This window comes from Rhipicephalus sanguineus, chromosome 6 (genome assembly GCF_013339695.2).
Source record: "Rhipicephalus sanguineus isolate Rsan-2018 chromosome 6, BIME_Rsan_1.4, whole genome shotgun sequence".
Lineage (NCBI taxonomy): Eukaryota > Metazoa > Arthropoda > Arachnida > Ixodida > Ixodidae > Rhipicephalus > Rhipicephalus sanguineus.
Window position 1 is genome coordinate 174,996,198 of NC_051181.1, and position 114,999 is coordinate 175,111,196.

Here is a 114,999-nt window from a genome sequence, read left to right on the forward strand (position 1 = left end):
ACCCAAAGAGCGTTTGGGTTTTGCGTTGGGGACGCTATTTCTCGAATTTAGCGGGAGCCCCAAAGCCTGCCCCAAAAGCTTTGCGTCAAACAAACATGACGGCGCCCACCGAAGTGACGGCTCTTGGCCAAGACATATATGGGGGAGTGCCCAAAGCACCGCAGACCCTATTCGAAAACTCAGCTCCTGCCTGACCCAAAGCGAGCACACGCTAAGGGCTTTGGGGACCCACACTTTTGGGGCCCCTATTCGAAATCTCCCTACTGTTGTCTACAAGCATGGGTATATATTTTAAGACACGCTTTCGGAGCGTGAGGGCCCAGGTTCAATTTAACCTCTGATTTAACCGATCAGCGGCAATAATTTACTTTTATTTACTTATTTCCGGGCCGGTCACACGATTCCTTCGAGGAGTACTCGATCGTCCATGAGACTGTTTGGCGTAGCGCACACCCACAAGGACAAAAGAAGGACACACACACACACAGCGCTAACTTTCAACTAATGGTTTTATTTCTGATCACACGTGTCCTTTTTATACAGCAACAGGCGATCGATAAAACCAAGAAAAAACATGTAATAGTACAGCATTGACCGCGTGCACGTCATCACTGATCACATCTGCACCCACCTTCTTCAAAGTGACAATTCAAGATACCTCTTTTCTTTATCGGACAAACCTAAAGAAGGCGCACTCACGCATTTTTCTTTCACTTTTTCAATTTCAAATGCCTCGATTATTTCCCGGGTTGTTTTGTCTCGAGCCCTATAGAATACGAGTGCTCTCAAACTCTGGAACGCAACCACACCTTTGGCAGTGAATGCCCAAGTGGCCAGACACAGCTTTGTTGACATTATACGAGTGTTCTCTGAGTCTCTGGTTTACACACCTTCCGGTTTGGCCAATATAGACGCGTTCACACGTGAGAGGAATAGAATACATTACTCTTTCACTGCAATTTACAAACTTTTCGCGGTGCTTGATTGTGCATTCGCGCTTCTCTTTGCTGTCCGCATTAACCTTTTTGCATATCCTTTGCAGACGTTCGGGAGCGGAAAAAACTACGTCCGCACCGGACTTTCTCGCTATCCTGCGCAAGTTATGCGATATGGCGTGCATGTAGGGCACCACCGCAACCTTGGTTGCTTTAGTGGCGGCGGTCTGATTACTGGTGTTCGCTCTTCCTTTTTTTCTGATATTCTCGGCGACGGCGGTCAACAGGCGCAGGGGATAGCCAGAATCAATTAAACGTTTAGTCTGGGCCCACAAGCTCGCTTCAAGCTTGTGCCGGCACGATTTCATCAGTGAACTCTGAAAACATGAATTTATAACAGCACGCTTTACCAACTTTGAGTGCGCAGATGTAAACGAAAGTACAGGCTTATTTCCTCGCGGTTCATAACCCCAACACACACCTGTTGACGAAAAATACAACCCGTGGTCTAAAAATCTTATGAAGTTGTCTTTTGGTACTTCATGCGTCAAGGCCAGAGGAGATAACTCAGTCGTGAACATGTTTAGCGTTCCTGAAACGACCGCGTCAAAACTGTTAGGTTCATTATTACAAACGATTAGGTAGTCATCTACATATCTAAAAACAGCAACAACATCCGTGTGCTTTACACGTGCGTCGAGAACTTGGTTACGCTTTGCTAAAAACAGATCACTCAAGTATGGAGCGATGCAGGAACCTATACAAATGCCATTTCTTTGTTTCACAATGTTTCCATTCCACGTCGCATATGTCGAGTTTAGATAAAAGGAAAAGTCCTAAAAACTGTTCACACGACACCCCGGCAGCATTTTGGAATTGAATAGCTCCTAGTCTGTCCATACCCTCCGACACACACGCCACCAAATCGGTCTGCGGAAGGCTGTAATAAAGATCCTTAACGTCGATGGAAAATGCCAAAAGGTTTGCGCTTTGCTTGTCTTTGAAAAAAATCTGACACTTGCTCCGATTTGTTTACCAAAAATGGGTCGTTAAGGGGTATCAACTTCAAGTACTTTTGTAAAAACACAGCTAAGCACAATTCTGCCAGGATTCATTCTCGGAGATGATCACTCGGAATGGGGCAAGCAAGTTCATGCGTTTTGGCACTGAAGAAGATTTCTAGTTCCGTTTTTTTCTTCTTCTCCATCAACTTGGCAATGCCATCAAGACTAAAACTCTTGCATAGCTTTTTAGCGGCCGACCGCACTTTTTCCAAAGAAACATCACTGTGAATATCAAAAACAGAACCAATGGCATCCGACGCTTTCTCCTGATACATAGATTTAGGCATCACCGCGAAACCGCCGTCTTTATCGGCCGGTAACAATGCAAGCGAGTTGTCCCCGATACAAAAAACTTCCCGCGCGGAGGGCAGCCCCGCATCAGTACGTCGACACCTTCGGATACACACCTGTCAACGTCGTCTTCAGGGACCTGTTTCGACACCTGCCGAACCATCCCCAAAAGTTCCGGGCCGGACTTGCGTGGCTCGACGGCGAACTTCGGTCCACACTTCAGCACCTGCTGCACCTTCTCTGGTAAGGTCACGTCACCCACAAGGTGAAGAGGGTTCGATGGAACGGCTGACTTCTTCTGTACTTGCAGCCTTAGCCCCGGTAGGACTTGCTGCCAAAGGAATTCTGTCGTTCGGTCAGCCAGTCTTGAATATTCTCGCCCGTCCTTGCAAGTTGCTCGTGGTCCCAGCAGTAGTCTCAGCTGATCTCTGTACAAGCGAGTTTGCCTTTGCCACTCGGATCGCATAACTTTGCAGATCCGAACTCCGTGGTTGAGAGAGGGTAATCAGTAGCCGAATAGTGCCATCACTTCAGGGGGTAACACTTTGCGCCGTATGCAGAAACCAAGCGTCCGGGCTCTGCAGGCCGCTATCGCGATCAGCGGGACGATGCGGCTGGGTCGGTGCTGTACCACAACGGAATGCCCGATGTACAAGAAATGAATTTGCTCAAGGCGCTTTGTTGGGCTAGTTGGTTATGATCCATGAGACTGTTTGGCGTAGCGCACACCCACAAGGACAAAAGAAAAACACACACACAGCCAGGGGCGTAGCCAAGGGGGGGGGGGGGGTTGGGGGGTTCAAACCCCCCCCCCCCCCGAAATTTTTCAGTTTTGCTTGCGTATATATACACGCACACATACAAACGCAGGCACGAACATACATAAAGTATGGTTGAACCCCCCCCCCCCCGAAAAAAATTTCTGGCTACGCCCCTGCACACAGCGCTAACTTTCAACTAATGGTTTTATTTCTGATCACACGTGTCCTTTTTATACAGCAACAGGCGATCGATAAAACCAAGAAAAAACATGTAATAGTACAGCATTGACCGCGTGCACGTCATCACTGATCACATCTGCACTTCAAAGTGACAATTCAAGATACCTCTTTTCTTTATCGGACAAACCTAAAGAAGGCGCACTCACGCATTTTTCTTTCACTTTTTCAATTTCAGATGCCTCGCTTATTTCCCGGGTTGTGTGCTCTCAAACTCTGGAACGCAACCACACCTTTGGCAGTGAATGCCCAAGTGGCCAGACACAGCTGTGTTGACATTATACGAGTGTTCTCTGAGTCTCTGGTTTACACACCTTCCGGTTTCATGGATCATGGATCATAACCAACTAGCCCAACAAAGCGCCTTGAGCATACTCGATCGTCTTCGTCATGGCAGTAGCGCACGTTTGGTGGTTATGAGGTTAGAGAAGAAGCTCGTTTCTGCGACCCATCGTTGGAAGGAGGGGATCGCGAAGGAAGAGCGCGGAAAGGAGAGGCCCCATTCACATACCTTCTCACATCACCGAGCGCCAACTGCGAGTCGTGTTATTGGTGTTATCATATATGGAGCTCGCTGCGCGTCTATGCAGGACTGCGCTGTTTATCGTTTAGTTCGCCAATAGCAGCCATATGCACTCCGCCTGCCGAAGTTCAAGCTCTGTGCGCCGCTGCCGGCTTCCCTAGTAGCACTAGCTCCAAATGCATTGACACAACGTTGGGGCAACATTGCGTGCTACTAGGGTTCTGAGCTAGAGGGGTTCAACCCCCACCCCCCACCCCACCTCGAATTTTTTCACTTTTGCTTGTGTATATATACACGCACACATACAAACGCACGCACGAAGTTACATACAGTATGGCTGAACCGCCCCCGAAAAAAATTTCTGGCCGCGTCACTGCCACGAAGGTTCTACCGGTTCCCCCGGGGGGTTCCCCCCTCCGCTCCTGTCGGACGCCTTGTCGTGAAGGCAGCTAACGCCGTTCGCGCCGTTGGCAGCTCTCCCGGCCTCTTATTTCTGGACCGGTTCCCACGCGCCTAACGTCGTTATCGTGGAAAGAGAGCATTGGCGCTGGCTGACGAAAAAAAAAAAAAAGTAACCGACCTAAAAAAAAAGCTACCCCTGGCGGGACTCGAACCCGCAATCCCCGGTTTAGGAGACCGATGCCTTATCCATTAGGCCACAGGGGCGCAACGAAAACGGGTTGCGAATAACACTACTTATTCCTTACACGGGACGTACTCTGCTGCAGAATTTGTCGCGTGGTGTGAGATGCTGCGTGCGTGCTAAAGGCGATCGCCCTTCACGCTTCGGAAGCATCAGGCAAGGCGACGTGAAGCGAGTAGTTTGACCCGTTTGTGTTCGGTACTCCCGCAATCCAGGGTAGGGGGATCATATAAGATGAATTTCGACTTCACTGCCGTGCTACGTGGGCTCGGTGGATCGATGTCCCATATCCCTGCCCGCATTTGCCACTGCATTCTGTCGTAGATTAATACTAGTGCAGAAAGTGTGTTAAACCGTTCTACACAGTGCAGCTGTGCCACATTACAACGCCTGTGCGCGCTTATGGCTCTACAACATATGATAACGTTCGTGCGTATCTGCTGGACAAACGTATGTTCGAAGGTGAACGCAAACGTATTATCTGCACCGAACGTGTGAAGAGCTGGTTTCAGTCACAAAGGTTTCGTTCATTGCTAAGATCCACCTCTCGAATGCAGTATCGAAGTTTAATTTTCTACAGTGCGCACGAAAATACTCACTGCATGAAGCCACACGTGCATGCACCCATCGCGTCACTGTACCAGCTGTGTTGATCATAATCTTTGTCATGGGCAATATACATAAATCTGATATATTTTGGTAAGCACTCTCAAGGTAATAAAAAACTTGTCATTGCGCATGTAGATTGCCGGGGCCGGATTTTATGATTCCCCCAACCCACCCCGCCCCACCGGCTACGCGGATAATTCTTACATAAAATATTACAGCATTACAGCATCACTACCTGCCATGGGAACCATTAATTGTGTTTTTATAAATAAAGGTTTTATCTTTAATTACATAAAAAATAAAATCGTGCCTCGAAATAAAATATAAAAAGCGAGCGTGGGCCTCGAACAGCACTGAGCACTGAGCATTGAGTAGTCAGTTTATAAGTGTTACTCATTGGTGGGTTCTAGCATATTTCTCGTAAATGTGTCATTAGGGTTGAACCATCAAATGAAAATGCTATCACTTTTTCTTGTTATAATGCACATAGCTTTGCTTTAAGTTCAGCTTCATTCCTTTACCCCTGCAATCTTCCTTGTAAAGCATGTTTATATTCACCAATATGGTCTTTTTAAATAACATAATTATAGTCCAGCAATCGGATTCATGCTTCATATCATCAACATAAATAACACTTAATGATTGGAGGTTCTTTAATTGCTTTATACCTTAAGACCAAGCATCATAATTAGCATTTGTAGCATGTTTCAAAAAGCTTGTACTCCCTTTTGAAATGGAAAGTAGCTTTCACTGCTCTGCTTTTTTTCTGGAAGGGCTTCAGGAGTTGGTTTTAAGGAGAGTGCACCATACAGTAATCCAATTGAATTGAAAAACATTTATAAAAAGAAAGGGCTTTGAGAAGCAGGTGAGTCCAGGGCTCCACTGGCCTTTGCAGGCGTGCCTGGTCGAGGAGAGTGACTTGGGCCTCCTTTTCCTTGCTGGCGAGCAGGGCCTCCCACTGCTCCGTTCTGAATTTTTGCAACGGAATCTGAGGCATGTCAATTTTGGGTGGCCTTAGTTCACATTCCCACGTAATGTGGGCGAGAGCTGGCAGTCCTCCACACCATGGGCAAGTACCAGCGTATGCAGTTGGGTGGATGGCATGTTTTAAACACAGGTGCGGATATGTCTTTGTGTGTAGGCGGCACCACTCATACGCTTAACACCTAGCCGAAGGTGTGGTGGGGAGTATGACGGTCGTTGGCAACACTGCAAGGTGTCCTAAGATATCCCGAGGAGTGTGGGGGGCATGGGGTAGCAGGTGGGTATCTGGACGAGGGACAGTCGCTTGGTGAGTAATAGCTCGAGCTGCACTGTCCGCTCTATCGTTACCCATTTCTGCTATATGTCCCGGGAACCGTGTGATGTGGTGCTCCTGGTTTAGTGTTACACCTAAGAGGCGGGCAACGCATGCAGGTACACAACCGCTAGAGAAATAACAACACGCTGTATGAAGTTTTAAGGCTAAATGTCAGTGGGAGAGACACTTGCAAGGGTTGTCCCCTCAGACTGAACACAAGAGGGGTCGGAGCCCTCCCCCCCCCCCCATGATTTAAGCAACTGCTCACTGTGTTGTCATTGCAATATGGTACAAAAAGGTTGGTGTATGTATTTATCTGGAGAATAATACACCAGAAATTACCTATAGCTAACTGCTCATATAAAAACAGAGTCGTTCCCTAAAATTGTTACATACAGAAATACACTACCTTAAACTTCATTTCGGGGAAAGGGGTGTCTTAACCTCCATCTATGTACGTGTGCACCTATGTATATTGCCATTCAGAAACTAAATGTTTTGGAGGGTGAGGGGTTGCTATGTCTATGTTAATACACCCGCTGCATATGTTCAAATTTATCAGAAGCAATGCTTTTGCAAAAAATTAAGGTTAGGTAGATGTTGTGAAACTAAAATTGACGTGTAAAATTGTTTTTACTGTCATTCTAGGCAAAACATAATTTAATGCATTGTTTAGGTTTACGCACTGTACAAGTCCAAACGTCAGTGTCGGGCAATATTTTGTTTATGACCACTCACACGCCCAGCATGCAATAAGCACAATGCAAACAACAGTTAATGCAAACGCATACTGTGAGACGTCAACACAGTGCTGTTACGACGATTTGTTGAGCACAGGATGGGGAAAATGTGGGCAGGCAAGAAGTGATACAAAAGACATAAGGTCAGGTGTTATTTGCCTCTTTCATTTCTGCATCTTTTATCAGATATAGATAAATGTAATTTTGCAAGCAGATGTCACTGTCCACATTTGGCAAGACAGCAGGCATATTCGACAGAGTCTAGAGGGGTTCGCAAACAAAAACATTGTTTCCAAGAAGGGAATGTTCCAAGCCTAGATGTATCTGAGCTGAAAACGGGAGATACATTCAAGCAATCAACAGCAGCGAACAGTTGACATCAGGCCAATGTATCAGCAAGAAGACTGGGTGAAGAGGTATCCCCTTGCTGATGCATTAGCTCCAATTTACAAGTATGGATGGCCAATGAGCACCGGTGCCAAGTTCATCGAGTCTGAATATTAGCAGCCACTTCCACAGTCAATTTCTAGTTCACACTTCAAGATGCGACATAACTGCCACTGAGGTAACGCCAATGAAAGTTCTTACTGTTGGCAACAGCTGATGGTTTACAATCACCACTCAGTTGCTGTGCAACACCATTATGACAAATTGCATTCACTAGCAGAAACGAAAAGCGCATAATCGTATATTTTGCAACCCGACTGAATACTAGGAGCAACAACCCAATAAATTGCTGCAACTCTTCATGCACATGCTAGTGTGTGTTTCTCACTTGCATAGTACTATTCCCGATTGCATATTCATCATATTAAGACTCGGTCAAATTATTGCCCATTGCAAGCCACACAGAGGCAAAGGTGCGCCTCAGAGGATGTCAGGTTACTTTCTAGGAGCTGCCAGTCTTGCTACAACAGAAATCGCACTGGGCCAGAAGTAGCCACTGTATTGCAGTGAACATTCGACAGCAGCCGAATATCCTGAACAGGTATCTATTGTGCTCTTACCAAAATTGTAGTGAAGTCACAAGAATATAAATTACTTGTGTTACTCTGGGTTTCACTTGAACTGGTGATGGTCGTCATTGGTAATGGCAGTTCAAAAACCCCCGAATGCAAACGTATAAGGAAGTTAAACTGCGAGAATTCGTTCAGAAACCGTTTGCTAGCTAAACATTGAACAGATGGCCACTTCCGAGTGCATGGGAACCAGGGCTGGGCAAAGGTACTTTAAAATCGTATCACGATATGATACAGGATGCTCGGGCAAGAAGTATTTGAGATACAGATACAAGATACTTCCAGAATTATTGTATCCAATACGATACTTCCCTATTGTATCTTAAGATACTTTAATACATTTGCAAATTTGCTATTATAGATCTATATGATGAAGCAGCAAAGGCCTATCTACAAAACTATTTACTTGACAATTTCTTAACTGCGACTAACTTTGTTTAATTTTAATGGATTATCTGTTTCTATCCCGAAAGTTTCATTCCGAAATAACTTATTGGGATTTTTTTCGCTGCTTAACATGACTGCTATTTATACGCTGAACTGTCAGCGGTTTTTGCTTGAGACTTTTGTAATTAATTGGTGTTGCTGCTCTACTTGGCGACCAGCTAGCAAGTTGCCATCTACTTGCAAGAATATCATTAAGAAGCCTCCACACGATGGCACAAATACCACTGTGCAGTCTACCTTGTCCGTAGGCGTATTACCATTTTCCTAATACTGCATCACCCAACGCGTTTAGGGCAGCAACAATGCTTGTGGCGACATTTTTCTGTGACGCATCGTGTGAAGACAATAACTAAAGAGTCAGCACTCACAATTCATTAAGGATATAAAACTGCAGCGATTTTTTGTCCTATTTATATGCTGGCGCAAAGCGTTCATTAGTAACACATTGACTAACGTGCAATCTTTTACCATTTCCTCTCCAAAAGAATTTGTGCCGCCCAGAAACATCTCAGACATACTGTAGTGGCACAAAGCATCACAAAATGTCAATGCTGTTCATACTATTGCCACTTTTACCTCTGCTTACCTGCTAATTTCTAACACTAAAAAAACTTTAAAGCACCCTAAAAATGGAAAACAAATATATCTAGTTCAAATAGCAAGACGGGTCCGTATTGAACAGTCGCAGTGAATAAGTATACAGGGTGTTTCACTAAGTACAACCAAATACTTAAAAAAACAAGTGGTTAACCACAACTGAATGAAACCAATGGCATATTGTTTACCGTTATGTGGCGCTCGTTATGGCATTTCTTATGTTGTGCTTAATTGGTTAATTAAATAAAGTCAATTATGCAACATTTTTAATATTCACTTCAGGGCCAAGTGCGCTGCGTCACGTTGTACAGCTTATTTAAAAACAACCGATTCAATTTTTTTTTGCCAACCTACATGCTGCGTGGTGAATATTTTCTGGCTTTCAAAGAAAGCCCGCGAAATATGAAATAAAACCACGTGACTGTGCTCATGTGCTACCGTACTGCACCGCACTCAAACACGGTTCGAAAGAAACAACTGGCGCTTCCCAGGGACGATGGCGCTTGCTGGCTGTGTCCGGCCGTCAGAAATGTTGACGCACTGTGGAAGCCGATGCCTAGAGCAGCGGCCGCTCATTTCGCCACGTTCCACACATCTGTTTTGCTTGAAGCACGTTTGAGAGCACTGCAGTACAGTTAGCACACGAAGGCAGTCACGTGGTCATGTTTCGCTGGGCTTTCTTTAAACGCCGAAAAAAAAAATCGCTACGCAGCATGTACGTTTCCACAAAAAATTGGATCGGTAATTTTGGAATGACCTCTACAATGTAACGACACACACTTGGCCCTAAAGTGAACATCAGAAATGTTGCATAATTAATCTTAGTTAACTAACAAATTAGGTGCAATATAGAATACCCTAACGGGAGCCACCTGACTGTAAACCATGTCGTTGGTTTTATTCAACTGAGGTTAATCACTTGTGTGTAAATACTGGTTCCAGTTACGTGAAACACCCTGTATAAAAATGATACAGGTGGCACCCCTAAAAATAGAGCATGATGTATTACCAAATTAGATGTTAAGGTCAGACAACAGAAAACTCACTGCCTATGGAATAAATAAAAGAGCTCCTGGGGACGCTCATGAGAAAAACGGAGTACTTGGTATTATGCTTCTGAAATCCCCTTCCTAACATCTTTTCAAATTATCATTAAAATAAAAATAACTTCTTGAATAATTTAGCAGGAAGAACAAATATACAGTACGCCAAAATATTTTCTGTTACGTAAATGCTTTTTCTATTGCATCTAGCATCGGCACTGGTAGTGCGATTGTCTTTAGAATCTAATCTGCATATAAGTCAATCTCATCGGGTGTAAGTCAAGCTTACGTCCACGAAATCTTTCAAGTCGCTGATGTGTGAACGCCGTGAGACACAAAGCAACCCCATTCTTGCATTCTTGAGACTTTGCAGCGAAGCACCACGCAAAACAAACTTCGGTAACGACTGTACTGTGCCGCATGCATTGGAGTATGCAGCACAGTACAGTGGCCACGAACAAGTGTCATGGCACCGACACAGCTAAAGGCGAATTCTGAGCGCAGCTGTTTAGGTGTTTTGATTTTGCGATAAGTCGAGGCGCGACAAGAACGCGGAAGGCAGCGCGTTGGCACGTTCCACAACAGCCGCCGCATACGGGCCTCCGTTCGTGCAGTGCTTTATCTTCATATATGGTATTGGTGGGCGCCCTCGCCACATACCTTAGTGATGACGTCATCGGCGACCGCACGACGGTGTGCACTACGGTGGTGCCACGGAACCTGTCGTCTCGCCACTGTCGTTCCCTCCTCCTTGCTATCGACGTCTTCCATCCTCTGCTGCGCTCCGTGTGCGCTCTCTTTTGTCCTTGTTCGCTCTGCCTGTTACGACGACGCTGACGCCGCTCAACGCAGAAACGGGCGCCTAAGAGCTGCGCTCTAAAACTTGTTTATTATGGGCGAACTTGTGGCCGGAAAACTAGATGCAAGATCCAGGAGTCCGCTAGAGCGTTCTACACACAAAGTGTCCCTTCGACCAATGCATGTCTTCTTCTCCCAAGCCTTGCAGGTCAACCAACTTTCATGTGTGCGTGTGTGAGAGGCATGCGTTGCGCCGTCACGAGAAGCGTGAGCAGGCACAAGGCATTGCAGACGATAACACAGCCTCTCGCCACGCTCCGCATTCGCTCTCTTTCGTTGTCGTTCACTCTATCAGTTACGCCAACAACAGTGACGCCACTCAACGCAGGTACAAGCACCTAAGAGCTGCGTTCTGAAAAAGTCGGCTGCACGTAGACATTCGCGCACTTATTTTTGAGGCTCGAGTGCCATCACGTAACTCTGCTTCACCAATACGAACGTGTAGACCTAATCGTCTGTGCTCACTGGAGCACTCTGGCACAAAGACAAAAGAATGTCGCTGCGGTTAGTTTTATTCAGGTGGCTTAGTGGCAGCAGTATCAGCTCAAGAAGCGAGTTCAGCTGACTTTTATTGTTTCGCACGGTGGTGTCTCTGTAGCGGTATCTTGTATCTTAAGATACACAGTACATTATTTAATGTATCGGAAATACAGATATAGATACTCGTTTTGCGAGACTATCACAATACACATATAAGATACCCGTAGAGTATCTAAGATAGTATCTAAGATACACGTATCTTCGATACTGCCCAGCACTGGTCTGAACAATAGTACTTTTTTTTCCACATAACAGTAGAGTGAAAGGGACGGAGAAGTAAATATTAATATATAGTGTTTCAACTGCTCATGTCAGAAATCCCAAGCACACGGTGCAATGATTTATGCTGTTCTTATGAAAGATGAAATGCTTTGATTGATTATGTGGGCCAACAACAGACAACCGTGTTTTATGGCATTTGATTTTCACATCCTATGATGTAGCTGCCTGAAACAACTATAAGACGGCAATACGCTTGTCACAGCAGCATTATTAGAGGTAATGTTAGCATTACACTAATTAGACTTATTATGTCTACATGCACTCTACTCCACTTGAACTATGAACTACGCAGAAGATTATGAAAATGAGAGATTCTTTCTTGCTAACTGTACCAGTCACAACTCGCCGTTTCACAAAATTGCACAAACATATAAAAGATTGGAAAAGATGGCTGTGGTTCCACTGCACAGCCAGCTTGCTGCCATTGGCAACACAAAACAAGCTTTGTAAGGGCACCACCTTAATAAAGCACTTCCTCCTAATGACTTGTTCAAGCATCAACTTGAAAGAACACTTCCACAACTGCAAACGCGAGATTGCATCCAGACTGGTTTAACCTAACATGTTTATTCTGAACACTCAGTCACTGTTCAATCCTAGTGTTCCACTCCATACATCACTCTAACAATGCACAATCATTCAAAACATCATGCTTCAAAAAGAGAAAACGTTTCCATTACACTTTCACCTCTGTACACAAGTAACTCTGTCAAGCACTGCTGCAGCTGAAGCAATGCATCTCACTTTCGTTTCTGCAAGTGTGGCGCTGAGAGTTTGACTTTGCCAGGTATGTTTCGAGAGATGTCTTGGTCCTTGGTCACACGCAGAAGGTCCCGTTCCCGTGGACTGGTGTTCTTGTCCAGCAGGAAGACCGACAGTGCCGTCTTGGCCGCCTTTCCCCTCCGCCCAGTGCCGGGCGTTACTTTCACCTTGTGCTTGTAGTTCTGGATGGCCGCATAGGGGGCACACACAGGCACAGCGAACAAGAGACCATCTTCAGCCACTGGGCAACCTGTGAGTGAAGCCAGAAGCCTCTGCTGCTCATCGCCAACACTGCCTTCATCTTCGTCCTCTTCTGGATCAGCCTGCAGGTCGTCGTCTTCTACTGGCACTGCAGCCTTGTTGCTGCCCTCTTTCTGGCTTGCTTTCTCTTTTACATCTTCCTGCTTTGATCCTTGTTCAACTGCATTTTCTGCTGCTGGCTTGTCAGCATCATTCGTATCTACCGTACCAGCTGGTTGCTCTGGCTTTGCCAATGGCTTATGTTGTGCTTTTGGCTGTAGCTGCTTTCCTTTGCTAGTGACTACCTGCCCAGCATCCTTCTTGCCTTTTTTCTGCTTGCGACTCTTCGTCTCTTTAGGCACACCAGCTGATGCAAGAATCTCCATGCGTAGACGACGCTCGTCTTCGTCTTGGTCCTTGTACTTTTCCTTGATCTTCTTCAACTTACCGTGTGTCCCTCTCTTAGGCTTATTTGCCTTTTCAGCGTTCGCACCAGCCGGCACTTCTTGCGGAGGTGGCTGAGGCTTTGGCTTGGCTGGTGGTGGCTTGCGGCTGACCTGCGGCCCTCTTGTCGGCTGCGAATAAACAATCTCTTCCGCTGCGTCATGATCGTCATGCTCCGTCATTGCTGTCTCTAGCTCGTGAGGAAGCTTCACAACCGTGTCGGGGAACAGCTCGGCATCAGCTTTCGTACTGTCCGCATCACCGTCGCCCTTGGCGCTACCCTTCTCGGAGTCGGACTCGTCAGACATTTCTAACTCTGGTCCTTCTTCCGGCGGCTCCGTGCTGGCCTCCGTTTCATCCTCGGCCACACGCACTTTGCGCTCTCCCCGGTGCCTCTCAATGCTCTCGTCATCCAGCTTGTACAGAAAGCCAAAGCCCATAATGAGATAGGAAGGGGGCAGGTAGTTTTTCTTGCCACGAATCATGAAGGCCCCCGGAGTGAGGTACTGTCCTGTCGGTGCTGTCTTAGAAACCTGGTGGTGATGCACCCACCAGGCACTGGTCACAACTTTGGCGTCCCAGGCCGCACTGTAGCAGATGGCCATGGTTCCAGCCTCGTTCAAGGTCTTAGGTGGTACGGGTGCTCCCGATGGGTTTTTGATGACGATGCTGCTAGCACCGTGGAGGTCCGCGTGCACGTAAACGTCGCCAGGCCGCAAGTACTTCTTCACGATAGCCTCATTCTGCTGCGCATCACGACCTCCCACGACCAAGTAGTCCTCCGAGCTGATGAACCAGAAGAACTTTTCAAACCAGAATGCCTTTCGCGCTTTAGCAATGTTGGTGGTCAGCGCTACTTGCTTGAGTGCCTCACGCGTCTTCTTTTCCGCCGACTTGTACGCCTTTGCAGACGACTCTATTGTCTTCTGTTGCTTGCCCGCTGCATGCTTTTTCTGGTCATAGTACTTGCGCGCGTTAGCATATGCAGAGAGGTCTATGTCAATGTCGACAAGGGCTTCCTCTCCTTCGTCATATGGGTCTTTCAGGAGCATCTCAAAATGATTTGTCTCGAGCTTGAGCTTGCGGATGGAACGAGCCATGGGGTCACCTTGCTCTTGGGCTTCTTTGAGCAGCTCTGTAATCTCAGCCCAGCCAATCTGGTTGGCAAGAGCGCTGCGGACAACACACAGGGCACGTTCCACTAAATCAAGATTCATTTCAATCAGCTCGGCTTTCCGAACGTCTGCTTGTTGCACCTCTTGAAGAGCCTGAATTCTTTTCTCGTGGTCTGTGCGGATGTTCTCCAATTTCTTGAGTGCCTCTTTCTCACGTTGGTGGGCACGTAGGGTGATCTTCTGCATTTCAACACTCGAGAAGAACTGATCGACCGCGGCACTGAATGATGGAAGCTCAATCGTAGAAATGGCACCCGTTCCAGAGCTGTGCTGGTGCCAGAGGAACGGGTGGAACTCCTGGTAAGTTGCGATTTCGGTGCTTCCATCTTCGGCTGGCTGAATGCGTTTCTCGATCCGCTGGACGATGTAACCTTGACACGACTCAGTCTTGGCACGAGCCATGATGGTGTCTGCATCGTGCAAGCATTCCAAGACTTTTTCGGTAAGTCCTTCAGCTGGAAGTGTGCTGATCTTGGCTCCGGCTGAGAGACCATGGCCCAATAACACATGCTCAAGAAGGGCTGGACCATACAGAGTCCTGGGGCAAAAAGATAAAAATGATGTGTAATGAGTCGACAATAAAACTTCTAAGCAATGGTACATCATGAAGAATATGCAGAAAGAACCATGTAATCAAGTTTTTAGAACACTAGAGAAGCTCACAGGAATGTTTCAGTGGCCAGAGTCAGGGAGGTATTGCAACCATAATGCAACTTAACCATACTCTACTCAATGCACCTGCCAAAAAGGCATTACTAAGTGCTTCACTGCAATGTAAAAACACCCTTTTGTTATGATTCTATTTGCATTAAGTCAATGAAAAGCGCTTCTGCTCATAGTTACAAGTTAACTAAACTTTTTCAGCAAGCCCTTGATATGCCTGGCCTTTCATCCAATTCCACTGCATAAGTGCAATAATCGAAGTTGATTTTTCAATTAGAGCCCTATTTTTCTTAGTGCAACACTTCATATTCAAGAGACATTTTCATGGAAGGTAATTCTTACATCACCACAAGATGGCTCCTGCATGACACAAGTGACTTATTTCTTTCACTTGAGTTACACTAAATCTTTAATGAACCAACACCTGAATGCGTGTTTTTATACCTTTTGGAAGTGCTTATAGAGTACCATGGGTGGCTACTTCACTTGGCTGCTTGATTTATAGGCCTTGACATCTGAAGGAAACACTGATGATGCACCCCAAAAACAGCTGTATCCTCCCAGATATGTTCTCGTCACACAACAGTTTTCAAAGTCTATCCTGCAAGTCATTCTGAGCTTTAGTTCTGCACGTCCAGTACATCCAGGCTTCAAATAATCTGCATGGTATCAGCACAACATAGCATATTTGACAGAAAATGAGCAAGCGCACAGTTTTTGAAAAAGAAAACTCAAGCAAGGCAGATGACAACTATTGTTGCATGATACAAAGACACCCCAAAGGGTGTGTATGAAAGGTACATGCTGCTTTGGCAACAGCCTGACCCTATGAAAGGGGCCCTGCGCTTCAAACTACGTACACTGTATTTATGGTATGTTTGTTTAATTAATATGGAAACTTGATGGCGACTAGCACCAGTAAAAGCACAGCAAAATCACGGCATTTCATATCCTAATTTACTCCTGAAACCTGTTCCCACACTGTACACAGCATAGTAAATAAACAATTTCTGGCACCTCAAGCTGTGGGGTATTGATTGGTTCAGAATAACGAAGAGATTGTGCATGCTTACAATGTACACGCATTGAGGAATATAAAAATGGAAACACGTTTTATGCTTGTTGGAGTTATGAAGAAGACACAAATTTGTGCATTCTACCAATTTCATTTTGTGTGCAACTGACACAAGGATCGCTGCCTAACGGCCTACACAAAATGCAGTCTTCATCAATATACTGCACTTTGCATTGCTGCATCACAGCAAAACCGTTTATTTATCAAGAGCAAAACTCCCTATTTCACTGTACTTTCTGTTGTCTCATTCTGTTGTCTGCTCAAGTTGCTGTAGTTTTCAGCTTTCAGCATAACAGCCCACATGTTTACTGTAACCCTTAGTGTTGACTAAGTCAAGAGGTGTGGCAGTGGCTTGCCATGCGAAAACCACAATGTACAGAAAGGTACAGCAAGATGTAAGCCGCCTTTCAATTGGTTGCAGCGAACCACCTTGCTGGATGAGTGAAACGTAAAGGGGTGTGCCAACTTCCATCATCTGCTCTTATTTTGAATCAGTAAATTGAATAACATTTGTTGTTTGCCCATTTTAATTTTCAAATTTATGTTCATGATACAAGAGCATGTCATGCAAAACTTAGTGCACAGGGTTCCTATTGGCCACGAGATCGAGCGGAGTAGCCGCCTAGCGGCTTCTGGCTGAACCGCGCCTAGTGTGGATTGCTCCATGCGTCATCTGCCAGCCCCGTTGTGTCTGCATGTGCACGTACGTCATGCAGATCCTCAAAAGGCGGTTTGTTCCGTTGCGTTAGTGCAACTTTAACCGCTCGTACGTATGCCTAACACGATGTAAAGAAGAATGTGGCTTTGATCGGCTGTATATATACTGTAACAAGATCAGAGAGTGCACTTGTCGAGAGTGCTGTGTGTGGTCGTCGTACCCTCCATTCACGAGAGTCATATCAGTGTAGGTGCCGCTCTGTGGTTCAAGCGCATTGCAAAGTGCACTTGGCGTTGCCCTAAAGAGGAGAAGTATTAAATCTCATGTGAATATAGCCTTTTAGCAGCGCGGTGGTAAAAAAAAGGCTCGCATGTACTTGAGCGTTGTGGTTAGGTGTTGTTTATACGTTATGCGACGAGCTTTAGTTGTGTACGGTCCTGGTTTCACTAGAGAGAAATATTTCTGTTAAGTCACATCTGACACTTCGGTACTTAAATTGTCCCCTAAAAAGAACAGAAAATGAAATGACACCGAAATCGCAAAACTGAGTTGCCTTGCGCAATTTTAACTTGTGGCGAAATTTATACAAAAACACCCGTGTACTTAGATTAAAGGAGCACTGACATCAAATTTCAAGATCGAGATGTGCCCATCATTCGATCGCTTGGTATGCATAGGTCTTCTTGGCCAAATTTGAACGGCATCCATCGCGTGGAAGTTATTTTAATTCGATGTCAAACAGCGTAGGAGAAAAAAAAAAAAATCGGCTGCCCTGCAACATCGACACTAGTGCTACGTGTTCGGTGTGATACATTGCACAAAAATCACCCTGAGTGACGATACGCTAGTAACAATGACGTCGACGATCTCTGAGTGTGTTTGGAGCCGACTGCCAGCCATGCTTTCACTCTCTCGACGACTGGCACCCGGCGAGGCCTATTGTTCCGCACCCCTCTCGCTTTGTTGTCGGGCTGCTCTCGAGGTAGTTTTCATGAGGGGTCACGCGCTTAACAGGTTTAACCCATACCGAGGCACCCACATACTTTCAATCTCTACCGCGCGCGGGGCCCCGATTTGAAAACCGCGCTTTCTACGTCACCACAGCTTGAGTGCACGTGGTCTTTGACGCTCCCCGCATGGGTCGCTAGTTTCTTGTGGTTTTTAGGCGGGCGTTTTGAAGTGACGCTAAAATGGTCACAATTAACTACGCTACAATTAGTTATACGATACGCTGGAGCATTTACGATTTAACTTAGGGATTACCAGACCCAAAGCTACAAATTACAGTAAAAAAGTCACCAACAAAAATTTTGCTGTCAGGGGTCCTTTAAGGTGCACGTTAAAGAGCGCTGATGGTCAAAATTAATTCAAGCGGTGTAGTTTACATTTATGTCGTAGTAATTTCACGCGAAGCCACATCTTGTTTTCTTTACGTTATCTTGAGCGTTTGTGTTGCGTTGTTTAGATTGACGGAAGGCAGCGAACATTATTCGTATGAAAAAACGTACTTTGGTCCTGTAAAATAACCGGACCTTTGTTCCATTACTGTCGGGCAAGTAATCAATCGAAGAAATTTCTGTGCTATACAGTTACCTTTGTGTACTGTTAGTGGAATAAAAACAAGCGTGTGCATGTTAAATGTCTCCGTAGCGCTAAAGCACTGTCAGCCACATGGCTTTCCTCAGTAAACCTATCAACTGTCCTACATTTCATGGAGAACTGAATAAGAAATGCAAATGAATATTTGAGCGCACAGTGCACAAAGTGCTATTTCAACTCAACGTGCAGGAATACGGGCTTTCTTTTTGTTGAGGGGCATCCAAATGAACAAGAAGTAAATAGTTAATTCAGTCGCACTATACAGCACTGCGTAGTAGGTGGAACACAAGCTAAACATGTACAAATAAAACAACAGGAAAACGTCACCCATTGCGAAAACGCCGACTGTCGCCGAAGGCGAGCAACCCGTTCGTCAGCAGAATGCGCTTCTCTCACAAGTACTTGTAACGTTTGGCGTGCTTCGTGCATGAAATATGTGAAGAGCGCACATATTACCTCAAAGCTGCAGTCAACGCATTTTGTTTGCCGGAAATCGGGTCACATCGGTCACAACGAAGCGCTGCTGTGCACATTTGTATACGCGCCGACAACCGCCTATCCACACTAGTGCGGCGATGGTGCTGCCACCTGTAGCCCGATCTCGCGGCGAATACGGCGGACTGAATGTAATACCACTGTCACATGAGCACGCAAGAACTCTTTTACGTAAGCGGTCTTTTACAAAGTTGAAAGACTTTTTAATGAAGAGGCGTTACTTCACAGGCACACGGAACCATTGATCTCTTTTTAGTGCTTTCTTCCAGACATGCTACTGAAAGCGTGGCACTAGCTTTCAAACTGGAGCCAGTCAAAATAAAATTATGTATCTTGATATATAAATTCTAAGTGTCCCCTTCTGACCACTGTAGTTTGCAGTACGAGTGGAGTTACAAAGATTTGTCGCACTCTGTAATTGTTTTCTCTCTTCTCTCAGCCAGACGAAAGCGCTGGAAGCTAAGCAGGGGGCGATGGCACGGGGGAAGAAGGTACATCACGCGCGCCTCATGACCTTGAACACTTTTTCTTTTTTTCTTTCTTTGAACGCGCGGCATACTTTCAGTGCGATTGCGCGCGCGCCTTGGCAAGCGACAGCTTCCTGCAGCGGCTGCAGTAACTAGGGCGCGCCATGTTCAAATCAGCCAATGGCGTGGAGCTTGTGTCAGTGACGTAGTAATTTTGAGTCAATAGTTTCATTTGTCGAGAGAAGAGGAAGCGACTTTTAGCTGACTGAGAATTTATTGTAAATCCCAGGCCGCGTGCTGCGCTATAATGTTTGGCTCGCGTGTTCTCAGGAGCGACTACCGATAAGCAGCGTTTTCTGACCATACCGAAAAAGTGTTGCAGGGCCCTCTAAAAGACATTCAAGTGCCCGTGTGACAGGCGTCTAAAACATATTCAACTCAATGCAGCTGACAGTCAGAATTACTAATCTTATTTGTTCCCGCTAAATCTTGACAAATTTCTTCCTATTGTATCTTTAGGTAGGTTTCTATTTGCTGCTGACTGAGTAATATCTCTGCATAGCCATGATAAGCTTGGCACTCTTCAGTCTGATGTTAAATAGCCATATTTAAAAGTCCTGAACACCACAGGCATGCACAGGGTTCTCCATCAGGGGGAGCCAAGTTTTACCGCAGCGCCTTGCTCCCCACCTATTGACCGAGTCCGAAAGGAAAAAAAAAAACAAGTTTCACAATGGATGCAAAATTGAAAATGAAGTGATGACGTGCTGCTCACAATGGCCTGCCTTTTGGCTTTCAGGGGTAGTCTGGAACTGAACAGTGCTTACTGCAAATCGGTTCTGTGGAATTCCGCAAAGTGGCGGAAGGGTCAAGAAAGGAAAACTGACTGCTTCCTGGTTAGCTCAATTGGTAGAGCAACCACTCCGGAAAGGCGTTGGCCCGGGTTCGGTCTCCAGACAAGGACAAATTTTTCAGCAACTAAAAAGCTTTCTTTCTGAGAAATCCATGTGGATTTCCTTGTGGTTTCGCGCTACAAACGGGGGGTTTGTCAATTTCTCTTTCTTAAACAGTTCTTAGAATGCCACATCAGGGGCCCTCGGACACCATGAACGTCAAAAAACCTGCATGGCCATAACCCTGCACGTTAAACAATGACAGGACAAGACCGAATGAGTAAAGGTACGGAGCAGACTCCGTGACCCGAGCCGATTAGGGATGGCGGCAGCCCCTAATCACACCTATGCTAAGCACGTTTAATGGAGCCAAGTACCAGTAATTGCCAAGCGCTTGTGTGTGTTTGCTGAAATACTCGCATTTAGCCTTTTCACCACCTGAAAGCATCTACATGGATCTTATCACTTTCTATATAATAATAATATATATAATTTTTATGATTTAACGTTCCAAAGACACCGTACGATTATGAGAGGCACCGTAGTGGAGGGCTCCGGCAATTTCGACCACCTGGGGTTCTTTAGCGTGCACCTAAATCTAAGTACACAAGTCTCGGGCATTTTCGCCTCCATCGAAAATGCGGCCGCCACGGCCGGGATTTGATCCCCTGACCTGCAGGTCGGCGGTCGGCCATCGGCAGTCGACCGGCAGTTGGCCACCACTAGACCACCACGGCGGCTACTTATAACTTTTCGTGATTTCAGATAGTGAATGCATCGCTAACAGTGGCAACAACCTGTGCCATACTACTTAACTACATGCCATGCTATTTAAGCCACGAATGTTCTGCAATGCCCATCCCACTAGAGCCTTAAAGGACCCCTGACAGCGAAATTTTTGTTGGTGACTTTTTTGCTGTCATTTGTAGCTTTGTGTCTGCTAATCTCTAAATTAAATCGTAAATGCTCTAGCGTATCGTACAACTAATTCTAGCGTAGTTAATTGTGACCATTTTAGCATCACTTCAAAATGACCGCCTAAAAACCACAAGAAACTGGCGCCTCACGCGGGGGAGCGTCAAAGACCACGTGCACTCAAGCTGTGGTGACGTTGACAGCGCGGTTTTCAAATCAGGGCCCTGCGCGCGGTAGAGATTGAAAGTATGTGGGTGCCTCAGTATGGGTTAAACCTGTTAAGCGCATGTCCCCTCACGAAAACTACCTCCAGAGCAGCCCGACAACAGAGCCAGAGGGGTGCGGAACAATAGGCCTCGCCAGGTGCCAGTCGTCGTATTGTGCACGTGCGCCCCGCAAACCTTCTGTGACGTCCACAATACTTGCTTTACTCGTGGAACGTCACACGGGGCCTCTATCTACGTCATACCAGGATGTTGCAAGGTGCAGCCAACTCAAGTGAGCACTCACGCTTACTTTAAAACCAAATTAAGATATCTTAAAGGCAACGTTCATCACTAATAATCGGTCAGATGTGCCCCTGTATACAGGAAAGTCAAACAACACAAAGATCTCGAGGTTTCAATTTTGGTGTCAGGGGTCCTTTAACCAAGGAATATGGTGGATAAAAATTACTGCTACCCTGGAACTTGCGCAGAACGAGCACGTTAATTTTATCACGATCATAATCATACGGTATGCTCAGTGTTACCGCAAGCAAACGTTCTAGTCCTGCATATAGCAAACTGTAAGAAGTGAATAGATGTTTGAACCACTCTGTGTCATAGAAAGGAAAGTCCAGAGACCTTCCCACTTGACAGTGCACGGCACAATAAAAGTTGCAAATACGTCGAACATCAAATGTGTGGTTAACATGAAGAGTGGCTCACTCAGTGCTGCACGGCACCATTTGCAACATGCTGCACAGTTGCGAATACACACACGATAGAGACCTTCACCGCCTTAAAGGGGCCCTGCAACACTTTTCCAAGTAATCATCGAATGGCTTCAACAAAAGAGCCCATTGCCTCACGAATCGACTGCCACAAAAACATTTAGAATCCGTCAAGCACGAGCGGAGCTACAGGGATTTGTGGCATGCTTCCAGCGCTTTCTCTCTCCTTTTGTGCCAGCAAGCCTGCCAAAAGCTAGGCAGGGAGGGGGATGACAAGGGGGCAAGAGGATGCTTCCCTTCGTCAGCATGCGTCATGGCCTTGACCATTTTCTTTTCATTTTTTCTTCGAACTTGCGAATTACCTTCGGTGTGATCGCGAGCGCGCGCTCGGGCACCTGGTGGCACCCCGCGGCAGCCACGGCAACTATGCAGCTCACGATGTTCAAATCAGCCAATGGCTGTGGTCCTTGGGTTCATGGCATCGTTTGTCCAGAAAAGAGGGAACGATTTCTGGTCGACTTTGAGAAACAATTGTAAATTCCAGGTCATGTGCCGCGCTATAACGTTTCGCTAGCGTGTTCTCGGGAGCCTCGACTACCGATCGGCAGTGTTTTCTTACAACGCTGAAAAAGTGTTTCAGGCCCCCTTTAAGTAGCCCCACTCGAGAAAGCCTACTAAGAGCTGCCAACCAACAACAAACAATGGCATCTGCTGGCGAGTGAACAAATGTGGCTAAGCCAGTACTGCAGCAGTTCAGGGGAAGATGGAGGCGTGAAGCGATGAGAAAAACGGGCAATATCACTCGAGCCAACGTTTCGACCAGGGGACTAATCTTCACGAGAGCAGTTGGTACGCCAACTGGCAGATGTGTCAATCGGCACCCGCACGAGCACCAAAACGCGGTGCAGGGGCGTCTTGGCATTCAGCGCCACGAATGCGGCGGCAACCCGCCTCTCGGCCATTGTGCTGCATTGCCAAGGCATAGGTCCTAGTTAATGCGAATTTACAGGAGCAAAAGAAATTTGCAAGCTCAAGGATAGCTGCACGAACTTCCTGCCACTGCCCTTTCGTGGCTCGAGTATGATTACCTGGCCGGGTTATAAGGCATATCTTGGGCACATGCTCTATTTGACCCATCACTGTTTCACTGGCTCAGTTATCATATTCTAATAAGTGCTGCAGCTATCAACTATGTGCCAAAACCATGGTATGATTTGAGGCACGCCACAGTGGGAGACTCGGCATTAATTTCGACCACCTGGGGTTCTTTGCATTTCACCCTGATCGAAATGCAACCACTGCAGCTGCATTTGAACCCATGCCTTAGTTATTTTCTGCACATGTTACGCCCTTCTGCTGAATAAAAAAGGCTGAAAGTCAGCACTCTCTCTCGTCTTCTGCCCCCTTCCTTTTCCAATATACCACCATTCTTGCTGTCATGAACTGCTAGCAACTTGCCCAAGTGTCTACCCTTGTAGCATGTTTCCTTGCATAATCATCTAGCAACACTTCATTTTATCCTCCCTTCACCTGTAAGTAATCCTGTAAACAATACTCGCTGTATTACACACCCAGAACTGCACTTGACAATTTCCAATGCACAACAAAAGCTTCCAATGTAGTCCTGCAAAGGGCCCCTTGAATAAGGCATTGTACACTGTTGTCCTTTATGAAACGGAACACAAGAGCACGTGGCTCGCGCTCTGTGCTGCCTGCCTGCAGCGCCATCAACCGACAGATAAAGAGGGCATGCCCGATTTGGTGTCATCTATCGACAAACAAAATAATAAGCCACGACGGGTGGACAATTCCTGCTAGATTACGATCCCTCTCCGCTCGCGCAACCGGTGATGCCTGCAGCGCATCGTCTGCATGCCAACAAATCGAGTGTGATACGCGAGCACGGTTTGAAATGTGTTCTGTCTCTGTCTCTTGGCTTACGTGAGTAGCGCTTCATCTAAAGTAGAGCCACATAGGCGAGAGCAATGCATTCAGGTGAAGGTTTGATCGTGGTTTGCTTTTTCCAAAGTGTATCCCTGAACTCTGTGGAAATTTTGCTTTGATGCCGAATCCCACTCACCCGGATAGTACTGGCCAGTTGGCAGACAAAGTAGTCTGTTGTTTAGTATATGCGCACTCAATGCTATAACACCAAGCACAATCAAAGTACCCTGGCCAACATGACAGCGAAGGAGAGTTTGCTTTGTAAGGCACATGAAGCAAAAAAATGTTTCTAATGTTTGTAAAAAAAATTAATTAATGTTGTCTGTGATGTAAAATGCGCGAGCACAAGGAGCATAATCTTTTTGCGAGTGGAAAGGGAGCGTAATCTAGCAGCGCTTGTCCACCGGCCAGACACCAGAAGCGGACGTGTTTTCTTTAGCCGTCGGTTGATGGAGCTGTAGGCAGCCGCCACAGAGCACAGTCCACGTGTTCCCTTTCGTAAAGACGACAGTGTACTGCACGTGCTACATTTGACTCTTGACATGTACTTTCCACAGCATGCAGTTTGGAATGCCTTCAGTGTTCCCTAGAAACAACATGACAACCAACAGACAATTAAGCCAAGGAAAAGTATAGAGGATGTTATATGTAGTAATTATGATATGAATGTGAAGAAATTAAAGTGGAGCAAAAAGACAACTAGTGTTCAAAATCGTCAGTTGTTGGGCTAGTTGGTTCGACATCTTGCATATATAGATCTTATATACAGAAGAAAGGAATTTGTATTGGCTCGTGTGTGTCTTGCCAATTTTGACCGAATGCTTCAGCAAGGATTGAACCATTCACGTGTTTTAAAAGTATGCAGATATGTCAACGATTTTATTGTTTTCATCTCGGTCCCCATCAATGCTAGCTATGCAGAAGCCGCTGACAGTGTCTTGAACTGTTTCAAACAGTGTTCGCCCTCATTATCTTTCACGACGAAACTTTCTGACAATGACACACTCCAGTTCTTAGGTTTAGCCCTGTTTTTCAATTGTGATGACCACATTTGCTGGGAGTATAAACCGCGGTCGAAGAAAACCATTTTACCCTTTGATTCATCTCATACTAAACTGGTGAAAAGGGCGATTGCTTCCTCATGTCTCAACTCGGCTCTGACTCTGACCAAGTCATGCACTTATAAGGTCAGCCATAGCTTCGACAACCAGATTTCACGCCTTTTAGCCTCGGGTTCCCCTTCCATCTGGCTTGTTGCTGTGGCATCTTCCCTGCTTAAGGTATTTCACCCCACTTGAAAACGCATTGTTTTCCAAAAAAAAAATTTTTTAATTTTTAGATTCCAAGAATCCCCGAACATTCAAAAATATTTTGCCGAAAGAATTATGTTTGTATCTCATTTAGTTCCGAAGTTATAGCCAATTTTCCAACATGCGATGAACGGTTGCGAAACCGAAACTACTGTTGTGTGGCCACAGAAACTAATAAGTTAGTGAGCACCAGCGGCTAATGTAATTCTTCTGTTATGTTTTGGTTTGATAAGTACAAACTTATTTAAAGATAACTTTGTAAGTCTTTGTTTTTTCAAACGTTGCTTTAAATATCCACAAGGGGGACGCGTGAAGCTAGGAGCGTCTCTGTTTATTTTGCGCGTGCTTCATGCTACTGCTGTTATTGCTACACAGTTTGTCATTTTTATGAGGATAATAGAAGTGTAGCAGCTATTTTGAGAGAAGCAGGCATCGAGCCTGGGCACCACACTATCGTAGCATGCTACACTAGGGACCAATACTGTGTAAGGAAAGCCCAGCGTCAGTCGACTGGCGAAGCACAACAATACTGGATGAAAATATGGGCAGCAACAAAAGCCAAAAAAGAGCTCATGCGATCTAAGGAGGGCCTTAGCTATGAGCCTGGTGGATCTGAACTGTTTAGGGCATCATTATCCTGTTTGTACAAGCAGTGGAAAACTTTAAACTCGTTTTTCTCAAAACTTGATTTTTTGCACTTTTTTGTTGCGCAAACAGTTGTAACTTTATAAGGAAATCTTTTCCGATGAAGCTTTGTATGCTCGTTCTTTTACTACTGACGTGTGCAATGAACTAGGATCAATAAAAATGATTGGTAAGTTTTTATGTAAAAATGCTTTATTTCAAGCACTGCAGAAAAAGATCCCCAATTTTTCTGTTTTCACTGGTATTTTTACTGTAACTTGATTCCCAATCATCAAATGACAAGCATCCTAGTTCATTGCACAGTGTGTTAAGTTGGCTACCTTTGTGCCAAAAAGATTGATATTCCGGTGCTCCATTCTCAAGTTATGACTGTTCGCGTAAAGGCCGAGTTTGAGCAATGTTTTGTCAATAACAAATCCCATTCTGATTTTTTTCACTCTTTTCTGCACATGAACATCATTTAAAATGATCCTTTATGAGCCCCTTTTAAAATAAAATTGTAAAGGTCAAGATTTAAAAAAGTTTACAAAAAGGTGGTGACATACCTTAATTAAGCAGCTTGGTGCTTTACCCTGTGATTCACGACAGAGGCCTAACAAGTATGTTATCACGTTCTACATTCACACCATTTCATACAACCACAAGAGGATAGGATCAAAGCATGGCGTAAACCTCGTCTTCACGGCTCCCTTTAAGCTTTCCCATTTGTGTGCTCTTGCTGGTGAACAAACCGAGAAATCAGTGTGCGAAAAGAAGCATAAGAAGCCTTTTGTTTTCTGTGCTACGGAAGTAATCTAGAAGGTTATTATGGAAGTAATCTACAAGATCCCACTAAGTTGTGGCAAAGCTTACATTCGCCAAACGGGTCGATGTCCTAATGTAGACTAAGAGAGCACTCGGCTATGCTGAAGGTTCCAAATGACAGGGCACACCTTCCTGCACACTGCAGGAAGTGCGGTTGCACCGCGCTTTTCGAGAAGGCAGACGTCGGGCAAAGGGCAGGTGTGATTCTAGAGGTGGACCAGATTAAGATGGCGGCAGACGCGTGCATCAGTGTGCCTTCGCTGCATCTGACGATGAAGGAAACAAGCTTCCTTCACAGCAGTTAAATGTTTAAACTGATTATATGTCCTCCCTTTCAAGCTATCTTATACTGCTACCGGATGTCCCAGCAGTTTGGCAATTTTTTTTTTACAGTGTCCGTTGTGAACGAGCTTGCGCATAAGCTTTCTTGGTGTGAAGTTTTTTCCAATAAACTCAGTCGCAAGTGAGTGTCTTTTTTGTCGAGTGTTTTTTCTTCCTGACCAAATCCGCTCTCCCCTATGCAAAACAACTAGTGTTAGAACAAAGAAAGTAACAGCGCGAATGAAACAAGAACGACAAAAGGAACGAAGACCACGGGACAAGCGCTGACTGCCAACTGAATGTTTATTTCAAGAAAAACTAGCCTTTTTTTTTCAGTGCGCCTTGCAAGCTGTCCTCGATATGTGCACGCATGAAACCAAGAAACAAGCCTCCCGCATGCTCCACTAAACACAAAACCCACTTCAGTGAACGCACGAGTGATGTGGTTTATCTGATTCCCATGAGTTGTGGGAAAGTTTATATACGTCAGACTGGACAATGTTTCAACGATCGCGCGTGTCAGCACTGCAATAATGTAAAAAATGGATACGGCAGTCATTTAGTTGACCACTGTAAGAAGTGTGCATGTGTTCCCATGTTTGATAAAACGAAATTTATAGGAAATGGAAAATGTAAGAAGGAAAGGGAAATTTTAGAGGCCTCTTGGATCCATAACGAAGGTGATAAGTGTATCAGTTCGCCCTCTCTTCTACTCTCGGAGAGAGAAATAAACTTCTTAAAAGAAAGTATGAGAGTGTGATTAGCAAGTGTTTGTTGTGCGCATGTTCATTCTGAGAATGTATAAAAGGCTGGTTTTTCTTGAAAAAAACATTCAGTTGGCAGTCAGCGCTTGTCCCGTGGTCTTCGTTCCTGTTGTCGTCCTTGTTTCATTCGCGCTGTTACTTTCTTTGTTCTAATTATGAACCAACTAGCCCACATCAAGTTGTAACTAGTGTTTCCCACAGTACGAAAAATAAACTTGCTATTGGCTTTCCAATGTCGCTTGCATATAAGTGTCTATGATTGTAACGTGAATATTCTGTTATCACACGCACTGCAGCTCTAAGTGACTACAAGTTCCCTTTACTGCCATGTGGTGCCACCAATGTGACTACGAAGCACATTCACACTTTGTGGCAATTGAGTTTCACTGTACACATATGGCAAACACATGTTATGTGGGTTGGTATTGCACATACGCCGTGCGTATTGAAATGACTGCCGTTTCGACTGCTCACGATGTAGCTGGTACAACGCTGGTGCCTACGTTCTGAAGAGTGCCCCTTATGTAGCGCTCCATGATCTGCGTCTCTCGTGCTCGCTCAGGTTTCGCCTGACTTCTACGTCGCAACGAATCCTGCCACCAGCCGAATCTTTTGGGCTATGCAGGCTGCTAGGGCGTGGCCGAGTGCTAAGCAGAGTACACCTGCCGCCCTATCCCGCATACCTTGGCGTGAGGAGTTTGCGGAGCGTGTCGCCCTGTGCCGCCTGCGCCAGCACCTCGGACAGCTGCTGGGCGTCGAGCGACGGCGGCTCGGCGAGCGCACTCTGCACGGGGTACTTCTCGCGAACCACGAGCTTCACATCTTCGTCCTTGCCCATCGCTCGGGGCCTCAGGATGTTGAGGATGAGGTAGTCGCCGTCGGTGAGCACCACGTTGCCCCGGTCGTACAGCTCGAGGATGACGTGGTAGGCCGCTTCGCCCGTGCCGAACTGCAGGTCGACGACGCGGTCGGCGCCCAGCTGCGCCAGCCGCTCGATGCGCTTGTTCTTCAGGTGCTTCCTCAGCTTCATGGCGAAGCCCGACGGGCTCTGGTTCTTGGGCCACGCGAACTCGGTGGTGTGCAGCCGCACGCCGGACTCGATGAGCAGGACGGCCTTCTCCTCCTGCCGGCTCAGCTTGAACAAGTACGTTTTGGTGTCCACGTCGTACACCTGCACGACGCGCATGCCGACGACGCTCTTCTGCAGCTCGGCGACCATCGCGAGGATGTCGACGGTGCTGAAGCGGCTCTTCATGATTGATGCTTTCGGCTCTCACGACGGGCTCAGACGCGTGGCCACTTCTGTGCGCCCGTCTACAGCTAGTAAATGCTGCGATCGAAGAGCGCTGTGGCTCGGGGCGTCGAAATGTCCGTCATGTTTCGGTCCAGCACCGAGCCGCACGTTCTTAGCTTTGCAATACGCAAGCTGTCAACTCCTGTCTGCGGGTTTTCATCCGAGATACGAACGACGCCAATGCTCGAGCATGCACACGAAACGCACACGATCATCCATGCACACGATGAACTACGGAACGGATTAAACGGGTGTCGTACTCGTCTTGGATTTCTTTGAACCGCAATGCGACAGCAAAGAGATTTCTTTTGATTTCTTTCTCTATGAGCAAAGCTCAGAGAAGTACGGTAAGTTGATAAGTAATATCTCATGCCATAGTTCGGTTCTTTAAATGTACAAAATTATACAAAACTTTACTTTTCGATCAAAATAATCACTAATAGTTTGACGACTGTCAAACTGTTGGGAAGCAATCCGATCCAGTTTCGAAATCGTCGGCGGCCAGATTGCACGAGCTGCTGCACGAGCACGTTTGGTAGAACGTGCAGAGCGTGCAGAGCGAGCAGAGCGAGATCTTGGCTTTGACATTTTATTGGTGACATAATGTAATATATCAGACTGACAGGTGACCTTCGGTAAAGACGCGCTGGAATCTCATCGATAGCTGCAGTGACCATCCTCAGTGCCGGCTTGACAGCATTCGTCGGCTGATAAAAAGTGAATTTAGCACAGGTGATAGCGTCATGGTGCAACTCCTGGTGCTCCCGCCAGCGCCTGCCGGCCAGTCTGGTGCTGTCGCCTTCGGCAAGCTCACCGGTGAGAATCTGATCCGCAGAAACTTCACGCAACGTGTGGGGAACTAGCACTCGTCAAGTACCTTTATCGCCATCGGCGACAGTACCAAAATAAGCGGCGTTGTTTTGATGTCTTCAGGAGCTTACTAGGACACGGGTGAAGCAGTTGGCCTCAGGGTCGTTTCAGCTACTGTGCGCCAGGGCTGCGCAAAGATACTTTGCGATTGTATCGCGATACGATACAAGATACTCGGGCAAGAAGTATTTGAGATACAGATACAAAATACTCCCGAAATTATTGTATCCGATACCATACTTACCAATGGTATCTTAAGATACGGTACATTTGCAGATGTGATATTATGGACCTATTGGATGAAGCAGCAAAACACGTATCTGCAAAAAATACTGCTTGAAAATTTCTTAACTGTGACCAGCATTGATTAATTTTAATGAAGTATCCGTTTGTATCCCAAAAGTCCTGCTTTCTTGCTCAAAGTATATATGTTTCATTCTTAAACAACTTATTCGGGTTGTTTGTCTGCTTTCGTCAGTGGTTTTTGCTTGACACTTTCATAATTCATGGATGCCACTGCTCTACTTGCCAGCCAGTTAATGGGTTGTCATCTACTTACAAGAATGCCAATAGGAAGCCTCCGAACGATGGCGCATGTACAGTCTTGCATTGCCCATAAGCATATTACCTCTTTCGCAATTACGGATCGCCCGACAGTTGTAGAGCTGCCACGACGCATAGCGATATTTTTTGGGACGCACATCTGTATGCATTGAGGACATAAAACTGCAATGATTTTTTATATTCTGCTTATGTGCCGGCTCAGAGCATTTGTTGGCAACATATTCACTAGCGTGAAATCTTTCACATTTCTTCTCCAAGAAGTTGCACTGCCCAGAAACGTCCCAGATGTATTGCAGGGACACAAAATGACGCTGGATACCACTGCTATTCACTCTCTTGGCAACAATAGTTTGGACTACCTGGTGATTTGTTACAGTAATAGAAAAAATTCGGCAGATCCCACGTGTTGTGGGAATCTGTTTCATGCAAAGCTGTCACCAAGTACTTCTGTGCTGTATTTTATGGCTTTGAGCCAAGTGTTACAAGGTGGATCGACGTGTTTTTGTAAGTGTAGTAGCTGTGTGCACATTGTGGGCTTACCGGGCGCGTCGACAACACTGGTGTTTAAGGGGTAACATCAGCATTCACGTTAGAGCACATACATCAGTATTATCGAAACTAAGTGCACTTTACGGTGCGATGATGTGAATATCATACGTAACTTTTATTAATGCATTCCTCCTGGTTCGAGCTATGCTTCAATATAGCTTGCTGAATCATAGGAATACAAATGTAATGTTTATGAGTGCTATAAAAGCGGAACCAACACTGGAACTAGAGACGTTAATCTGATATGACGCCTGTATCGTAGGAGCACATATGTAGTGTTTATTGTTTTCTTGTAAAATTAGATAGCCAGCGCCACAACAACAATTGACGTTGCATCGACATTACGCCTGCAGAGGCTGTTTTTCCAAACCAATTTATAGATCTGGTGTCGCTCTGTGGTACAATACCTGATTGCCACGCAGAATGCTTGGGTTCGATTCCTGCTGGGATCCTAATTTTCATTCTTTCCATTCTTCGGGTCAACGCTGCCTATGTCGGTTCTTCTTAACGCTCTGGCATTTAAATTGCCAATTGCAAGTTATCTTTTCGTCCACTTTACTTTCTTCACGTCCTAATTACTACAAATAACATCCCCTGTACTTTCCTTGGCATTATTGTCTGTTCTTATTAATATTGTGTCTAACAAAGAAAAACGAGCCCTTAAAACTACAAGGGAACAAATTCGGCCTTGTTGGTAAGACATTAGGAAAAATTCAGCGCAAAATGACACATGGAGGAGAAGGGGACGTTCAACAAAATGGTTTATTTCAACCGAAGCACGAAGATATACAGTGGTGATGCTCAAACGCTACAGCCAGATGTCATGTGTAGAGAAGTACTTTTTTGTCATTCTGACATTAACAGGAGACACGCAGCGAAGTGATATTTTCTTATCGTAATCTTTTATACAAGATATGCGCACCAATCACAGAACTAATGCATGTTCAAAAAATACAATTCTTTTTCTGACAGGGACGGTGTGCTTACACAATCGCTACCCAACTTTGCGATTTTGGCGGCTTCTACTATTAGTCTCTTAGTTCATCACGGTTAGTCAATAACACTGTGGTGTTCTCAAAAACCGGGGCTCACCCACAAGCTCTGCAATGCATCGCGAGCCAGCCATCGTTACCCTTCTTTACAAGCGCACGTAGCGCACGTGTTGTGTCCTCCCTTCTCGTCCTTGTGTCATTTTGCGCTGAATTTTCCTAATGCCTTAAAAGTAATCATCTTTCCTTCGTTCATGGCGAGAGTCTCGTTCTGGCAGACTTTATGCCTTCAGGTAGTATGCGAGGGATTATTGGTCAGCTGCCAATCCGTCAAAAGATCACGTGCTACGTGACGCCGACAGGCAGAAAAAGAGTGTTCCACACTCGCCACCATGGCTGCAATCGGCGCTGACTAACACTCTTAGGTTGAAGTGCACATATATACCCCATAAAGTGGACGGGAGGATGACCACCGCCGTAGCTCAGTGGTAAAGCATCGGACGCGTTATTCGAAGGTCGCAGGTTCATGTCCCTGCCGGCGGCAAGTTATCTTTTCGTGCACGTTACTTTCTTCACATCCTAATTACTACAAATAACATCCCCTATACTTTCCTTGGCATTATTGTCTGTTAGTTCTCATTAATATTGTGTGTAACAAAGCAAACCAAGCCCTTAAAAGTAAATGTCTGTTCTCGCCATTCCTGGGTAGATACAAACTGTCAATCACCTGTGGGGCATACGCGTACACCGCAGACTGTGCTAAGCGGGTATATGCCACATGTGTCTGGAGGAAAGGGTTTGACGACGTACGTGACAGGATTTTCACGTTATTCATGTAATGACCCGACAGTCACATTCGTCAAATCCTCTTACCCTCCCACGTCAATTGTTGTCTACACCAAGTATATTAAGGAGGTGATCGTGTGAGTACCCAGACATAGGCGGCTAGATAGATAGAAAGATAGAAACATTCAAAATGCCAAAGGTTCACTAAGAAATGCTTACAATTTAAAACTTTACGGTGACCTAAAGAAAATTGCAAAAACTTAGCACTAAGTTGCGCAAAGCTTGGCATAGCGAAGCGCGGAGCAATCGCTGCTCGTACTCACCGTTGACCGACACGTCTAGCTTCGAGATGTACGGCTTCCTCCTCGGGAGTACGCAGCCAGGCCATGCACTATAGAGCGGAGGTTGCGTGCGATGTCTCCGTCGATGGGCGTGGCTTAGCTACTGCGCATGCGCGGCTTGGCCAGGTGGTGCGGTATCTGGTAGTGAGACGACGCGATGCTTGCTTCCTCTTTCTTCTCCCTCTACTTTCTCTCTCTTTCGTTGATGTTCTCCCTGTCTCTCTCTCATTTCCGTTTGGCGTTTCTTTCACTCTCCCTCTCTCATCGTTCCTGTGCTACGCTTTACTCTCTCTCCTCCTCCTTTCCCTTGTCCTCAGCATCAGATCTCTCCTTGCGAAGGCTATGCTATGCTCTGCTAGCGTGGATGGTTAGCCGAGCGGTTAGGATGCTCGCCTTAGGATCGAGGGTGCGCGGGTTCAAATCCCGCCTCGTGAAGATTTTTTTTTCGGCAGGAATTCTTCTCTTTCTGTTTCTTTACAACTTTCTTCTCATCTCTGGTTTTGTTTCTCTCTCTCCTTCTTTCTCTCTGTACTTGTTCTCAGGTGGCCACACAGTGGCACATAACCATTAAGATGATGATAGTTTTGTGCGATCGATTCACAAGGAATGATTAGCTAAACAACTTTGCTGTTAAAAGGAAAACGAATATATCTAAGTCAAATAGAAAACGGTTCCGAATAAGCGATCAATGAATTACAGGTTGTTTCATGTAGCTATAGAACCAACTATATAAAAAAATGTTAACCGCAGCTGAATGAAACTGACTACATATGATTTACGATCACGTGGAACTCATTATGGTATTTTTTATATTGTGCTCAATTCGGTCAATTAACTAAGGTCAATTATGCAACATTTTTAATATTCACTTTAAGGCCAATTGCATTTCGTCACGTTGTATAGGAAATTCCAAAATGACCTATCCAATTTTTTGTGGCAATGTATATCCTGCGTGTGATTTTTCCCCTCTTTTAAAGAAAGCCCGCTAAATATGAAATAAAAGCACAAAACTGCACTGATGCTCTAATGTACTGCAGTGCTCTCAACCGTGCTTCGAGTGAAACGTACAACCAGTGCGTGGACCTTCGGCCAACGGTTCTCGTTGACAATGGCATTTGCTTGGCGTGTGCGGCCATCAAAAATGTTCGCCCGCTATGAAGCCAATGCCTACAGCTGTGGCCGCTCATTTCGCCATGGTCCACGGGCTAGTTGTTTCGTTCAAAGCACGTTTGAGAGTGCTGCAGCATGGTAGTGCACGAGGGCAGTCACATGGTCATATATCACGGGCTCCCTTTAAACACCACGAAAAATCACTGTGCATCATGTGCGTTGCCAACAAAAAATGCAATTGGTCATTTTCAAATGCACTCTACAATCTTGTGAAACGCCCTTGGCTCTAAAGTGATTGTTAAAAATGTTGCCAAAAGTCAATATTAAAAGTGTTGCATAATTGATCTCAGTTACCTAACGAGCACCAGATGACTGCAAACCGTGTTGCAGGTTTCATTCAGTCGAGGTTAACCACATATTTGTAAGCATTTCGTTCTAGTTACGTGAAGCACCCTGTATAAACACAATAAAGGCAGCACACCTAAGCGCAATGACAATTACACATGATGTATCGTCAACTTAGATGTTAAGATCAGACAATGAATAACTCAGTGCCTATGAAGAATTGCACAAAACGGCTCTTTGGACACTCGTGAGAAAAACGGAGTACTTGGCATTATGTTTCTCAAATTCCCTTCCTAACACCCTTAAGGCGTTTCTTTAAAATTTTCTGTTATTACAATGACAACTCAGTGTCGCTATTTTACTAAGTCGTACGCAGAATTTTTGTAACTGTATATCCCAGGCCTGCCCAGATTATTTGACCTTTCTCATAAACATTGCCTTGGCATAATTGTAAACTCAAGTGGAATGTAGATATGTAAATAGCAGGAATGACATAGGCAGGTAAAAATTAAGAATAAAGCAGAGAAAGGTTTTTTGGCAGCCGGTCACAGCAGACATATTGCAGTATGCAAACAGCCAGAAACTATACAGAGGCTTGTTAATGTATGGAATGCAAACTGATAATAATAATTTAGAAATATGACGTCACAAAACCACGAGATGATTATGAAGGACGACGTAGCGGAGCGCTCCGCAAATCAACACCATCTGGGGTTCTTTAAGGTGCATTGTAAAGTACATGGTCCTCAAGCATTTCGCTTTCATCAAAATATGTCCACCGCGGCCAGGATCCGATCCCGCCACCTTCGGGTCGGCAGTTGAGCACAATAACCACTAGACCACCGTGGCAGGTAGGATACAAGAGTAGGACAGCAAAGAGAGCACCTGTGCTAACAATCAAATTATGATTAAAAGGACTCCCTAAATAATTTAGCAGGACTAACAAAGATGCAGCTAGTACAACAAAAAGTCTTCTGTTACATAAATGCTTGTTGGATTGCATCTAGCATCAGCAGGGGAGGTGCAACGGTCTCTCATTTGCATACAAGTCAATCTCATCACATGTAAGTCAAACTTACATACACAAGGTCTTTCGAATTGCCGATGTTTGAAAGCCGCGATACGCAAAGCAACCCCATTCTTGAATTCTTCAGACTTCTTAAAGGGACACTAAAGGCAAATAACAATTTATGTCAGAGTGAAAGCTCAATGTATGACAACTTCTAAAACGGCAATATTATCAACAGCAGCGCCCTACTTACCGAGAAATTAAGCTAAATGTATCACACGATGAGCGCCACGAGCGGCACATTTTGGAAATGATCCCGATGACGTGAGAGAGTTCGACTACAATTAATCGCTCGTAATCAAACTAGCTGCAATAAAAAAAAGAACCTTCCGTGCATCAAAACACGTAATAAAATGCTGCTTGTTCGTTTCTGTTTGATTCATGGAAAAAAGAACCTCTTTGGTGTTGCCATGGGGAACGGCGCGCGTGGTTCGAAGGTTCTGTTTTCGCCGAACTGCGCTTCGCCTGCACCCTGCTTCGCTCACGCGGTCGTGTCTCGGTGGTAGTTTCAGTATCGTGTACTGCCGCGTGTGTTTTGCGCGCTCATGAAAGTCGCTCTGACAGAAAGTTCGACAAAATGCCGCATGCATGTAATGTTGCCAGATGCCTGAATGGTGCACGCCGCCAGTGCACGCCACCGCGCAGTAAAGGCGGGCAACGTTGGGCACGGCAGTGGGGACTTGAGAAAGACCGCTTTCGGGCGGGTGATTTGAAGTGCGTTAACGCGATGCGTACCACTAAAACATGATTTTATTTCAAAATAGCACTTCCTTGGCACAAAAGAAGGACTACGAGGTTTCTGGACCTTTATTTCAACAATCAACATCGACTTAATATTTGCCTTTAGTGTCCCTTTAAAGAGGCGCTGCAACATTTTTCCAAGTAATCATCAAATTGCTTCATTAAAGGAGTTTTTTGCCTCATGAATTGACCGCTGCAAAATTTTTGGAATCTGTCAAGTACAAGCAGAGTTACAGACATTTGTCGCATTCTGTAATTGCTTTGTCTCTTGTCTCGCCCTGACGAACACGCTGGAGGCTAAGCAGGGAAGGCTGGCACGGGGAAAAGAAGTTACGTCACTTGCGCATCATGACCTGGAGCACCTTTTTTTTCCCCTTCTAATGCGCGGCTTCCTTTCAGTGTGATAGCACGCGCGCACGAGGTGGCCTCGGTAACTTTGCAGCTCACGGTGCTCAAATCAGCCGATGGCTGGGAATTTAGGTATATGGCCCGGTCCTTTGGGTGTATGGCATCATTTGTAGAATGAAGACGAAACGATTTCTAGCTGTCTTTGAGAGTTAATTGTAAATTCCAGGCTGCGGGCTGCGCTATCATGTTTGGCTCACGTATTCTCGGGGGCCTTGACTACCGATCGGCAGTGTTTTCTGACCATGTTGAAAAAGTGCTGCAGGGCCCTTTTGATGAAGCACCACGCAATGAAAGTTCGAGAACGACATATAGCGGCATAAGAATTTGTGCGAATGATGCCACACGAATTGAAGTAAGCGGCACAGAATAGTGGCTACGAGCAAGTGTCATGGCACCGACACAACTAAAAAGAAAGAAAATATCGAGAAAGCAAAAGGCCGGCTGTGCAAAGACGTTTGCACCACCACGAGCTTTCGCCGTGACTGCTGCGTGTTCCGCGCAGACCTGGCGATCTTCTATAGCAGTATCTTGTATCTTAAGATACACGATACATTATTGAATGTATCAGAAGTGCAGATACTCGTCTTGCGAGACGTATCGCGATACAAATACAAGATACTTAAAGAGTATCTGAGATAGTATCAAAGATACATGTATCTTCGATACTGCCCAGCACTGCTGTACGCTGCTAGAAAAAAAGAAGAGGAAGTACTCGGGAGCATGTTGGGTGACAATGGGTACAGAGAGAAGTCTAGGCAGACACGGCATGCAGCGTCCGAATAGCTCGTGCACTGTATTCACACTCTTGCCGAGAGAGTAAAATTACTTACATAAACGTTTTCTGATAACGATTGTACGTCGAGATATGCAAGAACTGGAACCAATCTCCCCACAAAGAGAGTGCGCACATCGCACATGGCCTGTTCTGAAGCTACACCTGACTGTGTTGTCGTCAGATAGCTGAAACACGCGCTCCCCGTAACTAAGGTACTGCTGAAGTAAGACTGAAAGACGAGCTAGTTGGTACATCTTGAGAAGCTTCGAGCGCGAACTAAGACAGGGACAAGAGGGAGGGAACGACACTCTTGTCCCTAGCTTAAGGCGTAAGGTATTGCAGTTCTTAACTTGATGTCCAGGGTTTTCTCTGCGCTGCAGCAGTTACATGGTGATGCGTGCAAAATGCAGGGATGCTTTTGCACACTGGACACCCCTTCCTCACCAGGCTGCATTCGAAATTTTTATGACGTTTGGAAGTGGTTGGGCACTGTCCAGTAAGGGTTTCACCAAAACAGTGGTATGAATCACTTTAGTACTGCACCAGTTAACAGAAGTCACTCTCCTGTCACCCCAGGAAGTCAGCTTTTCTTCCTTCGCCTCATCTAATGGCGCAGCTTCCTTGAGCCCACTATGATACCATGCTTAATCAGGATTACATGATTTGAAGTTTGTAATGCTATAATTTATTAATTTAGAGAGGACTGGCTGAAGCAATGCTCAACAAAGTGCCTGTAGTAAACTGAAGGTTAAAAAAGAAAGCCACTGCTGCGCTGTGCAAACGGTCATTCGATCATCAAAGGAGCTATAATTTTGTTTTATATTTGCAGTATACTTCTTTACAAGTGTGTCAAGCGTGCTGCTGGTGGCTTTTGTTTGCAGGTTAGCAGCTGTCAATGTTTGTTATAACTGGAACTGCAAGCAGCAGACTGGTTAGGTGATCACATCTGAAATCTGAAGGTTTTGTCTTGGCAAATAGTCATTCGAGAATATTTCCTATGTGCACCAATTTTCGCGTGCTGTAAAAAACATTGCGACTCATTCTGATGTGTGGCCACCGAGTTTTTGTTGCTGATGAAGCAGTCTAGGGATTTATTCAATGGCTTAGCAAGTAGCTTGTGGCGTGGCAGACAAGAGCCAGTGTCGCATGTACGACGAGTATTGCTTCGTCAGTTGTAGGAATTGAGCGCAACTTTAATGGGACATGTATGAGGCAGAGCAATTAGGGTACTGGAAAACACTTGGCCCTATCTTCTCCGACTTGGCAAATAAGTGCAAATTGTGTGATTGTAATCTCAATTTCCATGGCACTACAGTGTCATCTCTACATAATTTGCAGACATAAGTGTTATTGATAGGACACGTTCGTGAGCAGTGCCATTGTTTCAGCTGTTCGACAAGAAAGGGAGGTTCTCTTGTAGTGCATCGTGCACACGCTTGAAGGGACTGTGGATGTTGCATGCCCTAAAAAGCGGGTGTATGACATTTGTTTTGCCGACTAGGTAGTGCAGAGAGCTTTGCACAGCGGGCAACTCTTATAAATGCGGGAAAAGTTAGGAGCCCATTGGGAAAGTGGCTGCAAGCGAAGCCTACCACTTGCTGGCTTTCTATCACATTGCGCAATTCTCCCTCCTAACAGTTTCCTTCCTCCATGACAGGCAGCGGACCGTCACTCACGTGCACAACACTTCAGCTGCTACAGGCAACCACGACGGTCATGCGTTCAGTTCAGGCTGCAATAAAATGTGGCAGCATGGAATGAAAAGCGACCTCGATAAAAGATCAGTGTGCCATATCAGAAATGGCTGATTGCAGACACGCCCACGGTCGAGAGAGCATCAATTATTATTTGAAAGCGGTGCATGCACACATGTATGTGACGGGTATATCTTTGATTGCCGCATTTCTGTACACTCGCCGGCGCCAGGTTTCTTGCATACGATTCCGTCGCCACCGTTGCCACTGAAATCTGCAACTCGTAACAACCTTCGCTTGAAAAGGTCATTGGTAGCACCCTGGACAGTTTTCCAGGGAAAGGTGTTTGCGTGCCCAACAGAGTGCTATGGGCCTGTTCTGCTTCTGTGATTGTTCTAGCACAAAATATTTTTTTGGAAGTAAGAAACCCACAAGAAAATGAAATCCATTCGTAATACAAAAATTTTAGCTAACAAACGTCGACATCAATTGCAAGTGACATTTTGTACGGCCGTGTAGACTAGAAATGCAAGAGCGCAGTGACTGCAATGAGGTCATTGTATGTGCCCTGTGACAAGGGTTTTACACCACTCACTCATTATGCAATTCACATGGTGTGCTATTCTGTGCTTCTGCCACCCAGTATTATGTCTGTTAATGTGATCCCTCACCCAACATTATCCCTGTACAGAGTCTTTTTCCCAAAGTGGTTTCGAGCACTGGTATGGCTCTGTGATATAACACATGCCTCTGTTTCAAGAGTCCCGCTTGAACCCTGATTTTTTAAGGTCACGCTGGAGAGGTCACACGAGTTTCTGTGCTGCATGTTGTGTTTTTCAAGGCCAGCCACTGTTGAGGCATTTCACACTTTCACCTTAATAAATCTCACAGTTCTTGGAAATTCAAAAGAAGTCACTCACAGTGCATTTGAATCCAGTGGGCCATTTTGACTGTCAACGCAAATAAAACAATTGCCAAATGACAGTATTAGATTAAAGCATCGCTGACTGCAGCATTGAGATAGGCCACCATCCTAGCAAGCCCACCATTGAGCTGAGGCTTCCAGTTTTCATTATTGGAGATTTCGATTGCATTTTTGTTTTTGACTGCTCCATAACAAACAGTGTTCTGAGGGCACTAATCGGGCATGTCTCATCTGTTGCGACTGTTTCCAGAGCCGAGTCAGGTGGAGGTGGAACCTGTGGGCCGATGGTTTGAGGCCGTGTACCAGAATGCTCGCACCCGGCACGTCTCGTCAGCAGCATCAATCGGTTCGGAATCGTCGGACGAGGGCGAAGGGGGGAGTGCGGCCGAAGACCCTGCCGAGACCCAGTACCTGCTCAGCCTCGATCCCAAGGAGTGGAAGGTATTTCCTGGCTTCCTGCCTCCACATGTCCGTATCTCGAGCAGATAACGCTCATAGCCTGAAGAGAACAAAATTAGTGTTACAATGTGCACTTGTTGGTATGGCATGTTGGAAAAAGATGAATACATACAGAAAATGTTTTATTGCCGAGTATCAAGTCTCATGTTCAAGTCGGGTACCATACCCTGCCCTCCACTACAGCAAGTACAGTGGCGGTCAAAATTTTACAGACCATGGGAGCGCGTGACAGACAGCACCGAGGTGCCTTCTCACGGCTGCTTGCGAAGCTCTAGAGCGCACACTGCGCACGCGCATCCTTGTTTACCTGCCGGCCTGCTCGTTCGCTCGCTTCAAGTGGGTGCACACCAGAACGCCAGAGAAAGCACAAGGTGCCGCTTCTGCAGTCGCCGTGGAAGCCCCGAGCGATTTACCTAGAAGAAAACTTTTCTACTTGGCGAAAACTTCGTCCTGGTCTGGACAAATTTTTTGTCAGCGTTCAAGATTTTTCTTCTTCATTTTTTAACCCATGCGGGTTTTTCTTGTATGTTTGGGCTACAAACCGGTCGATGCCAAGTTTCTTCTTTCATAGCGCATATGAATGAGCGCAGGATATTTGCACCGAGCAAAGCGTATTTTCCATGCTGCAGAGCATCTGGGAACAGAGTGCTGAGTGCGGCGCACTGAGCACTGCCAGTAGAATTTAAGTATTCATCACGATATCATCACTCGGTGCTTCCGCGGCGACTGCAGAAATGGCACCTTGCGATTTCTCTGGCTTTCTGGCGCGTGCGCAGTGTGCGCTCTAGAGCTTCGCAAGCAGCCGTGAAAAGGTGCCTCGGTGCTGTCTGCCACGTACTCCCATGGTCTGTAATATTTTGACCGCCACTGTATGTGCATTAGCATTATAACTTGTGAAGTACCGTCAGATCACTGGTGACACTTTGAATACGTGAACAGTATTGAGAGCTCTCTAATAACAGTTCCTTCACCCTTTGGCCTCCAGAATGCCGTCTTGTGCATGGGCATCCTTGTGTTCTCTTCAGAAGGATGAACAGCTGGGCAGGTTGGTGCACTTGCATTATGAAAAGAAACAGCGCAAAACAACATGGACAAAGTGGAAGGAGCCTTGAACACTGGACGAGCAATGGCTCACAACTGAACTTAATGACAGAAAAGAGATTACATATAAACACCTGGAACAAGCAAAAAAGTGAAAAACAAAAAAACATAGCGAATACGTGTTATGAAGCAAGTGTTAGTGAAATATACTCTCAAGATATGCCATTTCCTGTGATGATAGCAAAATTGAAGGCTGGCTTATGCATCCGTCGCCCTTCCTCTCAACCACGAACCTCGTGTCTTTGTGCCTATACAAAATCTTAGTTTTATCTTAACATGGGCAAGCATTTGCACCGGCCACAATGGGTTGCGCGTACTTATTATTCTGCAAAGACAATTGATGCTCCCTAAGCCTCACATTAGCACAGTAGCCTATTTGCCCTGTATAAACTTGGCCACTGGAAAGCGGGGAAGGGTGTACAACATACTGGTCAACATAATTCACATCACACGCTACTTTGGTTGTCCTTTCCACTTAGCCGCCTTTCAACAGCCAGGCAAATGTAGAACCTAATTTGCCCGGAGCAAAAAAAAAGGCCTATGTTGTGGAAAGAAACCTGCTCCTTTATTTAAAGTGTTTTACACTTCCACTTTGTCTTTGTTATTTTGCGCTATTTCTTTTCATAATGCAATCGTGTCCTCTTGCCTTTGACTAGCATTAGTCCTCAGTCCGATGAGCTGGTAGCTTGCATGACATGACCAAAATAATAAACTTTTAGTTTTGTTGTAATCATCTATTTATCAGTAAACTTTTAGCTGATATCGAAGTGATTATTAACACAAAAGCCTTAAGTGGCGATGTTGTGGCTCTCCTTCGTGAGACTTTTGTGAGCCTCACTTAAAAGCTCATGTTCTCCAAGCAAGCAATGATGTCACTACATGAAGTTACGTGATGACGTCGTCAATTGACATTGTCAATCGGCAGCTTGCACGGTAGACAAACGTCTGTGGGGTGCCAGTTTTACCTTTTAAAGGACTATTATGCAGTGTCCTGTGTAGTTCTGGGTGGGCATGACATTATTGGTGCCTTCAGCTACAGGGGCTTGTCTTAATGGTCTAGTCCTGGATAGTACCACTTGAGTGAAATAGGACTCCTGACGCTTCTATTTTATTTGATTTTGCAATTAAAAGGGGAACTGTAGGCACCAGTGCTTAAGATTGAGTGTAATGGCAGGGCAAAGGGGAATTCAGTGTGCAGTGTTAAGTACCACGTAAAACTAGTCAACTCATACGAGTGGCACCACTCATAAATGTATCAGAAAAAAAAAGGACACTCATTCTCAGTAAAATAATGCAGATAACTCTAAGTACATGGTTATTAACATTATTAACATTCAAACACAAGCTATGACGCAAAGTGCAATGCAAATTCAGTATTTTATGAAAGTACATTCCTGCAAGCGATGAGCAAGGTGCTGTGCAAGATAAATTATATTTGTCAGATGGGAAGCTCCAGGGGTTCAGTACTCTAAGCTAGTGTAGGTTAAACAATAAGCGTGCAAGTTGTTTCAGTGTAGAGCACACACAGAGGGAATGAGACAAAGATGCATGACTTATGAAAACTGCAGGTTATGGGCAGTTATCAGTTGGGTAGCCAAGGAGGGGGGGGTTCAAACCCCCTCCGAAATTTTTCAATTTTCCTGGCATATATATACATGCACACATGCAAACACACGCACGAACATACATAATGTATGGTTGCCCCCCCCCCCCCCCGAAAAAAATTTCTGGCTACGCCCCTGTTTGGGATAGAACGTGACACTAACAGTTCCTGCTCTACATTGTATGCAAGCGCTTCATGTTGACAGTGCTGACATAAAGGCTGTTGTGTTAAGTGCCTCAACTTGTGGTACTTTTTTTTCTTCCCTTGCCTGGATGCATTCTTCCTGTGACCAGGAAGTTAAACACGGGACGGAAAAAAAAACTGTATCACTTGGTTGGCGATTTCTCTGCTGCACTTTGCACAGCCAACCGCACTCAGCTCGTTTATGGACAGGCAGGAAACGGACTCCTTGAGGCTGTCGGCCTTCAACCTATTGAAGCTGAAACAGTGCGTGAAGGCATCTTTTGTTGCGGCAAACAAGTCGCTTATTGCCTGAGATTGGTAGTAGGGCACCTCTATCCATCAACTGTTCCAGAAGCAAACACGAGTGTATCGACTGGAGCAACACCCAAGAACACTTTTTGGATTCTTGCTCTCATCTGCATTTTCGCCGCCACATGCCTGCTGACCTAGCACATCATGCGAGAGTCTCTGGCAAGCACAAACAAAAGCTGGGCTGGCAAAGCTCTGCACTGACAGTGGTAGAGAATGGCCGCATCGACACGTGCTCAAAGCTAAAGTCACAGAGAATGCTCGTCACTTGAGTGTCAAGGCATCTCAGAGTTGACGAGCACGTCGACTGTCACCATGAAAAAGCGCTGTGCCCTCGTACATGATGCAGCCTAGCCGATTCTGACACCTTCCCCTTTAGCCACCAAACCATTCCCATGGAATTATGATGTGACACTGCGCTTAAAAACGTTCCTTTTTTTAATTCTTGATTAATTTTCTGAGTTAATCCATATATGCGTGCTGATTTCAAATAGTATGCAATTATTTTTCTATTACAACATGTTTTTAAAATATGAAACATCCCATGTTGCCATTTTGCAAGCAAGCGCTTGCATAAACTGAAAGAGTTGCACAGTAAATCAGCATATCACAATAACCTGAAGAGAGAACTGTATGCAATATAACAAGAATGGATCTCCTCACCCATTTGAAGAAAAGTTACGGTATGCTGAACATTTGTGACTGAAATCCCTGCTTGACATCAACTCGCTCTTAAATGTTCAACATACCATAACTTTTGTTTGTGTTCTCGTTGTGTTGCGTACAGTTCTTTCTCCAGGTTATTGTGATACTATATGATGAACTTCGCAGCCCTTTCAGTTTAGGCAAGCCTTGCTCCCAATATGACAACATAGAATGTTTGATATTTTAAAAACTACATGTTGTACTAGAAAAATAATTGCACATTTGGAATCAGCACACAAACATACATAAACTGAGCAAGTTTCACCAAAATTGATCGAGAATATAAAAAAAAATTTTTTGAACACCCTTGTGTCCCTGATGTTGCTTAAGAAATGACCCTTCATTTCAATGACTGAGTGAATGCCAAATGTTTGAGATAAATAAAGCTCAGTATTATCCCATGTAAATAATGAGTGTGGCCGATCAGTGAAGGGTCATCATTTCTTGACAGAAGTGGTAGCTGCTCTTCAGTAACCCACTTTTATGATGTATGCATTGCTTGATTGACATCCCTTAATGTTGGTGATGAATGCAGCTAACAAAGCTAAGCTCAGTGATGATAGTCAGCAAGCACAGGACTGATCTCGTGGGTGCTGACCTCAGTTGACGTTTATTTTTTTCAGTTACTTGCCGGAGATGACTGAACTGTCATCTCATTCAGTGAACCACTGGTCCAGTGTAGAGTTAACAGCAGGGTGTGCCCAAATTAACATTAGTGTTGTGCGTTAAAAGTGGCACATGACCTTTGAGGAAGGTGTTAGACTGGGCTGGTTGGTCATGCATTGTGAACAAACATTCCTGATCCGTCTTTGATAGGAGTTGTTCATAACACGAAAGTGACATTTGCCTCCATAGAAGTAATTACAGCTGTGTTGGATGTTAAAAAAAAAAAAGTCACAGTTTCGCCTCAAGGGCGAAGCAATGAATGCACTAGCGAGAAATTGGAATGTCACAGGAAAAACAGCAAGCAGCTAGAAATTCGCTGCGCGCTGCTCAAGCACAAAAGACGCAGGAAAATAAAACATACAAGGCGAGTGTGAACTAACAACTATCACAGCTCGACACTTGCAACACGCTGCTCAAACATAAAGAAGGATGCACAAAAAGAACGCACAGGTTTACACAGGACGACCGCGAACTGTCACAGTTGTTTCTTCAACTTGCCCCTACTTTAGCTTTTCTAGCTAGCAGCTCACTCCTTTTACAAACGCGGCGACTGCAGCGAGCGAAGTGACCTTCGTGCGGTCTATAGCTGCGGTGAAAGCACAAGACGTACAAAACTCCCCCTCAAGAGATAAGTGTGTGAGCACGATCGACCACGCCCTGTATGTCAAAGTACAAGTCTGAGGCGCGCATCCCAACATCGGCGAAACACTAGAGAGATTTAGAATTGGGGACCCAAGAAACTTGCGAGTCTCTAGGGCGCATGTGCAGAATGCAAGCCACTCTCAGACTCTTGCGCTTGCGTTGTCCCAAGACCCCGTAGTGCCCTCCTTTGGGCAGCGGACAAAACCGGAGCGCACGTGACCTCAAGAGCAGAAAATAAAGACGGTGCTTGGCAGTGGCCCGCGAAGCCGCGGCTTGCGTTCCCTGCTGGCGTCGATTCTGGTCACTAAAATAAAACTTCATTTGGCTCTACTAGTTGGTACATATTCCTAAGGCTGAAATTACAGCGCAAGCGCACTTCTTTGTTTTTCTTACTTCTTCTTTACTTCTTTTTCTCTGCACCCATGTGAATATGATTTCATGTCTTCGCGTATCCAATACACTATGTCACACACTTTGCTTTGGAGCTATTGTTGTGTGCACATGTGCAGTAAGGTTGCCTTGGGCATTGGCGTATGAAAGAATAAAGCAGTTGTTAGTCAGCGCTTTTGTCGTATGTTTCTTTTTTTCGTGGGCGTCTTCTGAATTTGCGCTGCAATTTTAGCCTCAGGATTCTGGTCACGGTGTAAGATATATACCGTGATCCTGGTTCAGCTGTCTCGTTTCTTCCCTCCTGTGGCACAAGCCTACCAAAGTGAAAGCATTCCCACTAGCTCGTGCCACCACGAGCCACGAGATGCGTTGTGCAGTGTTACAACCCCAAAATGGAAAACTAGCGTGGGTCGCCAGTGATGCGACGCAAACACAGCGCGGGCAACGATTCAGCATGGCCCGCGTCTCGCATAATTTTAATTTCGCTACGTGTTTCACCCAAAGCCACGTGCGTTTGTATTCTGCTGTTAGTGTCCTGGAGAACGAATGACACATGGTATGATTGTCTAAGGCAGCACGCTGCGGTGCAAGGGGTTGCGGGTTTGAATCCTCGTTCACGCGCTTCGGAATTTTTTTCTTCTGAATTATTTTTATTTGTGGCCTTTATGTATATATACATACATGTACATATCCGGGACATGACGGCGACGGCAAAAATCCGCCGAGAGTGTCCATATATAATTGTTATCGCAATAAAATACAGTTCACACAGTTTGTATTGCTACTGGACTGGTGCGGGAGCCTTCGGCATGGATGCACTCATGTTGACACTCATTGTCACATCTCTTCTGTGCATTTTGGTGCACCTCTGTGATGTCTTTGCCAATCCAGTGCGTTGTGCCGCTTTGAGATGGTGGTGCCATTCCTGCCAAGATGGGAAGCGCATACAACGCATTCGTGATAAGTGTGCTTGCATTTGTGGTGTAGCGATCAGCCTGTCAGGCTTGTGCGCTCGAAAGTTGGGTAGTTGGAGGTTCAGTTCCCCCGGTTGGGTAACTGTACCCTTTTTTTTTCTGGGTTTCTTTCTGAGCTGCCCATGTGCCAATCTTATTGATGTCAGTTCCATCATAGAAGTGACATACACGAATTCTTGGTGGACTTTGGCGCTTTCGTGTCAAAAGTGGGCGATGTACTACCTTGGAGCCCAAGTTGGGTTTCTCAAGATACTGAAGCATATTTTGGCATGCATGACTTGGGAGGCGGGTCAATGAGTGCAGATGTGTGGAGGGGGTTTTGTGGTGTGCGAGTGCACAAAACCTTTTCAGCACAGTTCCCTTGCGAGCAGCCATGAGCTGCACTATGCTCTTGTGGCAACACGCTGCGCATATGCCCGCACAGCCTCTGCCTCGCTATCATTCAGCCCGGCGTAACGCAGCGCTGCGCTGCATTCCGATAAACACAGCGTCATTACAGTGTCACCCGCGGTATACGTCACCAGCGGTGGCCACAAAAATAGGCTGCTCCGCTTGGAAGATAATTATTGCTCCACTACCCAAATGAGTGTAGGGTGTCAGTATGCTCACCCGCTGCTGCTGCTGCTAGTTGAATAAACAATTGTTGCGTTTATATGTTGGGATTCGTTCTTCGGTAGACTCACCAGTCCCACACTCTCATGGGAAAAAATTGCGGCCCCTGTGTTTATCGCTATGCAATTCAAACAGTTAATTAGTCTTTCTGAATTATTGGTTGCATGTTTGTTAGCTGCCTGTTGCTCGGAAGTACAAAGGACACGTGGCCTACCCATTTCACCGTCTGAGAGAAACTGCTGCAAACGCCAGCAGCTCCGAAGAGAGTGAGCACAGGCCTCTTTGGGCGCCTGATAAACTTCGTGCTCCAGTTCATAATTCTCCTTGCACGGACGACTGCAAGATTTGGCTGAGATGTTCGTAGCAGTGTCTGCTTCCCGCTGGATTTGTTTTTTTCCACCGAGGGGTGGTTCGTGACCCATTTAATTAAGGCAAGCCAAGCTGGTGTCACACTGTTTATAAGTGAATGAGTATATGGGGTACCCTCATAAATTAATACAAAAGGCCAAGCTCGTGTGATAAATGCATTGTTTATAAGTGAATTAGTACATGGGGTACCCTTATAAATTAATGCAAAAGGAAAGTCAGTGCAAAGAAAACAATATGGCAGCAAGTAGCCTGCCAGTCATCATCATGTCACCTAATGCTTGTTTTTATTTACCTTGCACTTATTAATTACCTTGCTTGCTTTCAGTGGACTGCTCTGCTTTCGTATTGTGTGCTTATGCAGCCGTGCCTGCACTTATAGTACAAAGTGCACAAGTGTCACCTGTTTTGGTTTGGCATTGTCTCAACCTATTTTGCTTTCCTATCTCTTACCAGACCTCTCTAATTGTCTGCTATTTGTGTTAACCTTTGCGTAACTGCTGAAAAAAATGCCGCTCTGCCTGTGCAGTCCCAAGACCACTACCGGGTGCTCGGTCTGCAGTCAAAACGGCATGCTGCCACCGAACATGACATCAAGAAAGCCTGTAAGAATCACTTTTCAACTGTTTTACTGCTCTTGCGTGCTAGGGAGTGGAAAGAAAAATTATTCAGATTGTGTGTCTTTTTTAGCATGTTTGTGTTGATGCTTGCTTTTGAAGAGCCAAGGTGCATGTTACTTGGAAAGTTTACATCGATTTCTTTTTCAGAATGTTGTAAACTACAAAGACACATTCTTCATTGTTTTTTTTTAGCTTATTGTGTATCTGTTGTCAGAGCATTGTAAGTGCTGTGATTATTTAAGAAATATGGCTGCATGTGACTTTGTGGCAACTGTACAACTGTAAATGAAAGCCTGTTGATTATTGAATAATATTGCTTTTCAGAGAGTAGTAACTGTGTTAGTTGAAGTGCATTTCACTGAAAGGCAAATTGCAGGACAAAGAGCACAAAAGTTTCTGAATTTAATGCCAGCCATCTGCAGTGTGGCACAGTCATAATAAGGTTTATGCTTGAATTAGTATTTGAAAAGTGCCAGCTGTGATCGGTTCTTCTTTTAAATTGGATGGGCTGAATACTATTTCCTTATTCTTACTAGCACTGTGCTTACTTGTTCAAGTGAAACGGCTTTCATTTGTTTAAGTGTAGCTTAAAGGGTGCGGTAATGAAATTCACAGTGTCCCGAGGCACTGTAGCACGGGAAAAGCAGCAGACGAAAGAAGTGCCACTGTCCTCTTTTGAGCACTCCTGGTTCTATGCTAGAAATGCAATGCTCACTTCATGTGCTATTTCCCTATTTGGTGACTGTAGACCGGCGCAAGGTGCTGCTTCACCACCCGGACAAGAGGCGTACGGCGGGTGAGCAGGTGAGGGACCTGGAGCGTGACTACTTCTCCTGCATCACCAGGGGTGAGTGGGTTTTATTTGTTTACGCATTGCTGCACGCGCTTTCATGTAACCAACCAACCCGTTGCACGTCTTGCGTGTGCCACGCCAAAATGTTGAACATTCCCGATTGTTGTGGCTTGTTCTGATAATCTTGAGCATGCTACATGAACAGTAGAGATAATTCTGGAACTAATACGGTCACCAACGATAAGCCTGGAATCTTTTATGCCACTTGTATAAATATCGACGTGCCTTACTGCTGTGCCGATCAGATTACTCGACGGCCAAGGACTGTTCTCACTGCTAAGAGTGTACAGCGTAAATCGCTTGTACGTTGACTTTTCATTTGCCGGGCACAAGTTCGCCGAAATAAAGGGCTCTGTATTTTCCAGTCTTGCTGCAGCCTTCTTCACTGTCACAACCACGTGACAACATTTAGTTGTCACGGGCCCTTAGTAACCCTAAGAGCCCTCGTGCGAGGGTCTTACATAGGAGGGGATACACATACACCTAAATAACACCTGCATGTTACACAAAAACTTAATATATCTATAGACATGAAATTAATACATCTTTACAGCAGAAACATGAAATACTATAACTCAAATATAAAAGTCTACACATAAAATGTGGTTCACTTGAATAAAGACGCACATGAAAAACATATAATAAATAATATATGAATAGTGAGCAGATGCAGTGATAGTTTATGATCAACACACTTATACAAATTGTGTAAACATATAGATATCACAACTGGTAGTAATGTCAATTTGCTAGGTCATACCATTTTCTTGCAATTGTCTATAATGTAAATAGCCTCTGTCACGCTACATTGACCTCAATAAACCGAGAGTACAAACTGTCATGTTGGCCTTATGCGCTGTCTAATTAACCTCGCCACACCAGCCAGTGCAGTGATGGGTTTTTGTTTGTTTCATCCCGATGCTAGTGCATTGATATTTATTCTGCCTTGATGTCTTTCTTGAATGCGGACATAGCACTATGCTATCCTCCCTTGCCGCTAGAGAAGCGTTGCCCCGTGTTTTCCTTCCTCTTAACCTCATTCTAAGATGGCTTCTTCACTTTGCCGATCTTTTGCATCTCCCAATAGATTGTCGGCTTTCCTTTTTTTTCCTTCTTTACAGCGTATGAAATACTGGGCAACCCTGTTCGGCGACGCTCCTACGACAGCGTGGACCCCGAATTTGATGATGACATCCCAACCAACTGTGCAGAGTCACGGAACAATTTCTTTGCCATATTTGGGCCAGTGTTTGAGGCAAATGCAAGGTGAGACTTGTCAACTGTCAAGGATGCATGGGTCTTCTCGGGGGTGGCTTAGTGACTCTGCATCGTGTTGCTGAGCGTGAGGTTGTCACTCACTTCCTGATGTGGAAGGTTGTTGACGGGCACTGAAGCGGGCTTACAAGTCGGCATCCAGGGCCACGGCAGATGCTCAACATAAAAATTTTTTCTCGCTTAGAACAAAAATTGCTCCAATTAAACTTCGAGAAATTAATCTCCTTTGTTGACCCTTTTAAATCAGTGCAAGCATGCATTCTTACTTAGATCACCAATCTGCATGTGCCTGAACATGGGTCATTTCACACATTTTTCTATGTTTTCAACCTTTCCTCTTCGAAGCTACTTGGTCATTGACCTCCATACTTTTTTTACATGCTTTCTGGCAACTATCCAGCCATGTGATGTTGTCGTACGGTGTTGATAGACTTCGTAGAATTTTTTAAAAATTGTTTTTTAATTGTCAAAATGGGCAGAGAATCGTCGTTTTGCTTCACCACAAAGCATGTCATGAGACAGAATAGCAGATGCCAATGAAGGGGAATAAGAAAGCACACATTTCTTTTCTGGTAACCAGCAGAGATTTATAGTGCTCCATGTAGTAATGTGTTTTTGAGGGATTTTTTTCATCAACTTAGGTTTTACCCACTACAGAAACATTAAAATCCCTCCTAAGAACAGAAAAAAAAAATTTTTTTGCAGAGATACTGTAGGAGGTCAAATAGTGCACTAAGATGATGGCGCACAATTTTTTGGAACAGAATCTGAGAGGGTCGAGTGCAATGTCTGGGACATTTGGCATGGAAGGACCCTACCCAGGGTCTCTACCAATGTGGAAAGCCTGGAAAAGTCAGGGAATAGTCATGGAATTTCCGAAGAACCTGGCCAGGTCATGGACACTGATGGCAGTCTGTGCGACCATCACGAAAATAATCATTACCATTGGTCAAAGCTTCAAAGGTCGCTCCTTCGGCTGCAACAGTGAACAGCTAAGCAGAAGCATAAAAAAAAAGTTTAGCAGCGTCCCAGCTTTCAACTGTTGCTTCTGCAGATTGCACAGCACATCTCACTTTCCAAGCACAACATTACTCACGCTGGTAAATTTGTGCATGTTTGTCTTGGCCACGATCTCGGCTTGGCTTGAAGGCCTTCTGGTTAGGCTAGAAGTGCCATTAGCAGAGGCTCGCCGGGCCATGTCAAGCTCATTCATTGGCGACGCAACGGCAAATGTCCTTAGCTACGCACCTACTGCTAGTAGCAACTACGGCAAAAAGTCTCATTTCAGTTTCTTGAGATCGTGTTATTAAATCTGTGATTATTCTTTAGCATCGCGTCCATAGAAGAGCACATAAACGAAGGGAACATGCCGGCATCCGTGATTCATCTGTGGAATTGAGGTACAGCCATGGCGCTGCCCCGTCAACTGTTGCGGCCTGCAGATTCCTCCCTGCTGCCACAAATATGTCGGCGCTTTGAACGCAACCCCCAGCTTTCATTACATGCATCGGAGGACTTGCTCCAAGCATCACAGCCCAGAGAAATAAAATGCAAACATGCGTGTGCCCATCGTGTGAAAAAAAAAAAAGGAAATCTCGCAGTACGACTCCATTTTTGTGACGCTGTCGCTGGTTGTTGTCTAGGCAAGGCCCACAGAATTCGCAGGTAGTAGTTATTCTTTTTCACTCAAAAATATATTTTAGGGGTGCGTAAATTAGGCGGGCACACAAATCAATAGTAAAGTAGATAATCTAAGTCGGATCAGATCCAATCCACATGCTAAGCTGCTTGTAGAGTGTACTAGAATGGGAGAGTGGGTCCACACGGGGCTCCGAGCTGAGGCGTTTTTTTCCTGAAAATCCAGATGGCATCACCGTCGCCTTCACCTGAAGGTTACCATGGTTACCACTCTTGTTGCCATGGTAATGGCCGCGTGTGGCGGCAGCCTGACGGTCACGTCTCAAGCGTAGCCTGCAGCATTGCTGCAGCGTTTGTGCAAAGCCTTGGACGGCGTTGCACCGTGTCTCGGAAATAATTCAACTAAAGGAGGGTAATACGTTTATTTCGTTGGATACCCTGCTCGTAGCTAATAACAACAGTGTTACCTTCATTTTGTTTGATTGTTTTTTCGCACCAACGAGGTTAAAAGAAAGAAGCTAGCGGACAAATGGTCAAAACAACGTGCGAGCGGTGGTGCGTCGAAAAGACGATGCCGTGTCGAGCAGACGCCAGCTTGGCGCTCTCGCCCGAGCTCCACCACAGCCGCTGCTCCAACCGCCGGAGCAGGTGAAGGCGACTGCAGCGCCACCGCAAATTTTCAGCGATTTTTGCTTCACCCTTCCTGCTTGCTGCCCACTCCAGTGGACCCACTCCCCCATTCTAGTACACTCTAGCTGCCTGGGCTGCAGCTATATTGCCATTCTTGTTGCGATGCAGTGAGTCGCCACGTGTCCCACGAGGAATTGTTCATTTAACTCTTAATGAACGCTGAAATATCCGAGCACTCATCATAGATTTTAGCAGTGCCGAAAGACACAAGTAAGGCTCAGTGTGCAGCTTGCCAGAAGACTTTCTCGCTGAGTAATATGGGCATCGCTGCTGTCTCCAGTCACACTGTGAGCAAGAAATGCCTAGCCACTGGGAGCTTGTCACAAAGTGCTTCCCAGGCAATCATCCGTGCATTTTTTAGTGCTGGACCCAACTTACCTTGTTCTGTGACTGTAACGAGTGAATGTGTACCGGCTGTGCCAAGCACGGGTGCTGAAAGTGTGCCTGCTAAGCCAGGGGCCATCGCGCCTGACAGGAAGGCATCTTTAAATGGTTTTCTAGTCAAGAAATGTGTCACAAAAGCAGAAATTGTGTCTGAACACTATAGTGACCCATGGATCTTTTTTTACCACTCGAGGGTTTGTTTCCAGTGCGCAGAGTTTTTCAAGCAGACGTACCGGTCATAGAATTTGCTTTAAATCGTCATGGATAACCTGGAAAAGTCGGGGAATTTGGAAAAATTAAATTGGTAGACACCCTGCTACTGTGTATGTGCTGAGGTGCCACATGGCATTAAATGGTTGTGAGGAAGATGGATTTCACAAATTTTCTCAAAATGAAAATATGTCTACTGAGTGGATCACTGCTGTTTAAAGAAAAAATAAAAACTTCGAGCCTACGGAAGCAAGTATGTAGCGCTTGAGGCACTGCCTAGACAACATCTCTGTGTGATGCTCGTTCCTAATTCATTCGCTAGACTCGTCGATGAAGGCTGCATATCCGAACGTCGCACAGTATCCGACACAGTACTGTGTACTGGATACAACACAGTATACTATATGTCAGTTCGCATAAGAGTGTCTTGTCGCAATGGCGACAGTGCAACAGACGTCTGATGTTACCTACTAGAGAGGCAGTGCCTCTGATGGGATTGTTCTCGCCGCTTAATCACCTCAGTCCATGCATTTGCTGGTAACGCCACTCACGGCAGTATTGAAAAATGGCTACAGTTTGTTTCTTATAGAATCACAATTGCTTCTAATTAAATAAAAGGGATTCCTGAGGTGCACCAGTTCAGCAAAGCAGATTCACATACCAGAGAACTCGCGAGATCGAGAGCTGCGATGCGTGGGCAGAAAAAACTCGCCGAAGCACTTTGCTTCGCTTCTCTACATTTGTTCACAACATTGAGGACGTTGAGAACTAATTGCATGTAATAACACTATACATAAGAGCACAAATGTAATCCTGTTAGGAAATGTACGCGTTCTACTATGAGCTAGTGTGTGAACAATGGGCAGCTTTACAATAGGGTACCCAAAGCTTCGCACTTGTGTTTGTTGCCACTGCACGTGTGTCATCTGCCACCTTCTTGGGCTCTTTAGTATGTGTGTAATATTTAGAAAACAGTGCGCATACCCAAGCAACGCAAACACTGCATGCCTAATTCTAAAACCATCGTAACGCTTGCTGCGGTATTCGTCTACGTAGGCCTACTGTCCTTATCCGCGGCTTGCAGCGGACCCATCATTACTGTATGCTGCTCTCACGTATTTATCATTCGTGATAGGGTGCGTCTATTCACGGTTTTGTACAAAATGAAGCAGCATTGTACAAGGATGTTTGTTTTGTACTTGATGAAAATACAAAGTCTTGTGAGGGTCACTAGACCAGGGACTGCTAACTCATTCGTTTGCTTCGTTGCATGTGTCTTGAATTGCTGCCTGCCACTTGCTGGAGCATATGGTACTTAAGGATCGGTGTGGATTTTAAGATGTTGCAATCCATGCATAGCAATCCTGCTGCTCGATCGTGATCATAGGCTGTCCTCTGCACTGTCCTGATTGAAATCGGTTGACTCGTACACAAGTGACTGAGACTGAAACATGCACAGCTGTTGCAGTTGCCACAGTTAACTGTAAAGATAGGGATACAATTATGTTCAGTAAAAATAAACACTGACATGTGCAATACAGTTGAACCTCTTTATAAGAGACACTGATATAAGAGACACGTGGGGTATAAGAGACACCAGTGTGCTACATGAAAGTAAGGGTTGATAGGAAAATGCATCACTTAGTACCAGAGACACCTCATATAACAGGCAAGAATTTCTCCCTCGTGCGTGCCTCTTATAAAGGGGTTCAACTGTAGCAGTGTCGCCCGTTTTAAAGTGCAGTCAGTAGCTTTGATGTCCCTCAAGGTAACATCACAAAGCTCCCACCAGTCGTAGGTGAGGACGAGGTTTGCAGTATTTCCTAAGGCAGCTGTTGTGCGTTTTTGCCAAAATGGAGTCATTTGCTCAATTTCCTACCAATTTTGAACCTGTTTTCAAGCTCACCACACACAAAGTTATAAAATGGCATCATTACTTCGATAATTTTAAAAATTGCTTCAGTAGGGCTTTAAGGGCTCGCTAAATTTAGTGACCTTCCTGCTAAGTTGCTTATATTAGACACAACGTAGTGGCAAATACATATCTCACAAAGCAATGTTCGAGACTAGCCTTGCTTGCCGTGGGAATACAAGATGTTGGCACGTGCAGGTGGTCGACCAAGCGAAACATGCCTCCACTGGGTGACGACAATTCTAGCCGGGATGAAGTGGATCGCTTTTACCACTTCTGGTGAGTCTGGCCTGCGTTCTTGTCGCAGAGTTTCCCGGGGTTGCATCTGTTGTCGGTCTAGACTGCAGTGCGAGTTTCATGCGGCCGTGCTCAACCAGATGTCCATAGTGGAGCCTCATCTTTGGAATAAAGAGGCAGCTGCAACACGGAATTGTTGGATTGAAAGCACCACACGTTGTGTGGGGCAGTCGTCATCCAGGTGTGAATGGAAGGATTTTCTCAGTGGTGGACGCATTCAAAGGGACTCTAACTAATGATCTTAGTGTTGTGCTTGTAGGAGCCAATCGCATTGTTTTTGTACCTAAGTTCATTCGCTGAATGCTCCAGCTCCTGAACATTGTTCGTTCACTAGACCTCTTAATGCCCTCACACACAATGTAGCATCTGCTGGAAGGCAAACAATTGTCAGCTGGTGCCAACAAGATGCAGCAGGCTATGCAGTGCCACACGTGGTATTGTCAAGGGTGTTTGTGAACTGCTGTCTGTACAACGAGCTTGGCAGCATGCGCACCAACGCTCATTTTACAGACAAGGACAAAGGGAAACATCAGCAGTGACAAGCCCTGCCAGCTTCTGCCTTTAACGGCCTCTTTCTATTTGCATCACACGATGCTGTAATTGTAATATTTTTTTTCTTTTATGAGTGACCTAAACATATTCATGGTCTCTTTATTTCCAAGCATATACAGTAACAACTGTGGTAGCTTTAATTAAGCAGATACGAAATATTCAAAATTGGTTTCTTAGCATGTACAAATAAGCCAACAAATAAGCGGCAATTTGTCATCCTGTACCTTCTGGCGAGATGTCTCAAAAGCAAATTAAGTTTAAGAGCACTAAAAATTGTGGCTTTGTTCATTGGTTTGTAAAGAGTTATCTCATTTGGAGAAAAATGTAGGCACGTAAATTTGCATGTCAATAGTGTCCTGCTTTCTTTTCTTTCTTTTTTTTAATCTTCGCATGTGATTCTCTGTGGCCTGTTGCATGTATTGTTCCCTGTGGTGCAAACCCTGCCCACCTTTATTACTATTTTTTGGCTTGCAGGTACAGCTTTGATTCGTGGCGTGAATACTCGTATCTGGATGAAGAAGAGAAAGAAAAAGGCGAAAAGTAAGCAGACTCACTTCATTGCTCAGTCTTGTGCTCACTTGTTCCACATTAATAGGCTCTTGATAAAGGCAAAAAAAAAATAGCATTAGCACGTGCAAGCACAACCGTTGCACATCTTGTGGTACTAGCAAGCAAGAGTGACCATGCCTGCATTTTTATGTCCTGTTCATTCAGTTTGCACCGTTTAGAAGCTCGACATTTGAGCATTTTTTCTCGGGCGATAAGCAAAGGCACAGATTGAGGGGTTTGTCAAACTCTCTGGCTTTGGTGAAACACACCAGCCTACCCATGGTGGCTCTTCGTCATTCCAATGAAGCGCATCAGCAACATGTTAAGGGGGGACACTGCTCTTAAAATGTTTTTCTCATTTCTTGATCGATTTTGATGATACTTGGTGAGTTTATGTATATTTGTGTGCTGATTTCAAATATGCAATTATTTTTCTAGTATAACCGGTAGTTTTTGAAATACAATATTTTTCATGTGCCTTTTAGGGAGGAAGATTTTCTTTCTACAAAGAGAGTTACAAAGTAAATCAGCATATCGCAATAACCTGTAATCAGAACTGAGTGCAATGAAACAAAAACTGATGTTCTAAGCCATTAGAACAAAAGTTATGGTATGTGGAACATTCGCGAAGGAAATACACCTTGAAATTGACGCACTTGTGAATCTTCAACATATCATAACTTTTGTTCTAATGGGCTTAGAACATCAGTTTTTGTTTCGTTGCACTCAGTTCTGATTACAGGTTATTGTGATATGCTGATTTACTTTGTAACTCTCTTTGTAGAAAGAAAATCTTCCTCCCTAAAAGGCACATGAAAAATATTGTATTTCAAAGACTACCGGTTATACTAGAAAAATAATTGCATATTTGAATATACAATATAACTAATATACATAAACTCACCAAGTATCAACAAAATCGATCAAGAAAATGAGAAAAAAAGTTTTAAGAGCAGTGTCCCCCCTTAACTCAGTGTAATGCAAAGAGGCGAGAACAAAAAAACCTATGCGAATTACAGTGTCACGTGAAGCGGCTAATCAGTGCGGCCCACTCAGCATTTCAGTCGGGTTGCCTGTTGTGCCTCTGCATTGTATCCCAGCGTTTTTAGAACCAATACAGTTTCGCACCTCCGCTCGCGTGCCGGCACAGGCGGCCGACGCGTGAACTTACGGCGCTGCTGCTCTATTTTGCTTCACTTGCCGTGGCCCCCGGGATCGGATACGGCAACGCACCGTTGCTCTCAATGGCACGTTGGCGAAGCTAATCGCGGAGGCGACGCAGCTGCCGGAGCGATCTCAGACGCACGAGGAGTAGCCGCTTGCGACGCGTTGCGCGTTTCTCTGTGCTCGCTTTCTCCGTACTCCGTGCGTGATTGTTTGAGAATGGTGATCACTTGGGAAGCAGTTCTTTAGATTTAGCATGTGTGAAAGGGACAAAGGTTCGTGTTGCACGAGCGGCATGGAAACGAACGTCGGTCATCACTTCGAATCAGGGCAGGGACTTGCAAGAAGTACCTTCTGAGCGCATATCCCACCAGAATCGTGAAGACTATAGCTTCGCTATAGTCTTCGTGGGGCTCTTTCGGCAAGCATTATCATATCATGAATGGTAATCTACCACTATCCCTCAAGAGGAAGGTATATAACAGCTGCATCTTACCGGTACTTACCTACAGAGCAGAAACCTGGAGACTTACAAAGAGGGTTCAACTTAAATTGAGGACGACGCAGCGAGCGATGGAAAGGAAAATGATAGGTGTAACCTTAAGAGACAGGAAGAGAGCAGAGTGGGTCAGGGAACAAACGGGGGTTAAGGACATCATAGTTGAAATCAAGAAGATATGGATATGTGCCGGGCACGTAGCACGTCGGCAGGATAACCGGTGGTCATTAAGCGTAACTGACTAGATTCCAAGAGATGGCAAACGTGTGAGGGGGAGACAGAAAATTAGGTGGGTAGATGAGATTAAGAAGTTTGCAGGTATTACTATTACGTGGCAGCAGAAAGCACAGGACCGGGTTGATTGGCGGAACATGGGAGAGGCCTTTGCCCTGCAGTGGGCGTAGACAGGCTGATGATGATGATGATAGCTTCGCTACAAGTCGCCTGACCGGATTCAGGGAATACAAATAAGGTACCTTGCTGAGCCATAGTTCGGGTTGTACGCCTTTCTGAAGAAATCGGAAATAATTTGCCCGAAAATTAAGAACGGTCCTCTGTTTTACGACTTGATTAGTATGACAAATCTAAGTACGTGAGCCAATGTCATTTTCGCCTCCATAGAAAAAATGCGACCCGCCGTAGTTGTGATCGATTCCGCAGCCTTCGGGTCAGCAGCCGAGCACCGTAAGAAGTGTTCCACCGTGGCGGCTAAACACAGGTTGACAGCAATGGAATATTTGTGCGAGAGGACAGCTAGACGTGTGAGATTGTACCATTATTATAGGTCACGTATGATTACATTTTGATGTTCCTGGAGCCTAGCTTGTGAAATAATCGTTTTTTAAGACAGTCGAGGTTATTGAAAAAGTTTAAATCTTGGAATCTCGGCTGTCACGGCTGCCGAAAGCTGCAGCTGGCTGCAGTGACGGTAGGTCACATGGGTGTTGTAGCAGACGACGCGTGAGGCATGATGCAAGATGAAACTGCAGCTCCGCTAGTTCTTGCATCGGCCGTCACGTCCACTTCGGAGAGCAAGCGTCTATGAGGAGCTGCGAAACTGACCTGGTTCTAGAAACGTTGTTGTATCCCACTTGCGGTTGGAAAGCAACTGAAGTCCATCACCGAATTGCTGGCTATCAGCTCGTGCCACGAACATTATCAAATAAAGTATGACATTGCCAGAAATTCGGGTTGGATAAACACAGTACTAGTCGTGTGGTTCATCCAATTATGGTTACAGCAGCGCGAACAAGACATACGAAGAAGGAGACGCAACGGGCGCCGTCTCCTTCTTCGTACGTGTCGTTCGTGCTGCTGTAACCATAATGGTTACAGCCCACTTGTTGACTGCTGCAGTTCATCCAATAACTCGAGTAGCATAGCACACTTGTCACTTGAGCATGTGGCTTTGGGCACCTACAGTTCAGTGTGTTCTGTATTTTTAATATTGAGCATCACTGCTCTTAACTGAAGAGCTGGCAGTAATAAAGGGGCAAGTTGGCTTTCCGTGCGTGTTTCTTTTTGTCACACCATGCATTGACACTGGCCAGCTTCTGTTCTAGCCATAGTAAGCTGCACCCTGACGCAAATGAGGTGTTTGATTAATTACAGTTTGTTTCTTTATTTATTTTGCTCATAAATACGAGTGATTTTGTGCTGTGGATTTGTCACTGACATACCAATCACAACGCTAAGCCTAAAAGACCAAATCCTACAGTAGTGCTAAAAGACCTACAGTAGTGCCTCTCATGTGCATCCAAGTGCTTTACTACTTCTTGCACAAGAATTTTTTTAGACAAAGGACGAGGAAGACACCGACAGGCGCAACCGCGATCTCGATTTCTGCCAAGTATTCCTCTCGGACACGATTACTCGAAAAGGCATCTCTTCTTTACGAGTCTTAGCACTAAAGAACATGTGAATGCTGGCTGCAGAGCAGTCCGAATCACATCACATGTCACGTGACTGCTTTGTCCGCGATCACGTCCCTCGTGCGAATCGGCTTAACCGAGGAGGCGGTCAAAAAAAAAAAAAAAAAAACTTGCGAAACGGAAATAGCGAGGCCGTATGTCGGCAAAGGGAAAGACTTGGTGAGGTTGATTTGGCTTTTCATGATAGTGCGATATTGATAAGAAAAGTGAATTAACATAGCGGTGCAGTTTTGTTCAGTATAATCAATTATTGGCTACAACAAGCCAGTGAGACTTAAGGACACGGGTAAATTCCATAGTGTAATCATGCTTACAAACAGTGCTTGCAGGCAGCGATGAAGAATACTCATCTTGGACTCCTTGTACATAAATATCGCGCAGTGATGAATCTTGCAACCTGCTGCTTGGTGTGTGTTTGACAGGCTACCACATGTGGAGTGTGGTGGCATTGCTACATCCAAAATGCAATGTGGAAGTTCTACTTTCGTTAAATGAATTATTGAAATTAGTACTGCAGGAAAACTTCGTTTTTTCCCCGTTTTATGGTTCTTCTCGTAGAACCCTGGAATGCCATACGTGAAACTCGGTTTGAGAATCCCTAGCCTGGCCATTCATCCGTTGCAGAAGGGTTTGCTGTGGGGCCGGTTCATACATGTTATTTCGAAGAAAAGTAGCATGAAGGAAGAGAATTGCTCTACACTTGTGTAGTGTTATTCTCTTCTCTTCTGTTTTTTTTTAATCAGTTGTTCAGTGCTGAGTGGAACTTGCCGAACGGTAATCTACAGTTAACCCTGCATGATGTGTTCTATATTCCATTATTAATTTTAAAGAGACAGGGCATGCAAACACGGACTCAAGAGACAAGTCAAGACACCACAAACTTCTCTCTTGTGTCAGTGTTTGCATGCCCTGTCTCTTTAACATGAATACTTACCAACTAGCTCAGCTCTCTGTTATTTTAAAATATTCCAGCAGTTCATGAAAATGAGTTGCTTACGTGTGCATTAGTAATGTGAGAGAAGGGTTTAACACTAGCTATCAAAGCTTCATTTTTAAAAATTCTTCAGTGAAATAGAGATTTTATCAAGATGAGCTTATAAAACACTAAAAGGTACGGTGTATGCTAGCGTACTGTTGAGAAGGGTTATTGAAGATATTTCTGTTATTATAAGTGGTGGTTAATTTTATCAGAGTGAGAGATCAAAACGCAGGAATATACGTATCTTAATTTATGTGCAAGTCACATGTCGCTTTTGACTCCATGTAAAGATTAGATTCTCTTGCATCTGTTCTAAAATTTTTTAATAGTTCACATTGTAATGGCAGCTTTCATGTGGGCACTCATTTTTCTGCTTCGTGTTGCAGTCGGGAAGAGCGTCGCTGGATCGAGAAGCAAAATCGGGCAGCGCGGCAGAAGCGCAAGCGGGAGGAGATGCAACGCATCCGCCAGCTTGTCGGTGCGTGACTTTCCGTGCATTTTCATTGCCCATCCTTTTTCTGTGTTTGCGCGCTTGGTACCCAACTACATCAAATTATCTCTTATTGAGCAATTTCTGAACAGAGTAAAGTTATATAATGAGGATTAAAGCAAGAATTACAGTTGCATACGACAAAAATAGCAGTAACTGCCAGTGCATCAGCTTCAAGTGGTGTTAAAGTGCCCCAGAAGGTGCCTTTTGCCCAGACAGTGAGAAAGTTGCCGACACGTCCTTAAGAAAAGTTGTTTAGCCCGAAAGGCAAGCCCGTCTCCGTGCAACTTGGCATTGTGCATGTGCCGCAGCAAAACGAGTTGCCAGCACTCCCTACAAAATGGCTGATCCTGGCTGGCCCACAGTGTTGGTAGCTGCAATACTTAGAAAGAGCATTTAGGCAATGCAGCTGCAAATTGCTTCATGAAGTGCTGGCTCATTTGCGTCTCACTCTTTGAGTTGATGCTCATTGATCTACACTGGCTAATCTGTACCCCTGTGTGAATATTTGAGTGCTTCGAATATTCGACGAAGATTGCAGTACTTTACAGGGGCGTAGCCAAGGGGGGGGTTGGGGGGTTCAAACCCCCCCCCGAAATTTTTCAGTTTTGCTTGCGTATATAGGCATGTACACATACAAACGCACGCACGAACACACATAAAGTATGGTTGAACCCCCCCCCCCCCCCCCCGAAAAAATTTCTGGCTACGCCCCTGGTACTTTATATTTGTTTCAGCACGAATTTAATATTTCCGAGGTTCCGAATCATTTGAAAGGAACTACTACCGTATAAACGCGTGTAAGGGCCGCACCCGTGTAAGGGCCGCACCCACACTTTCCTCAACCAATACGTATTCAAAATGCGCGCGCGTAAGCTTCTAGGTGTAGTCGATAGATGGCGCAAGAAAACGCAACCATGTCAGAGAAGGTCAGAGAGGCGGAGAAGACTTATTGGATGACAGCGATGGAAAAGAAGCCGGCTCTGAGTAACTACCGAAAAGGAAAAAAACGAAATAAGGAGGGAAAGGTTTTATGATAATTCAAGGGGAAGCGCTTTACTGTTTGAAGCAAGGTCGGGCTGCCTGAGAACGCGCAGTTATAAAGCGAGATTCAGTAACGAAGAAGAACAATGTACATGCTGCGGGGGAACTAAGGAAACGATGGAACATGTACTGATTGAATGTGGCGATATTCACCCAGGTATACGTGTGGGCACGAGTCTACATGAAGCCTTGGGTTTTAGGGACAACAATGGAAAGCTGAACACGTCCGCGATAGAAATAAGTAAGAGACGGTTAGAGTATTGGTGGCAGAAGAGTAGAGATAAAGTACAAAATAAATAATGGGGGGGGGGGGGGGGGAATAAGGTCATTCTGCCTTAAGAGGCAGAGAGATGGACCGTGAATTTATATTTTTTGTTATAATAACATAGATTTAATCAATGTAGATAAGGCATTAGGACAACATGAAACAATGAAGGTTTTTTTTTCTTTTTTTTTTCTTTTTTTTTTTTTTTTTTTAATCCTTCGAGCCTGGTGGCAGACATGTCACCGCCCCGTTATAAAGGGGACGCTCATAGCATCCATCCATCCATCCATCATCATCGTCACCAGAGTATATTTATATATTTTTGGATTTTATTCGTGTTAAGATGTTCGTGAAGTGGGCTAAAAATTTTAACTTTTTTATTAGTATTCATAGACCCGCCAACCAAAGGTTAAAGTAGGATTTTATATTTAGCTTCTCACATCTCTATACAAACGCGCTATCCATATCGGCATTAGCATCACCAACTTTGGCATGGCGTTCGCGTTGTTCGGTTTGTGCAGTTCAGCCAGCCACTTGCTGTAGTTTTCTGCACTGTTCGATGACCTTCGTGCTAGCTTGTTTCTACACGGCGTTCACGTTTTGGCAAGATGGGCAAGTACCTGAATAGCTACACTGCTGGCTATAAGTTGAAGGTGATCGAGTATGCTCTCGAGCATGGGAACGTGCCGCCCGGCAGAAAATTCGACGTTGACGAGAAGTGTGTTCGACGGTGGTGTGCTCAAAAAGGGCCTTGCGAAACACCAACGCACTAAGGGCGCTTCCGAGGAGAGCAGTTGCAAGTTTCCCGATTGGAAGAAGACTTGCTCCGCTATGTGACTGAAGTGCGGAATGATTGGTCTTGCGCTCACAACGGACATGCTGCGTGTGAAGGGAACTAGCCTTGGCGACTGTACTTGGGTGGATCCTATCTGCGTGGAGCTCGGTGTCGACGGACATTGTGTCCCAAAGTTTTAAGTCGCGGGATATCTAACAGCTATGGATGGCACGGAAGATGACTGCTTGTGGGGTGACGGCGCTTCGCAGCACGCCATCTCTCTCGGACTCCAAGTCTGAGGACTCGCCGAGTGACGACGATTGAGACCGTATGCGCAATAAATGTCGTATACTGCAATAAACGCTCTTCGTTCGCTAAATGGTGCGTTTTTACTTAAAAAAAAATGTCGCGTGTATGGGCCGCACCCTGAAAATGGCCTCATTCTTGAAAAAAAGTGCGGCCCTTACACGCGTTTATACGGTAATAGACATCTTTTACCGCGTCTAATTTACCTGAAAAGATGGTTTCACTGCAGCATGTGACCGATATTCTGTAAAACCACCTAGGGGAACCGCACTGCCACTAAACCACACTTCAAGGTTAAGTGTGCAAATTACTTGCGTCCCAAATAATGTTAAGTTTAAAAGTGTGTTATGCGAGCTAGTATGGGCTAAGTATGACAAATTTTAAAGCGTTATATATTTTACTGCCATAGCTTGTGCCCTATTAGTACTATTAAAATTCTGCCACTATTAGAATTTCCTTCAACTTCGTCTCAAACCAAAAAACTGATACACACATAAACCTAGTTTCAATTCTTAAAAACATTGTTTAAATTAGTTGGGCAATGATAAAAAATGTAATTTTTCTTTATAATATCTGGTATATACTATTTGAACAGTTCACTTGGAACCTCAAGTTCACCATTCGCACACCCCCACTAATCTGACCTGGACACGTTTATACCACCAGTGTCACCAAGAAACTTTATGTGCGACTTTCTTTTTATTCCTCAAATGTAAGCCTCTGAGATAAAAATTGCAAGATTAGATGCCTAAAAAGCATTTTAGGCATCTAATCTTGCGACGCCGTTAACAGCTCATGTTGCAAGCATTTTGGTGTTGGTGCCAGCAGCTTACCCATGAGCGTAAAATTGCCATGAATGCAAAGAATAAAAATCAGGGTTTCAAGTCTGACTCGGGCCTCAGGCATTCTACATGGCAATTGAGTGTTGTACCACAGAGCCATGCCACTGCTTGTAAAATGGTTCAGGAAAAAACCATGACTTGCCTAATCATCCACTCTGGTCATGAAAGAAACCCCTGTACAGGCAAGTGCGAGGAGTTGCATCAAAGTCATGTAATGTTGCATGACATAAGTGTATAATTGCCATACCAGGCGTCAGACAATGTGAATTGTGCCATGAGAGGGTGGTTTAAAGCTGTAAACCACTTAAAAATGGCTCAGGTAATTTCTCCTCATCATCATCATTCAAAGCATCAACAAAGTGTGCCTCTGCGAGGTGTTAGCTTTCAGATGCTTAATGGGTACTTTGCTAATTTGTGAAATGATGAATTATGGCATAATTTGTCCTTCACAACAGGACTAGAAGTGGGCGTTCAAAGAGAGTTTGCAAAGGCCGATGTCATGTGCACAGACGTCCTTGCGGCACAATCCACTGAGCAAACGAGAAGGTTAGGCATTCCACTAGTCACTTCTGAGTTACCAGCAAATGAATAGAATTAAGGTCACGAGGGACGTACCAAAAGTACTGGCACTGCATTGGGCGAAGCTACCGTAGCACACTATTCTTCCACGAAGCTTTTCACTGGGTACAGGATTTTTTTCATGCAAGCAGTTTTCATGTGCTGTGAGTTTTCTGTGATGGCCACTGTGTGCGGATATGAAATTTTGTTTCAGGGTAGTAAGAATAGCACTCTGACTGGTCGCGAAAAACAACCATGGAGCGAAAGTCTGGGTCGCATTGGAGCTGCTCTTTCAAAGCACGGCCTGTTTTCGCTTCAACCATCTCTTCGCTCATGTGTCGAAATTCGAGACAGAAGTTCTCATCCCCAAATCCTCTGCTAAAGCTCTCTGAACCGAGCTACAAGCTTACCAGATACCTTCTCCAACTCTTTAGTGGTCCGTGTCAGTCTTCGAGCACAAGTGCACAAATGTATTATATTTTTCGTCCGCTCGTGAAGTTGACAGACGTCCGGACAAGGTTTCTCAGGAAGTGACATTTCCTCCTTTTTCAAAAAGAGAAAAGCACTCATACCCTTATGTTTTTCCCATCACAGCGTCCTTGTAAACAGGGTCTGATATCACAATAGTTGCCTAGCCATTTTGACAGGGCACAAAACAAAATTTCACAGCCGCCCGCTGTTCACTTCAATCAGCCATCACGAAAAAAACACCAAGTGCACAAAACTGCTTGCAAGAAAAAAAGAAGAATCGCTAACCAGAGAAAAGCTTCCTGCAAGAATCCACAGGATGCAATTAAGGGGGGACCCTGCTTCGGAGACATATTTCTTTGTTTTTGAGTACATTTTATGAAACTTTCGCAGCTTATGTATTTTTATGTCCTGATTTCAAATATGCAGTTATTTTTCTAGTGCACTATGCTGTTATTTTTCTAGTACAATATGCTGTTTTCAAAATATCAAATATTTCATGTATAGTGTTGGGAGCAAGATTAATTTATAAATTGTAAGAGTTATGAAGCAAATCAGCATATCAAAATATGCTGGAATGAATACTGTATGCAATAAAACAAGAATGGATGTTCTAGGCCCATTTGAACAAAAGTTATGGTACGTTGAACACTTGGCAAGTGAGCGATGTCGAGCTCGGTCCAACTGGGATCAAGCTGGGAGAGTTCAACAACACCATAACTTTTGTCAAATGGGCCTAGAACATCCATTCTTGTTTTATTACATACAGCATTCATTCCAGGTATTGTGATAGGCTGATTTGCTGATAACTCTCACAGTTTAGAAATGAAGCCTGCTCCTAAAATACAAAAACTATTTAATAGTTTCAAAACTACATATTGTTTAGAACAATAATTGCATGTTTTGAAAATCAGACTAAAAATACATAAGCTGTGAAAGTTTCATAATGATATGCTCAAAAACAAGAAACGTGTTTCAGAAAGCAGAAAGGTGTGGCACGACGCTTGCCTAGTGGAGAATTGCATACCCCAGTGCAGCACCCTCGTACTTTTGTAGCCCTGCACATTTGCCATTGTGATCGCAAGTGGTGCTGGCTAAACACACCCAGCGTTGCGTACATAAATACCCAAGAAAGTGGATGGGAGAATGGCCGCCACGCAGCAGAGGTGCTAGTGCATCCACCACAATGTAGAGGTTGTGAGTTCGGTACCCACCAACAGCAACTTGTAATTTTGTCCTCTTCATCCCCTTATCTCATATTTACTCCATGCATAGAGTTCTAACAATGGTACCTAGGGGTAAATGCGGCGCCACTGTCTAGGGAATGAGAGTGTATGTGTGACTTGTATGGCTGATGTTGAGTGACGCTTGTCCTGAAACATGGATGTAGTTACACAAACAGTGACGGAAGTGCTGCTCCAATCGCTCCAAACTGCTCCCAAAAGAGAAACGCTGCTCCAAAGTAATATTTGTTAGTAACTGCTCCGAAATGGCATTGGCAAATGGAAAAACAAGAACTGTGTGATCATCCAGCGAGCCTAAACGAAGCCCAAAAACAAGCTGTATACTAGTGCACTAGTATGCAGCTGGTACACTAGCTGCATACTAGCATTGTCAATATATATCTCATTTAGCAATATCTTTGTACCTGACAAGCTGACTATTTTGGTGAAATGTATGTGCTGAGATTAGTTCAGTATCATGCTGGAATACAAACTTCTGCTTTGACAGCTTTGGTGTGTGACCAATTGCATTACTTGTTTATCAGCTTTGACCTCATTTGTGTCGGTGTCTTATGCTTAACAGCTGGTCACTACTTTTTACGTGCTGTGAAATGTTACATAATAGCAGAAACTTTAAGTAAAAGTTGTTTCTGTGTAATGCGAAGGTTGGTCATTAAGGTCCTGCTTCAGTACACGATTAGCCATTGTGATGCAAAGAACATTTCCAGCCAGGCTCAACTGCGAGGTTTCTGGTCTCTTCGTGAACGATGCTAGTCTTAATCCAATGCATCTCAGCATTCCCATGCACACAACAGAGTCGCAGCCCTCTAGGTATTTGTGAGAAATTCTGTGACCTGCACATCAATCAAAAACAACAAAATATTAGGGGTGTGCGAATATTGAAATTTCGAATATTTTTAGAATAGCGTTTGCTATTTGATTCGATTCACACTAGACTTTTACTATTTGAATTATTTGAACCTCTTAAAACAAATACATTCAATGTCCGATTAAAAGTTACCCCTTCAGACTTTAAATATGCTTCACCTCATTACACTCCCGTATTGCGGCAAAGCTGCCTTTCAAGCTCTGTTACGGTCGAACTTAGCCAAGACAGTCAACGTCCGATTGAAAGTTGTCCCTAGATTTTCGATATGCTTCACCTCATCACACCCCGGTATTGAGGCAAAGCTGCCTTTCATGCTCTGCTACGGTTGCAAATGTACTAACTCAAGAAACGCTGGTTCCAACAGTGGAAATGAAAGATGTGGCAGAGTTGGGGGCTCGATTAATGCTGTTTCGGACCTGAAATTTGGGCAGGAAGTCCGAAAAATCGGACGCCGAAGCTTTTTAGCATCCAAAATTTCAGATGTTCTTATATATCGACGTCTACGAGGCAGATTTGGAACTCCGGACTCGAAGGGAGCACACCCTTGTCCGCCACATCAATTGGGCTTCCACAGAAGTTGAAAGAGGAGGAGAGGTTGAGGAAATGACATCTTTGCCTGTCACGTGTAAAGTGTTGTCGGCAACACTTTGGTTGCACCAAATCATGTACATAAATACAATTCGGCCTCTACATTGCCTCATTCTTGATAAGACAACTATGAAACACCACCCCACCAGCACTTCATCAACCTAGCGAAAAGAAGTGCTTTCATGTTGCTATCTCATAAGAATATGCTTAGGAATCCTCTCCAACTTTTTTTTCTGCAATTTCGCTTCGAAGTATTCGAGGAATATTCTAGAAATATTCTAGAAATATTCGAAAAATATTTGATTCGATTCGCACTCACACTTCACTATTTGAATTCACTTCGCACCCAAAATTTTGCTATTCGCACAGCTCTACAAAATATGTCTCTCCACGTTTTCCCTGCTTCCTTATATGCTGACTTAATTCGGCCAGGCCCCTTGATTAATTCCTCTCCTTCTCATTTGCACAATTTAAAGTTACAAAGGCCCATTATTTAGGTTTCTCCTGGGCATCTCTAACTGAAGCCTCAATTGTACGATTACAAGTACACTCCGTACTGCTATAAACTGGCAATTAAGTGGTACTTGAAGAACTTTGTTGTACTACTTGTGCCATGCCAGAACAGTGTAAAATAAGAGACAGTGAAACACACAGGGCACAATGTGTTCCATATTTCAGTAGTTCATGAGAATGAGTTGCGTACGTATGCATTAGTAATGTGAGAAAAGCGTGTAACACTAATAAAAATTCTTAAGTGAAATAGAGAGCCTCTAATGAGAGAAAATCTCTGAAACACTCTAATGAGAGCAAATCTGCCAGACTTGTTAGTTAAGTGTGCATACTGTCTACACCCTGTTTTTTTTTTTTTAGGAGTGTAAGAGGACAGTGAAACACACAGGACACAGTGTTACCTTATGGGTGTGTTTCACTGTCCCATATTTTGCAGTGTTCTGTCATAATGTTGGTGAACCGACTAGCCCACGTAATAACCCTTGCGCCACTTAATAATACTTTTCACAATATTTACCTGTAACAAGCGGCCTAATACCATTCAACATCAGTGCAGGAAAAAGTATAGTTGCATGCATGTTTATGAATCTGCCGTTTTAGAGTACCCATTGTGCATGAAATTAGTAAATTGCATACTGTGTTAGCTCTTTGAGGGTTCCTTTGAGGGCGCATTCGAGTTTGCCCAATTTGCGATCTCGTTTCCACTGTACTCGCACGATACTGATAACAGGTCTCGAAAGATGTTTGGGGGGGCATTTGCAAGTTCAAAAGAATGTCCCTTTCAAGGGGGAGCTTTGCTTGGGAAGCCCCCCGGACTTGCCGACTGGCTGCTGTCGTCATTATGGTCGTCTTCTCGAGTAATTCACCTACACATAGCATTCACATCGAGGATTGGTTTTTACTTGGCCGCGTCTGAACTACCCTTGCAGATGTGCGGCTGGCCTAGTTTTTTTTCTGTAAATATCTGTCCACTGCAGAGCCGTGCTTCAAAACCTTCGTTCTTTTATGGGCCTGCTTTTTTTTTAAATAGAGAAACTTATTCTTTTGCAGACACGGCATACGCTTGTGACCCGCGAGTGCAACGCTTCAAGGAGGAAGAGCGTGAGCGCAAGCTGGCACAGAAGCGAGCCCGACAGGAAGCTGCCAGGGCACGACAGGAAATGGAAGAGAAGGTGAGCAGTTGCGCTTCTCTCGGGATCACATGTAGATTCCAACAAATGAGTGGTCTGAAGGAGATAGACGCTGCTTGGTGGGTGAACAACTGAAGACGAGACACGGACGTCGGCCGATTCCCTGCAGCCCAGCGTGTAAACTCCCTCGTAGAGAGCACTCATTCTTTTGTATGCACACTACGTCTCACTAGTGTGAGGACATCGTATGAAAGGGTGTGAGTGTTGTGCTTTTGCTTTACAGCAGGTTGATGAGGCCCCACAAAGGACCTATGGTTACACCAGCAGCGCAGCACACTTGTGGCACATAGTGATGTAACCGATCCCTTATACAGCTGTATTTTACAAAAACTTGTAACTTGTAACTGGAATGTGAGTTTTGGCAGTGGAGATGATAGACGTTTTTCACTTTTCGACGTCGAGCCAAGAGATTACTCGTACTTAATATGCCCTTAGACTGTGAGTGACACTGCAATCTCAGCATAGATGCATACAGTAAAGACTCGTTCAGTTAGACCCTCACTTATATGGAAAGTCAGATTATTCAGACTTCTCCTCGGGTCCCAGCAAGCATACACATTATTTTAAAGGGCTCCTAAACCACCTTCAATATTTTTTAACATTTCAAGTAAACATTTGCACCAAGTACGGAATGCCGTTGCGATCGGCAATGCGAAACGCCGCAGCGCTGTGGGCACGCCACAAAATGGGAAAGCTATCCCATCTTCCTCTCCGAACATTTCCGGTATCCCCGGCGCTGGTCGAGACGATGCTGTTGAGGGGTTGTACAAGAAGCTGCTTGTCTGCAAGCGTGTGGTGAGGATGAGAGACAAATGGAGCATAGTGAAGGAAAGAGCGAAACGAGCTATGGCCACGTTTTGATCACCTAACACTACAGTATAACCTCGTTACAACGGATCTGTTTATAACAGACATTCGGATATTACATACCAATTTGTGGCGTTACGCCGACCTCCATATTTGTTCCATTGATTGAGCTTCGTTTACAACGGATTCTGGTACAACGGACATTCGGATATAATTGACTAAAATGTCAGGCCAGCAAGGTGGTCAGCACTCCTTTACAGCGGACTTTTCTACCACGCACATACCAAATTCAATAACTTCAGACTTCAAACATCGCTTAGCATACTTTCGGGACGGGAACAGCGCGCCGCGGATATCGACGTACCGATTTAAGAACGAAGGCTGCCGACCTCCGGTCTGTCAATGATCAGCTATGCCTAGCTGTAGCGACAAAAAATTGGCGCGCAGCGTGCTTGGTGAGCATTTTGGGACGCTGACGCGCGAAATTGCTAGCCGCTGCCACCGCTTCTCCGAGCGATCGCTGCGCGGCGAGCTTGGCCGGGGGTCCACTGTCGATGCGCAAAATGCCCATCCGCGGTTCTGAGGAGCCAGCGGGCGATGCGATTCGTTGCTTGCGACAAAGGACATTGCAGCTTCTTCGCTTTCGCATGTCCGCTAGCGCGATGTTCTTGCCCGCAAAGTTCGGATTGTTCTTGTACATCGGCACCGTCAGCGGAGTTAGGCCTAGCCACGACCATAGGCGTGCGCACAGGGGAGGGCAGGGGGGGGGCGGCCGCCCCTTCTAATCACCTAAGAGGGGGGGGGGGGGCGCAAAATCTGCCCTGTACATTGACCCTTCTAGTCACCTAAGAGGGGGGGGGGCGCAAAATCTGCCCCATGCATTGACTTAGAATGGTGGGGAGGCACTGCGACGACCCTTTGCCCCCCCCCCCCTAATGGGGAACCCTGCGCACGCCTATGGCCACGACATCGAGTAGAAAGCTCGGTTGCAATGTGCGCGGCCGCAGTGCCCGATGTTTCAGAGTACGCCATACTCGATTGCGAGTACAAAGAGTTGTCCTGCGGTGGTCTTCGTCATAAGCTCCGAAGTGCTGATAAGAAGAACCTAGCTCTGGAGGGGCGTAGCCAGGGGGGGGGGTTGACCCCCCCCCCCCCGAAATTTTTCAATTTCGCTTGCGTATATGTAGACGCACACATACAAAGGCACGCACGAACATACCTAAAGTATGGATGAACCCCCCCCCTGAAAAAATTTCTGGCTACGCCCCTGCTAGCTCTAACAGCGGGTCCAACGAGTACGTCTGCGATGTTCGCGACGAGTGCGGCGCGCTATCGTTATCTGATGATTGAGCTTCCGCTTGCAGCTGCCAAACTAAAGTGTTCTAAATTATCATCGACCCGTGAACACAGAACGAGTGCGAACGCGTCACTAAGTTGCGCAATTTTCGACAGTCGCGACCTCGCGACGCACAAGCAGCAGACGACGATCCCGAAGCGAGCATCACGGCAGAAACAGCCAATCGGAGGCCTTGAATTGAACTTCAAACATGTGCTTTTTGTACGCTTGTTACTGAATGGAGGAGCTAGCTGAAACGGAGAACTTGAACACGGAGAAATGCTCTTCACGACGAGCCCAAAATGGCGGCGACCGGTTGCGCCGTTGCCGAGCTATAATTTTGAAAAACGCTGTTTTTTTTTTTTTGCTATTTCCGCAATTTTATCCAAGTTGGCAGATGCAAAAAAAAATTTTATAGCACTTCTACGTAGTTTTCAGTGAAGATATTTTGGAATCAGATAGAAAATGGGCTACAAAAACTGAAAATGCGATTTCCCAAAAATCGCTTTTTTTTTTTGTCCCCCGGTTAAAAATAAGACGAATTTTGTGACTCGTAATTCTCTCTGGTTATAACAGACCCATTCAGCGTTTACATAAAAGTTTGTTGTAACAGTACTTAGATTTTACATACTCCCTTTACAACAGACCAAAATTCTCTTCACTATGAAGGTCTGTTGTAATGAGGTTATACTGTACTAACTTCACCATTATGGCACTGTTTCTAAAATTTCTTGCTTGTACTATACTCGTGTGCAACTGCAACACCACAACAAAGTTTCAACCTCAGGGAGGTTTAGGGGCCCTCTAATGGCAATTAACTCTTCTCATTAGTACAAGTGTATCTGGCCACACTCCACTTAATTTGAACAATCTCCCAAGCATGCCATGTGCTAAGCTCTGCAAATGTGCAACGCAAAAGATTGAAAATGGCACCAGCAAAGACAGAAACATAGTGATGCAGTCCAAATCGCCATAGTCATTAGCACAAACATTACATTAATGCCTAGCAACCTTGGTGATGAACCTCTGAATGCATGGTGGGTTTATGACTGCACGTGACACTGCATTGGTTATGTGCCTTCAAATTTGCATGATCTCCATTCATAATCACTTTGTTAGCACCCCAGGGTGCATATGCAGTGGATTTGGCAAACAGTAGTTGCATTCTTTGTGATCGCATCGATGGTGAATGCGGTTTTGTCTGCGGTGGTTGCAACAAATGGTCATTTCATTTCTGCTCATAGCGCTGTGGTTACTCGCCTTTGTAACTGCATGGCTTCTCCAGTCATCTCATTAGCAAGCTAGGTTTCACCCACAGTGGTTGTGTCAAAGAATGGTTTCACTTTGACTCACTCGGTGGATGTATGCCACGAACTTATTTTCTTGGCAGTTCGTTTTCTTTCGTGATACTGTTTTTCTAGATTCAAGATCGCTTCTGGATATTCCTCAATCGCATGCAGATTCGAGAGCTGCTACCTTGACAAGCTTAATCTACAGGGAGTTGCTTAAGCAAGTGTGCAAGTTTGTCGTCTAGCTCCGAGTATTTCACTCTCTCTCCGTAGAAGCTTTTCATGGTTCACAGGCAGCTGAAGGTCTCCCTTTGTTTGTAGGAAGGAAGTGTTAATTTTAAGTGCTCGTTTTTTCTTTGTTATACACAATATTAATGAGCATTAGAGACAATAATGCCGAGGACAGTATAGGAGATGTTATTAGTAGTAAATGTAAGGTAAATGTTGAAGAAAGAAAAGTGGACGAAAAGATAACTTGCCGCGGGCAGGGACGCAACCTGCGACCTTCAAATCACGCGGCCGATGCTCTACCACTGGGCTACCGCGGCGGCCATCCCCCCATCCACTTTATAGGGTATATATGTACATTTAAACGTGGGAGCGTCAGTCAGCGCCACCAGTAGGCATGACGGCGAGTGTGGAAACCAGTGCCACTCACGCACACTGGTGTCAGGCATGCAAAAATGACATGACACAGCTATCTTCAGCATGCGGAATACCTTTCCCTTCGGCATGAGCTTTCAGAATGAAAGAGGCACATCACTGTTAGTGCTTCATTGGGAACAGACACGAGGCACACTGGTCGCAGTCGAGTATCAAGAGAACTTGCGCAGACCCGCAACAAAATATATGCTCCGTTGCCATTTGGGATAGCGTTGACACTGCATCTCTTGGTAGGCTGTTGCAAATGCCGCAAACGTGATTTCAGTTTTGTACTCAATTTTAATGCACAGGAAGCTTTTTGGATGGTTTCGTTTGTAGGAAGGTGCACGTTTGCGTCTTACGTTTGAGTACATACAGCAGGCCCAGCAAGCTAGTGGGGAATTCAAAAGAATTTGCGAAACAAGTTTTTTAACTCGGAAGTGTTTTATGCCGGGGTCCACCGAGACTTCGCTGCCATCATTTCCATCATGGATGTGACGTCGGTAAAAATGAACACAAACAGATGACAAAGAAAAACCAGAAGAAAAAGATTTGTTGATTTGAACAACCTGGGAGTCGAACCCACAACCTCTGGGTCCACTACGACAGGAGCCGGGTGCTTTCCCGAGTGCGCCATCAACGCTCGTGCATGAGCCTTTACAAACACACCTGATATCTTTCGCACCTTCTCTCTTGGACAGTGAACTTGGTTTGCGTGGGGCGGCGTTGCCGTCTTGGAGGGATGAAGTGAAGTACTGCATCGTGACACTAACAAGTGCCGACAGGACGCTCTTTGGCAGTCTCAGTCCCGATTTCCACTCCATTTCCTTTCAATACAGTTTCAGCAACACCTGGTTTGAGTGGGTGCTTTGTTGCAGTTAGAGGCGCCAGCGGAACGCCTTTGCACATTCACGGCTCAAGCTACAAGCTCTGCCTCTCGCGTTCCCAAAGCGATGTGTGATAGTGTATGCATGAGCACAAGTGTAGGTCAGCCAATTGCTGGAGAGCGCATATCTTGCCGTTTCTCTCCTCAAATGACAGCGCTTTCCATGAGCGCATATTGAGTACTAGTCATTATGTGCTGGTTGATGGCATCTTTGTGCGGGATTCACCGCATTCTGTGTCCGGGTATATGGTAACAACTTCAGCTACCCCTAAGGTTAAATCATGATCACTGACATTAGTCGTCGGCATGGAGATGTGCCACTAGAATCAACGTAGGTGCATCCACATCGAACTGTGCAATAGCTGGCAAGCATCAATAGCCATTGTACAAGTTCTCATCTATCAATGCACAATAAACAATCAACTACTCCTGTAAAGACACATTTCACTTTCGTGTTTTACTGATTCCTGTGACGGAGGGATCAACCATGCTTTTTTGGAGAAGCACACCGTTCACCAGGCATATGCCTGCAAGCCTCTTTTGTTTCCTCTTTACCACTGGGATATGTCAAGTCTTGTTCAGGCTTCCTTGCTCACCAGCCTCCCCACGAGCCTGGGCCACTAATGCGTCCCTTCCTGTGCACAGCCTCCCAATGGTTGTTGACGAGATATAGTCAAATGGCTGCACAGGCCACTATAATCTGTGCAGATAAGACTAAAAACTGCACACCTTAGTGTCTCACGAAAGAAGGTGTCAACTTATCATTTTGTAATGAGTTCAGTTTACCACCACATCTTCAGGTACTGCGTACGAGTTTCATCCGCAATAAGTATCAAGTAGGTGTCATCCTCAGCAGCATCACTGAACATATCTTTATATTCGGAGGTAATGTAATGGTGATGCCACATGTCATTGGTATTGTGAAAACTTTAGTTATGACAGATAGTTTATGTTTGCATCATAGCCAAATCGACATGTTTTGAGTGGCACTCATCGTACTGAAACTTGAAAGCAATGGCCGAAAAATGGGTTGAATTTAACTTTCTGCGCAATGCAACCTTTTCCAAAATTTTATCGTGGATCAGCCAGCTTTTCAGCTGCTATACCATTGTCGCCTTGGTTCAAGCTGCAACTGCAGCCTTTGTCCCGTTAACACTGTGTCCCGTGTACTTTGTAGCATCTCCCTACCACAAGCGCATCACCAAGCCAACACGAACCAAAACTAGCCCCTTCCGCCGCATTACTTTGTGAACAGTCGATGTTCTTATGTAGAAAGACGTAGCAATATCCTGGTGGATATCAGTTGTGGTTCACATTGCATGTTTGACACATGTGGTGTCAGGTGTGACATAGCTGCAGTGATTTCAGGAACGGCAGGAGCGTGAGGAAGCGGAACGCCTGGAACGGGAACGGCAGGAGGAAGATGCCAGACAGCAGGTAAGCTTCGGCTGGCAGCCATCTTGGCTGGTTTTTGGCACTTCATCTCTGCACATTAACCGCATCATCCAGGGCGCTCTTTAAAACGCTTTCATGTGTTTGAAGCTCCTTTTGCTAGTACTGCTCCTAACAAACTTCAAATTTATGAGAATCGGCCCAAAAAAATTTTGAACTTCCTAAGATATTGTGTTTGAAAAATGTTTATGAAAGAGAAGATTGTGTAAAATAAATGGGTATATTCAAAATGAGCATTTAGCAGAAGCCCGTTCGATGAGAAAGAAATATTCTTGGTGTGAAACATTTAGGCCAGACAGCTACATTGAGCATCCATTAAAGGGCCCCTCACCAGGTCTGGCCAATTTTAAGATGACAAGCGCAATGCTTAGATTGCGCGCTCACGATCGTGTCTGCCAAGAGTTACGTCACTGTGTGCCGCGGAAGAAGCTCAAATTTCAAACGGAACAATGTCTGCTCTTTTCCTCGTGGGCACCACACTCCAAGATGGGGCATTGACGTACGACACTCGGTGCTTTACGTAGTTAAAGGTGCTGTGCCGCGCACCAGAGAGAGCTTCCGTGTCCTCCTCGCCTGCCACTCCTTGCGGGGGTCGAGGGGGAATGATCAAGAATGCGTCTTGTGACGTGTGCATCACTTGATGTGTGTGAATCATGTGATCCTCTGGCTCTGGAACGGGAGAACACCGGGAAGGAGTTTGGCATGTGAAGGCTAGGCAGGGCAAGTGGCAAGGGGGTCCTCGCATCGTGGTTGCTTGCCACTTCAAAATATTTTTTACCTCTGCTTGGAGGGAAGCAATTTGAAAAATTATTGTGGTAGAATGGTCTCTATTGGGCACTTCCGGTGCGTACCGTAAAATGCCGAGAAAGCCCCCCCCCCCCCTACGGTGAAGGATAATCCGACCAGATTTGGAGGGGGGCGCTTGCTCGGTCCCGAACCGAAATTCAATATCACGGCGGGAGAACAGCTAAAAATTAAAAAATGCACGTCCACGTTTCCAATGAAATGCTTTATTTATTTACTGTTTTTATTGCCCTTCGTCACTGTCAAACCACTGAAGCAGCGACCGGTTTGACCAATATACGACCAGCTGACAACGGAGTTTCATAAACAACATTAGCTACGCATTCAGGGTACTCATTCTTGTGGTTCTGTTTACAAAAGCGATGCTCGTCTTGAAAAATAAGTGGCCTCAGTGGAGGAGGGGGAGGGGGGGGGCCTTGCTCGGTCACTGACGTTTATTTCAGATCTCCTGAAAAAGAGAGGGGGCGCTTGCTCGAGTGGGCGCGCTTGCTCGGCATTTTACGGTAGTCAAAATTTACTGTGTGTCCTGGTGAGGGGCCCTTTAGGTTGACTTTGGCTACCTTTATATTTGGCTTGATTCAATCCACAATGAAGATCTGTACAGGTGGAAAATGTGTTTTCCTGGCTTAAGCCCGCCTGCCTGCCATTTATCATATGGACTGCATCAGGTTGAACATGACTACGCACAACCTTTGGTAACTGAACATTTGCATAGGAATGACTACTGAAACAGCAGTGTTTCTGTTGTGGATTGAGGAACAGCTGATGAATTTGCCAAGGGAGACAGACTGAGCTCAAGTAATGAGCTCGCGAGGAACACTGAAGGAGCCATGTACTACCCTTTGTAACTGCTGACATTGTGGTGCCAGCTGACAAGATGTAGTGCCTGCGGCAGGCATGCTGTGTTCTGTGTCGTACTGCAATGAGAGTCTTGCTAAATCCCAGAAATAGATATATTCATTGATGCTGCTATAGTGCAAACTTCAGAGACGAGGGACGAAAGAACACCACACACACTGTCCCTCGTCTCTGAAGTTTGCGCTATAGCAGCATCAATGGATTACCAACTAGCCCAAACAGGCACATTGCTAAGATATATCCAGCAAAGGTTTTATGGCACAAGCACAAAGCTCCCTTGAAAAATCTGTTCTTCCTTCTGGAAGCTAACCAATGCCATCCAAATGGTTCAGCTTGTGGGAGAAGTCATTTAACCAAGTCATAATGAGGAGTTTGCTGCGTAAGACATTACACATGCACATGCTCCATTACACATGCAGTATCATTTTTTCAGGGTAGACGTGTGTGAATATTCGAGTGCTTCGAATATTTGAATCAATATTACTGTATTGGAGTTCACTTTGACAGGAATTTAAAATGTAAAAAATTTGAATTATTTGAAAGAAATGAATAGACATAGTACTTTACCACATGTAACCCGCCTGAAAAGGTATGTCCAGTGCAGCATGGGGCTGCTATGCTGTGAAACACTCTAATGAGAGCAAATCTGCCAGACTCCTTAGTTAAGTGTGCATACTGTCTACACCCTGTCTTTTATTTTTAAGAGTGCAAGAGTGTGTTAACATGTGGCAAATTTTAAAACATAACATATTTTACCACTTATAACTTGCACCCAGTTGCTATTCAGATTTGCTTCATAGTTATTCTATACTAATTGCCATTTCCTTTGACTTCACTTAGAACCAAAAACGTTATATTCGCTCAAGCCTAGCTCATAGGCATACCATATTTACTCGAATCTAGGCCAATAGTTTTCAAATACCCATGTACCAAACTCTACGGTTGGCTTGTATTTAAGGTATAAAGAAAAAAAAAAGGTGCGTGAGGAAACTCTCAGGGAGGCAGTTTCGCTGCAGGGTTACAGGTCTCACTCGGTCTTTGGCGAGGGCAAGAGGGGCATTTGCTTCCTCGTGTCCAAGCGATGTTCTTTTATCGTACACTCCATGCGCATGGACCACAGCAAGGTCGAGCATTCGCTAATTGAGATCATTCCCAACGCCTGGCTCAAGTCCAGTATCTTTATTCTCAACATATACAGTTTCCCCAGGGACCACAGACACCGCTTTGCGTCCCTCGTGGCGAAGGCCGCGGGGCTGGCGGCGGGCACACCGCTGGTGGTCACGGGCGACTTCAACGCTCCACACCGCAAGTGGGGCTACCCGTCCTCGACAGTGAAGGGGAATGACCTCTGGCAAGCGGCCGCCGATCACGTGCTCGTACTCTTGACGGATCCGTCCTTCCCCACCAGAACGGGCACTTCTATCACTAGGGACTCCACGCCGGACCTTACTTTCGTCAAGGGGGTGGGGCCAACCTCGTGGCATAACCTGCACGAGAACTTGGGTAATGGCCACTTCGTCTTGGCCGCCTCCTTCGAGGTGTCGAGCAGGCCCCCGCGCGAATTTAGGGTCACCGATTGGGACCTCTTTCGCAAAATCAGGGAAGAAAAGACAGAGGAACATGCAGACTTTAAAGACTGGTTGTCGCAATTGAAAATGGACGTTGAGTCCGCCACCAAGACAGTCCGCATGGACCTCAAGGTGGACAGGATGGACAGTCGTCTCGCTCACCTCCTCAAGGCAAAGGCCGCTCTCCTAGCCAGGTGGAAAGGGCAGCGGCTCAACCGTAGACTCCGTAAGAGGATAGCCGAACTCAATCGCACCATTGAGGAACACTGTCGCGCGCTTGCTAAGTAGCAGTGGGACAAGCTTTGCAACTCGGTCGACGGGCAAATGCGCACGGGAGGCAAGTGGAAGCTCTTGAAGCAGCTCCTTGAGGAGTCGGCCTCAAAGTCAAATCAGAGACTAGCCATGGATAGGGTTTTACACGAAGCCAAACAGGAGGGCTCCACGGCGGATGACATTCTCCAGTCATTGGCCGACATATACCTACCGATGGGTCCCTCGGGCGACGCGGACTACCCCCACTACCGGGGCCTCCAGAGAGAGGACCTCGACGCTCCCTTCTCTAAAAACGAGGTCGGCGAAGCGCTTTTCAACCTTAATGGCCGATCGGCCCCGGGGCCGGACGGCATTTCGAACAGGCTACTTCGCAATCTGGACGAAAAGGCCATCGTCACCTTAACAGAAGAGATCAATCGCGTGTGGGATACGGGTGACGTCCCGGACGATTGGAAGCTAGCGTCAGTTATTCTTATTTCAAAGCCAGGTCGAACCCCCAGCCCAAACAACCTGCGACCAATCTCGCTCACTTCGTGCGTGGGAAAAGTCGCAGAACATGTCATTCACAACCGGATATCTAGGTATATCGAGGAACACAAACTCTTCCCCTACAACATGATGGGATTTCGCCCGTCCCTGTCCACACAGGATGTCATGAAGCTCATTAAGCACCCGATCATTGATAGGGTGACTAGAGACGTCAGGGGTATCCTGGCGCTGGATCTCGAAAAGGCCTTCGATAACGTTTTGCATAAGCACGTCCTGGATTCCATTTCGGACATGGGACTTGGGTGCAAGTTTCACAGGTTCGTCACTTCGTTCTTTCGGGGCAGGCGCGCCACCCTCAAGGTGGGCAAGGTAACGTCTGATCCCTTCGAGCTGGGGTCGAGGGGAACTCCTCAGGGGTCGGTAATCTTGCCTTTTCTCTTCAACGTCGCCGTGCGCGGCCTCTCCGCCCGCCTCTCTAAAGTGGACGGAGTTAATCACGCTCTTTACGCCGATGACATCACGGTGTGGTGCGACAGCGGCAGCGAAGGTAGAGTCGAGGAATCCCTACAGGCGACTCTGAGCTGCACGGAGGAATGCTTGAAGGGCACGGGGCTCCGGCTCTCCCCGTCCAAGTCCAAACTTCTTTTGTATCACCCGACGAGGAGAGGGCGCATCCCCAGGGGGCAGGTCCCTCTGGGGAAGGTCGACATCTCCATTCACACAGCCATCGGACAGGTGATTCCAAGAGTTGAGGTCATCCGCGTACTCGGTATGCTGATCGAGGCAAACGGTTGTAACGGACAAACGATCGCTCGCATCGCCACCAAAACGGACAACATGGTCAGGCTCATCACCAGGGTCTCCAACAGCCGCGGAGGGCTGGGGGAAGAAAACCTCCTCAGGTTGTACCACGCCTTCCTAATGAGTCATATCACCTACGTGGCCGCCGCGCATCGCTGGCACGGATACGAAAGGTCAAAGCTCGAGGCGCTGATGCGTAAAAGCATCAAGAAGGTGCTCGGCATCCCCATGGGAGCCAGCACGGAGAAGCTTATGCAGCTGGGAGTCCACAACACCCTCGACGAGGTTGTTGAGGCACAGCAGACGGCCCAGGTTGCGAGGCTCTCTTCCTCGCCTGCGGGGAGGCGGGTCCTGGAGGCGCTCGGCTGCAATCCCACTGCCATCAGGGAGAGGCGGTGCACGCTCGACGCGCAAACGCGGGAGGCCATCACGGTCTCGCCGATCCCGCGCAACGTGCACCCACAACACAATGCAGGCAGGCGAAGGGCCAGGGCGGCCGTGCTTCTCAAATCCGTCGCCGGCGATCCGCGATCGGTCGCGTTCGTTGACGGCGCTCAGTACGGTTCGTCCGACCGGTTCGTGGCGGCCGTGGTAGATTACAGGGGCAACCTCCTTAATGCCGCATCGGTGTGGGGCTCGTCCCCGGCACTGGCAGAACAGGTGGCTGTAGCTCTCGCCCTCCGGGACGGGAGCAGGCCGTAGGTCTACACGGATTCCCAGGCGGCGGCCAGGACCTTCGCGTCAGGTTCGGTCTCGAGGGAGGCGGCCTCCCTGCTCCACGGCAGAAGCGTCGTCCCCCACGTCATCACTTGGTTCCCGGCCCACATGGGGCCTCAGGTCTCCCCCGTCGTTCCCAACGCCAACGAGCTGGCCCATGCCCATGCGCGCGAACTCACCCACCGCGCTGGGGAAAAGCTGCTCGCTTGTGCGGATGCGGGGCTCCACAAGGACTCGCTCCACACGTTCAACGAGATCACGAAGCACTATAAGCTCGGCAGCTCGGCAGGAGGGTATATCCCCCGCCGCACACCAAGCTCTCCAGGCCTCAGTCTTCCACCTTTCGCATGCTGCAGACTGGGTCCTATCCCAGCCTAGCTAGGGCCAGCAGGTACGCGGACTCGTTCGAGCCCGATTGTCCGGATTGCGGAGATGCTTTCTGCACTTTAGAACACATGCTCTGGCAGTGTCCCTCGTTACAGCAGCACGATCATCTAACCACGGAAGAAGAGTGGCAGAAGGCTCTCAAGAGGTCCGACCTCACCGTTCAGCTACGGGCCGTCCAGAGGGCCCGCGACGTGGCGGTCAGGCATGGCCTGCCTGTCCCGACGTGGGAGTTGCCCGCGGTGGCTCCTCCCCCGTAAGGGGGCTTTCCGAGTTGCCCCTCAGGACCACAATAAAGTTCATTGTCTGTCTGTTTATAATCGAAATTGAAAGAAAAAAATGGCTCACTGCTGGCGATGCCACCAGAAAAGGTGGTATAGTGGCAGATAGTAGCCGCACCAGTATCCAACAAGGAACACTGGCTGTTATTGTTTCCACCAGGGTAATGACCCCGGAGGTATATAAGCTGGTTGCTTATGCTGTCATTGCTCATCGTATGCTTGCCGGTTCAGAGGGCACCCTGCAATTCTAGGCGTGGCCCTACACCATGCTGTAGTGCAAAATATATTTTGCATTTTCGACTGGAGATGCCAGCTTGCTAATAATCACTATTTCGCCGCGTGTGGCGTTGGCCCAAAATGCAATCACAGCCACTGACAAACGTGCGAGCACGAGTTGTCGCTGACAGCCCTATTGCACTAAGCATCTTCAGCTATGTGTTTGGCAGTGCATTTGGCATAGCGCCGTCGTAAACCAGCCGTACACTTTTAATAGGCGACAACCCAAACGCGCCGCACTGCCATTCGTTTCCGCCTTGTGTAGAACAGATAAACCAACCTGAACTGCAAAAGAAGGCATAGCTGTCGCCACATTGGCCCGACATAACATGCACAACACCCGCCTACTGTTTGAAGTGAGTGGCTCGCGCACGAACTAAACTGCAGAACTACCAAGCACGAACCCTTTTGATTCATTCTTCTGTGCACATAGTAATGCTGAACACCTGTTATACAGTTTGTGGCTTCATTTTTGAAAGGGACACCGAAGTGACACATTAAATCAGTTTAGACATATAAATTACTCTTTCAGAATTCTATTGTCATTAACAGGGATGCAACAGCTGCGCCAATTGCGCCATTTTGATACAATTTCGTTTTTCTGCGCCGAGCTGCGCCAAAACCGGATATTTCTCTAAATTGCACCACGCTGCGCCAAAACGCCCCCGGTAACCACAAAATTTTTCGGTTGTGCTAGTTTTAGCCTCGTTTTAACGCAAAACGAAGCCCGTATTGGCGACCTAATGTTGGGAGAGGCACCAGAGGCACTTTCATCCAATCCAATTCGACCCAGTGGCGCTTGATTCAAACAGGACGTTAATCTGTTCCGGTGTGTTTGCTGGTGGGCCGGTGGGCCTAAATGAAGATTTTACTGCTGGTTCAAACGCTGCTTTACAGGGTCATTCAGCATGAGCAAAGATGAACGCCCATTTAATGTGGAAAGCACTGCATAAAGAAAGTTAACTGACAAACGAGCCGTTTGACACGTGCTGCAAATCTTAGTGGGGATGTCGTTATTGTTTGGTGGATTCCAGTTCAACGCTGCCTTTGTTCAAATAGCAGTACTCACGTGCACGAATTCGCGGGTTGTATACAGTAAAGTCTTTTTAAATCTACTGACGAGTAAAGTTTTGTTTAGAGAATTACTACACGCGAAAACCCTGACCTCCTTAGCCAAAAGAGTTCATCAAGGTACTTGCTCCCCCCAGTCGCGGTGAGGCCGACACCACAATGTGCCGAAAAAGGCCTTCCGTTATTTTGGAAATGTGGACATTGGTCGACTAATCATTTTGACGTCGACGCGAGTGCGGTCACCGCTTTCCTGGCGCGAATGTTTCATGGCAGATACCAACGAGCACGTCAGTACGAGTTATCGCCAGCAACCTTATCGCGATCAGGATCTTTATATCTGCTCGGTAGCACGTGCGGCATAGCGCTATTGGTACTATACGCCTTGTGCACCGCCTATAGAGGCGCCACTGATAGCCACCTAGCGGGCGCCGCCGACAGTACGTGCGGGAAGCCAAGCAGACGACAGCGCTTTGCACAGCTTTGCTGTGAGGAGATGAATGAAGTTCGCGGCTGCTGTTTCCCCTTCGTGTGGGTGCCAGAAAACTAATTCTGCACTGGCAGCTGCAGGAAAGGCGCAGGCCTCTACGAAAGTGGACTTGTGCACGATGTTTGTCAAAAACGAGCCCTGAACTAAGCGCACGTCGCCGATTTCGAACGACGGCATGAAAGCCTGGCCTGGCCTGGCACCGACGGTTCGTGCGCGACAGAGCGCGCGCATCGAAAAACAAGTATAAAAAGGCGCCGGGAGCGCGCCCGCGCGCCCCTTACCCTCTCCGCAGAAGACGCCACCGACACAGCCAACGAATGCGAAAGATCGGGATATTCGAAAATGCAAAGCCGAGCCAGCGGCGCCGTCTGATTCCGCAGACGAATCGGTGAGAGGATCTCGCCCTTTCCCTAGCTTTCGCTGTGCTACGCACAGACGAATCATACGCACTTTCCCGAACCCAGGCGCGAGCCGATACAGGCAATGCAAGCGCAGCAAGCGCGCGGGGGCAGAGTCAGTCAGTGAGGAGTTAGTCGGCGAAGAAGTTATGTCGTTCTAGTGATAGCATCGTTCGCTCGACCGCAGAAGGCGTGCTGTTTGATGATCTAGTGCTGTGAGTTAAGTATCAAGAGATGACAGTGACAAGTTTTGAAGAGGGCCGCTGAGAAGACATGTGATGACCGACTGCGGAGGAGAACGAACATCCGCGTGGAGTGAATCGTCATGCCGGTGAATATCAAAGGTGCGTCGCGCAGACCAGCGTAACAAGATCCAGCTATGAGGTGCAGCTCGTGGTGAACATCCGCTTTGTTTTGCTTACAAAGGTGACGTCTCAATCACTTCTTGTTCTTTCTGAAGTCAACCATTGCTGCATTTCTGTTTCTGTAAGTAATAAATATAGAACTTAGCTTGTAATAGCGCGGTACATGTACCGCGCTAGTACAAGCTAAGTTCATGGATGACCAACTCACCCGAACTGCAACACTTCTGAAATATAGAACGTTTGAGCGAAGTGCCCCGCACGGCGGTCGAACCGAACCAACGCATGCTCAGGCTGATAACTTTGGTCGTCTACCAGTGTCAACAGGATCGAGTGCATCCAGCGAGCACCGATATGGCAGAACGAAAGCATTAGAACAAGAAGCGACGTGTTAACCCGCACAATGACGAAGCGGCTCGTCTTTGCCAATGAACAGCGGCGATCCATTGCTTCCGTCGCTCTTGCTCAGGAGGCCTTGTGGTAAGTCAGTAAAACCGTGTTCCGGGCGCGTTTTTGTAGGTGTTTGAGCACTCCACACCACAGCAATTGTTATTCGACATCCCTTGAAGTTTCGGCCACCACACATACGACGAACGTTGCTTATTTCACTACGGAAACGTGAACAACGCGGAAACACACGTACAACGACGTAGGAAACCACGGCAGCCGTCTGCTTGCTTTCTCGAGAGCAATGATTAAGTTCGCCGCCTATGGCGCTTCCGTCGGCGCGCACTAGGCGTATACTGTTAATATATTGCACGCATAATATAGGCGACGAACCCAAGTATGCCGTTGGCTGACGCCACCTGAGCGGAAACGCAGATTGCGTGTCGCTTGCAGAAACGAAAGCAGCTCACCATTGTTAACCCAACGAAATCTTTGCTGTATCCCTACATGCGGTCACGAGCGGAGCGGGTAGGAATACTCCTCGGGAAAAGCTGTCATACGGTAGAGCACGCGACCGACCCGGGAGTGATGGCGTCCGCTTTGTTGGAGACGCGCTGCACGAAACTAGGAAGGGTTCAGCTCTACGCGGCGACAGGCACTGCATTCAATGAAACGATGCCGACTTTCGCTGTGCATAGCTCCCTCCTTCCCTTTCTCTCTCTCTTTCTCTCTCTCTATATATATATAATAAAGATAAGGGGGAGGACACACTTATGAAGATTGTACTTATTGGCTGGTTTGTCTTAGACGTTGCATGACATATAAACACCGGACTTGGACTTTTCTCTTGAACTATATACACATATGGCGGCTCTCTTTAAAATGGACTTTCTCCTTAAGATCTTCTTAGTAGGGCGGAATACAAAATGCAGCGCATCGGTGCTGAATGAAGTAGATTGCAACAGTGACGTGATCAGCCGGTGGCGTAGGCCAGGTGTAAAGGACCTTGGTGCAAATTCACCAATGCACAAGCCCTTACTGGTTTCCGGAGAATTCACTGGCATTATTCAGCATGTTATGCACTGAAAACATGATTGTGGTGGTGACATCGAAATGTTTGCATATATTTTCTTGTTACTGTTCCAAAAGCAAGCTTTGTTTGTAAAGCTGCTCCAAATTTGGAATTTTGAGCTCCAAAACGGAGTTTTTTTTTTTTCCCGTAACCTGCTCCAAAAGAGAGATTTTCCTGCTCCAAAAATTGCTCCAAATCCTCTTTTGGCTGTTGCATCCCTGCATTAACTTTGCCATCATAGGTTAGTTATGAGAGGTAATGAAGGTCAGAGTTTCATTTTTGAATTTCTCATTGAAACTTGAGTACATGGATGTCAGTATGACCTCATGAATTCTAATCTCTATTTGTTAAATTGGGCCATCTTGGTTCAGTGAAACTTTTCTTAAACTTGCCCTGTTAAGACTTTGAGTCCCATAGAACACAGTGCAATTAATTTTAACCGACAAACGATTATGTAGGCCCCAGCAGACACCATCAAAATCTATAAAGTCACGGCGAGCTGGTGCACGAACTTCAAGGCGGCATCACCACTTCCTTTTTGTGCATTCTCGCTTACCAAGGGTCTTCTCGTGGTAAGAGTGGTGCTTTCAGTATGGTGAAATTGTAGTTTAGCAATACGAGAAAAATTGTTTTTCTCGTTAGTGTCCCTTTGAGAGCAACTATTGTAGAGCTGTGTAACAACATAGGAACACTAAGCAGGGATCAAATGTTGGTGACCACACGTGCGAATACGAGTGAATCAGTGGAGGAATAGCCGTTAAAAAGGATGATGCAGTCGCATGGTGCGATGTCTTCACTGCCCTGCGCAGAGGGAGAAAGAGCGTCGAGAGAAGGAGAACCTTCGCAAGCAGCTCAAGAAAGAGCGCAAGGCCTTGGAGGCAGTGTGCACGGATGACGGCCACTACGCAGCCGACGCTGAAGAGCGCGTGGTGCGACTGCAGCAACTTCACCGGCTCTGCCAGCTGCTCAGCCTCGAAGAGTGAGGGCTTCTTTCGGGCTGCTCTAATTTCCATTAGTTGTGATCGTATTGACAAGCGTATGGTACAGTAGCCCGAATGTTTAAGCAGTGTGCTTGAGTGGTGGCTTTTCTGTGCATCAGTGCCACATGACGGAACCGAGTTGCTAAAAGGGCGAGGGTATGCACGTGCCCACGAAGTGCGTTGAGCTGGGCCAGTCATCTGCTTGAGTGGTCCTTCCTAAGGACGTCACGTCATGTTAGCACACCTCAGATGAACCATGTTCTTCGGCTTATCTGATGCGTGGGGATCAGCCGAAAAACATTATTTCTTGCTGCAACGTTGATCTTCTTAACATAAAATATATGAGCAAAACCATTTGCTCCCTGTTAATCTGAAGTGCACTAATAAGGGGTGACATGACACACAAAAAAAGTCACCACTCACGCACGCTAGTCAAAGGTTTGGGCGACTGTACTTGCCTTTATTTTCACAGTGACCAGGTTTCACTGGCTAAAACTGTTGCCACTTGGTGCAAGCCATGCCTTGGTGTATCGGAACCTTTTCTAATTGTTTTGCCGATTCTAGTCAGATTTGAATAGCGGTGTGTATTCAAGAACTTACGCTAGCCCAGTGATTATGCTGGCATGCCATGCATGATGATGTTTTTTCAAAGAGCTGCTGCATTTCACCCATAAATCACAGTTTAATGACCAACGACTTTTCTCACTTGCCATTGTTGTACTGTAAGTGGCACTTGCTTTGCTGGGCAATAAAGGGCTACATCTTCGATTTGGCTTCTGTGCATTTCAACGTCGCAATAACAGTACAGCGCGACTTTAATGCAAAGGTAGGCAAGAAGCAGGCTGGAGATCATGCAGTCGGGGAATATGGCATCAGCTCTAGAAACGCCAGAGGGGAGTTACTAGTAGAGTTTGCAGAACGCAATAATTTACGCATCTTGAATACCTTCTACAGAAAACGGGCTACTCGTAAGTGGACGTGGAGGAGTCCTAATGGCAAAACTAAAAATGAAATAGACTTCATAATGTGCGACCGCCCGGGCATTGTACAGGATGTGGAAGTAGTTAACAAGATCCGATGCAGTGACCATAGAATGGTAAGATCTAGAATTCAACTTGACGTGAGGAAGGAACGGCAGAAACTGATACGCAAGAAGCCAATTAATGAACTAGCTCTGAGAGGGAAAGTTCAGGAATTCAGAGTTTCACTTCAGAATAGGTACACGGCTTTAACCGAGGAAACCGACCTTAGCGTTGACGCAATAAATGATAATCTGACTAGTATCATCAAGGAGTGTGCAGTGGAAGTCGGGGGTACAGTCGTTAGACAGGACATTGGTAAGCTATCCCAAGAGACGGAAAACCTCATTAAGAAACGTCAAGCTATGAAAGCCTCAAATGCAACAGACAAAATAGAGCTGGCGGAGCTTTCGAAGTTAATCAATAGGCGTAAAGTAGCCGACATAAAGTATAATATGGAGAGAATTGAGCATGCTCTAAAGAACGGAAGAAGCCTCAAAGCTATGAAGACAAAACTGCGCATAGGCAAAAATCAGATGTATGCATTAAGGGACAAGGAAGGCAAGGTCACAAACAATATGGATAAAATAGTTGAGGTAGCGGAAGAGTTCTACAGAGATCTGTACAGCAGCCGAGGCATTCAGGATGATAACGTAAGGAGTAATAGCGCAGAGGAATCTGACATCCCACCAGTATTGACAGGAGAAGTAAAGAAAGCCCTAAAGGGAATGCAAAGAGGCAAAGCAGCTGGTGAGGATCAGGTAACATCAGACCTGTTGAAAGACGGTGGAGAGATTATGTTAGAGAAACTGGCCACCCTGTATACGAAATGCCTCTCGACGGGGAGGATACCAGAATCTTGGAAGAATGCCAACATCATCTTGATCCATAAGAAAGGGGACGTCAAGGACCTGAAAAATTACAGGCCCATAAGCTTACTGTCCGCTGTCTACAAGCTATTTACAAAAGTAATTGCTAACAGAATTAATACGACATTAGAGTTCAATCAACCAAGGGACCAGGCAGGATTTCGTACAGGATTCTCAACAATAGACCATATTCATACTATCAATCAGGTGATAGAGAAATGCGCGGAATACAACCAACCCCTATACATAGCCTTCATAGATTACGAGAAGGCATTTGATTCGGTGGAGACATCAGCAGTCATGCAGGCACTGCGGAATCAAGGCATCGACGAAGCCTATATAAACATAATGGAAGAAATCTACAGCGGATCCACAGCCACTATAGTCCTCCATAAAGAAAGCGACAGAATCCCAATAAAGAAGGGTGTACGGCAGGGAGACACGATCTCTCCAATGTTATTCACCGCGTGTTTACAGGAGGTTTTCAGGGCCCTAGATTGGGAAGAGTTGGGGATAAGAGTTAATGGAGAGTATCTCAGTAACCTACGATTCGCTGATGACATTGCATTGATGAGTAACGCGGGAGACGAATTACAGCTCATGATTACTGAACTGGATACGGAAAGTAGAAGAGTAGGTCTGAAAATTAATATGCATAAAACTAAAGTAATGTGGAACAATCTTGGCAGAGAACAGCGCTTTGCGATAGGTGGCGAGACACTGGAAGTTGTAAAGGAGTACGTCTACTTAGGACAGGTAGTAACCGCGGAGCCGAACCATGAGAGTGAAATAACTAGAAGAATAAGGATGGGATGGGGCTCATACGACAAGCATTATCAAATCATGAATGGCAATCTACCACTATCCCTCAAGAGGAAGGTATATAACAGCTGCATCTTACCGGTACTTACCTACGGAGCAGAAACCTGGAGGCTTACAAAGACGGTTCAACACAAATTGAGGACAGCGCAGCGTGCAATGGAAAGGAAAATGATAGGTGTAACCTGAAGGTACAAGGAGATGGCAGAGTGGGTCAGGGAACAAACAGGTGTTAAGGACATCTTAGTCGAAATCATGGCAGGACATGTAGTACGTAGGCAAGATAACCACTGGTCACTAATAGTCACCAAGTGGATTCCAAGAGAAGGCAGAAAGTTAGGTGGGCAGATGAGATGAAGAAGTTTGCAGGTATAACGTGGCCACAGCAAGCACAGGCCCGGGTGGATTGGCGGAACATGGGAGAGGACCTTGCCCTGCAGTCAGGCTGATGATGATGCTGATGAAGGGAATCCCTTTGCAGCCAGGCACTAATTCAAATACAAGAGCACTACAAATATACGCGAATGCCACAGCATGCAACACGAGAACACTGATGGGTGGTGCAGCAACTAAACATTGTTTGTATGTCAAACAAGCGGTACGTCTTACAGGCATAGAGTGCGATGCAACTCGAAGGCAACATGCTGCGGCATTGTTATTTGTGCTTGGTGTTGCTGTTAATTTGTTGGATGTAAAATAGTAACACGCGAGAAACCGCTTGATATTTCTCTGCTGCACAATGACGTTTCGATGGAATCAGACTGAATGTATCTTCTATTCAATACTTATGGCTACATTCTTCGTTATGCTTCCCGAGACTTCCTGAAGCACTTTTAAGCTGCTATTTTTTTTTTTCATAAGACCCTTTTGAATCGCTGCAAACTATCTTCCAATCATGAAATGACCACTGAAATTGAAAAAAAGACATGCAAATGTGCGTTTTATTATACGACTGGCAGAGACATTGTTCAATTAATTGCAGACAGCAGCGAGATTGATGTTGCCAGACTGAGACTGAATTAGAAAAATCTGCGTTTTGCCTTTAACTGTTATTTCTACATTTAGTTCTGCTGTAGTTTTCTAGGCTTCATCTGTTCCTATGTGCAGTTGTTACCAATGAAAAAACTCAATCGTCCATCATACCTCTAACAAATTGCTGGAACTAGATGCACTCTGTGTAGAAAAAAACTTTTGCCAAAAAAATTTGCTGCACCATCTTTCCCATGGCAATCTGGTGAGGCAACTGCGCAATTCTCTCTTCGTGGGTACAGCTCTGAAAGTCCTGCGTTCTACCCTCACCACTGTGCACTGTGTCTCTTGCATGGCACTTGAGTGTTCTTGTCTGTTATGGTTGTTTGTGCATGTGTACCTGTTTCTGTTGTGACTGCAACAGAATTCTCTTGCTTCTGTAGGCTGCAGCAGCTCAACCAGGCCATGGAAGCGGCCTCCAACGTGGACGAGAGGAAGTCCCTGTTTCTTGAAAAGGTGTGTCCTTGTTGTCGCTGCTTTTTTTTATCTTGCCTTCATGTTTATTGTTCTGTGATGCATTTATCCTTTCTTTTTCCTTCTTAAAGCCATCTCACCATATAGTGAAGATGAACTCGATGCAAAGTTCTAAAATCCGGGGGCCCTGTATGTATTTTTCAAGCCAAATGCTGTAAGAGAGCACAAAGCTTCAGGTTTGAGTTCATTGAGGCTTTAGAACGTAACCGCACAATGAACTTCTCTAGAAGTGACACTAGCCCCGTTTAAGTGGCAAATGTCGCTTATTTTGCCTTCACGAAGGCAGTCCAAGTTTGGTGTCATTGCACTTGCTGCTATTCTTACCATGTCTTGCAATGCAGATGCAAGCAATTGCTCAAGATTAGTGTGGCGAAACGATGCGGCGCCACTACCGCGCCTGCGCGCCGCGCCGATGCGTCTAAGCATGAGTGCCGACGATAAGAACACTCTCACCGGACAGAAGTTACATAAAAATTACACCATCTCCCACTAAAGGGGACCATGAGGCGATGCGAAGCCGGAGCACTTGCATGATCGCGTTCCGTTGGCGTTCGTTGGGCATGCTACCAACCTCGCGTCGTGGAACGCGAAGAGGAACACTACGCGCGTCGTGTCTTCCCTCTATAGCCTGGCCGTTAATTCCCACAGGGCGAGCGGGGAACGCGGTTGACAGGCGCGCGAGAGGGAGGCAGTGTAGGAGAGGAGAGAGGGAGGGAGGGGACGCACATGCGCTGGCGCTCATCGCGGTGCAGCGCAGGAGAGAATTTCGGCATGTCGAGCCCACGTTTCAGAGGAGTCAACCGAAGCAAGCGCTGGACTGAACGCACGCAGCGCTCTACCACTTGAAGGAGAGGAGACTAGAGGAGGAGAGTAGTGTATGCGCCGCGAGAGCAGAAGCGAGAATGCAGGAGAAGCGCAAGCAGGTGCTGGTAGAGAAGTGGAGAGAGTAACATGCAGCTGTTGGAGAGAGGGAAGGAGGAGAGTCGCGCATGCGTAGTGTGAGTGCGGACTACCAGGCCGCGGGACATACCCCTGAGCAAGAGATGCTTCGCATCTAAAACTGTGTGTGTACCCTGAATTGTATCAGTGATTGTTGTGTCTTTTATGTGGAAGCATTAAAGCTATGTGTTCCCACAACTGATGACCCGGAAAACGAACTTACTGCACCACCATGGCGGACCACGAAGCCCTTGCCGTTCTTCGCCAACAAGTACAACTGCAGCAGCAACTGCAGGCCCACCAACAGGTGATCAGTAACAAAGAGCAGCAACTTCAGGAACAGCAGCAGCGCATTCAACATTAAACACACTCTCCTGACGATTCTGCCCAGCCCCGCTCGGGCCACAGCCCCCAAAGCTCCGCTCCAGCAGTCGCTGCCAACGCAGGTGCTACCACTATTGTGGCCACCGCCGGCACGGACGTCTGTCACATCGCCGTCAAGCACCCACCATTTTGGGCAGAGTCACCTGAAGGGTGGTTCGCTTAAAGGGACACTAAAGGCAAATATTAAGTCGACGTTGATTGTTGAAATAGCGGCCCAGAAACCTCGTAGTGCTACTTTTATGCCAAGGAACTGCTTATTTTGAAATAAAATCGCGTTTTAGTGGTCCGCATCGCGTTAGCGCACTTCAAATCACCCGCCTGAAATCTGACTTTCATACGTCACTGCTGCCGTGCCCAACGTTGCCCGCCTTTACTGCGCGGCCGCCGACACTAGTAGCAGCAGAGCGAAAGTAGTGGGACCCACAGCAGCAACAACGGCCATCGAAGCTTGCCGCAATCGCCGCAATGGAGACATTGGCTTGCGACGCTGGGCTCCAATTCAGCGACTTGAGCCCCGGCCGATGAACGCGGTATGCTGCTGAGGGCTCGTAGTGCCGGCGTCGTTGCATGCGGCATTTTGTCAAACTTTCTGTCAGAGCGACTTTCACGAGCGCGCAAAACACACGCGGCAGTACGCGATCCCGAAACTACCACTGAGGCGCGACCGCGTGAGCGAAGCAGGGCAGTTTGGCGAAAACGGAACCTTTGAACCACGCGCGCCGTTCCCTATGGCAACGCCACATAGGTTCTTTTTTCCATGAATCAAACGGAAACGAACAAACAGCATCTTATTACGTCTTTTGATGCATGGAAGGTTCTTTTTTTATTGCTGCTAGTTTGATTACTAGTGATTTATTGTAGACAGACTCTCATACGTCATCAGGATCACTTCGAAAATGTCCCACTCGTGGCGCTCATCATGTGATACATTTAGCTTAATTTCTCGGTAAGTAGGGCACTGCTGTTGATAATATTGCCGTTTTAGAAGTTGTCATACATTGAGCTTTCGCTCTGACATAAATTGTTATTTGCCTTTAGTGTCCCTTTAAGTCGAGGCGCATTTTTCCCTGGCACGTATCACCCAGAACCGGACGCGCTATGACTACATTGTTGTTCATCTAGACTCTTGCTGCAAAACTGAGCTCCGCGACATACTCGCAAATCCTCTGACTGATGACTGTTACCTGCATCTGAAGAGGGAACTGATCCGACGACTTTCACTTTCAGAAGATGAGAAAGTGCATCAACTCCTTCAGCACGAAGAGCTTGGTGACCACAAGCCATCGCAGTGCCTGCGCTATATGCGTACCCTTGTGGGCAGCACGTGGGTTGACGACTCCCTCCTCGCAATAATCTGGCTTCAGCGTCTACCCTTACACACACAGGCCATTCTCCAAGTTCATCCGAATCTGTCGCTGGACCAGCTCGCCGAAATTGTGAACCGAGTCATTGAAATCTCTCTACCATTGCCACCTCTCTCCGTCCATGCCGTCGGCGCCCCACTGCCCACGCCCGAGCTCGCAAGCCATATCTACGAAATCGCCCATCAGCTGCACTAGATTCAAATGCACCTGGATCAATGTCCAAAGTTACGTCACTGAAAACAATGCCAAAGCCAAGACCGCAGCGCCGATTCATCGCAAGAAAACGATGACAGCCGTTGCTACTACCATCATCGCTTCGGTGACAAAGCCCAGAAATGTCAACCACCCTGCTCAGCCAGACATCGGGGAAACCTCAATGGCAGCCCGTAGTAGACCTGTGTGCCGGTCCCAATATTGCCGGCGCCAGCACGCCGGTGTTTCCACCAAAAAGTGTTCTAACGCATCGATATATATTACTTATCTATTTATTTATCTATGCACAGTGGACTTCAAGAATATGCAATCCACCAAGTTGGGTCGTCGCCCTTTGAGGCTGGAAGACGGAGCAGCGTTGAGGTCAGGCAATGCTCGTGAGACTTCTGGAGGAGAGAAAGATGCGACAACTTCCAGGGAGCTATTCTCTATGCGCCCATCTAAAGGAGGTGTCCATTCCAGTTCGGCAGAGTGCATTCAGGTACTCGAAAAAGCAGTAAGCCGTGATACGACCTCGCTCTTTACCACGTCGACGCACTGAACCCGCCAGCACCTTCCCAGAGTAAGAAGAAAGTGGACGAAATGTTCAGAAACGGGAACTTGTGAAGTCTGATCTTGCATATGAACATGTCCCAGATGTTTGAAAACAATGCAAGGAATGCGTGTTGACCTTCACAGGTGCGTTAGACGGGCGGCCGCATGAAACCTAATTCGATGGCTAACACGATGAGAGTTCATGTACGGCCTCTGAGATGTGCACCCAAAGCGGATCTCTGGTTGCGTAGAAGCACATTTCGTCCATCGCAATTGTACAGAGAGTTGTGAAAGCTTTGTGACGTCAAAATTATGATGCGGAACAAGAATTGGAAACGGGGCGCGTTGCTCCCCGAGCTCCCGCCAATCAGCGGCGGCTGAATTGGACAGTTCATTACATGGACACATCGATAAGAGCTCCCCTGGTGAAGTGATGTATTTTATGTCCAGATTCCCCGTTCGGGTTGAAAGAAGAGGCTAACGGTGGCTTGGCGCAATTATTGCTCAGCGGTGGCAGCGGCGGCAGCGGCGGCAGCGTGATCACTCTCGGTACTTTGGCGGCAGCGTGAGCAAAACAGGCCGGCGGTGCGGTGCGACAGCGCACAGGTCTAGCCCATAGAGACAGCCGCGAGCTGCCAAGTCAGAGGCCGGCGCATTTTTGTCACACAAACCTATCACTCATGCCTTCTCCCAACGACGCGAAAAACTTCCACCAGTCCAGCAGAATCAACTGTCCTTTATTGCTCAATTTACCACCGACATCCAACACATCAGTGGAAAGGATAACGTGGTCACCGACGCATTCTCCCACGTCTCTGCTGTCGAGTTGCCTCCCGTCATGACTGACGCCCTCTCTGTCGCTCAGAAAATGAACACCCAGCTCCAGCAGCTCCTGGAGAATGGCTCTTCTCTTCAACAAGTTGCCGTCCCTGGGTCAGTATACACATTCTACTGTGACATATCCACAGGACGAGTGAGACCATATGACCCTTCTCTGCATTGCCGCAGCCTTTTCAATCAGGTACACAACCTCAGCCATCCCAGCATCCGCTCTTCTACACACCTTGTGACTGACCGTTATGTTTGGTCCTCAATGCAACGGGACTGCCGCACCTGGGCACGCACGTGCATTTAATGTCAGCACTTGCGAAAGTGAGGTCTTTGAGATCGGCATTTGTTTCCACCGTTGCACTGGTGTGGCCTCATCATCGTTATTTGTCGGACGAGTTCGCGTGGTTTGCAGTCGAACTCGTCGCGCTGGCCGTGTTGCGTGGGCTTAGTTTTTTCACACCTACAACTCTTGGTGCGAAAATAATCGCTTATGTTGCTTACAATTCTGTGGATGACACCGGTCTCAGCGCCACTGTTCTATCCGTCGGGTAGAACATGGCCGAGTGTGCCAATGCGTGCACCAGTAACGAAGTGTACAAGATAGATTTACCAGCGCAAAAAAGACAGGACAATTTTAGGAAGGACACACACACATAGCAAGCAGCGCTATGTGTGTGTGTCCTTCCTAAAATTGTCCTGTCTTTTTTGCGCTGGTAAATCTATCTTGATCATGAACCAACTCGCCCAAGCAGCCGTTTTAGCGAAGTGTATAAGTTGTGGGAGCAGGGGTCATTTTCTTCGACGATTGCTTTCGGGGGTACTTTCACTTTCGTGAGGCGTTTAACCGTCTACGATGAGCCACGGTGTTCCGACATTATGCCAACATTGCTACAATATCGCTCGGAGACGCCGACGAATCCAGTGAGAATCTCACGAAGGTATCGCCAAAATGGACTGCTTGCCAGTTGTCAGCCATGGTGGCTCTGCATTTATTAAAAGGATATGACACTGCATGTGCTCAAAGAACTTTTCGTGCTGCTCGGGCAATAGTAAACGCACCAGGCAATGTTGCACAGCTTCTTCAAGCGTAAGCATTGAAATAAAATTCTGTACCACTAAATATCTTTTCATTTTTCCGGTTTCTCGACTCTTGCATTTCCTGGCTGTTACGTTTGTTCTTACGGTCCCTTCAAAAACGTATCAGCGGGGTTCTACTGTTACCGCATCTGCTGTGTGCCCCGTTGCATGGAAAGGGCTTCATAGGAGATATAGGAGAAGACAGCCACAATGGATAAGGGATTCAGTGCTGTCGTCGTGTCACAAAATGGTAGCTACAGGTTAAACAAACGGCAACAAACGGAAGCGGCTAGCGGCAGCGAATTTTCAGCTTACCACAGAAGTACAGCTCGGCGCGATAATCTAGTTGGGCACCATGTTGTAAGGTGCATAGCGCCACCTATAGGCTGTGAAACATGTGAGTAGTCATGTACAACTTGAGAAGTCCAGAAAGGCCCTACCCAAATGACAGAAGCGTGGCAGCCGATCACTTTTGTGACTAAAGAAATAGTAGTCCTGCTCGTGCCCTTGGCAACACTCTTCGAGCCAGTGGCCGTCTGGCTCATCATGATGTCATTGGTGCAGACTTGTGTGCATCCACCTTTGAGGAGGTAATTCCACAGACTTCTAAAGTTGTATCCGACTGTCGTGTTCGTTTGCCCTTGCTTTCTTGTCATCCTGCTTATGGTCAATGTCTATTGGACGGGAAGGGAAATGCACTCAGGTACAGCAAATAATTACAGGGTTTCTCCGGAAAGTACTAGCAGGACTGAACTTTTTCGAAAAAATTTATTGACAATTTGTAGTCACATCGACTTAATGGGACCGACAACCAATTTTTATGGCACCTATTTTCTTTAACGCAACGGAAAGCTTACTGGTCAGAGTGTCTAATCCCGGAATGGTAACGTGAAAAACACCGTGAAACATTTTTAATCGGAATTTTTCTATCTGCGGCGAATACGAAGTAGTATACACACGGGACAACACATGCTGCAAACAGTGAGAGCGAGAACGGTTCGTGTTTGACTAATTATGGGCACGCATGACAGCATTAGACTACTTGACTGTGTACAGCAAAGTGATTGACTCCATAATTCAGCTTCAAGGCTCTTCCACTAGGCTGCACGACATGCCGGTTTACTGTTGCTTTTAAACACGAATTAAAGATATAAGTCCTATTCACAACGCGAAAAGAATGCTAGAGTCTGTCACTATATTTCACGGTCTTTTCGTTTCTACCAGGATCTAATCACACGTTCTGCCCAGTTGTCGGTCCCCTTAATGGTTTTCAGAATATGCCCATTCTGCATCAACACAGCGTTTCCAGCGACTCTGCCAATCACCGAAGGCTCCCTGCAATACAGAAACTGGAATGCTCTTCGGCTCCCTCGTTACAACCTTTTGAATGGCCTGGACCGAGTCGTGGTGCCATCCTTTCATGACCCTTTTCAGTCGGGGGAAGAGGAAGAAGTTTGCACTAGTGACGTCTGGGCTGTGGAAGCTGTGTGATGCCATGTTTGGTCACGAAGTCCATAACAACATAGGTGGTGCGGCTTGGTGCATTGTCGTGACTTTTTGCTGTTGAAGGGCATCCTGATCGTTGCTAATCTTCAACTTGCCCTCTTCCCTCCCAAAGCAATTTGTGCCACTCAGAAACACTTGATCGGCCCATGGCTAGGGTGGCTAGACGGGGAGGTGTGATGACCGGGCGGCAAAAGTTGGCCGCCATTCGCGTGAATGCCGCGGGGCGGCGCTGTCGTCGGGGGCGCCGTCAGCGAACGTGGCCGTTATCCGTCCTCGGCAGGGAGAACGCTTCAGTAGAAATGCGTTACCAAATTATATAAAACTTTAGCTGATAATGCAGTTCTTTAGCGCACAGCTTGTATTGCGCTACTGTTATGCGGTTTTGAAATACGGGGTACAGAGCCGAGTTTTGTTCCGACGGAAAGCAAGTGGTGGTCGCTCTGAAGGCGTGCAAGTATTTTAGTGTCACCCGAAAAGTCTTTAGAAGAATCTTCATTACCCGATGACTATATGACTTGCTAATTTAGTGCCTGTTCACAAGAGTGGACCGCAAAGTACTGTTTTAAATTATAGGCCCATTTCCCTTACAAGTGTTGCATGCAAAATACTTGAACATGTTCTATTTACCAATGTTATGACTCATATGAACACGCATTCCTTACTTCATCCTCAGCAGCACGGTTTTCGCAGTCGTTTTCCCTGTACAACACAATTACTTGAATTGACGTACACGACTTATCCTGTGCTTTATATAAGGGTTTCTCCGTTGACTGCTTCTTCCTAGATTAAAAAAAAAAAGCCTTTGGCGTTGCACGCCCACTCTTTAATAATTGAAAAACTAAAAATGTATAATGTGAACGATACAGTTAATTGTGAACTGGATAAACGAGTATTTAAATTTGAGAAGGCAGAAGGTCGTTCCGGTATTTCATCACATATCAAATTATTTGCCGATGACGGCGTTTTGTACAGAATTATACATAGCTCCCATGATTGCACTACTCTCCAAAACGACCTCGACAGGGTTTTAGAATGGTGTGATAGGCGGCATATGTTTATTAATGAAAAAAAAAAAAACAGTGCATATGTGTTTCACTAGGAAAAAGGCCGCCCATGACTTCTTTTATGTTATAAATTCAACCAAGCTGCCATCAGTTCGCGAACACAAGCATCTTCGTGTATATTTCACACCGGACGTTTCCTGGAGCCGTCACATCAATCACGTCACAATTAAAGCTGGGCGTGTGCTAGGTTTCCTGCGCAGAAATGCAAAAAAGTTACCATTTGAGGCCAAGACTCAACTGTACATGTCTAACGTTCGATCTATCTTAGGTTACGCTTGTGCTGTGTGGGATCCGTGGAAGGGAAGCGACGTGTCCAATTTAGAAAGAATTCAGAACATGGCTGTTCGGTTTGTCTGCTCTGACTATATACCAGGAATTTCAATGTTTCAAATGCAAAAGTAAGGCTTGGTTGGGAACTTCTACACAAACGAAGGGAATATCTGCGGTTGAAACTATTTCATAACGTATTTCACGACCGAACGGGTCTGGACCCCTCTCGATACTTTCACAAACCGGATTACGTTTCGCAGCGATTACATCATGCCAATAAGATAAAGGAAATAAGCTGCCCGACTGACGCATTTAAAATGTCGCTTTTTCCGAGGACGATAAGCAAGTGGAATAGGTTGTCTCCTGAAGTAGCAGAAATTACTTCACATGAAGTATTTTCAAGTTCACTGCTGGGTCTCCAGTTGTGTACTGGCGCGGTTGTGTAAGGACAAAACTGTACTATGAACCCGATTTACATTGTGTATATCCCATGTATCACTACGTAAGTTGACAGTGAATTGCGTTTATTGTAATGTTAAAGAGTTGGAATCTGTATTCTGCATCGAAATATTGTATTCTCCCCCCCACCCCACCACACCCTGTAATATATGCCCTTGGGTGCTGTGGGTACTATGATAGATAAATAAATAAATAAAGCATGAAAAAATTTCGGGGGGTGTCATAACCCCCTCAACCCCCCCCCTTAGTTACGGCCCTGGGGGCGTAATTATGCTCCAATGCGCTCTGATCATTTTATTCGTGCGCCTCATTACGTGCGAAAGCAGATAACTTGATTTACGCCAACCAAATGAGGATTAAACCATGGCATACATGGTAATACAACGTTCGGTGGTCTTTTCAGGCTCGATCAATTCAGAAACCAAATAAATAAACGCAACATGTTACTAGGCAAAGAAACTTTATTGTGTACAACAGAACGCACTTGATCGTTTCCGCGGCTTGTCTCATATCACACAAGGCTTTCTTCTTTTGACTTTTTTGTCATTAATTTCTTTGACTTTTTGTCATTCATTCCGCTGTTTGCGCAAATGCTTTGCGCAAACAGCGGAATTCTCTTGAAGCGGTTTGTCAGCCCTCGGTATGGCGCATGCCCACTTCAAGAACAGTTCTTGGCAAGTCGGTGCGTGGAAAAGGGACACTTTTCCGAACAAGATCTGTAGCCGGAATCACACCCTGGCACGAAGCACCAATAACGCCGAGTTTTTTTCTTTTAGATAGACGGCATCTTTGCCAGCACACAGCACTCATGAATCAACAGAACACGCCAACACTTCGCAGCAACTACACAACTACAAACCGCCGGCCAGGTGTTGACAACCGGATTAGTGCCGCGGAAACGCTGACGGCGCCCCAGATGGCAGCGCTATGTTGTGCCCTGGCGGCGATCACGCGAAAGAGGACCACCCTCTCCTATGGCTGGCCGCCGCGCTCAGCACACCTCCCCTTCTAGCCACCCTACCATGGCATCACTAACATAAGCAGTCTTGATCATGTCATGGGTCTCACTCGCAGTTTTACCCAGTTCGACGCAAAACTTCACGATTCGTTGTTGAGATAACGATGCACCTTGAAAGGGGCTCACCTTAAACTCGATGTACACTCCGCAAATGCTAGGAGAAGACTGGCGACTGGTGCGCTGGTGCTAGGACCCCCCACCAGCCAACTAGCGCTGTAACATCCCTCTCATTCACCACATTTTCGCGGGTAAAAAAATCAGTCCTACTACTTTCCGGACAAACCCTGTACATTGTGCGATGAAAAGATTGGAGGCATGCAAATGACACACGATACTAGAAGTGTAATTAGACATTGTTTGAAGGTGCCTCCATCCTGCAATGATTGGTTATTGCAAACACGGCATTTCTTCGCATCATACCTGCTGTGTTTTTATGTGACAGGCCAAGGCCCTTGAAGAACGTCTGGAGCGTGAGAAGGCGGAGCAACTTGGCGGGGCTCAGAGTGGGCGGAGCCAGGGGGGAGGGGACAAAGGCTCCTCTGCCTCCTCCTCTTCATCCTGGACTGCGGATGATGTGCAGCTGCTCGTCAAGGCTGTCAATCTCTTCCCTGCTGGCACAGCCAATAGGTCGGTGTTTTGGCTTCTACTAACTTTCTGTGTGTTCTGCTGAAACAGCCTCTGCTTAATAAAGGGTGTAGTTATTGAATGTGAATGAACCTGTCCGTAACTAACTGTGAGACGCAAGGGAATGAGCAGCTCAGCACTATTGCAACAGTGTAAAACATTTTAGTTATTGTCTGCCACTTTTCATTAAATGTCTGATAACTGGAGTAATTGAAACAGCAGCAGCAAATCACTTAAACTTCTAACACTTCAAACCTTCTAGCATTCCTGTCGTTACACTGTCTGGCCCAGCCATCTCGGTTGGACACTAAGCCAGAAGCACACGTTGTTGGGCTAGTCGGTTCATGTTCTTTCAGAGGACACGGATGTGGCTATTTCGCGCAAAGAAAACACAAGGGGAGGGTTAAGGGGAGCGCAAACGTTCGACTGTTCATTCCAAATTTACTGCAGTAGTGTATATATATGCAAGCGCATGCACAGAGAGCGAGACAAACATCGAACAGATAACGTTTTGTGCAATGCAATACAGAGGTATAGACATGTGCAAAGGGGCAGGCTCACAACGATCGGATACCATCTTAATCACAACCTGCGATGCAAGAACGTGCTCTCTGCCTGCGAAAGGAACAATGAAGTGTCACTAATGCATAATAAACCTCATGCTTTTATGTGAAAAGCTTCCAACAGCTCCCGAGCAGTGGTGTCCCTGCTTCTCCCAAGAATCTGAATTTTGTGCAGATACGGCTCACACTTGCGGGAATTGCAGTGGGCCGGCAAATGTGCCCCATCTTTACCTTTTAGTGACAGCACATGTTGCCGCGCACGCTCATTCACGCACCTTCCCATCTGGCCGACATATGTCTTGCCGCAGGAGAGCAGAAATTCGTAAACAACACCGGTGGCACATTTTGTGTATGAGTTTGCGTGCTTCTTGCCACAGCCACTTTTCTTGTTCCTGCCATTTAGAATACGCGGGCAAAGCTGAGAAAGCTTCCGTGGCGCGGAAAAAGCAATTGGCACGCCGTGCCTGTTTGCAACCTTCTTGAGGTTGTGTGAAATCCGGTGCATATACGGGACGACCTCAGGTCTCACCGTTCCTCGCTCTTGCTCAACCCCAGCACTGTAGTAGCGACTCGGCGACGGCGTTAATGAGCGTGCGAGGGAAACCAGCCAAGGTCAAGCGATCCAATTGGTTTTGAAAGCCCTTCTGCATGACGTGTGGGCACGACCTGGTTAGTGCAGACTCTAGACAGTGTTTGGCTATGGCCCTTTTCACGGTCTTGGAATGCGCCGACTCGAATGGCAGCAATTCTTTTTTAGACCTGGTTGAATAAAGCCAACAGGCGTGGCGCTCCTGCAGGTTGATACTCAAATCTAGAAAATGCAAAACACCATTGGTCGGCAACTCGTGCGTAAACACCAAACCCTTCACAAGACGGCAAAAGGCCGCTAAAACATTGTTAACATGTTAACATCTTTAACGCATGCGCTTGCATATATATATACTACTGCAGTAAATTTGGAATAAACATTCGAAAGTTTGCACTCTCCTTAACCCTCTCCTTGTGTTTTCTTTGCGTGAAATAGCCACATCCGTGGCTTCTGAAAGAATTGGACACTAAGGCCTGTTCTGTCTCAAGGTGACTTGGCATTTATCGACATATCTCTGAAGAGTATTTTGAAGCCGGTTTAGAAAATGACAACAATCCAGAATTTTAAATATCTTGACACTTTAATTATTACAATATATTGAAACTTTAAAAAACTGCAACTTTGGCCAGAATGATTGAGAAGAATAAAACAGTTTTTGCCAAACATTACGAAGAAAGCAAAGCATAATTTGTATTGAGTACTGAGAAATACACTTGGTAATTGCTGAGCTCATTGTGTCTGTTCTTTATTTCTGTGCTCATCAAGCTAGATTTTTGGGCAGCCAGTAGTTCTCACATAGATCCAAGGATGTCATGCTTTATTCACAGTTTGTGTATGGTCTGTCCATAGAAGTGTGTCTTGCTCTTGCATAGCCAGAACTTAGATATTGCTTCCATTTCCTTCAAGCACATATACTGTATTTACGCGAATGTAACGAGAGTTTTTTTTCCAGATTTTTGCTACCTAAAGTCGACCCTTGCGTTACAATCGTGGTTGCATTACAATAGAGTAAATACGACACACAGAATATTTCTTCCCGCACTGGCCTATTAGGCACGTGTATTGCATCTTATGTTAGAACGTTCTGTATTCTCGCTTGTTGCCTCAATGCGAGTGAACATTAAACCGGTTGTGTGCGCTCTAATCTTATGTATTGTGTATACTGTAAGCAATGCTTGTTTGATGCTAGTGTTCTGTTTGTTTTCGTATCCTGATGTCTTCATATGCATTTATATGCAAAGGTGCATGTGTACACATGCACATAGGGTGTTTGATGTTGAAACAGTCTACTGCTTGCCAAATAACAGCTTGTGAAGCTTCTCATTGCAGTGACTTTTATTCACTCCTAATTATCAAGAAAAAAATAAACTTGAGTTGAAATCTCAGGTCATCCCAGTGGTGACAATGTTCATTGGACTTGTGGCAGAGCAAAGAAAGTCTATGAAATGACAACAGCAAAAGCAACGAGCTGAAGGTTTTGGTCCAATTGTGTATAGCCAGCATAGGAGTCTGTCTTGTTTGCCAGGGTTGGAGTGAAATATAGAATGTATGCATTGTCCTTTTGGCTACGTGGCCATCTACTGCTAGTTCTGTGCAGTTTCCTTTCCTTCATGTGTTTTCACCCTTACTTTCATTCTCACCCCCGCCCCCTCCCCGTTTTGTTTGGTTTCTTTTTCGCTTATATTGTCACTCTGATGATTTCACTGTTCATATGGTCCTCCTTTTTTAATTCTTTTGACATTGTTTTGACACTTGTTTGCTTCTGCTTGTTGTGGCTCCACCTTGAAAATGCCAGGGGAGTACCCGAAATAATATTTTCTTTAAACGAAAAGGGGCTGAACACCATACACGTGTAATGATTATGCTGGTGTGGGGCGGCTAAGTAAGGCAGCAGAGTGGCTAGGAATGTACAAAGCGGACACTGCCCTGACGTGCTGTCGTGCTCCTTGTGGCAGGTGGGAAGTGGTGGCGGCCTTTCTCAACCAGCATGGAGCCACGTCCGATCGCACGGCCAAGGAGGTGCTCGCAAAGGCCAAGAGCTTGCAGAAATTGGGTCTGTAGGCTTTGCATTGATGCTAGGGTCAGGAAAGCGCACTGCAGAACCGACCTGTAGTGTCATTTGTGACCCAAATGCAAAAGAAGGGTTCTTCGTTGAATATCTATTTTACAAACTGCTTACCATAATTGCATCACGCAGGTTTCAATCCCTTTTCAGCTGTGGAAAGGATAGCCAGTCTAAGAACTGGCTAACCTCCCTGTCTTCTTTCCTTACTTGCCTGTTACTCTTTTTTTTTGCCTGAAATAGCAGCCGTTTTTCAACAAGCAGCAGATTCTAAAATTTTCCTGGAACCAGTGCCAATAGAATTCACATTCATAATGTGCTTCACATTCTTGGAACCTGAGATGTTTTAGGCAGTTGACTTTTGCTGTATCTCGAGAGTGAACAGGGAACTGAAGTACAGTTGCACAGGATGAATTGCACATTGTCGTAATTGTATGTTATAACACGTGGGAACGTTTGACAGAGAATAGAAGATGCCTTCAGTTGTTACCATTAAAAGTGTATCGCCCACTTATAGCAGTATTGTGATTGGACTTTCAACGATGAATTGTAGTGGCACATTTTTCAGTGACCAACGTCATGTCTCGGTTTGTTTCCAGTACATATTCATATAGGCATCGTGCCAAACTCATAATCATTAAAGGGACTCTAAAGGCAAATAACAATTTATGTCAGAGTGAAAGCTCAATGTATGACAACGTCTAAAGTGGCAATATTATCAGCAGCAGTGCCCTACCTAACGACAAATTAAGCTAATTGTATCACACGATGAGCGCCACGAGCGGCACATTTTGGAAATTATCCCGATGACGTGAGAGAGTTCGACTAATTAATCACTCGTAATCAAAGTAGCTGCAATAAAAAAAGAACCTTCCGTGCATCAAGAGACGTAATAAAATGCTGCTCGTTCGTTTCTGTTTTATTAATGGAAAAAAGAACCTCTTTGGCGTTGTCATGCGAAACGGCGCGCGTGGTTCAAAGGTTTCGGTATCGCGTACTGCCGCGTGTGTTTTGCACGCTCGTGAAAATTGCTCTGACAGAAGGTTCGACAAAATGCCACATGCATGTGATGTTGCCCGAATGGCGCACGCTGCCGCGCCGTAAAGGCGGGCAACGTTGGGCACGGCAGCAGTGACGTGAGAAACACCGCTTTCAGGCGGGTGATTTGAAGTGTGCTAACGCGATGCGGCCTACTAAAACGTGATTTTATTTCAAAATAAGCACTTCCTTGGCACAAAAGTAGCACTACGAGGTTTCTGGGCCATTATTTCGACAATCAACATCGACTTAATATTTGCCTTTAGTGTCCCTTCAAAGCACAGTTTGGCATTAGCCACACTGTAAGTTGATGTGTGCTGTTAACCTTTACTGAAAGAAAGTAGTTATGATATGCACTGACTAGTAGACGTACGGCGAGCTGCTACTGCATAAGCAGTCAGTGAATGCATTAGACTATGTAGCCTGGGCTGGGAATTCGTCGTGACTATGTTTGAACCATGAACATGTTTAAAACCCACGCATAGGCTGATACCTACGGAGGTATGGCAAGCACAAATCCAGAACACCCAACACAAGTTTCTTACTGGTGCAGCAAATTTCTATGGGCATCTCGTTCCATGCATTTCACTCTACATTCCTTGCAATGTTTCTTTGCGAAAAGAGGCTGGAAAAAGATAAATTTGCTCTTGTCTGATGTTTACAAGTCTTTCATTTTGTTATGGGGGTTCATATGTGCAATGAATGAGGATTTCATCAAATCAAACCTCTGGCACAATGTTGCTTTACTAAATTATGGAAAAGTATTATGGTTTCTATTGCAGCTAAGATTGGGACATGAGAATAGTAGTTTGTTAGATTCTGGATTTCCTGGAAACAAGGTCTTCTATGTCAGTGTTTGACTGCACTACTGAAATGACAGTTTTCGTTACTAGGTTTTATGGTGTTCGACTAGATTATTTCTCATATTTTTTTCACCATCAAATAGAATAGTAGTCATATAATGTTTCCTCCATGGAGGTTGCCTTTTATCTTAAATTTTCTTGGACAATGATAATTTGAGAATGAATATTAGGACGTGGAATCTGGAAGTTCAGTAAAACCTTGTGAATTCATAACTGCCAGAAACGCAGCATAACAACTCCCTAAACGATGGCTTGCAGTAACTACCAAGTACAATAATTCATCGCATACTACCTGAAGGCATCAAGTCTGCCAGAATGAGACCCTCGCTATGAATGAAAGAAAGAGTATGACTTTTAAGGGCTCGTTTCTTAGTTAGACACAATATTAATGAGAACTAACAGACAATAATGCCAAGGAAAGTATAGGGGGTGTTATTTGTAGTATAATTAGAATATAAATGTGAAGAAAGTAAAGTGGACGAAAAGATAACTTGCCGCCGGCAGGGACCGAACCTGCGACCTTCGAATAACGCGTCCGATGCTCTACCACTGAGCTACGGCGGCGGTCATCCTCCCGTCCACTTTATGGGGTATATATGTGCATTTATATATATATATATACCCCAAAAAGTGTACGAGAGGATGACCGCCGCTGTAGCTTAGTGGTAGAGCATCGGACGCGTTATTCGAAGGTCGCAGGTTCGGTCCCTGCCGGCGGCAAGTTATCTTTTACAGCGAAAGCTGTTATGAGATCACAACAAGGGCCGTTTTTGGCGCCACAGTTGTCCGCCGCCACCGCCGGTGTCCATAACCACTATCGCGCGAAATAAGAAAAAAAAAACGAAATAAGAAAAAATATCCAGGATGGAACGAGGTTCGAACCTGGGCCCTCTGCGTGGGAGCCCAGTATTCTACTTCAGAGCCATGCCGATGCTTGAAACTGCTTTGCAAAAAGATCCTATACAGGCTTCATGTCGAGAAGGAACCACATTGACATACTGTAGTGTGGTAGAAGAGTAAAATAACAGCCAGGCGCCACACAACGCGAATTTTGTAACCAGGCGTCAAACAATGCGAATTGCGCAACGAGTGGGTTGTTGAATGCTTCCAACCCATTACAAAGGGCTCTGCCATAATTCTTCATCGTCATCAGGCAGAGCATCAGCAATGTGCACATAATGCCTTACAGATGTGTAGCGGGTACCATGGTTCCCCGCAGAATGATGAAAAATTGCATAGTGGCTGCTTCCCTTCTTCACAAAAATTATGATGATTTATAGCGTAGTGGGTTCCTCGCAAGTGCACTTCTCTTGGTTGCCAAGGGAGCCCATAAGGCTCCCATAATCCATTTCCTCAGGGTCTCAATGAAGTTATTTCCCTCTCTCTCTCTTTCTCACGTTAATGTATGTTATAAAGCATGGTGGGAGAGTTAAATAATGACCGGGCGTAATACAATGCGAATTTCGTAAGTAGTGGGTCGTGTAAAGCTTCCAACACATTACAAAGGGCTCAGCCATAATTCTTCATCGTCATCAGCCACAGCATCAACAAAGTGCACATAATGCCTTACAGATGGTACCTCGCTTCTCCGCAGAATGATGAGTAATGTCGTGGTGGGTGCTTCCCAACTTCACAAAATTTATGATTTGTGGCGTAGTGGGTACGTTGCTAGTGTACTTGTATTAGTAGCCACAAGAGAGTTGATAATGGGCTCTAGAAATGCCGCTCTTCCAGCTTTCACTGTGACTGTGCTGCGCTTTCCGAGCAGGCCTGGCATTTTTTTTCGTCTACTTTCTTCGCCTTTATATCTTAATTACTACAAATAACATCTCCTATACTTTCCTTGGCATTATTTTCTGTTAGTTCTCATAATATTGTGTCTATATATATAGAAGGTCTTCCTGGATTCTGTAGAATTATAGATGCTCAGGTGAAGTGGACGAACGAACGAAAAACGATGCTTTATTGCCAACGGGGACCGGCTTTCGTCAGGGCAGGATGTGTGCCCTGACGAAGGCCGGTCCCCGGCCGCAACATTGGCAATAAAGCATCGCTTTTTGTTCGTTCGTCCACTTCACTCGAGCATCTATATATATAGATATATACATCTTATTTACTCTCGTAATGTACCCACTCGCATAATGAACCCACCCCCCACTTTGGTCCTCAAATAAAAAAATCTATGCTTTATTCTATGTACCTGTTCATTTTATTTCGGTGTGATTGCCGTTGACAATAGAAACAATGTTAAATCACACCATTATATCTCAAAACAAGGACGCAATAAAAGTCCGGACATAGTTTAACAACCAGTTGCCAGCAGCGCGAGTGTGAACAACAAGGGTCGAAACTTGAAAGACGCACCTTTTTGCGACGGAGCACCATCTGTCGAATGCAGAAGAAATCTCCTTGCTTATAGTGCCACGCAAGCACAGCGGCATGCAAACAAAGTAAAAGACAAAGTGCAATGGTGCCGACGGCGCAACGTGCACCCGCTAAAGCCCGCAACGTGTGTGCGCTGTCATCCGTTGCTGCTTCTTTGTTGTCGGGTTTCTCGTGGTGGACACCTGCAGCGTAGGGTACGATGGGCCAATACGCTAGCTACACGGCCGGTTTTAATCTCAAGGTGGTCGAACATGCACTGGAAACGTTCGGTTGGACGACACTTCAGCGTGAATCCGATGTGCGTATGTTACTGGAGAAAACAAGAGGGAGGGCTTCGGGCTAGAAAAAAGGATCGTCGCACATTGCACGATGCAAAGCAAGGAAAGTTTCCTTTTGTGGAGAGCAAAGTTCTCGCATATTTAAGAGGGCGAGGGATGTGGAGTGTCCCACAAATTGATTCAAACCCATGCACGGACCACGGTCAGATATCAAGGCATTCCTGCCACTGGCTTCATGGCCAGCAGCGGTTTCTTAACACCATCATGCAAAATTTCAGCTCTTACGACTTTTGCAATTTTTTTCTCTCGCGTAATGACCCCCCCCCCCCAAACTGGTGTCAACTTTTCTGAAAGAAAGGGGGCTTCATTACGCAAGTAAGTACGGTATATATATATTGCCACTGCTTATCACCATTGCTTGCAGATCCTCAGCTGAAGGAGGAGGCCAACCGCAAGGCATACGAGCAGCACCAGAAGTCCCTGGGTGCCAAGGCCGAGGTGGCCTTCAAGGACGAGTCCACCCCATCCCAGCGCTTTGACGGTGCGTCTGTTACGGCCCCTTCTACCAGCCCTGTCTACTATACACATGACATCTTACCGGCGCATGCATGTGACGATAATGCTTTCAATGACTAAGTGGGTGGCAGCAGACTATACACGCACTGCAGTGCAGCCAGCATTCAAATGGGCTGTGGTAGGGCTGCTATTCATCCTAGAAACCTTTTCTCGTGTTTGTGACAGTGAATGCACATTGCACTGAAACAAACAGAAAACTCAGAAATTGAGTTAAGAAGTGAAGGGAGCCACTTTAAACTCGGCAGCCGTAGATCTGGGCAGCATTCCTGCATTCCTGGTCACCACAGCGGGGGGTGAGTCAGGTGAGTAGAGTAGCAGGTGACCATCTGCTCAGTGGAGGAGGGGAGGGTACGTCTCCTCCTCCTTCTCTGTGACGGCTATCGAGAGCTGCTGTTACAAAGAGAAGAGGTGGAGCTACCTCCTGCAGCCCATAAAGGATCACAGGAAGGCAGTGAAATAAGGGAAGAAAGAGGAGGTTTGGACCAATGTGCGTGACCGTGGCCGTGGGTCATAAAGCCCTCTTGACTGTAGGAGAGTGTGCCTTATAGCAAAAGGAGCAGATGATGGGAGGGGGAGTGTGTGTTAAACGGGACGGCAGGCCAAAGGGCTGGTGGGCAGTTTCCAGAAGGCACGAGCGAGCCCGAGCCTTGCGTGCTGCACGTGGCAACGGTCGTACCAGCCGAGCAGGTAGGCGGCCTCACCTTATTGGTAATCCGTAGTAACAGTCGAGCCTCAATTTAACAAAATCCTCTGTCTAATGAATAATTTTTATTTTGTAATCTTATTTACATTGAGTATTTTATCGATATATATTTTTTTTTTTTCGCAAAGTAATTTCGTCACGAGGTCTTGATTTGACGAAGCTTTTGACTACTTCAAGTCTACTTGGAGCCTCTGTGGCTAACAAGTTGAGCAAAAGTTTAAAGAAAGTTGACCGTGACAGAATTCACCCGTGCACACCTTATCGCATGAAACTTTTGAACAGCAAAAAAAACCATCGTGCATCCTACGAACATTCAAATCTGCACTCAAGAGACACACTGCCCTGCCTGGTGCGGACACGGCCTGACATCGGGGTACAGACGTTCGTGCCAACAGCCATGTGGAGGCTGCTTTCGGCGACCTGACAAGGTTTCATAACAATGATTCAACTTAAAATTACCCACTCTTGGAAAACATGCTGTGGTGTGCTCAAAGCACTGCAGTGGCGTCTAGGGTTGAAAACGCTTCCATCAGTTCAAGCACTCGCAACTGAAGAGTTGAATGATGACAGTTGTAGCCCCTTGATGGTCGAATTTTTTTCACCAAATGCGACCCCCCCCATTATAGCCTCGAAATTTGATGGCACCACCCCTTTAAGTGCTGCTTCAGTACAAAATTAGCCATCATGACACAAGGAACGCTTCCAGCCAGGTGTATCTTCATCATGAACAATGCCAATTTTAATCCAATACATCCCAGCATCCCCATGCATACAACAGCATCGCAGCACCACTTTTCCTCTTAGGTAACAGCAAGAAGCTCTATGGTCACAGTTAGTATGTTGGGCAAACGGGCCTTTGCATTATTGATTGGTTACGTGAGCACAGTTATATTGTCAAAAATGCGGCCGATGACTTTCATGCAATGCATTGTAAGGTTTACGGCTGTGTTCCAATGTCTGACACCTACAGAATTGTTGGCCAAACGAGGAATAGGCTTGCACGGGAAATTGGACCAGAATAAATTTGAAAGATGTGTGGATGTGTGTGTGCGTGCGTATTTGCCATAAGGTAATCGGTCATGCCTGGATATCTTGGCCTTGAAGAGTGGAATGATTTTGATCGGCCTTGCTCTTTCAGGTGATGGTGGGGCAGTGGTGTGGCAGGCTGAGGAGCAGCGTCTTCTCGAGCAGGCTCTGAAGACATACCCGGCCAGCACACCCGACCGATGGGACCGCATCGCGGAGTGTGTGCCCACTCGTTCCAAGAAAGAGTGCATGCGACGCTACAAGGTGGGTGTCTTCTATGGGCTGTGCTCAAATGGTCAGACCATCGGTTTTACTGGCGCAAAGTAGGCACTCTATACCACTGTTTAGATTTGTACAACACGCAACGGAGTTGACTGCAAAAATACGAGTAGGACGGTCATTGCAATGTGTTTTCCTGCATCTTTGTGTTTTCTTCATTTCTATGCATACTAATCTGATAGTTTGGTGTTGTTTTATATTATAAAGGAGTATACCTACCTCTTAGATCTTTTCACGTGGTCAGTTTTGGGAATTTTACTGAAGGCGTTAGGAACCAGCTGAAAAAATAGGGGAGGCTGCCCGAGAGTCCTGTGTTTGTGGATACCACTTTTTTTATTTAGTATTACTTTCTCGTTACCTCAAAGGCCCCCGGAGGTGTTTTAAATAAGGGGTGGGTTGGTACATTTCATTTAGCATAAATGTTAGCTCTTGGATGATGTATTTCAAATGGTTCTTACAGAAGCACCTGTGGTGCATCGTGTGGCTTATACGGAGCACGGTTGGTATTGCCATGTAATCTACCTTCTGAGTAGTCCAGACTTCACCACCAGGCGACACCACTCATTCGTGATGGAAAAAGAAACAGTCCTTGCAATAAACTAGGATAAATTAGAACAGATGGCAACTTTTTATACTGTTGGCGATTGTTTAAAAACTAATTGGGTGAGATGGAATGTTTTTCACTGTTTATATTTAGCCTGCAGGTATTACAATTATCCTAGTTCATTGTACGGGTCATTGTGCTCATTTTGTTCCTACTAAGGCACTTTTGATTTACGCCATCTATTTTGTAGCTGCTAATGATCATGACTCGCTTGACGGGGGTTCGCTGCACTGCACCTCGGGGATCTGTACTAGGACCGCTACTTTTGTAGCGTTAGCTACACTGGCCTAGCCGAGCCAATTTCGCGCGCCTCCTCAAGAGCCGTGCTGCGCATGCGCGAGGATCAGTGATGTCACGCAGCTGGCGCACCGGAGCCGGCACCTCCCGCGCACTTCACCATTGCCGCGCGCGATTCGCCGCCGCACGCGCAGCTATTCGCCTTCGCTATGCAGTCGCCATCTGACACTGCGCTGGAGCCGCTTGATAACGCCTCTGACTGGCGTTTGCCAGTGTGGTATAGCCATGGAGAAGGAGAGCACAAATGCTGCTCAACGGCGCAGAAGAGCGGAGAAGCTTAACTCGCAGGATCCCGAAGTAGTTGCCTGGCAATTAGCAGTTGAGCATAGGAAGAATGAACAGAAGAAGGCTAAACGTGCTGCGGAGACACGAAAAGCTAAGAATAATCAGCTGCACCTTCGCTAACGCTACGTATATCCTGGCATAGCCGAGCTAAACCACTGCAACATTTTTTT

The 114,999-nt window shown here is 46.0% G+C and overlaps 2 protein-coding genes and 1 non-coding gene across 3 annotated transcripts; 1 reads left to right on the plus strand and 2 right to left on the minus strand.

The window, feature by feature from the left end:
• Positions 1–4,404: 4,404 nt before the first annotated feature.
• On the minus strand, positions 4,405–4,477 carry Trnar-ccu (transfer RNA arginine (anticodon CCU)). The gene has a single exon. It is a non-coding gene; the product is annotated as a tRNA-Arg (tRNA).
• Positions 4,478–12,437: 7,960 nt separating this feature from the next.
• LOC119397077 (ribosome quality control complex subunit NEMF) lies at positions 12,438–29,526 on the minus strand. The gene is made up of 2 exons (XM_037664515.2): positions 28,681–29,526; positions 12,438–15,048 (listed from the first exon to the last, which is right to left on the minus strand). Exons 1-2 carry the CDS (start codon positions 29,250–29,252, stop codon positions 12,630–12,632), a joined length of 2,991 nt encoding a protein of 996 aa, XP_037520443.1. The 5' UTR covers positions 29,253–29,526; the 3' UTR covers positions 12,438–12,629.
• Positions 29,527–29,814: 288 nt separating this feature from the next.
• On the plus strand, positions 29,815–113,628 carry LOC119397078 (dnaJ homolog subfamily C member 2; the record flags this gene model as incomplete). The annotated part of the gene is given in 16 exon segments (XM_037664518.2): positions 29,815–30,107; positions 40,708–40,898; positions 48,997–49,072; positions 49,836–49,934; positions 51,062–51,206; positions 56,248–56,328; positions 57,373–57,438; positions 62,407–62,498; positions 71,029–71,150; positions 77,497–77,565; positions 88,618–88,787; positions 92,908–92,980; positions 103,100–103,284; positions 106,389–106,486; positions 111,484–111,600; positions 113,477–113,628. Coding segments are annotated over 16 exon segments (1,809 nt in total), but the record flags the coding sequence as incomplete, so codon positions are not given.
• Positions 113,629–114,999: the final 1,371 nt, after the last annotated feature.

Coding starts and splice junctions, on each gene's coding strand:
- LOC119397077 (XM_037664515.2), bottom strand. CDS start 29,252: ATGAAGAGCCGCTTCAGCACCGTCGACATCCTCGCGATGGTCGCCGAG. Junction 15,049..28,680: donor CGCAAACTCCTCACGCCAAG/GTATGCGGGATA, acceptor TTTTTGCCCCAG/GACTCTGTATGGTCCAGCCC.